This window comes from Chelmon rostratus, chromosome 19, assembly GCF_017976325.1.
Source record: "Chelmon rostratus isolate fCheRos1 chromosome 19, fCheRos1.pri, whole genome shotgun sequence".
Taxonomy (NCBI): Eukaryota; Metazoa; Chordata; class Actinopteri; order Chaetodontiformes; family Chaetodontidae; genus Chelmon; species Chelmon rostratus.
The window spans coordinates 23347666-23489958 of NC_055676.1; the positions used below are offsets into that span (position 1 = coordinate 23347666).

Consider the following 142293-nt stretch of genomic DNA (forward strand, 5'->3'; position numbering starts at 1 on the left):
GCAGGAAGTGGCCAGTTGGGCTACGCCAAGTGCCCGCAGCATCCGGGTGTGATTTTCCACTGTTTAGTTTAGGATTTTCTTTGTTTCTTTAAATTATAGCAGAGCCTTTGGTGTTATTCTTTAGATTAATATTCCTCAAGTGCAGTTATTAAGGTGAAACTTTCTTTTGGTTTTATTTTGTTAAGGTCGTTTTACCTTATGATGCTTTTATTTTGAAACACAATCACAGAAGTTTTGTTTACATGCATGCACGGACAGAAACTTGACGGCTGAAAACGTACACGGAAAGGACGATTTTACGAGTTTTCTGTTTGAGTTTATTAAGCATCTGGCTGGAAACGGGAACAAGGTATTGTGATGTTTTTCTTGTTTTATGTCCATTTATGTAGTTTTTGATGTGAAATTGTTTTGTGAAGAGCTTATTTTCTGTTATTTGTCTTTTTAGCTCTTACGTTGTTTGTGAGGAAAAAGGTCCGAACGAAGATGTTGTTATGTTCAAAGGAATGTTCAAGGCTGAACATAATTAAAATCCTCGAAACACCAGTAAGCTTCATCATTGTCTGGCCAGAGTTAGCCACACTACTGACAGACAAGTTGTCCTGTTGTGTTTTATTTGTAGTCTACTTTGTCATGTTTGTTTCTTGTCCCCCTCGTTTCATAATGGTCTGATCGGCCAGTATATATGTTCCCCTTTGTGTGCAGTTTGTGAGGTCTATTATGTGTGTCAGGTCTGTTCTTGTGTTGGTTAGGTCAGTGAGGTCTATTTTCTCCTTATTATGTAAGTTTGGTCTGTTCAGTTCTGTTCAGTTGACCTCTTTTATGGGCCCCGAACTATATATATATTTACATTTTCTTGTAAATTAATTCATTTTTCTTGGAAATCCACCGATGTCTCCTCACGCTCGCCTGCTTGGTCCCTCACATGCAGTAAAAACATCTTTTTTTGTGTATTCAAAATTCATTTATTCCATCAAAGGAGCCACAAAATTGTTTACAACCATGACATTGTAACAACAATTAGAACAGGGGTTCTTTCACTTTGACCGGTCCGACGAGAAACCAGTGCTTGCAAAGGTTCCTGGGTGTGTGTTGAATGTGCACAAAGCGGCATCAGAGGAATGCAGCGCGATTCGGCTGCAATGTGGATTAAAGCGGTGTGATGCGAATTCACGACAATCGGCGTTAAGGGGTTAAAAGTGTGCAGATGTTGGTAACCAGCTACTTGTCATCGTGGGTTTTCAGACTGTTGCGGAGAACGGAGACGGGGGGAAACATCTGCTCTGTCTGCCGATAGCAGCAACACTCACTCCTCGCCGCGTCGTCCAGCGCTGCTCTGTTGCTTCGTGTCATTGTTTTCCAGCCTGTTACCTGGAACCTGTCAGGTGTACCTCCTGTCCGACCGCCTGTCTGATCACTGCTGATGTAGTATCAGAGATGACGAGTCATGCTGAACGATATCAACGCGTGTTTCATGTCTGCATGTTCAGATTTTGTTGTGACTGACAAGAAGTCAGACTTGGACTCGGTCACCTCACACGGCATCTTCGCCTCCTCTTCAGCTCTCAGGCGTGAGATGAAAAGTCGGAGCATCATCAGAGTCATGAGAGTTTGAGTGTCCGCAGCAGCTTCATTGAGTTGTTGAGATATTTCAATCTGGATCAAAGTGGAGGACCAGCAGACAGACACTGACATCGCTGAGAAGTTACAACTCTGACTTGCTTTGCTGCTTGTGACTTGAAAACAGGTCCGTGTCTCGTGTTTTTGCTTCTGTTTGTTAGTGGCAACATGCAAGAAAGCAAAGCCGGCCTCAGTCGACCCACCTGGCCTGAAGCTGCGCTGTCTCAAACCTGTCAGGCCGGGACTCAGAAGAGGACTCAGACGCAGAGATCAGTACACACAGTAGTTTATTTGAACGCTCAAGATCCAATTCGCGAAGTGTTAAACAAACCGGCTATGGAATTAATCTAGGCAAAAGCTATATCTATAATAATATCTATAAAAAGAAAAATAACAAAGAACAGAAAACACTCACTCAGAGGAATAACTAAGAATCTCTATGGCTATGAAAACTAGAAACAAAAGGCGCTCCCGAAGGAGGAAACTCAAACAGCTATGAAGACTGAAATGACTAAACAAGACTAGGTAAGGAAAACAATGAACTCAAAATCTACTCCGAAATAATGGAGGAACTGGTCCACCTGGTCCAGGTCTATCATAGAGTCATCAAGGAATGAAAACAGGCGGTCTGTGTCCCAATTTTTATTTTTCAGAATAAAAAGTATTAAATGTAAATTTTCCCGGTTTGACAGGTGTATGTGAACATGTGTTAAAAGGAGTGTAAATACACAGAGGAACTAAATGTTTGAACGCAGTCCTCCTGAAGCAGCGCGAGCTTCAGTTCCAGACTCAGTCCTGGTGTGCAGGGCAGTGGCGTGCACAGACTTTTTGAAGGGCAGGGGCGAAAAGGAAAAAAAGGGCACATATAGCGTGTCCTCGCCACTGAAGAGGGCATTTTAGCACGTGTTTTGGCGTCCAAGAGGCCACTTGAGCATGCGTTTTGGCTCCCAGGGGGCACTTTAGCACGCGTTTTGGCTCCCAGGGGGCACTTTAGCACGCGTTTTGGCGTCCAAGAGGTCATTTTAGCACGCGTTTTGGTGTCCAAGTGGGCACTTTAGCGCGCGTTTTGGCTCCTAAGAGGGCACTTTAATGCGCGTTTTGGCTCCCAGGGGACACTTTAGCACGCGTTTTTCAACAATTGGGCCACAAGGGGGGGCCGGCATTAAAGTCACTTAAACAAACAGTTTAAAATTTGGGGACATTTACTTCTTCACTGTCTTAAGATGAGAACACTGATGCCACTCTTACACCTGCATCTGTACCTCATATGCAGCCAGCAGGTGGTTAGCTTAGCAACATGGAGACAGTTCAGTGCACTGCAAGATATTTGTCTGTTTTCACTTAAGAAAGCACACAGAGCGTGTTAAACGGTCAACTTCCTGCATAGAAAATGTTTCAGGGCTTCATAAATGAACAGAGGAAAAAGGGGAGACTGGACTTCCTGATGAGTTTTCAGTTCAGTCAGAGGCTGAGCTGGAACACACACAGGTGGACGTGTTAGCGGTTAGCAGCAGCTAACATCTGTACAGCCTGTATAATGGTGTCTTTGGGTGGAGCAAACCCAGTAAAACAGAGGAATCACTGGTAAACAGTCACAGGCAGAAGAAAACTGTCTTGAAATGATCAAAGAGACTCATGAGATGAGCTGAAGACTGAGAAATGATTTATACATCACAAGATGGATAAATGGATAATAGATTTGTTGGAATAAGGAACGTGGCTGGTGGTTTGCCCCGCTGCTCCACGCTGCTTCAGCCCTCATTCACCTTCTTTATGCTGTTTGGCTTCTTAATCAGGGATAATTTTATGCAGATTACGTAGATCTGCATGAAGACCTGCGGTCCATAATATATCGTGTGTGTGTGTGTGTGTGTGACGCGGATGCTGCGTTGCCTGGCAGCGATGAGAGAAATCCACTCCCAACAACCAATCACAGAGCTTAAAATCCTGCCACGTGCTCTGCTAACTAATTATTCTGTATTTTACTTTTTACTCCACTACTTTGGTTGATAGCTATAGTTACTTTTCAGATTGCTCCTGTCCAGTGAAAAGCTCGTATCTCCAGATGTGTTGAATGTTTGTGATAAACTGAAGGATGAAGTTTTCCTTCATGTCTTCTTCAGCTAAATAAACTGTTTAAAAAGCCTCTTGGATCAGCTGAAAATGCATCGTCAGAGCTGAAAACAGGCTGTTTTTCTGAGATACGAGGTTCTCGCAGGACAAACAGAGAAACACTGACAGAAACATTTTGTTTCTCTTCTTTTATGAACATGAATTCTCAGAGCCGTGAAGACGGCGGAGCCACTTCTCTCTCAGCACAATGGACCCTGTGAAGCATTCAGTCCTTATTAACGGTGTTAATGAGAGCAATCATTCAATATGGCTGCTAATGAATGATGAAGCTCCCTGTAATTATGTGCTGTAATCCGCCGCCCACTCCACTCACCTCAGTCGCTCGCTCCTTCCTCTTCATCGTCGTCCTGCTGAACGTTGAGTCTTTTCTTAGTTATTTTGCTTCTGCTGTGGTTCGTTAATTCAGCGACCCAATCGCCAGAATTTAGTTTCTTTAGGTTTCCAGTTTCATGGTGGGACACTGATCTGGTTCAGGTCTGCTCACGTTCAGGCACAAAAAACTGCTCGGTCAGAACTAAGCTGGAAATACTCGACCTCGTCACCACAAACAGCTCCAGCAGTTTGCTGCTGGCCGTCGTCGCCTCGCCGCCATCCCCTCCACCCCCTCCACCTCCACAACTTTGATGTGTATGAAATGCAGTGGCGTGCACAGACTTTTTCAAGGGCAGGGGCGGAAAGGAAAAAAAGGGCACATATAGCGTGTCCTCGCCACTGAAGAGGGCACTTTAGCACGCGTTTTGGAGTCCAAGAGGGCACTTTGGTGCACGTTTTTCAAACCCCCCCCCCCGCACGCCACTGATGAAATGCACAAATCTGTACAAAACCATATAAGATGGATGCAGCCTCACTCTCACTACTGACACTGAGTCCATTCTCTTAGCTGGATTTGGACGATTTACAGTGAGGACATTTTCTGTTTTATGCGATCTTCTGCACCATAAATTCACGATGGTCGGCTTCTCTGAACGTTCAGCTGAGGCGAAGTCAGATTAATGTTCGTCCTTCAGGTTTCACGACCACAACACAACGACGAGGGAAAGTGTTCCCCTGCGTTACACTCATAATATTTGGAGTAAAGTGAAGTTTTTTGAGATTATAACCTGTATTTTATCTATGACTTTATTTTTAAACATGAAGGTGACAAGCCCGGAGGCACGAGGTTTCTGGACTCAAGAACGCAGACCCACACAGCAGCGAGGTTTACAAAAATAATAATTTATTAACTGAAATTGCTCAGGAAGAAATACAAAATAAACTTGGCGAGATAACAAAGTACAACAAAAAGCGCTGAGGATAATAATGATATTACAAATAACAAAACTAACTATGGCTCAAAAGGCTTGGAGGAAAAGTAACAAACAAAATGCACAAGCAAGGCTGGATAACAAAGTACAACAAAAGACGCAAGGCTAGATTAATTACTATGGTAAGGTAACAAAGTTCAAACAAAAGATATAACTCTACTAATGACAAGACTTACAAGGATAACAGGAGACAAGGATCATGAAAGCTAGACAGCAAGGCAGTACGAGACATGGCACGAGACAATCTGGCACAGGACAAAGGGAGACGCGGACTATATATACACAAGGTAACAATGAACAGGTGGAGACAATCAGGGCGGGGCAGACAATCAGACAGGCGGGAAACACACCAGGAAGTCAAGGGCCTGAAACGAGAGGAGAGTTAGGTTTCACAATAAAACAGGAAGTGCAAGACAAGACATGACGCTCGTGAACAAAACACATTAACAGATTTGACGAGACATGACAGGTTATTTTTTCTATGACTTTATTTTGAAACATGATCTATGACTTTATTTTGAAACATGAAGGTTATTTTATCTATGACTTTATTTTGAAACATGAAGGTTATTTTTTCTATGACTTTATTTTGAAACATGAAGGTTATTTTTTCTATGACTTTATTTTGAAGCATGAAGGTTATTTTATCTATGACTTTATTTTGAAACATGAAGGTTATTTTTTCTATGACTTTATTTTGAAGCATGAAGGTTATTTTATCTATGACTTTATTTTGAAACATGAAGGTTATTTTATCTATGACTTTATTTTGAAGCATGAAGGTTATTTTATCTGACTTTATTTTGAAGCATGAAGGTTATTTTATCTATGACTTTATTTTGAAACATGAAGGTTATTTTTTCCTATGACTTTATTTTGAAACATGAAGGACTTTATTTTGAAACATGAAGGTTATTTTATATATGACTTTATTTTGAAACACAAAGGTTATTTTTTCTATGACTTTATTTTGAAACACGAGAGTTATTCTGCAGACCTTTATAATAACCACTTCCAGCGTTATATAGAGCTTTAACAGAGGCCTCCACCCGGACTCATCTCTATTATCGCTGCCTCCTCTTCGTTCTGTTAAACCTTAATAAGGCACTGTTTTCAAATCCAGCCTTCAGCAGCTTCACTTCATGTTTCCTGCAGAGCAGTGGCGTGCACAGGGGGGGGCAGGGGGGGGGTTTGAGAAACGCGTGCTAAAGTGCCCTCTTGGACTCCAAAATGCGCTCTAAAGTGCCCCCTGGGAGCCAAAATGCATGTTAAAGTGCCCTCTTGGACGCCAAAACACGTGTTAAAGTGCCCCCTGGGAGCCAAAACGCGTGCTTAAGTGCCCTCTTCAGTGGCAAGGACATGTTATATGTGCCCTTTTTTTTCTTTCCGCCCCTGCCCTTCAAAAAGTCTGTGCACGCCACCGCTGCAGAGTAACATGCAGCGGATTCTTTCTGTGCAGCTTCTGTGCAGTTTAATGTTTGTGTTTGTCTGCTGGAGGGTTTGGACGCGCCAAATGTGGCGAAGCTGCCGGATGCAACTGACGCCTCTCAGATCCACGAGGAAGCGCAGGAGCTGCGTCACATCGCATCAATCAAATCAGGTTTGTGTAGACCGACGTGCACGCCGTGTTTTCAGGCTTCTCTGTACACTCGTGTGATTGTGCTTCATGTACCTCGTGCTGCTTGCTGAACTACTGTAAATATAAAGTTGCTTTCTGCTGTGTCAGCAGGAGGAGGAGGTTGCTCGCGTGCTCTGACTCATCCTGCTTCGCTGTGTGGTCGTAGCTCCTCAGCAGAATGCTAATGTTAGTGCAGCTCGGATGCTCTGTAGTGACACAGTTATTCTCTGGCCTTGAGTGCAGCTCTTTTCTATTATCTGCACATTTATTCTGTAGTGGAAAGTCTTCTGTGTGCATTACTAACCCGCATGATTTATTCATTTGTTTTAGTCCCTTTGGACTTCTGCAACATCCCTGCTGGGCCTTTCTTCAGGAGGACAATGTCTTCCCTATTCGACCCATTTTGACTGCGAGGCAGCATGTTAAGTTCTTCCTCTGATCACACCAACCAGCCGGCTCAGACTCTTGAAATTTGTCCTCCACCTGTCGTACGCAGGGATGCTACCGAGCTCGCTCAAGTCTGGGTAAACGTTCCAGCATATTTCAGGTCGATAGCGTGCTGAACGCGTTGCATTTCCAAGAAGGAGGCTGTAGTCTGTTTTCTGTTTTTTTTTGGTCAAGGGGAGCAGCAAGCCCTAGAAACAAGTTACAGCACCATAAGATTTTCAAGAGAATCGATTTTAGGGACATTTTGAGTGGAAGCCAGAGGACAGCGGTGAGAGTGAGGCCGTGTTGGTCTTTACTGAGTCGTCTATAAAATAAATGTGGTCAGTCGCAGCACTGTAGGAGCAGACATATTACAAACTGCGGACAGGATGTTCGATCAGTAAACCCTGTCAATCAACACGGTCTCATTAGTCTGATTACAGTCGATGGCTCGGCACTAAAAGTGGGATTTTCACTCTGATACGAGCTCAGATAGAATCATCCGTCTTCCTCCCAAAGTGTTTTAGTCTTTTTGTTTGGAAGCTGCAACAAATATAAAACAATGTTTCGGAGCAGAGAAACTGCACGTCGACAGTGTTCAAGCCCACCCCCGACAACATGTAGTCACGTCTCGTTACAGCATATCACGTAACAGGACGTCACGTTACGATACGTCATGTTGCAATACTTCAGGTTACGATACATCATGTTAGGATACTTCAGGTTACGATGTGTCATGTTACGATATGCCACGTTACGATACGTCATGTTACGATACGTCACATTATGATATGTCATGTTACGATGTGTCATGTTACGATACGTCATGTTACGATACGTCACATTATGATATGTCATGTTACAATGTGTCATGTTACGATATGTCACGTCAGGGTACGTTACGATACGTCACGTTACGATACGTCACGTTACGATACGTCACGTTACGATATGTCATGTTACGACGTGTCATGTTACGATATGCCACGTCACGATGCGTTACGATACGTCACGTCACGATACGTCACGTCACGATATGCCACGTTACGATACGTCATGTTACGATACGTCACGTTACGATTCGTCACGTTACGATGTGTCGTGTTACGATATGTCACGTCAGGGTACGTTACGATACGTCCCGTTACGATACGTCCCGTTACGATACGTCACGTTACGATACGTCACGTTACGATACGTCACATTATGATATGTCATGTTACGATGTGTCATGTTACGATATGCCACGTCACGATACATTACGATATGTCACGTTACGATATGTCATGTTATGATACGTCATGTTACGATACCTCACATAACGATAAGTCAAGTCACGATACGTCACGCTACAATACGTCACGTTACGATATGTCACGATACGTCACACTACAATATGTCACGCTATGATACGTCACGTTATGATACGTCACGATACGATACGTCAGGTCACGTTACGATACGTCACGATATGTCACGATGCGATACGTCAGGTCACGTTAAGATATGTCACGATATGTCATGATATGTCACGTTAGGTGGCATCACATTACGTTGTGCGTTCGGTTACCTTCTGCTCCACTGTGTCGCTGTATTCTGACAGTAGTAACAGATAATTAACCCTCTCGCTGCAGTCGGAGTCGCTGGCCATCGGATCACAGGTGCGCAGGACGGACCAGACGTGGGAAGTCGGTGACGGGAACTCCGACACAAGTTTCGACTTCATTTAGAAAAACCAGTTTGCGTTGCGTTATTTATGGAGGGTTGAATCCAGGACACCTGGACTTGGTTGCAGATGCTGGAAAATGTTTTTGCTCTCGTGGTGAGAAACATCGTTACTCCAGTTACACCTGACTGATCCCTCATGACCTGGATTACCGAGATCTCTTGTGATTCTTTGCATTGCCTCTTATACGCTAACTAATTTGCGACAGCTGGCCAGCTTTCAAAGAGAAGAAAAGGCCGAAGAGGTCATTGTTGCTCCATCAAATAAATGGAAAGAAATGTTTTGTTTTTCCCCCACATGAAAACAGCTGTGACCCCAAAACTGCGTCTCTTTCCTATCCATGAATTTTTCATGCATTTCCACCTTCAGTCAGTCATGTTTCATCCTCGCTTAAATTCTGCATAATGTAAACTATTTTAAACAGCCCCCATGGGGACAGTGCATGACAGATACACCACAAAATAAAATGAGTGACGTCTACATTAAAGCACTTCATCACATTTCAGAAATCCTCATAAGTATTGGCCTTTTAGATGAGCGTTTTGAGTGACACGGGCACAGATGAATGTCTGTAATGGCTCTCTGCATGGGGGGACCTTCAGTCTGGGCCACAGGGGAGCAGCTTTTATCCCACGAGGACGGAGCCCTGAGATGATTTTCTGAACCTGAATGTGCCAACCGACTGTTTAAAGATGGCCCGAAGGGACGGATGCTCTTCAGCTCCCATGATCTCATGTGCTGTTTCTGCAAAGCGACTACGTCTGGATGCAAAGGACAGATGAGCAAAGCGAGCAGCTCCCCCATGTCTTCTAACTGTAGAGCCCAGCAGGCGTCATCAAAAAAACAAGCAATTAATAAAGCTAATTAGGGCATGTGTGCTCTTGAATTCATAGTATGAACAGAAATGATAACATTTGCGATCTCAAAATCAGTTATTTGTGTGCACAAAGTACTGATTCATGCTGCTGATTAATAATTACTGCACACAAAGTGCTAATTTGTGCTCTTGAACGAATAATTAGTGCACGCAAATCACTGCCAAATTGCCCTCGAATGGCAGCAGGAAGTGGAGGTGCTCTTCATCACCGCTGCTTGTCGACAGCTTGTGGATTTCCAGCCACAGGTTGGTGATAAACAAAAACCCTCGAGGAGGAAAGGGATTATGGGATTAACACGCAGCTGGCGCGCTGTGAAAAATCAGGATTCTGCTACATGTGGCAAAAACCTCTTCCTGTACATTTAAGTCAGTATTCTACATGTTCAAACCGTGACCTGGTGCTTTAAGATGCACGTTAGAACGGTCAATAACATGGAGGAGGCATCAGTTTGTCCAGTTTTGGTCTTATCACCGAACGTCACCCGATTCTGAATCACAGTATCCAGATATGTGACGTGTTCTTTAGCGACAGTCTGAACGGCAGCAAGCGGCTCACCTTTACCTTCAGCTACATTCAGCTTGGTTTTAAAACACAGGCGTCATGAAGTGAGAGCAGCGTCAAGTCTAAACTCTAATAGATAGATAGATATACTTTATTTATCCCAAGATGGGAAATTGCAGTGCAGCAGCAGCATTACACACAGTGAAATAAGTGATAAATTCTGAAATAAGACTATAAAGAACAAACTAAAATAAAAAAAATATATTAAAATAGCGAGCAGTAAAAAGATGAAAAGAGTATTGCACAAAAAAAGAATATCTACTGCAAATGGCAGTGTGTAGAAAATAAAGTGTACCGTGACTGTAAGCATTACACAGTGAAAAAAGTGAAAATTTGTGAAATAGGACTTAAAAGAGCGAACTATACAGAATAAAATATCAAAAGTAGCAACCAGTAGTGGTACAAAGTATTGTTTTTTTTTTGTTTTTTTATTAGTATTATTATTATTTATTATTATTACATAAACAGAGTTTAGGCTTGAGGTCTAAACTGTTTATTTTATAGATAATTAGTGTGTTATTTCCTCCTCCTGCCACTGGGTGGTGCCTTTTCTTTAGGGGTTGGGCTTGTTATATGATATTTGGGTAGTCATGTGACACTTATAGGAAGTCATCTTGACACCACCTTGGCATGGTAGTGTGAGCAGCAACGTCTTAATCCATCCTCTTTTGAAATCACTTATAGAAGCATCGTCTGTGAGTATTTTTGAAATATATTGTTAGTATAAATATATAAAGTGTATATTCATCTAAGTTAGAGCTATTTCACATATCCAGCTAGCTATTGTGGTTTCTAGGCTAGTTGTAAACCACATGTTGGGGATGTGTACCAGATATTTTGGTAATTACATATTTTATACTGATTGTGTATTATTTTCTTTCGTCATTTTAGTTTTACACCCATTTGCATGCTATCAGTTTCAATAAACCCACCAAATTTGACCAGCGTGTGATGGGAGTCATTCGTGTCTAGTTGAAGAAGTGACGTCACATTAGAATTCATCCTGTGCATTTCTTCACATCTGAGAGCAGTCGGGTGGCTCAGGACCAAAGTGTTGGATTGGTGGACAGATGGACGGACAGACATCTCCTTTCCACTCACACGCTTCATTGCACTGCGGGCTTGCTGCAGATGGCACGAATATCACACGAGACTGAAGCCGGCGTGTTTTACAACTTCGTAGCCAAACTAGAACCGCCACGTTTGTCCTGCTTATCCTCCTTTAACGCATCACTGGAAGGAGACGGTTAACATCAGAGCGGCAGTGATGGCAGTGACCTCCTGCCCGTCTCCTCGTCACATGCTACGTGTTTCACTTTCAGAGTGGGCGTTCATTAAAAATGGCAGCTGTTTGGCGCTGCAGCGCTCAAACACACCAACTGACAAAATTTGCATGACGTCGTTCTCCAAGTGGTGCCAATTATCCTGTAACTTAGCCTTCTGTGGAGATCCAGGTCCATCTGTTCACTAGTCGCTGTTTCCATTTATGTTTTCAAGGTGCTGAGAAGCTTTTCTGCTTTAACTTTTGAATGTTTGAATAAATCCAGACGATTTCACACTGAATGAAGTGCAAACTAGATGCACGTCAGGGAAGCTGAGCTCTGCTCGTCTGTTGACACACTGTTAGTTTTAAACTGTTTCAAAAGTTATTAATTGATGAACAGTGGAGTGCACTGGGGGGGGGCAGGAGGGGCGACTGCCCCCCCTCGTGTCCCAATTGTTGAAAAACAAGCTCTAAAGTGTCCCCTGGGAGCTAAACGCACGCTAAAGTGCCCTCTTAGACGCCAAAACGCGTGCTAAAGTGCCCTCTTGGACGCCAAAACGCGCTCTAAAGTGTCCCCTGGGAGCCAAAACGCACGCTAAAGTGCCCTCTTGGATGCCAAAACGCGCTCTAAAGTGCCCTCTTGGACGCCAAAACGCGCATTAAAGTGCCCTCTTGGATGCCAAAATGCGCTCTAAAGTGTCCCCTGGGAGCCAAAACGCACGCTAAAGTGCCCTCTTGGACACCAAAACGTGCTCTAAAGTGCCCTCTTGGATGCCAAAACGCGTGCTAAAGTGCCCTCTTGGACGCCAAAACGCGCATTAAAGTGCTCTCTTGGACGCCAAAACGCGCTCTAAAGTGTCCCCTGGGAGCCAAAACGCACGCTAAAGTGCCCTCTTGGACGCCAAAACGCGCTCTAAAGTGCCCTCTTGGACGCCAAAACGCGTGCTAAAGTGCCCTCTTGGACGCCAAAACGCGCATTAAAGTGCCCTCTTGGACGCCAAAACGCGCTCTAAAGTGTCCCCTGGGAGCCAAAACGCACGCTAAAGTGCCCTCTTGGACGCCAAAACGCGCTCTAAAGTGCCCCCTGGGAGCCAAAATGTGTGTTAACGTGCCCTCTTGGACGCCAAAACGCGTGCTAAAGTGCCCTCTTCAGTGGCGAGGACACGCTATGTGTGCCCTTTTTTTCCTTTTCGCCCCTGCCCTTCAAAAAGTCTGTGCACGCCACTGTTAATGAATATTTCTAATGGCAGTAAAACAAAAAATGCTTGTTAATGCACTAAATCCAAACACGTTTTTGTTTCCCTCACAGACAAATGAAGTCAAACATATAAGCAGTCCAAGCTGCTGCTTGTCGTCCATGTTCGTTTTGGTCTCGTGGGATTGGTGGCGTTGTCTCCGTCCTGGTTTTACAGACGGTGGGTCAGTTCGCCGTCCGGTGTGTTTGCTCCATCGTCTCCTTCCTGTCGAGGACTGAAGAATCTGCGTACGTTGGTGGAAACAGTCCGACTGAAGACTTTGCTCTTGTGTTTCAGATGTGCTATTAGCTGTTAGCATTTTTTAAAGGATAATCCCACTGTTGATCTATGAGCGTCTTATTATTAATAAATCCCATGAAAGGTCTCAGGAGACCTGAGTCGCTACCATCAGTCTGCCTGTTTTCTTCAGCTGCAGGTGGGTGAACTGCTAACTGTTGAAAAAAGCACAAAAACCCACAAGGAGGAAAGGGATTATGGGATTAACACACAGATGGTGTGTTGAGAAGAATCATGATTCTGTTATATGCAGCGAAGCCTCATTTTCAAATCAATATGTTTCAGTAATTTACGTTAAAACCGTTCTGCTGGTATGAAAGCCTGATGAAGATGAATTCCATCTACCGGGTGCTGTGTCTAATGAGGGCTGATCTGTGGACAGTACACAGAGTCAACCCACGGAAGGCTGCTGGACCCGACAGTGTTTCTGCTGAGTGCTCAGAGGATGTGCAGATGGATGATCTGCTTCAAGGCCTCCACCGTCGTCCCAGTGCCGAAGAAGACTTCAGTGTCTTTCCTCAGCCACCCCCGTCCCCTTGTACTCACCCCTTTGAGAGCGTCCTGTTCCCTGCAACAGACAGCACCATCGCCACCACCCTCAATCTGGCCGTCACCCACCTGGACAAGAAGGACACGTACACTCGGATGCTGTTCTTAGACCTCGGCTCAGCAGTCAAGACGATTATCCCTCAGCACCTGATTGGAAAGCTGAGCCTGCTGGGCCTGGACACCATCCTCTGAAATTGGATCCTGGACTTCCAGCCCCCCCCAGGACTGTGTGCTCAGCCTACCGCCGTTCGCTCTGCTGACTCACAACTGTGCATCATCAGGTTCGCTGATGACACAACCGTGGTGGGTCTCATCAATACGGAGAGGAGATGCGGTGGCTAACGGACGGCTAGCAGACGAGCCGATAGCACGGAACAGATCCGTGCTATCGGCTGTTGTCTCTTCCCCGTCTCCATGGTTACCATGACAGCAGCATATGAAGAGAAGCAGACGGTGCTAAAATAAGAGCCCAATTACTCAGACAGATGCTGATGCAGTAGATGTTTGTCACCCACGCCTGATGAGCTGACTGTTCCGATGCTGCGTCCTGATAACTGCTGCGGCGCTGACAGACAGACAGCGGTGCTGTCCTGAGGCGGCATCGAGCTCACTCACACTCACATGTGAGTCAACTGTTCAGGTGTTTGGGTGCTTTCTATTCATGTGGAGTCGTGTTTGTGTCACCTGATGAATGTCAGTTCAACATTCACTCTGTTAACCTCTGCTTTTGGTCTCCACACCTGCGGGAAATACCTGAAAATAAGAGTCGTTGTGTTTTCGTTCTCTTAGAATGAGCTTCTTATAAATGTAGACAGAGAAAGTCCTCTTCCACGGAGGCCGGCATGGTGCACCACCATGTTGCACCGCCATGTTGCACCGCTCTGTTGCACCGCTATGTTGCACCACCATGTTGCACCGCCACGTTGCACCGCTATGTTGCACCACTATGTTGCACCACCATGTTGCACCGCCACGTTGCACCGCTATGTTGCACCGCTCTGTTGCACCGCTATGTTGCACCACCATGTTGCACCGCCACGTTGCACCGCTATGTTGCACCGCTCTGTTGCACCACCATGTTGCACCGCCACGTTGCACCGCTATGTTGCACCGCCACGTTGCACCGCCACGTTTCACCGCCATGTTGCACCGCCACGTTGCACCGCCATGTTGCACCGCCACGTTGCACCGCCATGTTGCACCGCCACGTTGCACCGCCATGTTGCACCACCACGTTTGCAGCCACTGTGGGTTCTCATACATGTTCAGAAAAGGACGGGTGAGGCGAGGGGTGTTCAGATCGTTGCAATCTGCAACCTCACCACTAGATGGAACTTAATCCTGCACACTGGACCACAGACGCCTTTGTTTAACATTGCCAATTGATATATTATTACACGATAAATATTGATAATAGCAGCTTAAACATCCTCTGTGATTGCTGGAAGACCAAGCAGAATGCGCAGCCGGCGAGTGTCGTGTGTCCCGAATGAGGTATGACGAACACGATGCGGTGAAACGCGTTATCTTTCCTCCTTTTCGCGACCTCGCTCTCAGACCCACTCACACTCTCTCGCAGCCACCTGCAGCCGCTCGCACGCTGAGACAAACAGAATGTCATCGCCATTAAGGAAAATGTCACGGCCAATCAACGGCAGCCGTCGGTGACCCAGTGACGAGCCTGAAGTGCTTTCACGCTGATCGACGACTCACAGTCGCTTTCACTTAACAGTGACAAACACTTGCTCTCTCCTGAAGCCTGGCACGGGTTCACACTGAGCCCCACACCCCGACTGCAAATTAAAATCCTGAGATCAAAAAGACAAAAATGGTCCAAAAAGGTCCATTTCTGATAATGTCAGAGCTGCTGGCGGTAAAAGCTTCTTGAGAGAGAGAGAGAGGTGATAACGAGGCTGAGAGTGGAGGATGACAGGAGTCTTTGAGGAAGGATTGCAGTGGTTTTAGGATCTGAGGCCAGATACTGTGACTGCTCTGAATGTAGCATTAATAAACTGGTCCAGATCAGGGGTTCCCAACCTCTGGGCAGCGGACCAGTGCCAGCCTCCATCCAGGAAATTATGGAGATGAACAGCAGTTGGAGCTAATTCTCCGGTCGGTGCCATTAAACCACCACAGAAGAAGAAACGTGTGTTTGTGTTTTGTGTGTTTCAGTTCAGTCCTTGATGCCTCAATTCACTAATTGTGAAGGCGACAGCGTCAGTTTCCTTCACATGATGGCGCCCTCTAGTGGCCGTAGTAAACCTGTCACAACATCAGTGTCCACCATCATTCCTGAACTTTCCTTTCCTTAAACCTCATCCAGAGTTCTCACGTCATCAATAGATTTACTGTCAACGGTGATTTGTATTTGGACTTGAAGACAGCCTCATATGTCAGAAGCCAGAACCAGACATGTTTGATGTTGTTTGAAAACCTCACATCGAATCATCAATTATCAAATAATCAACGAATTAATGAATCCTTTCAGCGTCAGTCTGAAAAGCTTCTGAAGCTCATGGATTGATGAGCTGGAAGTCATTTGTTTATTGATAATTTGTGGGGTCAAGATGCAGTCACATCTTGGAGAATCCTCTGGTTGCCTGGCAACCACACGGTGACGACAAAGCCGCGGGAGGTCACTGCTCCCTCTCACGGAGGCTGCGGGCTCCGTCGGTAATTGAGCGAATTGAGCCTGAGGTCTGTCAGAAACTCCCACAAGCTTCTCGTGAGAGAGGCTCTCCGGTGGCGTTCACAGCCCGATCGATAACACCCCCCCCCCCCCCTCCACCGCCTCCTCGACCGTGGAAGTGACACCATCATGACTTCTCAAGAAACATTGTGATGTGAGCCCCTTTTCTCTCGAAAAGCCGCCATTTGCACGCTGACGGGACGAAGACACACACACACACACAGAAAACAAGAGTCTTTGAAAGGCTATTCCAGCCGTAATGACGGGTAATAATCGGCGGCGGCTCCCAGAAGGCCGTGCACTGCCTGAATTTCTCATTCTGTCACTGAACCCAGAGTCCAGAGTCCAGATCTGCCTCTCTGGGCTGGACATCGAGCTGACGATGTGAAGTGTGAGACGTAAAAGGGGTTTGTGAGCTACAACTAACAATACAAGCGTTTGATGCATAATTAATTTGCCGTAAAGCTACAACACCACAGACGCCGAGCTGTTTCCTGTCTTCAGAAAACATCAGAAAACACCTGAAAAGCAGAAGGAACGAGCCGAGTCAGTGGAGGAGTTATCTCACCTGTAAACCCCCTGAGCACACACACACACACACACGCAGAAACTTCCACGGCAGCCTTGTTAGCTGGTGCAGCCCTGATGATCACAGTATCAAAGTCGGGACCTGTCGGGAAAAAGCTGTTGTCATGGAGACTGAGTACATGTGCAGTAATTGTGGCCGACCTGCTTATCAGCGAGTTCTGTGTCTGTGATGTGAAAGAATGTGTGTGTGCGTGTGTGTGCGTGTGTGTGCGTGTACTTTCGTGCTTTTGTCAAACTCTCACTCAGGTGCAGGTTTGGTGTCGGTGCAGCGCTCACAGGATCACTGCGAGCGGATAAATGAACGTGACGAACTTTCAGAGCATTCACCTTATATAGTGATAGATCAAAGAAGGCAAGTTGCTAGACTCATAAAATGCAAATGACAAGATTGACCAGTTCCTGGAAGGGTTCCTCATCAACCATGGCCCAAGTGTTGTTATAGATGTTATCTGTCAGTTGGCCTTTAGTGACCTTCCCCTCACAAATAAACAGCTGTGGTACAAAGAGTCATAAAAAGAGTCTTACAAAGGGTTAACCTTATCAACTGTTGTGTAAAAAGATCATCAAAGAGTCTGCAAAGAATTAATCCCTCACACAATCACAGACAGAGAAATCTGAGTCTGTATGTTTGTGTCGAGCATCTCAGATTCTCCTCTGCAAGTTCAAACCAGGACCAGCACCAGCTCAAACCAGGACCGGCACCAGCTCAAACCAGGACCAGAACCAGCTCAAACCAGGACCAGAAGCAGTTCAAAACAGGACCAGCACCAGCTCAAACCAGGACCAGAACCTGCTCAAACCAGGACCAGCACCAGTTCAAACCAGGACCAGTACCAGCTCAAAACAGGACCAGAACCTGCTCAAATCAGGACCAGAACCAGTTCAAACCAGGACCAGCACCAGTTCAAACCAGGACCAGTACCAGCTCAAAACAGGACCAGAACCAGTTCAAACCAGGACCAGCACCAGCTCAAACCAGGACCAGAACCAGCTCAAACCAGGACCAGCACCAGTTCAAACCAGGACCAGCACCAGCTCAAACCAGGACCAGAACCAGCTCAAACCACAACCAACAACAGTTCAAACCAGGACCAGCACCAGCTCAAACCAGGATCGGCACCAGCTCAAACCAGGACCAGCACCAGTTCAAATCAGGACCAGAACCATTTCAGACCAGGACCAGCACCAGCTCAAACCAGGACCAGAACCAGCTCAAACCAGGACCAGCACCAGCTCAAATCAGGACCAGGACCAGTCAAACCAGGACCAGCACCAGCTTAAACCAGGACCAGCACCAGCTCAAACCAGGACCGGCACCATGGACAGGTGAACTAATTACTGTTTTAATGCAAACGACCTGTAGGATGACACACCACAGCTTCTGATTGGTCAAACAGCTTCCTCCTTCAGCCAGTAATATCTCTGTCCGGCCTGGTCTGTTGGCAGCTCGCACTCAGCACACAGCTGTGTCAGTGAACGCGCACGCCGCTTTGCCTCCTTGGAGACGCGTCACCGTGGTAACCATGCCAGCCTCTCCCAGCATCCCTCATCTAGCAGTAATCATGACAATAATGATTGTACTCACACTTAAATTGAAGCGTAATTGACGTCACGTCAGAGCTGGAGCTGCCTTGTTCGGCGTCCACCATCGTTGTTGGCGTCAATGTCGCATTGCATTGTGGGATATCTGGGCCGCCATAGTGCAGCACACGTGCTGTTTAGGTCAGACTGCGGTTCACACACTCTGTGAACAACAAGAAGACCTGATCCCTGCTGCCGCTGGACGGCTTCGTCCTTCCTTCGCTGTGACCTTCAGTCTGGACTGGACAGGTGTGACGCGGTCCAGACGGGGATCCGCACCCCTGACTCCGAGACCGAGACCCTAACCCAGAAAAAGATGGATTGCTTGACGTGTCTGCTTCTTCTCTGATTCCTGTCGACTCACCAGCTGCACTCGGTCGAACTAACCTTTATTAATGTTTCCTGTCCAGGACGCCATCTTTGTCTCTTCTTTACACCACTTTCATTCTGCATGAACAGAATGTGTGTGTGTGTGTGTGTGTGTGTGTGTGCGTGTGTGTGTGTGTCTGTGTGTGTGTGTGCACGTGTGTGTGTGTGTGTGTGTGTGTGTTTGTGTATTATACAGAGATTTTTGTGATTTTTATTGTCACAGTCTTGAATGTCACACTGAACGATGTAGCACCATGTGGCTATACATTAGCATCCCACAGCGTTCCTGCTGCAGCATGCAGCAGCACTGCATGCTAACGTGCATTTACATTTCATAATCCCCAAAAAGTCCCTTATCTTTAGTATTTATTTATTAAGTATTTATTAAAAGCGTCGCGATAGAAGTGGCAAGAAAATGTGATTAACTGAAAGCTGCAGAGCATGGCTGGCAGGGCTGCTCACTCTGGTTGCCCCGCCTCCTCCTCACCTGATCACACCTGCTGCTAATCCTGCAATCAAGACCCACCTGCTGCCACGGTATTTAAGCCCCGGCTCCCCTTCCAGCATTCGTTGACTCGTCAGCTGATCCACACGGTGACGGCCAAAACTGTCAGTTTGCCAGTTTTCATTATGTTTATTTCATATTATTGATGCAGCATTTGCGAGTTTTTTAACAGTATATTTAAAGAAGGATTTAAAACTTTTTGTTAGATTAATGTCACTGATTCAAGTCTTTATTCCACCTGTCTGTTTCCGAGGTTGAGTTCAGAACAGCTGACCCAGAACTGAACTTTTCTACACGACTGAATAAACGTTCTGTGAAGTCTGACGGCGAAGGAGTCGCTGCTGAATAAAACTGAAACACCTGAAGAAGAGATTTCTGTCTCTGCTGTATTTGTGTGAATGGAGGCTTCACTCATTCATCATTTATCTTGCACATCGTGATTCAGTGGACAGAACAGAGTCTTTGTGTTTCTGAAAACACCGTCAGAACAGCGGCGAGCGCTTCAGAACGGCCTTCACGAGTAAAAATCTGTCAGAGGACCTGATGTTTACCTCTGCATGCATAAAACATGAGAGGCTCAAACCAGGATACTGCTGCTCAGTGGCGTGCCCCCCCCCCCCCCACGTGGCCCAGTTTTTGAAAAACGCACGCTAAAGTGCCCTCTTGGACACCAAAACGCGTGCGAAAGTGCCCTCTTGGAGCCAAAACCCCGCTCTAAAGTGCCCCCTGGGAGCCAAAACACACGCTAAAGTGCCCCCTGGGAGCCGAAACACGCACTAAAGTGCCCTCTCGGACGCCAAAACGCACTCTAAAGTGCACCCTGGGAGCCAAAACGCGTGCTGAAGTGCCCCCTGGGAGCCAAAACACACGCTAAAGTGCCCTCTTGGATGCCAAAACGTGCTCTAAAGTTCCCCCTGGGAGCCAAAACGCGTGCTGAAGTGCCCTCTTGGGAGCCAAAATGTGTGCTAAAGTGCCCTCTTGGACACAAAAACGCGCTCTAAAGTGCCCTCTTGGGTGCCAAAACGCATGCTAAAGTGCCCCCTGGGAGCCGAAACACTCGCTAAAGTGCCTTCTTGGATGCCAAAACGCATGCTAAAGTGCCCTCTTGGACGCCAAAACGCGTGCTAAAGTGCCCTCTTGGACGCCAAAACGCGTGCTTAAGTGCCCTCTTCAGTGGCGAGGACGCGCTATATGTGCCCTTTTTTTCCTTTTCGCCCCTGCCCTTCAAAAAGTCTGTGCACACCACTGCTGCTGCTCATTCTACACTGAGCTGAGATCAGCGGCGTCTCCCCTCAGGTCCCCCGAGGCAAAGCCACGAGGCCCGTTTGACCCCCAGCCGCCCCCCACAGGAGGACAGGTTAGATCTGGACTCGCTGACAGGCCTGAGCACTGCAGCGACACTTTAATGCAGATACACTCGAACATGTAATGTTCATTTATTGCTGACAAATTAAAACCAATTAAAACTTGAGGTGGAAATTCTGCAGGAGCTGCTGGAGCTCTGAGAACCGGTCGGTAATATGACGGCCGTCCACGCGGATCCCCTGAAGACCAGGGTCCACGTGGAGTCGGAAACTTTCAGAAAACCTTTGAAGCGGGACGTGAAAACGAGGAAAAAACTCTCCTCAGTTCTCCACCCAACTCAAACTGAATGAAAGATTCAGGCTCATTATGTTGCCCCCCAGCTGTGTGTGTGTGTGTGTGATTTCTCTGGTGCACCTACAGTATGAACACTGCTGGGGGGTAACTGTACGGCGAGCCTGTGAATCTGAGCATAGCATCCTCACAGATTTGCTCCAGCAGGCTTCAAGGCTTCCTGCTGCATCCTGGCTCCACGTCAGCTCCGCCAGGTGAAATCTTAATGATGAGCTTTCAGAGAAGTGACATGAAATATGCCTCCTCAGCTCCGCCTCAGTCCCTGGAGTCCTGTGCTAAGTGGTGGTAATGACTGCAAATCAATTCTCCTCACTCAGCCTGTTTGTACAAGGATTTAACACCGAGGGCTTCGCGGAATGATTCCACATGTTTCATCAGCTGGACGCTTTTATTGGCTGAATTAAAGCAAAGAAAGACAAACTATCAGTCAGGTATTGTTCTGTGCACAATCCACAAATTCAACCCAGTATTACCGTCTGACTTTGGGCATCGCGGCGTCACGACCTCCCAGCGTCTCTCTCTGAGAGATCTGACTTTAGGGCTGAGCTGCAGCTTCTGTTTGCTGAGGATTTCTTTGCTTCGTCCGTAATGAAGTGAGAGAAAACCGTCAACTATTCGACAGCTGGGACCTGGATCCAACGGGGAGACGCAGGTTTAGGTTGGAAAGTGCTGATCAAACACATTAATGCATCAGTGACCCTCGACCCCTGCACTGGGTGAAGTCTCAGAGCATCTCAGCGATACTGAATCTCACTCCTGCCTGCAGGGGGCAGCAGAGAGCGAGACTGAAATACAAGCAAACATGCCGAAGAATCAAAGCTAATCATGCCACCAAATTCACCATCCAGTTGTTCTCATTCACATATTCTGTTTCTATTGTCAGACAACTGAACAAGTATAAAATACTGATTTAACTGACGCTCATCAATACTCTTCTGCTGGTTTCTGTCTGTGGACTCTCAGGTTGTAGTGAGACCAAACATGTGACAGGCGTTTGATTCAGACAGCTTCTCCTCATCCTCAGCTTGACGTTCAGATGCTGCTGTCATGTGACGTCTGACAGAGCAGCATCAGGTAAAACAGACAGAGATGCACGTCTGACTTTATGCATCAGGGTTGTCGTTTTTATTCAAAACGAAGTAGCTGCTGGTCGTTGCCTTGCGGCTATTTTATACAACTGCCTGTATGAGCAAATGACAAAGACATTCTTTACATGCAGAGTAAATGTCAAAGAGGACGAATAAGCTTCAAACAGGCAGTTATTGTTGTGGCGTTCCTCTTATTGTGTCCACCCCTGCGAGGATCATTATACCTGCCTCCCCTCCCTCCCGCCGGTGGCCTCTCCTCCACAGGAACTCATCATTTGTATGTAAATTACAGGAACAAAGACGCAGTTTCCTGTCAGGAAACGCTCAGCTCCCACCTTCAGCCTCATCTTCAGGCTCTTTGAGGTTGTTTTGTGAACGTCTGTCAGACCTCGTTACGTAAGTCGTCCTGCTGCCTTTCACGCCTTTTTCACAGAAACGTGTTCAGAAGAGAAAAAAACAAGCAAACAAGTGCAGACAGACTGTAGAAAATGTTGCTGAGTAAAATAAATGAATAAATAAACTCCGGCTGCAAGCAGCGATTCCAGGCTCGAGCCTGCCGCCGTTCATTAGCAGCTTCAGCTCGTTTAATCCTGTTTGAAGACAGAGTGAGACCAATCACACGCCACAAAGCCTGCAGCGTGTGTGTGTGTGCGTGTGTGTGTGCGTGTTCAGGAGGAAATGTGCATGAATAAATATGCAGCAGACACACCTGAACAGGTGAAGTTCTGTCCTCTGGGTTTTGAGGTACATGTTTTGTGTATTTGTTCAGTGGCGTGCACAGACTTTTTGAAGGGCAGGGGCGAAAAGGATATAGCGTGTCCTCACCACTGAAGAGGGCACTTTAGCACGCGTTTTGGCTCCCAAGAGGGCACTTTAACACGCGTTTTGGCATCCAAGAGGGCACTTTAGCACGCGTTTTAGCTCCCAGGGGGCACTTTAGCACGCGTTTTGGTGTCCAAGAGGGCACTTTAGCACGCGTTTTTCAAAAACTGGGCAACGAGGGGGGGCAGTCTGACTTTGGCTTGAACCCTAACAAAGAAATAAACAACTCAACTCAAATCAGACTCTTCAGCAGATTCTTGCTGTACTGACACATTACCGCCTGCAGGCGAGTGCAGAGTAGAAACAGGCTCAAACGTCTAAATGTGCACAAAACAACATATTGCAGCTTTATTTCCTGACTTTAATAACGGTTATTTTTCTCTGATAATTCTCGTGGAAGCTGCTGAAGAACCTGTCGAATGTTTGCATGCGATGAATCCACATGTGCTGGTTTGTGGGGGGGGCAGACTGACATGAAGCGATTCGTCTTTGTTTCCTGTGCAGCTCACCTCTGCACATCCATCACACTCTGCGTCAGCCGCTGGAGCTCTGGAGAGCACTGACCCAGAAGAGACTCCGAGAGAACGTCTGGCTGGTCTGGATGTCCAGACGGGAACTCGCTGTCAGCCGTGTCACCCTGAAGACATGATCGCTCACGCTCCATTACGGAGACAAGACAGACAGCGGCGGGGGCCGATGGGAGACGAGGCCAGTGCCGGTCAAGGATTTGAGCTGGTTAAAGATTCAGTGCGGATTCGACTCGTAAACGCTCGACACTGTTGACCCGGTCATCAGGGAGCTGCAGGTTTCTGATGTCGACGCATCGTCTTCAGGAAGTTGCATCGTGTGACAAATGGTTGATGAGAGTCGGCAGGTGGAAGCAAACAAGCTGTAAACCTGCAGAAACGCTGTGATGCGTGAAGGAAAGTTTAGGTTTTAATAGCTTTTAAGCCACAAGGTCAAAGCAGGAGATCGAAGGAAACGTGTGGAGGTGGAGTCGTTGGTGTGTCACTGAGCTGCCATTGGTGGAGCCTCCTGTCGAGTCTACCTGGCTGGGTCACTCTGTGTCTCCTGGTCTTTTAAACTACTGTAACTGACCTGTTTCTGACTTCACAGCAGGAACCAGTGGCGTGCACAGACTTTTTGAATGGCAGGGGCGGAAAGGAAAAAAAGGGCACTGAAGAGGGCACTTCAGCACCGTTTTGGCTCCCAGGGGGCACTTTAGCACGCGTTTTGGCGTCCAAGAGGGCACTTTAGCGCGCGTTTTGGCGTCCAAGAGGGCACTTTAGCGCCCGTTTTGGCTCCCAGGGGGCACTTTAACACGTGTTTTGGCTCCCAAGAGGGCACTTTAGAGCGCGTTTTGGCATCCAAGAGGGCACTTTAGCACGCGTTTTGGAGTCCAAGACGGCACTTAAGAGCGCATTTTGGCTCCCAGGGGCACTTTAGCACGCGTTTTGGCTCCCAAGAGGGCACTTTAGCATGCGTTTTGGAGTCCAAGAGGGCACTTTAGTGCGCGTTTTTCAAAAACTGGGCCACGAGGGGGGGCATCAGAAGTAATGAACTCCTGATGTCGAGAAAAGTGAAAGTATGACAGCTTCAGCTAGAGCTCGGAGTTGAGTCCAGGAGCATCTTCTTCTCTGTGTGATGTTCCATGCTGCGGTGGCTCATTACCACCCCCTGAGGCCAGAGGGTGGAATTACACTCTGGTGCTCATAGTTGGTGAGAACTGCGGTTCTAATTGCGCAGTGAGTTTATTTCTCAGCCGTTCCACCGCACAGAGGAGAGGTTTAACGTTTAGTGTGGTCTTAACAGACACACAGATTAAACGTCATGTCCTCTCGTTCATACTCGGCTCTCTGCGTTACTTGTTTAAAGAGCTGCTGCTGCTTTACTCCACCTGCTTCACTTCAGCTCTTTCGAGGGCTTCCTGCATGTCTGTGCGCCTCCACCTCCTCCTCATTAGCAGCCTCCTGCAGCTCCACTCCTTTCACTTCCTGGGGGGGAGGGGGGGCTTGGCAGCCGTCGCTCCCCGTGGTCTCGTCTGCTGCTCAGTATTCTTCACAGGGACTGAAAGAGACCCGGAGTTGCGACAGAAACTAATTACATTTTACCTTTTGCTTATCGAACTTCACGAGTGGTCTGCCCGAAATGAAACTCGCCTCGCCGGCTGCAGCGCTGTTAGATTTTGAGCTGAGTCGTTCCAGGTCGCAGGTTCGTTCGTCGACCTGCAGCCTGGATGTTTGCTCTTTAAAACACTTTTCTTCTCAGCACGTACAGTTTGAGGTTTCTCCTCTTTCTCGATTGGCCAGAGCGAAACGCGAGGTTCCCAAAGTGAGCAAAATGAAATGAGATGTACTTTTTCGTTCCTCTTTTCTAAACTCAGGGTCCTCTGTGGCTAAGGTTTTCGCTTTGGTCTGACAGCAGCTTAAATTGGGTGTAACGGCGGTCCTTGAAGCTGCTCGGGGACATCAGGGGGGAGACTCTTTCCACTCTAATGTGTTTTTCATTAGAAAACATTGACTTGAAATAACTCAGAGAAGGTGAAGCCAGCGCTGAAGTTTGGAGCCTCACGGGAGGCCAGCAGGTGTCCGATCCTGCGGGTCTAGTACTTCCTGTTGTTTGTAGATGAACTTCCTTCCAGATGTTTCTCTTCATCTTCACAAACAGCCACTGAAGACGTGAAGAGCAGAGTTTTCTGCTTCCTGAATCCTGAAGCAACAGTTTGGCTTCATGTACTTTTACTGCTGATACTTTACATGAAGCTGATAATACTTGTGTACTTTAACTACAGACACTACTGCTGGACCCAGACGAGGGACCGGTTGGACAGATATTGTGTATTTCTGGCGTCCTCTTCTTCACTGGAGCGTCTCCGGTGACTCTGTGAACAGCCAATCAGCTGCCGGAATTCCTCCTGAGACGGAGTTTCTATGACAACTGACAAGGACAGCGATGCTCAGTTTGTGCTGCTGGACTTCCTTTTCTATCCCCTACATGCATGAGTGTGTGTGTGTGTGTGTTGTCTCAGTGTCTTATTGTCTGTTGGTGACAGCACATTTTAATTACCCAGAATGCCTTTTGTGTTTGATGGTATTACAGCTCTTCCTCTGCTCGTTAACCTTTCACCTACAGGAGGGAACGGGCAGGAAATGGACTCATCAAAATGAGGAAGAGGTGAAAAGTCTTAAATCTTTTTTACAGGATAAATATTTCCACTCAGAAAACGTCCGCGATCATCATCATCCTCTACACCTTTGCGGTCTCCTCAGCCCGACCACAGACGAAGCTTCACTCTGTGATGTCTTGGACTTACCTGAACCTGACGGAGCACCTGTAGCCTCTCAGCCTCTTTCTGAGACCCAACACTTCCTGAACCAGAGACGTGTTTGCTGACCTCTGAAAAACATCCCCTCCACCTTTCCAGACCATCGTCAGAGGACAGGAAGTAGAATCATAGAGAGCTGAAGGTACCTCGCACTGATGATGATGAACAATAAGCAACAAGGGTCAATAAAGGTGTTTTCTGCTGAGCTTTAAATGCTTTTATTGACTCTGATGGTGTTAACGTCACAGAATCAGCTCCGAGCTTCTCGCTGTCTGACGTCTGCAAATAACCTGCAGAACTGCTGACAATTAGCCTCAGCTCCTACTGCTAATTAGCTAATGCTAGCATGCCAACATGCTAAGCTAAGATGGTGGAAATGGTAAACATTATACCTGTTAAACATCAGCATGTTATTATTGTCACTGTGAGCATGTTAGCATGCAGAGCTCACAGAGCTGCAGCTTGACTTTAGATCGTAATTAATTCATTTCCAGACAGCGATGAAGACGAGATGGGGGCAGATTAGCGCCAGACGTGTTGTAGCTGTCCTTCGCGCAGACGGCTGTCAGCTAATCTTTAATGAGTATTTTCAGTGGTCAGAGTGAACAAGAAGACCACAGAAAGCTGAGAACTCATCCAGAGTCTTAAGATATTCTGACCATGTGGACGTATCAAAGCCGTGAGGAGGAAGAAAGAAGTTTTCTTCAGGAACACGTTAAAGGTCAAGAATCGCAGCCGACCAGCTGAAAATAGCAAATGCGATGTACTGGTCTTAAAGCTCGCCGCGCACCCAGTCACCCAGAAGACGTCCATCACGCCGAGCTCCAGCTGCGCCGTTCCCACGAGCACTCCGAGAACGGCTGAGTGACAGCCGGCATGAGAGGAGGAGGACGACGACGACGAAGAAGGAGGCTTGAAAGAGGCAGAGGAGAGGTGGGAGGAGAGCTGAATAACGTGAAAGAGGCTGCGTATCAATTTTTTAAGTGTCACTAATGAGAAGACGAGTGACGGCGAGGAACAATGGAGGAGCTGCAGACGTGCGCCGAGAGAAAAGATTTATTTCATTGATTTTTTATTCTGGATCCTTTTTTATCGTCTGTTTCATCTTTTCATTTCTCTCTTTTATTCTTTGCTGTCTGTGACAACTGAATGTCCCCAGCGTGGGATTAATAAAGTTTTATCTTCTCTCATCCAAATCACTGTGCGGTTTTCCTCTGAAGGGGCCCAACGCACAGCAACATCTCCACAAACTCTGATGGTGATTGATGATGATTCTGGGCTAAAATCAAGAGTATTTTCTGATAGCAAAGTGTAATTTGATTGGTTCATACAGCATGCAGCGTCGTCTGTGGTGACTGACGATGATCCAACCTCGCAAAGCGATGTGATGTGGATCCTTAAAGACGATTTTCTTGATCAGAATATGAACCTCCTCCTTGTTTTTGTTTGTTTTTTTAACCTCCAATGGCCCTAATATGCTGTCGTAGCCAAGGGCGGACTTACCATTAGGCAAAACTAGGCAGTTGCCTAGGGCCCCAAGTTCCTGAGGGCCCCATAAAACTCCTCATACACTAATGGTTAATATAGTTATTACTTATTTGCGCACATTAATTATGTTTTTGATTAAAATCCTTTCGCTAAAATGCCAGCAGAATGCTTATTGTATTACGTGTGTCTCGGGGCCCCCCCGGTCAGTCTCCACTACATTGGATCAGTCCATCTTATTGCACATGTGCAGAAAGGATCCAGGAAGACAGCGGCAAAACGTACGTACAAAACAAACGGTGCGAAGAGAAGATGAAAAAAAGGAGGAAAGCAGAAAGCTGCTCTCAAAATTCCCCAAAGTGAGGACATTCTTCACTGCGGCAGTGGCTAACAGCAGCTAACAGCGGCTAACAGCAGCTAACAGCAGCTAACAGCGGCTAACAGCAGGAACCCATAACCGGCAAGTGAAACGCGACGTCGCCACCTGTTGGGGAGGGTCCGTTGTTGACGTGTGAACAACTAGTGAGTTTTTGAAGAGTTTCGGCTTAAGAAGTCGCCCCTCAAAGAAAGACTTTAAGTTTATCACAAATATTAGCATAAAATCATCATTTTGGGTGTACATGGTTTCCAATGAGCAAGAAGGGTTTGAAATATATAAGCAGCAATGTAAATAATGTTCAGTAGTGGAGTAGAAAGTGCAGTATTTGCCTCTGAGACAAAATTTTGCATGAAATCCTCAAATTTCTACGTTAGCAATTGAGTAAATATTACTATTATTATTAATATTATTACAATTATAATTAATACATTTCACCACTATCAGAGAACCTACTGGTAGAAAAATAGTGCGTGCGTATTCTGTTAAAATGTTTATTTTAATTGACCTGTTGTTTTGTGTGTTGTCTTCTCATTTCAGAGGGCCCCATGCCTGCCTTTGCCTTGGGCCCCAAATTTGTTAAATCCGCCCCTGGTCGTAGCTACATGCTAACCCTGTTAGCTTCTTCCACTGTGGACAGATTATTGTAGAGAGCAGGAAGTACAGGTAACAGGCTGGAGGTGTGAAGCTGGTTTTGAGTGACGGTCTTCTCTGACACACGTCGACTCAATCATTAAACATGCAGAACACGGAGGAGTTAAAGGTCACGTGATCCGAGCCGCTGGTCCTGTTGAGAAACACAACTTTTAGAACTGAGATGATTTCAGGACGTTCTCCGACAAGCAGGAGCTGAACTGGTTATTTTCCAGTGTAACCAGGCCTGCGGGGCCCCAGCTGTGAAATGCAGCTCGTCTGGTTGGAGTCCAGCTGGATTCTTTGGTGTTGTTCCTCTCTGCTTCTCCTTTCATTTCCCGTCATCCGTCAACAAGTTCCAGAGAAGCTGCAGCGGAATAACTCAGACAAATCGAGCAGGTCTCGAAGTCTTTTTCATCTAAAATTCTCTCTTCGTGTCACTTTTCTTTCGCTGCAGCTCAGCACAAAAACACTGTCGGGAGAACTTAGAACTTAGAGACTGTAACTTCGGAGGATCCAAACTTCCTTCATCTAACATTTACTGCTGCTCACATTAACATTAAGAGGAAGACTGTGGATCCTCTCCTCCATCACCTCCACCGGAGGAGAAGGAGGAGATCTCTGAACGTCCAGAATGAACAGGAGGGGTTATTAATTGGGTTATTATTGCAGCCGCGTTTGAAACGCCCTTCCCTCCATCGTAGGATTAGCGCCACCTACTGCTCGTCTCGAAGAACCATCTTCAAATATTCACAGATGCTAACATGAGTGGATGGAAACGGGCATTAATTTAAGAGGTAACATTAGATAAGATAAGATAAAATATAACTTTATTTAATATTTAATATAACTCTTGCTGGGCAAACGTCACAGACAGCAGCAAAAGAAGCAGGAAGGAAATTAAAAATACAAACATTTTTACAAAAGGTATAAAAAATAATATTGCTAATGACATTTTTTTTAATTGCACTTAAAATATGGATAATTAAGTACAGTGTTTGTACTATTGCACAGTAGATAAAATATATGTGACACAGTAGGAAATAAAGGCTCAGTGCCCAGGAAAAATGTGTGATATTACACAAGATATTGAATGGATGTCAATAATTACCACCGGGCTTGTGATTGGTCGGGTGTGTGGAGGTGTGAAAAGAGGCGGGGTTTGAACTTCTCTTTCTTTTTTTTGTTCTTTAAAAATAATTTCTGTCAGTTTTCAGGCGAGCGACAGCACTGAGGATCTTCCAGGAGAAATGGGCTCAGTTATCTCCACTCTGAAGTGATGACAGCAGGCTTCACCTGTCCCCACCTGCCAGGACAGACAGCACCAGTCTGCAGGTTTCCAGCCTCCCTGACCCTGTTCCAGGTGCTCAGCGAAGCAGAGAGGATCAGAGTCAGCTTCTGGCTGAAAGCTGAGAGCACTGATGCACTTTAGGGTATTTTAAAGGAAAAAAAGAACACTTAAAGCCACAGGGATCCACTTAGGATCACCTGTGACTGACAAGGTGTAACTTATTATGCATCTAAAGACAAAGAAAGCTTCAGATCTGACTGCAGGATTCAGGATGAGTGCGATGAAAAGTCAGAAAATCCAGATTAAACAAATCCAGGTTCTGCATTTTGTTCAGTTTGACTCATTCTGTGGTTGGTAAAAATCATTTATTTTATAACTTTATTTATTTTATTTACGACCAGTTTCACATACATGATGCATTTAAAGTGAAAAAATCTGAAAGAATGATGGTTCTGTATGTATACAGGAAACTTCTTTCAGCGATGCCGGCAGCGTCGTGCTCCTGCTGACACAAGCAGCTGCTGCCGGATAAAAACGAGAAGCGTGAATGTGGCCACCATTGGACCAACGTGACGTCTATTCTGCTTGCTGATTGGTTACAGAGGACATCCTCCGTCAGAGCATCACCACATCTCAAAGGAAAATATCGTCCTTTTTTTTACGTCACTACATTTATCAGTTTAATATACTTATACAAAATAAGATTCTTCTTTGTCACCACATTTCTCACTATTTTCACAATGTTTCCAAACCGAACGATCGATCGATTAATGGAGGAAATAATCAGCTGATTGATCCAGAATGAAAAGAATCATTAGTTAAAATGAAGCTCAACCAGCACCAACAGTAAAATCCTGAACATGAGAACAAAGTACTGCACTCAGTACTTTTACTGTGATACTTCAAGTACATTTGAATGATTCCACTTATACTTTTACTTCAGTAATATTTTCAATGCAGGACTTTTACTTGTAACAGAGTATTTTTACAGTGTGGTATTAGTACTCTTAGTGATCTCTGGCTGTGTTGTGAAGAGCAGCAGATGTTGAGTATACTCAGCACTGGCGCCCCCTGGAGGCCGACATGTTTCTGAGCGCTCCTCTTCACTCTCAGCTCAAAACAGATCAAACACGTGATCCCACATGAAGAACAGCTGACAACTGAAGGCAGGGTTCAAACTACTGGAAGTTAAATGTTGGACTAAACATGAGAATAAAAGGTCTCTGAAGTTCCTCAAAAATAGATCAGAGATGAACATCTATTGTTCTTATTTAGCATCTTATTGTTACATCTGATGGGATGTCACACTTTTCTTCCTCTTTTAAATTAATCAGGAAACGAAGAAAGCTGGCAGTTCATTAAATTACATTAAACATTTAGCTTCTTTCTGAGCATCTTCAGTGTGAACTTGTTAATTTGCTCCTGAGCTCTGCTGATTTTCTTTGTTTCCATCTCAGCTAATACAGAAAATATGATTTAAAGCCCCTTTTATACATTTAAATAAATACATTAGATGGTTATTAATTAGAGCAATCAACCACTGGGGGAGGCCTGAAAGATTTCACACAACCAAAATAAAGATTTAAACAATATAAAACCACGTATTTTTGCACAAACTTCTTGAAAAAGCAAACAAACAAAGTTCATCCACAGCAAACTTTATTGGTTGAACAGGAGCAGGAAGTGGACCGAGTGTAACGTCGTACAGTACACGAGCGAATGTAAACTGCAGCTCAGTGGAAATGTTGAAAAGAAACAGTTGTGTCCCAAACCGCATCTGATCCCTGTGTAACATGTAAAGCAAAGACTGATGAGGTCAGCAAGGAGATCAAGTCAAACACCAATCAGAGAAGGTCTCATAACTTAAGACCAGGAAGTAGACTGAACCAAAAAGTTCCACGATAAAGCAACTTCCTGGAGAGTGAAGAATGAAGAGGTTGCTGTCTTCTGAAGGTTAAGAGGAATATTTCTAACACTGTGCAGACACACAGCTGTGTCACACACGTCTATGATAACAGGGGGGTGTAGAGGTTAGTGGGGGAGCTCATGGGGCACCAGCTTGTAGTGGGACCCACAGGACGGGCAGCGCTGGGCCTCGCCCTCGTGAAGCCAGAACCAAACCACGGCTGTGTTGTCTTCTTCACCTGGAGGGAGGAAATCAGAGCAGCTGTGAGAAGAACTCAAACAACTGGAGAATAAAAGTTTAACTGTTCAAAGAAGCTTCACGAGCGCGAGGAGACGAGCGGGAGGGGATGAGCGCAAGGAGACGAGACGAGCACGAGAAGACGAGACGAGCGCGAGGAGACGAGATGAGCGCGAGGAGACGAGCGCGAGGAGACGAGATGAGCGGAGGAGACGAGCGGGAGAAGACGAGCGGGAGGAGACGAGATGAGCGCGAGGAGAGACGAGCGCGAGAAAACGAGCTGCAGCTACACAGACGTCCTGATGGGACTGTCATGGTGTCTGATGGGAATCAACAGGACCTTCTGGGACACCTCGTCCTCTGTGTGGGAGACAGTCCTGGATTCTTCTCATGGAAACCGTTCAGGAAGCGTCCGCATGCTGCCCTTCCTCTTTTTGCCAAAATGACCAGTTAGTCTTCATCGCTGAAGTTCTTCTTACAGCACGTTTCCATTTTACAAGAGAAGAGCCTCGATGAAGACTAACTGGTTGGTTTGGCAGACGCACGTCTGGCGAACTTCCTCGCCTCCGATGAAGAGCAGCCGCTTCCCCGAGCGTCTCCATGGGAACCATCCAGCTCCGTCTCCACCACAGTTGAGGAGAGTCTCGGACACACAAAGTTAGCTGCAAAGCTGCTGCTTCGACAAGCGACTCATCCAGATCATGTTTAGGACTTCAGAAAGATAACTCACAGATACATCCCACAATCCTCTTGTTTGTGATGGAGGGAACAAGGTGGGGGTCAGCCTTGGAGCCAGCGTACGCCTTTGGTTTCATCATGTTGTAGGGATCCTACAGGAGAGGAGGGGTTAGGTCAGGTTTGGAACGAAGCGTAAACTCATGTGAGTGCATCACTACCTGCACTTGTACTGAATACTTGTACTTCATGTCGCCATTATGCAAATAAGACATGATGTCATGGCGCACTTTTCTTTTGTCCAGTTCAGTTCAGGACAACCGCAGCCTCCTGTTCAGGATCAATCATTGTAATGAACAAATCTCTGAGTGTTCAGGGACTTCCCAGCAGAAAACAGCCTGGAAAATGTAACTGAGATAAGTGAAGTTAATTTCCCAGTTCGTCCCACAACACACCTGCTGGGCAAAGATAACAGACTCCGGAGCAACAATTAACCGGCTCTGGACATTTCTTATCTCCTAAAAGACTAATTAGTTAGAAAAAGCTTCTGATGGCCTGATGGCTATGACATGCGTGCCCGTATATCCATTTCCTGCAGCTTATCGGGCTCATACTAACAGCCATGTGGACGTATTGATCCAGTGTGCAGGCTGTGATTTTATCATCTAACGAGCTGACGTGTATGTGGTTGAAATAGTTATCAGCCGCGTCGTTCAGGTGTGTTCAGCTGTGATAAGGCAGTAAACTCAAACGATTCGTCACCTCATTTCGGAGTAGATCGTTAATCAACATCGAAACAAGGCTCAACCTTCACTTTTAAAAGTGGCCACCAGGTCACATTGTATTCTAAATAATTCAAACACGATGCAGTTGTTCGTCAGCTCAATAATAAAAGATGTGACATAAAAGAACGTTTAAAAGCTTTGTTACAGTAACCAAACAAAACTCCAGGTGTTTTGAGTTTTATCTGATACAGAATTTGAATAGTAAGTGTTATCAGTTAACATGTCAACCCTCAGTTCCTTGTATAGGAAACACCAGCAGTCCAGCTGTTGTCATGTTCCCCACAGATCCCTCAAAAAGAACCCAGCTGACTCTGACAGGTGTGCCGATGGCTACCTGGCAACCGTTACAGCCGAGCCCTGTTGAAATGTAAAACACAGTCGAAACCAGACCAGATAAATGGTGTTACCGTTCCATCCTTCATGGCCTTCATGATGACCTTCTCCAGTCCGGTGGCTTGCTCCTCATCGGTGGGAATCCCTGACAACACAACAAGTTAAAAACATGTCTGATAAAAGGGGTCAAGTAATCAAATGAGGGGTCATAGTCACTGATCGGGTTTTAACACAGTGTCCTAGTTTCTTCCACAGTACTGCAGCTAGCTCACCCAGACTTCTGAAAACAGGACATGATGTTCGTATGTGAACACATAACCGGGATACTGATTATAACGTGGACACCAGTGTAAACACACAAGACCGTGGAAACGCGGTGGTGGGTTTCAGCTCGCTGGCTAGCTAGCTAGCTAGCTGGTTAGCAACAAGCTACCATCACAGATAACTAATTTCTTACTATGAGTGAACATGTTTTTTTCTACTACTGTTGCCTATGAGTCAAATTAACTTAACATCAATTCCACAACCGTACTGGTTATTCGCTTGGCTAAGTTATGTGAACAAGTTAGCTGTGACTACGTAGCGTTGAGTGTCAACGTTTTTAGACACTGAGCTAACGGGCTACGGTACAGTGTTTTGGTCAAAATCTGTTAGTTAAACCCAATGTTTGAAAACATACACATTTTCCTGTACTGTTCACTATTCAACAGAAACAAACTCAACTGAACAACATTTATTTGTCGACAACACTGACTTTGTGATTATTGAAAATCACGTTTGACCTCTCGGAGCTAGCCAACAGCACCTACGGTTGCTAATGCTAACCAGCTAGTGTGTTCGGGGTCTTCCGGCTGAGCTCGGCGCGGCCTAACTGCCTTTTGAAAATATATTTCAGCGGTCTTTCAGACTTTAAAGCTCGTTGTTGATTTCGACCTCACCTCCAGCTGCCATGCCGCGGGTCAGAGCAGGAACCGGGGCAGCCCGGCAGGTAGTAGCGGCTCTAAAAGCCGAGCGGAGCAGTAACCTTGCAGCCATTTCTCCTTCTTTCCTGTCACCTGAATCTGGTCGCGCGCTGATGACGTCTGGGTTTATGGCGAGGTCGCTGGGTTTGAGCGTCAATTTAAGGCTGGAAAAGGTCTATTTAAATTTAAATTCATTTATTTAGGAACATTTTGTGCACTCTGTTTACATGAATGACGGTAGACAAAATATTTAAAAAAAACTCAGTTTAATCAGACTCATTTGGTAAGTAGATATAAATGTTTCTAGTGGCTCTCAATTTACTTACACTCACTGCCATAAAAAAGACTATGCTGGAAAGAAGTTCATAAAAGTATTAGCATCAAAAATATATTTCAAGTACCAGAAGTAAAGGTACAAATTATGCATAATGGTCAGGTTAAAAAGTCACATTATACTGGCACATTCATACTCAAGCATCACTAATGTTGTCACTAATGTTAGTCTGGTTTGGATCAGCCGCAATACAGGAAGTCTGACCGCCAACCTGCCCTCCAGTCAGGACTTCTACGTCTCCATAGCAGGAGACACGCGCAGTCCATCAGACCCTGAACACAACCTTTCCAGCTCCTCCGCTCTGGTGCAGAGCTCTGCACCCCAGAACAACCGGACAGCAGTGTCTCCTTTCCACAGGCTGTCAGTTAGCAGTTAGCATCTGTCAAACAGTGTCAATAACACAAATAAAAAAATAAAAATACATTGCCCCTAACACACAGAAGATCATCATTGGTAAATGAAACCAAAGTATATATTAATCTGTACACCAACGTCTTTGTTCAGCTTTAACATTGAGAGAAACTTTATCAGTTTCCTTGCACTGTATGTCAACATATATTTGGCCAATAAAGTTGATCCTGATTCAAATGTATTCACATATGTAGCTAATAAACTGGCAGCTGAGTGTAAAAGAAATTAGCACAACTAGCATGTGAAGGTTTTCACATTCTGCTAATTAATGGAAAGGACTTCAGCTCTCACACATCATCATCCAAACACAGAAACACTCTAACAGGTCAAACTACACCTAAAACAAAGAGTGAAAGACGTCCATGAACAGGAGTTCAGAATCTTTATTGGTTGAACAGGAGCAGGAAGTGGACCGAGTGTAACGTCGTACAGTACACGAGCGAATGTAAACTGCAGCTCAGTGGAAATGTTGAAAAGAAACAGTTGTGTCCCAAACCGCATCTGATCCCTGTGTAACATGTAAAGCAAAGACTGATGAGGTCAGCAAGGAAATCAAGTTAAAGACCAATCAGACGAGGACTCATAACTTAAGACCAGGAAGTAGACTGAACCAAAAAGTTCCACGATAAAGCAACTTCCTGGAGAGTGAAGAATGAAGAGGTTGCTGTCTTCTGAAGGTTAAGAGGAATATTTCTGCACACGTGTATGATAACAGGGGGGTGTAGAGGTTAGTGGGGGAGCTCATGGGCCACCAGCTTGTAGTGGGACCCACAGGACGGGCAGCGCTGGGCCTCGCCCTCGTGAAGCCAGAACCAAACCACGGCTGTGTTGTCTTCTTCACCTGCAGGGAGGAAATCAGAGCAGCTTAGAACCAGCTGCCAGCAGAGGGATTTATGATTACACTTCCATTACGCTACAGCCATGCTAGCAGCTCTGTGAGTTAAATGCTAACATGTTTAGCAGGTATAATGTTTACAGGTAACTCACAGATACATCCCACGATCCTCTTGTTTGTGATTGAGGGAACAAGGTGGGGGTCGGCCTTTGAGCCGGCGTACTGCTTTGGCTTCATCATGTTGTAGGGATCCTGCAGAAGGTGGAAGGATTACTGATCTACTGTGTAGTACAATACGGTTGTTTGCATCACTGATGACTGACGGGTACAAAGGAAAACAGTCCGCAGACAAATGGGCAATGATCTCACCGTTCCCTTCTTCATGGCCGTCATGATGACCTTCTCCAGTCCTGTGGCTTGCTCCTCATCAGTGGGAATCCCTGATGACAGATCAGATGATGTTGGTTGTAAATAAACCAGATGCATCATCACAAAACAAATACTGAGCTTGCAAACATGTCACAGGAGCTATGGCAGCACCACTTTATCCAGTAAATATGATGCTTTATTTTATGGGTCCACAATCAATTAAGAAATTTCAAATAATTTCTAGGAAAATGTCCTGGAAAAAGTTATTTTAACTTGCTACTAATGTCTATGGGAAACATTAGCTTCTTCAAAATAAAAGCATGTTAAACCCAAGTAAACATTCATTAGTTACTCATCAATCTATGGAAACATTATTCTTTTTGTTTGTTTGTTTGAATTTATTGTTTACTGCAGACAACAACGGAATTACTAGGAAGCTAGAAATTCAAGATTCAAGATTGCCTTTATTGTCACTGAGCATAACATGTCAATGAAATTTGCATTGCAACCCCCATGTTAGAAACAGTAGGAAAGATAACACAATAAAGATTAAATTAAACTAACATGCAGATAAAAATATGCGTAAATGCAATAAAAAAAAGATCTATTATCAGATATTTTGTTAATATACTTTCACACAGCTATCATCAGGTGTGTCAAGCGACCTCGCAGATTAGTGAACTTCCGCTTTCAGTTATCTTAACATCTTACCAAGCAGTATTAAAAATAAAATAGTCAATTGTCTTATTACTGGGTACCGAACTGAAGTTTTGGCCTAATTCCATTGCGGAAAACATCTTGTTGCTTTATTAACTATACAGTTTAGATGACACACGAGTTCTAATTAAATTTACAGTTTTTTAAACGAAGTTTGGTCTGATTTTCTGTGCTGAGAAGAACGTTTTCACGGGACAAACGGTATCTTTAAATTAATTTCCAGTCAGTGTTGTGTTCGTCCTCACCTCCAGCTGCCATGCCGCGGGTCAGAGCGGGGACCGGGGCAGCCCGGCAGGTTGTCGCCGCTCTAAAAGCCGAGCGCAGCAGTAACCTTGCAGCCATTTCTCCTTCTTCAGCGTTGACTCGTTCGTCGCGGGGATATGACATCATATGTGCCCCGCTCGTCACCTGGTTTTGACGCAATGGCTTTTCTAATTTTTTTTCTTCCAAAACTGGTTATTAAATCTTGATTAATTATATTAATGAATATTTACAACATAAATAATTTGCTATTATTGTTTTGCTGCTGTTGTTATTGTTATATTACTAATATTATAATTATTTTATGACTGCTAATAGAGAATATTGTTACTCATTATTTGATGTTTTCTCAAATAACCAAAATCATGCATTTAATAATGTGTGGTATGAAGATAACTAGTCTACATACACTGACATTACCAGACTTGAGGAGTAACAGTGTTTATTGGGATTTTTTACAACAGTCTTTTAATGCAGTGATGGTAAACAATTAGAGACAAACCTTTAATATGACAACGACAAACAAGCTGGCGTTAGAGAAATATTTAGTATTTTAATCAATTTCCTGTCTGTTATCTCAGGGCTTTTCAAACATGAACTGAGTGATGAAGAAGAGCTAGAGGAGCTCAACATAGTTGGCGGGAAACATCCCATAGTGTCCGTCAGGTCCGTAACCTCTCCACCAACCCTCATCCACCATCTCTATCCCGGTTACAATGTCGCCAGGGTCAAAGGTGATCTCAGTGTCGTCCACTGTGGAGGAGACGTGATGGTGAGAAGGTATAACATATACACCATACATACTGTGTGTGTGTGTGTGTGTGTGTGTACATACCAGCCTGGTAGTCATACAGCGCTCTGGCACAGATGTCCTGTCCACTGGGCTCCACATTGGGGTCTTCATTCTAAACACAGAGAGAAAAAGAAATGAAGAGGAGGAAGGAATGTTTCTTTGCCATTCAGGAAGTGAATTAAACACTTTTATTCAGGAACAACAGCGTGGACTCACTGTGGGGGTGTGCTGGTAAACGTCTTCATACAGGTCCTCCTCCGTCCCGACTTGCTGCGGTGCTTCATACACATCGTCCTGAGCTGGAGTTTCCTCTGCAGACACGTTAATGGATCAGTGCATTACAAGGTGTCATTATTAAAAATAAAGTATTGTTCTTTATTTTCCAGGACAGTGCTGGAGAAAACATTCCCATTACTTTAGTAAAAGTACTACTACAACCCTGTAAATACTATGTAATTACTGTAGTTTACATTCCACCACTGTTACAGGATGTCATATATTGATCATATAAGAACACTGAGTTCATGAATATTATTATTATCATACCTGGAGTAGCTTCATCTGCATCTTCATCAAACTCATCTGACCATTCCTCCTCTTCAGTGTAAGCAGCATCTGTGGGTCAGTGACAGACACACAGACATCAAGTCTGCATACTTATTTGCAGACTTACTTGTCAGACAGAAATAAGTTTCTACATAAAGAGAGCAAAGGAAAAAATAACGACCGCCCCCCCTCATGGCCCAATTGTTGAAGAACGTGTGTTAAAGTGCCCTCTTGGGAGCCAAAACGTGTGCTTAAGTGCCCTCTTAGGTGCCAAATAGCGTTCTAAAGTGCCCCCTGTGAGCCAAAACCCGCGCTAAAGTGCCCCCTGGGAGCCAAGACGTGTGCTAAAGTGCCCTCTTAGGTGCCAAATAGCGCGCTAAAGTGCCCTCTTGGAAGCCAAAATCCGTGCTAAAGTGCACCCTGGGAGCCAAAGCGTGTGCTAAAGTGCCCTCTTAGGCGCCAAATAGCGCGCTAAAGTGCCCTCTTGGAAGCCAAAATCTGTGCTAAAGTGCCCTCTTGGGAGCCAAAACGCGCGCTAAAGTGCCTTCTTGGATGCCAGAATCCATGCTAAAGTGCCCCCTGGGAGCCAAAATGCGCATTAAAGCGCTTGGGAGCCAAAACGCATGCTCAAGTGCCCTCTTAGACGCCAAAACGCATGCTAAAGTGCCCTCTTCAGTGGCGAGGACACACTATATGTGCCCTTTTTTTCCTTTTCGCCCCTGCCCTTCAAAAAGTCTGTGCACGCCACTGATTGTGTCTGACCTGCAGCTGGAACAGGTGAGCCTGCTGTCTCTGGTGGAGCGGCGGAGACAGGTGCAGCAGGTGAGTAAGACAGCACGGGTGAGGCGGGCGAGGCAGGTGAGGCAGGTGAGACGGGAGACGGGGGTGTCATGGAGGAGGCCGGGACCGCAGCTGGAGCTGGATGATACTGGGGCCGCTCCGGGGTTTCTCTCTCAAAGGATTTCTGGGATAGAAACGGACTCTGCAGCTTCCCTGAGAGTGAAAACACGAACATCATGAATCCCTTCACGTGTCACGAGGTGCTGCTCACGCCGGATTTGTGCTGTTTACCTGGTCTGGACGCAGCCGGGGAGGGTCTGCCGTTGGCCTCAAAGCTCTGCTCCCTCTGCTTGAACACGTCTCTGGGATTAAATGATCTCTGAGAAATCAGCAACTTGGCCTCCTGAATGACGGCGAGAGTTTAAAGGGAAACATTATTAAAGGTTATTATAATAACATATTAGATCACACGTGTGTGTACATGTCTGGTCCGTCAGTCATACTCACATTAGCTTTCTGCACTGACACTGCAGAGTTGATGCCCGTCTTCTTGTTCGAGCTTTCCTGCTGCTTCTAAACAGAGACGTGATTTTATCTGCTCACTGTTTTTATGTTCAGATTTTATAGTAAACAGTCTGACGCAGGAGAACTCACTTTGATCTTCAGACCATCTTTGTGTCAGATTATAGATAATGGAGTCAGCATGACAGAGTACACGTTGGACCCCGACCAATCATAGCTCACCATCTGTCGTCCTGCATGATTCACTACATGAGATATTTACGTTTTGTTCCTGGAAGTTGGTCCCTGGCATTTCCTTCCCGATGACATCACACAGGTCGTGAAAGACGGCCAGCTGTGATTGGTCGAGGACAAACATAACCAACATAAAGATGGTTTGTAAAATGTATTTCATGACCATCTAAGCTTTAAGAGGCTTTTGGGAAACAATGTCCCACAGAGCCCACGTAGCTTCAGTCCTGATCAGTGGCGTGCACAGACTTTTTGAAGGGCAGGGGCGAAAAGGAAAAAAAGGGCACATATAGCGTGTCCTCGCCACTGAAGAGGGCACTTTAGCACGCGTTTTGGCATCTAAGAGGGCACTTTAATGCGCATTATGGCTCCCAGGGGGCACTTTAGCACAGATTTTGGCTTCCAAGAGGGCACTTTAGCGCGCGTTTTGGCTCACAGGGGGCACTTTAGCACGCATTTTGGCATCCAGGAAGGCACTTTATCGCGCGTTTTGGCTTCCAAGAGGGCACTTTAGCACGCTATTTGGCGTCCAAGAGGGCACTTTAGCGTGTTTTTCAACAATTGGGCCACAAGGGGGGTTCCTGCGATCCCTTTTAGAGCTCTGCAGGGTCAGACGCCTGCCTATCTCTACACCCACACCTGTCTGAAATTACGGTCTATTAAGAGACAATTTCCTGAGTGATCAGCTCACCGGCCGCTGCTGCTCTTGCTCTCTTTCCTCTTCTTCTCGCTGCTTCTGATAAATCCTGAAACGCCATAAACACAGAAAGCACCAATCAGTGGCTTTGACTCTTTGTTAGTGTGTGTGTGTTGCTGTTGTGTGCTTGACCTACTTCTCCTGTTCGATCTGCTGAGCCCTCTCCTTCGTCCTCCTCTCCCTCTCCTTCGCCTGCCTCTCGTCCATCTCCCTCCTCTCCCTCTCCATCGCTCGTCTCTCCTGCTCTGCTCGTTTGCTCTCCTCCAGTCTGCGAACTTCTTCATCCCTCTGAGGAGGACAGTCAGAGTATTTTCATGCTAAACAAAACTACAGCTACTCAGGTTGTGTACTCAGATACTCAGGTTGTGTACTCAGATACTCAGGTTGTGTACTCAGACACTAAACATGAGGAGAAACCTGAGCTTGGACCCAGAACTCGTCCTTTTTGACGAGTTGAATTTCCTCCAAGGCGTTGGTCTTCCGATACACAGAACCCTGTTCAGAGAAGAAGTCGTGAAATAGTGAATTTTGGTCAAACACACACACGTTTCAGTTTCTGGAAAATACATTCCACAGGTTGAGTCTGTGTGTGTTCAGGCTCAGATGACATTTTTACATATAAACACACGTCTGTTGCATTCAAGGCGTGGCCAAACGAGCTCACACAGCACTGATTGAAATTAGAATCTGGGCGACTCTGTTAGCTTGTTTGCTTCAGAGGTGCTGATTGGTGTCACACACTATGAAATATCTCTCACTTATTTAGTCTCATATTGCCGACTGTCAGTGTATTAAAGAGAATTTGGAGACCTTTGATGTTTCTATTTTCATCCTAATATTATTGGGTTTTATTCTGCATCTTATTTTACATTCATTTTCTATCCCTGTGTTTATGTTTAGTCCAGTGGCGTGCACAGACTTTTTGAAGGGCAGGGGCAGAAAAAAGGAAAAAAAGGGCACATATAGCGAGTCCTCGCCACTGAAGAGGGCACTTTAGCACATGTTTTGGCTCCCAGGGGGCACTTTAGCACAGATTTTGGCTCCCAGAGGGCACTTTGGAGCGCGTTTTGGCGTCCAAGACGGCACTTTAGAGTGCGTTTTGGCGTCCAAGAGGGCACTTTAGCACAGGTTTTGGCTCCCAGGGGACACTTTAGAGCGCGTTTTGGCATCCAAGAGGGCACTTTAGAGTGCATTTTGGCGTCCAAGAGGGCACTTTAGCACACGTTTTGGCTCCCAGGGGGCACTTTAGTACACGTTTTGGCTCCCAAGAGGGCACTTTAGCACGCGTTTTGAAATCCAAGAGGGCACTTTAGCGCGCGTTTTGGCTCCCAGGGGTCACTTTAGCGCGCGTTTTGGCTCCCAGGGGTCACTTTAGCGCGTGTTTTGGTTCCCAAGAGGGCACTTTAGCGCCCGTTTTTCAAAAACTGGGCCACAAGGGGGGGCCTGAACTAACTGCTCTGAGTGGTTGAGTTGGGGTTTCGGTTAAATGTAAAGAAAAACATCAGTTAAAAAACAGGAATCATGCTTGTGGATGTTGTGCAACCCTGGTTCCAAGCAGTGTGAACTCAGTCATTAACGAGCGAACAGTTTAACGAGGTGTTCTGAGCTTGTACCCTAACCCTGTGTGATATGAAGCTGTTCAGGTCTCTGTGAGCTCATCTGCTGTCAGTCACTGTGACAGAAATGAGTGGTTCCCGGGGGTGTCTCCTCACCACAGGGCCTCTGGGCGCGTCTCTGTATCCTTGTGTTTGTTTGTGGAAATTAAAGTTGGCTCCAGACGCTTTGGCAACTTTCTCCAGGACGGCGTCCGGTTCCACGTCTTCCTCTCCCCGAGCGTTTATGGTCACGTGGGCTCCCTGCGACCACAGACACGTCAGAGCTAATCAGTGACTCCACCACGTCCCACACGGCTTGGACATAAGAGGATATGGCTATAAATGGACATTTTGGGGGAATATCATTCAAATTGTTAACAGGAAACAAATTTCTAATCTCTCCACATGCGATGTGGAGAGATTAGAAATTTGGAGTCTGATGTGTTCTAGCGCCATCATCAGGTCAGCATGTATATGTGTCACATATGAGCAGTGACATTCAGCCTGAGCTGGACTTTGTGTTTAGTGCTAGTTAGCAAATGTTAGCATGTCAACAGGCTAAACTAAGATGGTAAAGGTGCTAAACATTACACCTGCTGAACATCTGCAGCATTGCCTGCATGTTAGCATGCTAATGTTAGCATTCAGCTCAAAGAATCGCTGCCTGACAGAGCTGCTAGCGTGATTGTTCATACGTGTATTTACAGTTGGAATAACAAATGAGCTTTAACTGGAGGTGAAGGAGACTGTAACTGGTTCAAACAGGTTAACACATTAAAAACCTTTGCAAACATGGTTTTTAATCTCAGTCTAAGTGATGACAGTGAAGATTTAGTTTCATGTATACATTTTACTTCTACAACAACTACATTTAAAGGTGTTTCTGGAGGCGTTTCATCAGCAGAACAACACACTCACCCTCAGGAAGTTGGCCATTGAGCTCACGTGGTTTGCACTCAGGCCTTTTCGAGAGTCCTTCACACCTTCACCGGTCTGTGGAGTGAACGCACACACGAACACACACACACAAGACAAAAACAGACATCCAAAGAAAGATGTGACCTCACTTTCAGACTGACCTTCGTAGGGCTCACAAGTTTAGAAGTGCAAACCTGTGTGTGTGTGTGTGTGTGTGTGTGTGTCTCACCCAGTTTATGAGGACGTATTTGGGCAGACCAGAGTTGGGGTCCTGGACACGACAGAAAGCGTACATCACCTTCCCGCTGCTCAGCTCCTCCACCATCTCCTCTAATCCACCATCTACACACACACACACACACACACACACACACACACACACACACACTTCCACTGTATTTCCATTTTATGCTACTTTAAAGTTTAAACCAGTAGCTCTCGATAAAGAATCAGTCTCAGAGTCTCTGAGTTCTGTTTCATGTTTAAACTTCTCACAGGTTAATAACTGTTTGAGGCTCAAAGAGGTAATTGTGTGAATCAGAAGAGCTCCACCTGCAGCAGCTCCACCTGCAGCAGCTCCACCTGCTGCAGCTCCAACAGTAAAATGCTGCTCTAACATTGATGCTTCAGTATCAACAATCTACCTAAAAGCCTTTAATTTTCTCAAAAACCGACAGTGCGCCTTATAATCCAATGCGCCTTTTATATGGATCAATATCGGTTAATTATGGCTATCGTAGTTAGGGGGCGTGGCCAAAGTAACAGCGGTATTCCACTCTCTGCGTGCCGTCATCCTTTTACTGGCGCGTGCAGTCAGCTGTCAACCTGAATAATAAAATGACTATTTCACTGAACAATCAAAAAATATGAATATATGCTAAATAATAGGCAATTAAAATATTAATCAAACGTGGTTAATGTGATTTCTGCTCCTGAACCTCAGCGCACAGCGTCTGCACATCAGCGCTGAGCGCCGTCACCTGCATCTTTACGCAGGATCAGCTGTCATCTGTGAGCGCGCGGTGTTTGTTTCAAACGAACAAGCTAAAATAAAATACATTTGAAATAAATGCTCATTAATTATTTTCAAGAGCCGCATCAGAGGGATGAAAGAGCCGCGGGTTGCCGACCCCTGATCTAGTGGATGCATAACGCAACCCCAGACACCACAGGACGGTAGTTTCTGTCTATGCGCCTTATAATCCGGTGCGCCTTATAGTGCGGAAAATACGGTAATCATGTTGCATAGAATCAGTCACAGGAGACATTTTACTGCACAGACAGTACTTTTACTGCATGAAGCTGGTAGCACTGCTGTACTTTTACTGCTGATACCACAGCAGTAGTAGATCTTACCTCCTTTTCCCGCCAGACGGATATCATTGCTGTTCCCTTCATAAGTGAACAGCACCCTGAAAACACACACAGGTGTAGAAACCCAGAATATTAGAGTGTCTCATGTTGGAGGGCCGTGCTTCCTCTAACACATCTCAGCTAACAGGTGATCAAAGATTCCAGGAAGGGAAATTTCCGACTATCTCAGGGGCAATCACGAAGAGACGACTCACCAGTTTGTCTCTGACTTGCTGTCCACCACTTCTTCATAGGCGGCCATGAGTGCGGGGCCGTTCTTACTCAGATTTGCTGCCATCTTCTTCCAGTTTCTTCATTCACGGTTCAAACCGGCCGCCAGTGATCTGCCACACTGAGCTCCAACAGTGCTGCTGCTGACAGCGTCCAGGAGAGCCAGAACACGGATCAGAACTCCAGAGTTTAGAGTAAAACCTCCACAGTATCACGCCACAATGACTCTGGTTTATTGTGATTTCCAGAGCAGATTTTCTTCTGCTCCGATGTGTCAAACCAGTCGGGGGAGAAGATGAAAACCTGATGAGCCACATTCCTGCAGAAGTTACACGCCTCTGACTTACACTCATTCATCCATTAGCACGACCGCAATGTATCTGAATGAGAAAACATACATCTATTCATGTTATTCTGCAGTGTGTCGTCTTCCATACTGACTGCCGTGAAACTAAGCACATAATAAATGTGTGTGTGCGTGCGTGTGTGTGTGTGTGTGTGTGTGTGACCTGGATGACAGAAGCAGGGTGGGTTTTTTTTGTGATTGTGAAACAGAAGAGGAACAAGTGCAGCCTCGATCAACCTCAGTACAAAAAGTGAATTCTCCAAACAGAATTTATGCATTTATGCTTCCAGTCTTTATGCTAAGCTAAGCTAATCAACTCCTGGCTCTGGCTTCGACACACCTAAAACACCTTGTTTTCGCACATGGACAACATTACCCACAACGCACCTGGACCGTGACAGCTGGGTGGGTTGTGCTAGCGGCAGCTAACGTAGCCTGTAGCCTGCAGCAGCTGCAGACGTCTGGTCAGCTCACTTCTTTCTGACTACTCATGGTCTTCAACCGACGCTGACTCAGGTGACATCACTCGAGTCACACACCTCCCTCCGAGACCCTGGAGACTTTAAACTATTTATCACATGTGCAGTAAAACTCCACCACATCCATAAACTGACCTTGGCGTGTTCTTGAACTGGTCCACAGGTGCTGATATCATCTTTATTCTTAACACGACTTTGTTTCCAGGACAGAAGAGGATGTTTCAAAGAGGTGAAGATATTCCTTCATCCAAAAATCCACTCCCAGGCTCTGTAAAGTGGAAAAGCTGTTTGTGATCATGTGCTTTAAATCGTCTGTTCCCACATAACTCTGTTGAGGTACATGTATTTCACCACTAGAGGGAGTTTTAACATAACACATATTAAACAGTTCAACCAGCAGCGACAGAAACCTGCTGCAGACGGACAAACCTCATGTTCAGACAACAACCAACATGATGTAAATCTTTAAAAATGTTCCACAAATATGTAGTTTTGTTTTAAAAGGTTCAGTAATTTCCTCAAACAGCTGCTCGCTGTAGTTTTTATCAGGCAGACAGGAAATGTGTCGGGGACTATTTTCAGCGGCGGATGAATCCACATTTGGTGCTGTAGTGAGTGTTTGTGGCAGCAGGACGGTGTGTGTGTGTTCATGGTAATGGAGGAGCAGTTCACCCCATCAGCTGAGTTTCTCCTCATGCTACAGGAGGAGCATCGTGGAGGCTCCCAGCTGCAGTATACGTTTCCCTCTCCACCCCACCCACCACACTCCTCAGCACCACCGGTCTGAACGCTGCCTGACGCTCTGTTACACCGTCACAGCTGTGAATATGATGCTCAGTGTAGCACATGCATGTTTTCATTACATCTCTGTAATCTCTGATTATGCAGAATTGACTTCACTCAGCTACACCACCTGTACAACTTTGAGGTACTTCTACTCTACTCGAGTGTTTTCATTGTATAGTTCTATCAAAGTCATTTAATGTTGTACTTCTCACCTCACTGGATTTATTTGACAGCTGCTTTTCAGATTAAGATGCTACGTTAAACAGCAGTTAAAGATGCTTTTTTGTCTCCCGTGTATGTTGCCCCGGGCCTCCGGACCATAGGGGCCCCTGAATGACCCTTAATTTATTTTACTTTACATTCACATATTTCTTTTTAATTAAAACATTGCCTGATGAATTAAATATTATTTTCTACTCAACATATACTGAAAAACTTTAACATATTAAATATTTCAAATATATATATTTTCCTTTTTTTGCACCCCGACCCCCCCGTCTTACCAGAGAATGGTTTGACCCCGCTCTGGCGCACTTAAGGCTACGCTACATACGTACCCTGAAGCGGGAAATTTACGTAAAAATTACGTAAAAATCGGGTGCGCAGAAAAGAAAAGAAAAAAGAAAAAGAGAGGAAGATCATAGAGGTGAACAAGAAAAAATGTATGAAGTTTTTAAAAGGGGGACAAGAAGCCAGAGAATTAGGGCTAGAGTTTACATTCACGGGGGGCCTATGATGGTCTCTTGTCCCCGGGCCCCAGCAAGTCTGTTGACAGCCCTGTGTGTGTGTGTGTGTGTGTGTGTGTGTGTGTGTGTGTGTGTGTGTGTGTGTGTTCTCTGGTAAACTGTTTATCCTCTGACTCATGTCCAGCTCACACACACACACACTCTGACGCCACACCTCTCAGTCTATCAGCGAGCGCATGTCTTTCTGTAGGTCCCTGAACACAACGCTGGTTAACGAGCTAGCAAACAGTTTCCACAGAACAACATGATGATTCATGTGCTGACTTTATGTTCCCCAGCTGCTCTCTGATTGAGTCTGTCTGCTGTTTAATGATTTCAGGTAGTGAACTGTGGCTTTATCAGAGCTTTTTGTTGAAGACTGCTGCTGGAAACAGTCCATGAGGGCAGTGAAACTGAGGCAAAACAGTAAAAATGTGTCATGAAACCAAAACAATGAGCTGAAAAGAGTTAAAAAACAATCGTCATGACAAACATTCACTTACAAAATCACCAAATTTGGAGATACGTGGTTTTTACTGGACAGGAGGCGCATGAAAAATTGTAATCTGAAAAGTAACTAGTTACTAAATCTGTCAGACAAAAGTAGTGGAGTAAAAAGTACAGTATTTAATTCTGTGGTGTAGTGGAGTAAAAGTATAAAGTTGCATAAAATGGAAATACTCAAGTAAAGTACAAGTACCTATCACATGAGTAAATGTACTTGGTTACCTTCCACCTCTGACAAAGTGTTTATGCACCGATTTAAGGTCAAACAGGAAACATTTCCACATTAACAGCTGTTTAACTTTTGTTGTGTTGTGATCTTTCCAGCATGTTCAAACCCGGAGAAATCTCTTCAATCTGATTGGTCAGAGCGTGAGGAAGGAAGGAAGTTGGCTAACGTAACGTGAATAAAACTTTAACACGTGAACATTTCTGCCTGTATCACGTAGGTTTTCACGGTGGTCGTTTGACAGTGAAGAGAACAACTCCCATGATCCCTCGCTACTTGATGACATCATCAGACTAAGTGTTTTGTTGTCATTGTCGCGGTTTCAGATAAATCTATTTGAATTAATCCTTTATTCAAAGCACGGCTGTGAACTTCTGGAAGCGTTAATCCCATTTTCTAGTGTTGTTGACATTAATTTGATTACACACACACACACACACACACACACACACACTCCCTCACCGCAGTGTGGGAGGGCGGGCAGACGATCCTGTTAGTCATGAATGGGTGATTGATGGACTGAAGCTCAAGAGCAAATTGGCCCCCGGGGCTAGCCTTCCTCCCCCATCCAACCACCCACCCACCCAGCCACCTCCACCCCCCGCCTCAGTCTACCCCCGTCCTCTCCTCTCCTTCTGCCCCCGTCTCCTCTCTCATCTGCTGTGGCTGTCACAGGTACCATTAACAGCCCCTTCACAAACATCGACTCCAACACTCAGGAAGTGTTTGGAGACTGAAGGCCTCAGCACGCTTCAGACAACCCAACACACACACAGCGACTGGTCAGGTGACGAGGTTTGATTTTACGTACTCACCTGAAAAGGCTCTACAATCACACAACATCTTTTATCCCTAAACCTTTGATTTGTGGGGAAAAACTCGGTCTGGCTGCATAGTTAAGCACACACATGCTTAACTAAATGGTCAGATATTTGCACTCAGTATGTACATTTTACTACACTGAACAAGCTCCTGTCCATAATAGACAATCCTGATCACCCACCACACAGCGCCATCTCCAGGCAGAGGAGCAGCTTCAGTGACAGACTGCTGTCATTGTCCTGCTCTACTGACAGACTGAAAAAATCGTTCCTCCCCCACGCCGTACGGCCCTTCAACACCTCTCACGGAGGGCGACAAAAACAATAACCAACACAACAACTCCAAACCCACTACACACCTACACCACACAGCACGGACACATGCACTTTATCACACACACATCCATATGCTGGACTCCATCACACACACATCTAAATGCTGGACTTTATCACACACACATCCATATGCTGGACTCCATCACACACACACATCAAAATGCTGGACTCCATCACACACACATCTATATGCTGGACTCCATCACACACACATCCATATGCTGGACTCCATCACACACACATCAAAATGCTGGACTTTATCACACACACATCTAAATGCTGGACTTTATCACACACACACACATCTATATGCTGGACTCCATCACACACACATCAAAATGCTGAACTTTATCACACACACATCTATATGCTGGACTCCATCACACACACATCTAAATGCTGAACTTTATCACACACACATCTATATGCTGGACTCCATCACACACACATCTATATGCTGGACTCCATCACACACACATCAAAATGCTGGACTTCATCACACACACATCTATATGCTGGACTCCATCACACACACATCAAAATGCTGGACTCCATCACACACACATCTATATGCTGGACTCCATCACACACACATCTAAATGCTGGACTTTATCACACACACATCTATATGCTGGACTTTATCACACACACATCTATATGCTGGACTCCATCACACACACATCTAAATGCTGAACTTTATCACACACACATCAAAATGCTGGACTCCATCACACACACATCAAAATGCTGGACTTTATCAGACACACATCTATATGCTGGACTCCATCACACACACATCTAAATGCTGAACTTTATCACACACACATCTATATGCTGGACTCCATCACACACACATCTATATGCTGGACTCCATCACACACACATCAAAATGCTGGACTTTATCACACACACATCCATATGCTGGACTCCATCACACACACATCAAAATGCTGGACTCCATCACACACACATCTATATGCTGGACTCCATCACACACACATCTAAATGCTGGACTTTATCACACACACATCTATATGCTGGACTTTATCAGACACACATCTATATGCTGGACTCCATCACACACACATCAAAATGCTGGACTCCATCACACACACATCTATATGCTGGACCCAAGTGTGGACAAACCGACTATTTCACACTGTTATTTTGCACAACTGCACTACTGTGCACATATTTAACTGCTCAAATGTCTATCCTGTATCACAGATGTTTATCCTGTATAGCCAGATGTTAAGACGTTTATCCTGGATAGCCTAGTTCCTTATTTTTACTTCACTATTTTTTCTTATATTGTTATTTTGTATTTTGTATTGTATTTTTTTTTTTTTTTACCTCCTACTTGTAAGTTGTTCATTACTTGAAAGTAGTTCTTGTTTTTATTTTGCATGCCCTTGTGTGTCCACCTTTTGAGCTGCTGGAACTGCAAATTGCTCTTTGGAGATGAATAAAGTATCTATCTATCTATCTATCTATCTATCTATATTTCAGCTGCTGTTGGTATATTTTATTGTTTATTGTTTTAGTATATTTTATTGCCTTAGTTTTTTATTTTTATTTCTGGTATATTTTTATTGCATTTACGCATATTTTTACTGCATGTTAGTTTATTTTATTCTAGTATCTTTATTTTATTTTATTGTCTTCTTATCTTGTTTCCAACACGGGGGCTGCAATGCAAATTTCATGCTCAATTACAATAAAGAATCTTGAATCTTGAATCTACTTTCTTTATCTTAACCACAATCTTTCATCGTCGAGAAGCCAAAGTTTTGAAAACGCCGTCATACCACAGAGAGATTCATAATCCTAAAAATCAGAGCCAGAAAAGTAAAACACACCCTCCATTATATGTGATAAGCTGATATTTGGGGGGTGTTGAGCTCCAGGTGCGGACACGGAGCAGCTGTCCTCCTCCAGCGAGAACGTTTCACTGCAGCTGCCGATGACCTCACCGCTGAACCATTTCATTAACACCCGGTCGTGTTTTCCTCCAGAGGACGGGGGTGACAAAACGTCCGAAGCCCCCACATTACATGACACAAACTCGAAGAGAAGCGTAGCTCATCCGTCTGGCTCGGAAATACTCCTGAATTCAAAATAAGTACATGCACAGACGTGACACCAGCAAAATGTACTGGAGTATCAAAAGTAAATGTACTCATTATGAAGGAATGGCTCCTTTCACAGTGGAATATTACCACAGAATACTACATTACTCTGTTCTTTTCTTATAATCAATACATATGCAGTATTTTGATGTTGTGGTTTGTCACTGTGGAACCAGTTTTACATACTTGCATCATATCATATAGGATATGATATAATAGATAGATATAATAATAATATAATATAATAGATATAATGATGCAAAGAGTGCAATATTCCCCCCTGGAATGCAGTATATGTACTAGTATATGTATGCTTGGAGAGAGTTCGGAAATGAAGTGCAGCTCTCGCTCTGGGAGGTGTGTGTGTTTAAACTGTGAGGCTTTAACATTTCCTCTGTTTCTGTGCTGTAATGAGCTTTAAGCTGTAAACACACACACACACTCACACACACACAAACTCACACACTCAAACACTCACTCACACACACACACTCTCTCTCACACACACACACACACACACACACTTGTTGCTCTGCCTGTCAGCAGCAGCTACACTGAAAAGATTTACTGGCCGACATCTTTTTCCACAGGCCATAACAGCGTCTGACACGATGTCATGAGGACTCAGCGAGCGGGTCGTCTCTGTGGAGCAGCTGCAGAGCGAAGGAGTTTTCCTTTAACCAGACTTATTCTTCATTTTTCCTTTTAGGCTGATCTGCTCTGGTGAAATGCTGCCACACACCTGCAGACTCTGTGGCACCTGTACTGACTTTACTTCCTCTTTGTAAAGTGCGCAGCTTCTCGTCTCTGCACTTTAACTTTTGTTTTTTGTTTTAAAGGAGCAGCTTCATGATTGGCTCTACATGACAACATCAAGAAAATATAAAAACCTACATTCTTTAGCACTTCTGTGCATTTTGGCATTCATGTTTGCTGTAGCTGTTTATGTAATGCAGTCGTGTACGTGGAAATGTCCTCATGTTGTTAAAGTTGTCATATAATCGGTGCCACATGTACGTAGATGGAAGTGAAAACCATGTTTTTATTGTTTTCTAACTCCAAATGTCAAATCTTTGACCTTTTTCAAGCCCCTCTCACTTCTGTTTTTGAACGACTCTTGTCCTTAAACTGAAACTTCCCCAATTCAGCATTCTGAATGAGCCTGAGTCAGACCCCCGAGTCTGACCCCTGACCTCTGACATCCTCCTGGAGAGGACACCCAAGACGACAGTTCACCGCTTTAGGTCGCTTGTCTCCGTATGAGACAGCTAACGAGTGTCCTAACGAGACGAGCCTGCAGGACTCCCATTAACCCTGTGTGTCGACTGTACATCCAGCTTTAGTGAGGACGCGCTGTCACCGAATGGACCCCAGCCTCAAAGCTTTGTACCTCCATCATCCACCCTGAACATCTCCGTGTGAAAATAATGCTTCCAAAACTGTAAAAAAAACCACACGTTTGCACTGAACATGATGGAGACGGCGGTCACATGTGTTTGGCAGAACGAGGCAGCGGGACAGAAATGTCATTTTTGTCATTTGAATGTCATTTCTTGGAGCCGGCGGACACCCCCCCCCCCCCCCCCCCCCCCCCCCCTCCGTTGCTTTCTCTTTCGTCACATATTCATCCTTCCTCTCGCGCCGTCTTTGAGTTCCCTCCACGAAATACACAAAAAGCACGCGCTTGGCTTCCTTGGAAACAAAAGAGGGATTTCCTCCCCACCGACGGGCCCTCGAACCTCAACACACACCCATGAACGTACACGGAGTCCCGCAGCGTTCACGCCGCGGTGGAGGTCGGCCACACGTCCTGCAAGAGGAGGAGGAGGCAGATTTGGAGGTTACGACTGACCAGAGGTATGCAGAGACACCCCCTCGGCCTCTTCCCTCTCCCCCAGCATAGCTTTGTGGAAGAGGATCTTCACAGTCTGGCCCTGAGCCAAAGACTGAACCCTCTCTGTAATCCTCTCCTGCTGATACACACAGCTGCTGCTGCTGTGTGTGTGTGTGTGTGTGTGTGCAGTGCTAGCTAAGCTCAGCCCAGAAGTCGACTGTGAACACTCGCTGGTTTCAGGTCCGTAACCCCCTTTTCCTGCTCGTAATGGTGGAAATGAAACTGGAGACCTGGGCGTATTCTTGACTCCAGATGTCAGGAGCACAAAGCGCACTTTTAAGAAAGCCCGAAGCTGGACTGGCTGAGCTATGAGTCTGCTGTCTGCAGGTAAAGTTAGAGGTGTATTCCACACATTTATCATTGTCCTGGTAGTCAGAAGTAATGCTGCTGAACCAGAAGTGTCATCTTTTTTTGTAGAGCACTGCCGGGATGACGTATGTTTATACACCAACCCAACACTAACACTGGATTTAAGGTTGAAAACACAGCCTACATTACCCAGAATGCATCTGAACTACTGACTCTTCTGTCAGAGACTCAGGTGTGTTATGAAAACAGCAGTTCAGGTGTTAGTTTGCTCTGGTTGTGAGTGTCTCAGGCTGGTTGACACACAGAACAGTGAATATACTGTCCTTTAAATCCAGATGAGATCCCTCCTATCAGCCCGTTTCCTCCTCCGGCCTCCTCCGGCCTCCTCTCATTGACTCCGCAGCTTGTCGCTGTGTAAAGTTCAGTATTATGTGTGAAGCCGTGCGGGCGTGTTGATGGACATAACACATGTGTTCCCTCCACGGCTGTTCCAGCTGGTCATGGCTTTGACCTGCGGCCGACCTGTTATTGTCTCTGCAGCAGAAACACAAGAACTACATGTGAGGAGAACTACAACACTGTGCTGCAGAGTAAAGACGTGGAACAAACAAGAACACCAAACATTCAATGGGTGTGACTGTTATTATTTCCCAAAACTGAGCAAAGTTGGTTAAGTCTGGTATTTTTAGCATGAACTCAAATTTCAAGTTTCACAGTTGGACAAATTTCATTTATTAATCTATTTAACCTCAGAAATCCACTTTGACTGAACACAATGCAGCTCTACTGGGTACTGAGCCCGGGCCCCTGGACCAGGACCTCTGTATGAAGGGACTGTTAAAAGGTGTTGTTTGTCCAATCAAATGAACACAGAGAGACACAAAACAACCATAAAGAGACACAAAACAGCCACAGAGAGACACAAAACAACCACAGAGAGATGCAAAACAACCACAAAGAGACACAAAACAACCACAAAGAGACACAAAACAACCACAGAGACGCAAAACAACCATAAAGAGACACAAAACAGCCACAGAGACACAAAACAGCCACAGAGAGACACAAAACAACCACGAAGAGACACAAAACAACCATAAAGAGACACAAAACAGCCACAGAGAGACACAAAACAACCACAGAGAGACGCAAAACAACCACAAAGAGACACAAAACAACCACAAAGAGACATAAAACAGCCACAGAGAGACACAAAACAACCACAGAGACGCAAAACAACCATAAAGAGACACAAAACAGCCACAGAGAGACACAAAACAACCACAGAGACGCAAAACAACCATAAAGAGACACAAAACAGCCACAGAGACACAAAACAGCCACAGAGAGACACAAAACAACCATAAAGAGACACAAAACAACCACAGAGAGACACAAAACAACCACAGAGAGACACAAAACAGCCACAGAGACACAAAAATTAATAAATTAATCAATCAGAAACAATGACTCTTCTTTTAAATCAAAGAGGGGTTTTTTGTCTTAAAACGTCCAGAGGGGACATTCAGGTATATCTTGCAGATCTTCTGTACTTGTACTTCAGTCAAATTTTGGAACACAGGACTTTTACTCCTAATGTGATATTTACAGAGTGCTATTTCTACTTTTACTGCAGCAGATCATATGAAGTGTGTGAAAGCTCCGGGCTCCAGGTTTCAGCTCAGGGTCAGGAGGTCAGAAAAGTGTCCAACTTCTCCTTTAAGGTCTAAAAGTGTCTTTCTTCCAGCGGAGCTCCTCCTCCCTCCTCCTCCCTCCTCTGCGCCTCCTCTGCAAACAGACGGGATCAACCTGTTGTGCCCGGTCGAGGATCAGTTCAGATCATTGCTGTCGCGCTCTGCAGCCGCAGGAGCGCGCTTGCTAATCTGATCCAGGGTCTGTGACGGGGGCCGGTCCTCCCCCCTCCGGTGTATTCCGACAGCCCCGCAGTCTTTTCCTTCCACTCCACTTCAGAAACAGCAGCCAGGCCGGCCGTTTCCCACGCCTCCACACCGCAAGCCTCCAGAAAACGTCTCGAATCAGCAAAGACTGAAAAATGCGGAAACGAGTGTTTGGAAACGGCGTCAGTGGGAAATATGAATGTTTTTAACCGGACTGAAGATGCAGGAATTCATTCACCGAGGGCCTCGACTTTTTCCACGGGAGTGAGTGCTCGGAAGGGGACGTAAACTTTTCAGTTGGTGCGAACGGACTGCGCTGGATCCTACGATGTCAGCGGCACTGAGTTGGTTATGAGTGCTTCTTTTGACTGTTTTTGAACCGTTTGGACCATTTACTGTCGACGCACTGCTGTTTATGGACTCTTTATTCGGTGGAAACAACCTCAAGGAGGACTTCCACACCTCAGGAGTTCGACGCCAGAAACTGACGCGTCCGTGAACGCCGCAGGTAGCTAGCTAGCTAGCTTGTTAGCTAGTTTTTAAGCTAGTTTTTGGTGTTTTTTAACGTACTAACCGGCAAAATAATCACTCAACTGAGCGTGAACGCTGGCTGCGACGCGTCCAGCACACAGTTAGTGCTATCTGGATATTTTCTTTGTGTTTTTCCAAGTCTTTTATGTTGTTTTTACAAACTGTAAGTTAGCCACCAACTCGGTCTAACTCAGCCGTTAATGTTAGCCGTTGCAGCTAACGTCCAAACATGCCGCAGCTAAACGGGGGAGACGGAGACGACCTGGGAGCAAACGATGAACTGATTGCTTTTAAAGACGAGGGAGAACAGGAGGAGAAGAGGAATGTGGCTGCTGAACGGGACCTGGACGATGTCAAGTCCTCTCTGGTCAACGAGTCCGAGACCAACGGCAGCTCGGACTCGGAGGTGAGTTAACCGGGACCAGTTATGTGGATCGGTTTCTCTCCATCGTTTGGGGGATCCCGGGACTCTGCTGGCCTCCGTGTCCTTTTCACAGCATCCACAGTGCTCGTCCTGCTCTGTTTACCTTTCTGTGTGGTGTTTATGTGCAGGCAGACAGGCGCCCCAAGCCCAGTCCGGATCCGGAGAGCAGGGCCAGACACAGTCAGCTGTTTGAAGAAGGTAATGTGCACTTTTGTGTTTGTTTTAATGGGAATCTTCATCATGCTTGAAGTTGTGAATGTCTCAGGCTTGACTGTGCACGTCAAGTCAAACATGCCCATTGAGAGTTACTGTGAGATCCAGTATTAAGATGGGATTTACACTTGAGTCAAGGGTTTACTGGTCTCCTCGCTGCAGGTTTTAATGTGTGATTCAGCTTCACCCATTGATACGAGGATCAGACCATGACGTGAAGTCATTTTCCACGTTGTTTGCATTCTTTTGTGCACTTTTGCGCTGCAGAATGTGAATGTGAGCTTTACGCAGAGCGTCACATCCACATGGTCTCAGTGCTGCAGAGGAGACCTCGGCCCTCCCTGCAGCTCCCGTGTTTGCTTTCTTTCATTCGCTGTGAGAGAAAGCTGCAATCAGTGTTTGTTTAGATCCCCGTTAGCTCCTGTGACAACAGCAGCTTCTGTTCCCGGGCTCCACGTGATGTGTCTGTAATACTTCAGTGAGTTAAATTCTCATGTCGATACTCTGAGTCAAAGAACACAGTCATTCCAAGCTGTTTATTGTGTCATAAATACAGTCTTAACATTTTATTAAGGCATATTTTACCACTTTCTGCACTGGTTTGATAGGTGGTATTCATCTTAAAGCCACGGCCCGCTCAAGTCTTACAAATCACAGCTGTATAAAACGATATGAAGCCGTTCACACCAGCCTCTGACCGAGTGCACCGCTACCCTGCCCTTTAGTCCTGCTCTCATCCAAGCAAAGGGCAGAGACTCTTATCTGCTTCCTGTCTGCTCAGATTAAACTCCAGTGTCTGGACCAACTGGCTTGATGGGCATCTTCATGTGAATGCCATGCTCGGCTCATTTGTCCAACCACCATCACTGTGTAACTGGTTCCACTGGTCTCTCAGATAGCCTCTAGTTATTTACCCCGGTGGTACGAGAGGCTTTTCCTCAATCGTGTCCCCTGACCTGTCTTAAATGAGTCAGTCAGGGTCACCAGGTGGGCACCCTCTCAATAACTGGTGTTTGATTTGGACGCACGACACAGAGAAGGCTCAACAGAACCCACCTCCACTTCCAGCTGTAGCCCCACCCTCCACACGACCCTCTGAAGCGTGCAGTATTCGCTCACTGTACCAGCTAATAGCAAGGCTAAATGACCCCCGGCTACCTCGTCTTAGCAGGAAGCAAAGTGCACACTCCCATCGACCACGTCAGCTTGTAACTCTGGGTCTGTGTCACATATTTTAAGTCTCAACTCGTGATTGAAAATCAGCCTGATGATGTTCTCTCCATGACGAGCGCTCTCACCTTTATGTGTAAAGTCACCTGGAGTGACGCTTTGTGTGACTGTGATGTTGGTCTTCTCAGCGCTGAGGAGGCGTCAGGATGGAGGTCTCTTCCAGCCCTCTCCGTATGTTGGATATCCCTTCTTCATGATCCCAGACCTCGGGAACCTTTGCGGTCCCTACCTCACCAACGGAGCTCTCGCACCAAGTGCCAGGACGGTGAGACACACACACACACACACATCAGAGCGTTTGGGGACAGGAGATCCAGTTACACCCGAGTTTGCTGGTCCTGTGGTTTCCTCTACCTTCATTTATCACTGTTTAATGCAACCAACCACTGAGGACTCCCTGTTTCAGTCCTAATCCGACACTTCTTTCCTGTGTCACAGTCAAATGTGCCCATTCAGGTGGTGCACAGCGATGTGAACTCTTTTCTCGGGGCTGAACCCATTTTTATAAGCATATTTCACCATTTTCTGTCCAGACCAAATGAATAATCAAGAAATATCAATAAAATAATAAACATCCAGCTGCAAAGTCTTCTGCTGGCTCTGCAGAGTTTGGCTGTTTGGCTCGTGCGAAGCTGCACAAGACGTTTACGGGACGCTGACGTCATGCAGATTAACTCGTTCGCAGTAACCTAAACCCTGACTCGCCCAGCGCGCATGCAACAGGTTCCAGCTGCTTCACGTTGCGGGCACATTGTTTTGCAAATTGAGACCTCGATACCATTGACTCACCATTGTCCTCAAAGCTTCTTTTGTGCACTTGTATCTTGCATTTGATTTGGTGTGTGTGTGTGTGCGCGCCCCGCCTGCAGCTTGTTGTGATAAGGAGGTTTGTGATGGTACAGGGTTAGACAGGCCTGGACACAGTCTGTGGGGACGTTGCCTGCCTGCAGTAGGAATGAGCTCTCATCACGGCAGCAGATTAGCTGCTTTAGCTGCTGCGCAGCAGGATTGACAGTTTGTTGCCCAATCTCGCAGCGCTAAAGCTTTCTGGAAGCTCAGCCTGGATTATCGGGATGCTGGGTAATGGTTTAATACAGTAGAACTCACGGCCGCTAATCTAAAAATTGCCTTGTTGGCACAGTAAGACATTATAAGCAAAATATTATTGCAGAGGACAGTTGGAAGGGGCATGACCTCAAACACGAGCTTGTGCTTCTTCTATGGAATAAAGCATCCACAGCATGAGCAGAGTGCAGGTAACGGGGGTGTGTGTGTTTCTGTGTGTGGTTTTAGCAGTCAGGGTCAAGTTTACTCTCCACACACGGTGGATGAGCTGATTCCAGTACTTTTGGTTTGCAGCGCTCTGATCGAGAGCGACGCAGATTTGTGAACTCTTCTCCGGTTCGTTCTGAAAGTCTTTCCTCTGTGGATTTAGCGCAGACACACATGCAGGCTAAACACACATCCAAACCCACCCGCACAAACACCTGCATTCCTCAGCTTTGTAACGCCCTCCCCCTGTGTTAGCGGGTCATTGTTGTGTTAACAGAGTCTGAATGGTCCTAATGCATGGCTCTACAGGGGGATCGTTACACCTCATTATACCTCACACACACACACACACATTTCCACTGTGACTGACTAATTGTTTGCACTCAGTGTGTGTGTGTGTGTGTGTGTGTGTGTGGCAGTCAGGCTGCATGTTGCCTTCAGACAGCAGGGTCGTTCCTTTTCTTTCTCTGCACTGGTCCTCCTTCACATTTTTCTCTGCACAATGGAGACCTTGTGTACTTCTCAGCCTTCTCAGTAGGAGTGTTTGGTGTGTGTATGAGGGACAGAGGAGGAGGAGGAGGAAGAGGAGGAGAGGCATCTGCCAGTCTGAAGGCAAGTCAAGGTAAACAAGCTGTCGTTAGCTGGACGCTACCTGAACCATAATACAGGCTGTTTACTGTACTCATGCACGCAGACAGGAAGCAGGAGCCAGCATGTAGACGACCTGTCTGCTGGCTGTGCCCCCCCCGCCTCCAGTCTGCTCCGACCACCAGCCAAGTGACCAAATAAGTTTTAACGTCCCGCCCCATTGAGGCTGGGATTGGTCGTTCACGAAAAGCTGAACGTGTTTGCTTTGAGCAGAAGGCGGCAGATACAGCTCCTGTAAAAACCCAAACCGTGCTTATCTTATCCTCATTGTCTCCTGTCCTCAGCTGCCAAACCTTGACTAGCAGCTGAACTGGCAGGAAGGACTCATTTTAAGGTTCCTGTTGTTGGTTGCATTATTTCTTATTGAATAAAAGCATTTTCCAAAAGGTTTAAGATAAGCTGGGACAGTTTTTTCTGGTAAAAGGCCGGAGCATTACCAAATTACAGAGACTCTGTTTGTAATCCTGAAGGTTTTGGTTGAACGAGGTCTAACTTTGCACTTTTTGTGATGTCATAACAGCTTGGGACAATTTATCTGAGCATGCCTAAATTAGAGACATAAATGATCAGCGAAATATTAGAACATAATAGAACAAGAACGTGTTCAGCTCGCCTTTATTGACAGCCTACATTCAAATCAGCTGATCACAATCATGCTATCATAACGAGGAGCTCAAATAATCCCCATCTTTCCCATGTGTGAATTTATACCACATAGTGTTGAGGACTCAGACCCAGTTGGCTCAGAGGTTTGCTGATTTGTCAAATCAGTCATGCACACACACACACACACACACACACACACACACACACCAGCCTTCTCACCAGCGTCACACCTGAGCAGCAGTGAATAGCAGAGGGACGGCGAGGATAAGCTACCTGGTATGTGCGAGCGTTGATCATGCTGGGGACGGCAGGCGTCTCGCTTTATTTCCACTCCGTGTAAAAGCTTTATGTTGACAAAGCTGCCATCTGTGTTAGCGTGCACGTGCACGTGCGTGCAAACGTGGCCGTGCTTGTTTAGTTAAAGTCGGTTTCTTTCAGCAGACCGAACAATCCCAGAATTCCTCTGTTTACTCGACATTGTCTGCAGAGTCTTAAAATACCAAGAGGGTGACCTGTTTATAACAGCGTCACACACACACACACACACACACACACACTCTCCTGTACACAAACATAAACACACACACACATCAAGAGTCAGACCAGAACCCAGACACACGCTGCAGACTTCAGCTCGTCCCAGGAGTTTATCTGTTAACAGGACGTCTTCATGGACACTCCCGTTCACAGGTGGCTCCAGTGTGGCTGCTAGAAGAGCTAACGTACCTGAGAGCTACTTAGCTTAGGCTACAAGCTAAAGGACGAGTTTGGTCCCGGGTTTCAGAGCGATCGTTGTCAGGTCAGACAGAAGATAACACATAAATACACTGCACATGTTTTCACCCGATGACTTATATATATATTTATATATTTTAACATTGTTCTGAGCTTCAAAGTCGCTACAGCTGATCCACAAATTCACCCATTTAACCGGAATACATTGATTTTACTTTAGTTCTCACTGTCAGTTTTTTGAACTATTAATTAGTCTTCGATCGTATTTTACTTCCTCTCATTTGAAATACTTTTGGATGTTTAAAGTCGACCAGATATCTGTGGGAAAACAGAGCAAAGCTGCTGGATCAGCGCTCGCTGTTGGCTCAGTTTAGGTATGTGAGTCTGTATCAGGAGAAGAGCTGGATGGTTGAAGGCAGCCTGAATGTGGTGGACATAAAACTAATCTTCCACTGACTGATGAGCAGAACTGGACTGAAGAGGGGATTCAGATCTGGACTACACAGAGTCCTGCTTCTTACTGTGACGAGTTTAAATTCTTTTTGTGTTTTTTCACATCTGCAGGGTGTTGATCATCAGCTCTTTGTCTGAAACGTCTGTGTGTGTGTGTGTGTGCGTGTGTGTGTGTGCAAAGCTGCGTTTCGTAAACAGCAGTAAGCTCTAATAACTTTCCCCTCAAGGCACACAGTCGCTTTATGCTTCCCCCAGTAATACACTGTGTGTGTGTGTGTGTGTGTGTGTGTGTGTGTGTGTGTGTGTGTGTGTGTGTGTGTGTGTGTGTGTGTGTGTGCGTGTGTGTGTGTGTGCGTGTGTGTGTGTGTGTGTGCGTGTGTGTGTGTGCGTGTGTGTGTGCGTGTGTGTGTGTGTGTGTGTGCGATTTTCCTGGTATTTCCAACAGCTGGATCCAGTTAGCGCTCTCAGCCAGAGCTTCCTCGGGCCTCTGAATGGGGGACGGGATGAAGCTGCACTGTGGACTCGCTGTGTGTGTTTCTGCAGAGCAGGAGGAACACGGTGCACTTGTTCTTCTATCTTTGTGAGAACCGACGTTTGCTCCGAGGCTCTGATGGTTCAGGGGCTGGGAATGCACGGGTCAGTGGGTGTCATGCAGCGGTATGGGGAGGTGTGCACACGTATGTTTAGATGGTGGTCTGGAGAGTAATTCTGAGGGAAAATGAAGTGACTTGTGGTTTCCCTTTAAGGCGATGGCTGCTGTTTGCTCCCTTGTTGTGCTGACTGGGCACTTTTATTAAGCAGCCAGTCTGAATGTGTCCTTAAAGGTCCCCCCGTGGAGTTTCTCAGTATTTTTACGAATGGGTTCCCGGTTTGGTCGTCTCACCTGAAGACGCAGGTCATGAAATGCACCTTCCTGTCAATGGTGTCACATTCCAGCATGCAACAGGTGGGGGTGATGCACAAAGATACGCAGAGAAGAAGAAGAACGGCAGCGAATCTGAAAGTTTAAATGGACCTGGATGTATACGGTGCACTTTCAGGCCTTTAAGAAACTGATTTCTTCGACTTTGAGTGTTTTTGTGAGTAACAGCAAATGTAAACTCCTCCGGGGGGGCTTTAATTAACGGAGCTACACGCAGCTTCCAGCACTCACCCCATTCCTTAAATGTTGTGTGGATGAGAAACATCAGGTTTTGGAGAATCAGACAAATCTAATTTGTTCAGCTTTGTTTGGAGAAAGCAGATTCCTGATCCAGGTATACGAGCAACCAGGAAGAAGGTTTTTAATCTGCTTTTGACATGTGACTCCAGGCAGGGGAGGTGTCACTGTGACAGGAAACATCAGTATACGTAGGGGTTAATCCTTACAACCACAGTAATTATACTCTGAGGCCGAATAAAGTTTTTAGGGGCTTTACAATATGAGCAGAACACGACACCCTCCATCCTTCAAGTAAAAACTGGAAAAACTCGTGTTGTCCTGTCACCTGCGAAACCTGTCCTGTGAGGAACCTGGTTTCTTCAGGTCACGTGATCCTGCAGATGGTTTATCAGATCCAGTCTGAGCTCGACATCGTGACGATACCTGGATGATGTAGCTGTGTCAGCCATCGTAGAGAGTTCTGATGTCAGAGAGGCGGTTGTTAAACAGCTGTAGTAGAAGTGAAGCTGTAAAAAGCAGTGATGACATCACTATGACATCATCTGGGTCACACAGTTGTTTTCTCTGTGAGTGAGTGACACCTGTCAGTGCAGGCTCCAGGTGTTTATTCACTGTATGTTGGCGTTAAAGTCCGTCGGTGTTATCACCGTGGTGATGTCTGATGAGACGAACGCCGTCGCCTGGTCGTCAGGAGGCGACATCAGAGCCGCTGTCCTCCCGTTGCTCCTCTTCCTCGGGGTCAGAGGTCACAGTCGGAGTCTGATGACGTCACTCACAGTTGAACGAGCACCAAAGGCCTCTTCTTCTCTCAGGGGCTGTATATGAGTCTGGGCTGGGGGGGGGGTTCTGGGTCCTGGTTTCAGACAGCTCGGTTAACAGTGGGACGCCTGTAGTTTGGGGTCTGGTGGGGTGTTTATGTGTGGAGAATTGGGGGGGGGGGGCAGGGTGAAGGCAAACTTTTTGGATTGTTCTTTGTCTAACTCAAGACCCACAGCATCCAGACACACACACACGCACACACACACACACACACATGCACACGCGCACACACACACACACACACACACACACACTGTCTGACCGAGCAAAACACTCTTCAAACTCAACGTGTTTGTTCTGATTTCCATTTGACCTTCAGCGCAAACATCTCTCATAACTTCTGTTTTCTCTGATGCTGGCGGTCAGCCGGGATCCGTCCACATCACACAGCAGCGACTTGTGATTGGCTGAGGGGGTTGAGTGAGGAGGGCGAGCATAGCTGCAGAGTTGAACTAAATCAAAGACGTTTGCCTGTAGGCTGAACTGCACAAGGTGCTCCACAGAATATAGTTCGCATCGCCATTTTCTGCATGTTGTAATGACTCTACGGTATTTGATCTGATCGTTGGTGTGTGTGGTTTATGACTGGCTGACGCTCCCCCTCCCTCCACAGTACCTGCCGTTTCAGTGGCCTCTGCTCGACGTCCCAGGAAGATCTGCCATCAGAGACTCTGCTGCCGCGACACACCTGGTGAGACCTGGTGGAAAACGCACACACACACACACACACACACACTCGTAAATAAGCAAACAAATGCAAAGTGGCCGTAGGCCCTCCGGCATGTCACGTGCTTCTTGCTTTCACACTTCTTTTTCAAAGGCTCGTGAAATGAGGACTTTATATCCTTGTTGAAATATGAAAAATAACAGCGAGGGATCGTTCCGCTGCTTCAGGCAGGTGTAGTTTACTGCAGGTGTGAGTCAGGTGGAGTTTCTGCTTTCACCGGCTTGTGCAACACACACTGACGCCACCGCCGAAGATGGACTTTTTCAAGGAAGCAGAAATATTACAGGAAGTCCTCGTGTGACGGGAAATCACAACGCGCTCTGATAACATCCACTGCCTTCATTTCTTCGTGTCAGGAGTCATGAGACGTCTGTCAGCACTGCGAAGTTGTGTCATCCGTGACTAAATCCACTGACGCCCAGTGCTTATCTGAATCAAAACATGTAAACTGCGAGGAAGTGAAGGAGCTGGACCTGGTCCCAGGCCACTACAGTGTAGAGGCTGAGGGTAGACAGTGAGATCCCTTTCACTGTGTTAACACCAGACCGGCTTGTAGTCCACTTCCTGCAGTAACCTGATAGAGGTTGAAATGCTGACACCTGCTGGACAGATGGCGCCACTGCATCTTCAGCACTCACCTTCTCTGTGTGTGTTTGTGTCTCCAGTCGAACAATGTGCCGGTGGTGCAGCACCCTCACATGACCCACCTGCACCCACTGCTGTCCTACAGCCCAGAGGCTTTCTCCCCTCAGAGGGCCTCACCTGGCTTCTCTCCTGATGCAGGTACACATCACAGTCTCACCTGTCCTCCAGTGAAATCCTCACAAACACTTTTTTCACTGATAAACTGTGTGAGTCTCACCTGTGCTGCGGTCCCTGGGGCAGGTATGTCGAGGACGTCTCATGCAGCCTGCTACCCCGTCTCTCCTGGAGGCATGGCTCAGATCACACACCCTCTGGGATGGCTGTGAGTAAAGCACACTCACACACACACACACACACACAGCGGTTTCAGCCGTCATGTGACGGCGTGTGTTTGTCTGTGCAGGCAGGGACAGACGATGTATCCCATCGCGGGCGGCTTCTCGCCGGCTGCTCTCGCCATGAACGCGTCCATGTCGAGGTGAGTCTCCTTCCAGATCGTTCGTAGTCTTGGTGTCAGTTTCGACGCTGATGTTTAGTTTGTTGAGAGTGAACGGTTGAGTTCATTGAGCTCGGCTCTGCTGTTAAGTCGAGTGTTTGGTGTTTGTTTGGCAGCCTGGTGTCGGGAAGCTTCTCTCCACGCTTGGTCCAGACCCCCCAGTCGTCCGTCCCCCACCCGGCCATCGTCCCCGCGGCGGTGAAGCAGGAGCCTGCGGGCGGCAGCCAGCCGGGGTGACGTCCTCTAACTGACTCGATTTATTACTGTTAATGGAAATAAGCCCTGATCACAGACACCGTGTGTGTTTGTCCACCGAGGTGTGGACATGTCCTGCTCTCCTCGCTGTCGTAGCACCATGGTAACACGCGCTCTGTCTCCGTTTGTTTCCGTAGGAGGTCGATGCCTGACGGCCTGCAGGAGAAGGAAGACGAGAAGAAGCCGCACATCAAGAAGCCGCTGAACGCGTTCATGTTGTACATGAGGGAGGAAAGACCCAAAGTGGTGGCTCAGTGCAAAGTGAAGGAGAGCGCCACCATCAACCAGATCCTGGGCCAGAGGGTGTGTGTGTGTGTGTGTGTGTGTCTGTGTGTCTGTGTGTCTGTGTGTGTGTCTGTCTGTGTGTGTGTGTGTGTGTGTCTGTGTGTGTGTGTGTGTGTGTGTGTGTCTGTTTGTGTGTGTGTGTCTGTCTGTCTTTTTGTGTCTGTGTGTGTGTGTGTGTGTGTGCGTGTGTTTTTAGCAATATTTGTAATATTTCAAAGTCAAAATGATGAAAAAAGAATTACGTAAAAAGTTTACAGCACCAAAAGTCCCGATTATTATTTTTTACAATCATTTTATCATAATTATTATTTTGAGAATAAACTAATTTATTTAATTTTTCAATGAATTAATTTTTCATTTTTGAGAAATCAAACACTCTGAGTGTAAAATCCAGATTTTCTGGGAAAAAAAGTCACAATTAAAGTTAATTAAAGTTGTTTTTCTACAGATTTCTGATCATTTTCAAACCTCGTGATTTCACACTGTTGTATGCAGAAACTATACATTCAGTATATAACAATGTGTAACCATAGTAACGAACTGTCAGCAGATTCATGCTCGTTATTCTTGTTTTTCTCCATGTGCTGCCTGTTTTTGTGTGAGTTAACTGGTGTTTTGGGTCCACAGTGGCATTCTTTGACCAAAGAGGAACAGGCCGGTTATTATGAGCTGGCTCGTAAAGAGAGACTCCTCCACTCCAAACTTTACCCCGGCTGGTCGGCCAGAGACAACTACGTGAGTCCGGCTGCCGCGTGTTCGCTGAACACAGCGTGGCTGTTTCTTTACATTCAAAGCCTCTGTGGAGGTTTTCAGATGAAGCTTTGCATGTCTGCTGTAACGTTTTATGATGTCATCGGCCTAAATTTACGTTGTTATTATGTCAGCTTACACCTGGACCACCTGTTCAGACAGGTGCATGCAGCCATTTGTCAACCGCAGTGAAAATGTTGCTTTGAAAGGCTTAAAACCAGCAAGTATGATGGAAGCAGAGTGTTTCATCAGACGGCTTTGGGAATTATTGTGTTTTTCTTTTATTTAATATCTGTCGTCTTAAGGACTTTACAAGACTCTCACACCAAACAGTCCTCTGCAGCCACAGTACACGTACACTATACTACTATACTATAAAACACTGCACATCAGTACACGTTACTATAAAACACTGCATGTTACTATAAAACTCGACACGAGTATAAAAAACTGCTCGTCACTGCACGTTACTGCACATCTGTACCCACCACTGTGTTTGTTCTGTTCAGGGTAAAAAGAAGAAGAGGAAGAGGATGAAGAGTGAGACTCAACACGAAGGTAAGACTGCTGCTGTCAGTCTCTTTGGTCGATGTTGGACTGCAGGTAGTTCGTCCTCGCAGGTCGTGGTGATCAGAGTCTCACCTGACCGCGAGGTGTCGACCTCGTTCCTGATCGGTGTTTGTGTTTGTTTCAGTTCCTGAAGAGGACGTCGTCCCACAGCTGAAGAGACCTCGCGTCCCACCTGAGGAGACGCCCCACACACACGCCGCGCTCACACAGACTGCACACGCACACCCCCGTTCACACCTGACACAGCCGCACACCATCTCGCACCTGACACACACACACCTGTCCCAGGCCAGCCCCGCCTCCTCGCTGGACTCGCCGGCGACGCCCACCACCGCGCTGGCCTCCCCCGCCGCCCCGGCCCCGACGCACACGGAGCACACGCACTCCTCCTACGGCGGACACACGTCCCCGTACGCCGAGCAGCTGCAGCCGCTGTCCCTCACCACCAAACCTCACCGGACCCCCCACCCTCTGAGCCGGACCGCCGTCACCCCGGGACCCTCCACGCCGTCGTCCTCCTACGACACCCCCACCTCCTCGCCCCGCATGCCTTCCTCCAGATGTTCACCCCCGCCTCCTCCTCCGCTCTCTCAGCCTTTCCTGGTCCCGCCTCCTACCTCCGCTCACCAATCAGCAGCGAGCTCCCACGGTGCCTTAACTCAGTCACAGCCATTCTCAGTCAGACGAACCAATCAGCTGTGAGGAGCAGGGGGGTCCCATGATTTGTACCTCTTTTAAAGCTGTAAATACGCTTTCTTTTTTTAGCTTTTTTATAGATGTATCACATTTATTTTAGTATGAAAAGGACAATAATTGGTCAATATTTGACTGCATCTCTAACGTCATGGAACAGCGTATTTTTTGCAAACTGTCACTTTTTCTAATTCCTTTTTACGAGTGATCAACTTGTTAATCGAAAGCGAGGTGTGTTTCACCGGGTGTTTGTTTCAGGATGCTTTCTTTTCACCTGCTAGTAACGAGTGTAAATCTGTTCTCCGGTTCCTCCTCTGTGTTAATAAATATTCACTGAGTTCGGACACGTCTCCCGTGACGACGGCAGGTTGTTTGTCTGCGTGTGTGTCGGCATACCTGCGCCCACATTTATCACCTGTGTGAGGGAAGTGAGGCGATGACAGGAATACCTCACTCGTTTCCATGGAAACGACTTAAAGCCCAGAGCCAGACCGGGACACATGTCAGAGTGTTTGACTTTGTCTCCCTCTGCTGGTGAACATCATGACGTGACGAGTGCGGCTGATGATGTAATCCTCCAATCATATCAACAAGTGGTGGAAAGTAACTAAGTACATTTACTGTACTGTACTAAAGTACAAGTTTGAGGTGTTTGTACTGTACCTGAACCGTATAACTCACCTGGCTAACAAGGTAACAGACCTGCATATTGCATTTCTAATTAATTAGTTGCACTTCCTGTCATGCAGCGCTGAATAAAGCAATAAAAGGGGCTGAATCTATTTAATCTAATCTAATATTTTAGAGGAGGTGTCACAGATTGACGTTATGTAACCTTGGTCCTGAACCTATCACAGGCCGAGTCCAGCTCCGCTCTACTTCTAGTCTAACCTTTGACCCACGAAGACCGTGAACTCTCCTGAACTGAATCCTGAACAGCAGCCGTTAATAAATGAATGAAGAGGAAATCTTTCGGATAGTTTTCTGCCAAACTGCATCTGGAATTTGTTGATCTGAGACGAAGAAGTTTGTAAAAAAAATAAAATCTGCTCCATGTTTGTCCTGAACCTAAACTGAAACCTAACAGAGACGTAGGCGATCTAAAGGGGACCAATGGGAGTGTGAGGCTATGAAGGTCTGCAGTTGTATTCATTATTCACCAGTCACCAAAAGATGTAAAGTTATTGTGTACTTGGAGCTCTTGAAATGATGGGATGTCTCTCTTAAACCAGGCGCCAAAAACTCGTCTGACCTCCTGGAGCAGGAAGAAGAGAGAAAATCTCCTGAACTGCTTCCTTAGTTTTACTGATGGTGCAACAGTGAGGTTAGTGGTGACGTAATTAATAAAGTTCAGAATAGAGCTGGAGAGAAGGTCAGCCTACGAGAAATATTATATAATATAAGATCCTCCATCATGTGCTCATAAGAACAACTAGACAATTCCAGCGCCGCTGAAATTTTGACAGTGGCACGAGGGGGCTGCTGGTCTTATTAACTGAATCAATAAACATGAATGAATTTAATGGAAATGAACCATCTCTATTATCATCCAAAGTTTCCTTTTACTAACAGAGCTAACGGCTCTGATGCGGACAAGTCTGGGCCAGATGTACGTGTGTTTTATGTCCAGATATTCTTTAGAAAAATGACTCAATGGTCGATTTAAACAGACACACTCCGGCAGGCTGCGACTCAGAAAACAGGAGATTGTATGGGTTTAAATGGAGCAGCAGAGCAGGGCAGCTGGTGCAAGATCCCTCTTTATTTAAATTTGGTGGGGGCTAACCCTTTAAAACTGAACTTTGACGAGAGAAGAAAGGTTTGTCTACAAAAAGATCCAAAAATTATGTGTCTCCTATTCACCGTTTGGATTTTACGGCAATTTTAGAAAACAATTTCAGGCGATTTCTCACTGGCTCTTTCACTCTAACTGATGATGTCATCCACTCTAGGGGGAGAAATTCTGAGCATTTTTTTGAGAAACTTTATGGTCTTCAGATGGTCGTAGCTCGAAAACCGTAAGAGATATCAAAAAATGTGCCGAGGTTCATTTTGAGCCGACAAAATTCTCCACGTTTTAAAGTTTGAATGAAGTCTCTCGGAGAAAGTATGGCCGAGCAGCGGACAATTGAAAAAGGCTGAAATTTGAGGAAATTTCCCCATTCATTTCTTATGGGAAATTCTTTGCAGTTTTTTGCCAATAACTTATAAAAGTCGTAGCACACCGTTCCTGATCGAGCCGCACGTTTTGATGTATAGTTTGCGAGGGTTTTCTCAAAGCTGTGGGACGAGTTACGCGCCGAAATTCTGGCGAAAGATGAAAAATGGGAAGAAAAAACGTGTGGGATAACAATAGTGGATCGAGCTACGCTCAAAATTACAAAACTAACAAAACTAACACTTGTCATCCAGTGTGTACAAATATACACAAATATAACATCTTTTTCTCTGTCGGCCTCCTTGGTTTAACACTGAACAGTCAGTCTGCACAGCTTCTCAGAGTAAAAGTACATTTTGATTTGACTTACATACTTGTACGCAAGTAGAATGTTTGTAGTATTTGTACACTGTGGTAGGATCTGAGTACTTCTCCAGCAGTGCAGATGAATATCACACAGGTCGTGTGTGATTCAGCCGTCAGCAGCTTCTTATGTAACACAGACATTAATGTGTTTGAACGCGTCTGGAAGATGATTAATATTTGCTTTTCTCCACTCGTGGCGTCAGTTTTGTTTTTAGGGTCGGACTCATCGTGATCCACTTTCAGTTCAGCTCAGCTTCATAACCCATAATTCCTGTAATGATTTATGAAATGTGGAACATCTCGTTGTTAATGTGGTAAAAATGCACGGACAGTTTTCAAGTATTTGTACTTTAGCCTATGTGAATATTTATATTTCTGCTACTTTACACAAGGAAATACTGCACAAAAACTGCACCTGAGCTCCAGTGGAGGGATCTACTTGATCTCATGAGATGATTCACTCAGGATTTTGCTGTTGGAGTTGTTCGGGGTGGAGCTCATTCTGAACTAATGTGCACAATAATTATTCTCCTTCTGGATTTAATCTGCTTTGATGCACTGACCGAAACTCGTGTTTCCACGGGAGGGTTCTGCGGGCGAGCAGGTCGTACAGGCGCGCACCTGTGCAGGCATGCTGAGGGTGGTGTTAGGGTGGGGGAAGACGAAGCTGAAGGAAAAACTACTGCAGGTTTGAAATCATGGTTGCAAAAAGGATTCTTGTCTGGAATTTCCTGATCGTCTGAGGTCAAAGGTTTGTTTAACTCTTTTTTCTTTACGACACATCTCCGCACCTGACTGCTGGTGTGTTTCAGGGAAAGCTGCTGAGGGGGGGGCGGCAGGAGGATTGCAGTGTTGTTTCCCAGCACACTGAGGAAAACTACAGCGTTACATAAGACTGTGTGACATGAATGCATGTGACGGCTTGAAGAGGGAAGTCCATATATGGTAACACAGGTGTGACTGAGGGTTCGTCTGCAGAGGTTATATCTCGACCGCGGTGCAGAGACACAGCACAGACGCGCAGAGCAAACAGCAGACGGGGGGGCGATGCCGCAGAGCAGAAGACTGACGGATCACGGCGGGGACCGCAACAGGGCGGTCCTGGTCTCCGTGGCACAGTTTGACCACGGTGTGAATCTGGCGAGGAGGCCCGGAGCCAAGACGGACACCAAGAAACTCCACCGCACCCTCAGCAAGCTGGGCTTCAAGGTGGACGTCCACACCGACCTCAGCGGCGACGAAATCTATGAGCTGTTCCTGAAAGGTACACACACACACACACATGATACCTGTACTGCGAGTACACAGAAGTACACAGGATGAATACTGTGAGACACCTGCTCTACCTGGATCTCCGCTGCTGTTACGCCATCCTGACAGATAAGAAAGGCTCATCAGATTAAAGTGATCTGACTCTGGAACACAGAACGTTCAGATAACCTGAGAGTGTGAAAGAGTCCAGGACTCTGGTCCAAGAAGCAGGACCTGGACCAGAGGTCTCTGGTCAACTTGCTGATCTTAAGATGTGCTGACGTAAAAAGACTCGTTCAGGGTGTTATTTAGCCCTGAACGAGTCGATGAGTTGTTGTTGTGTCGGGTAGGATGTTTGTTCCCCCATGAGCCTGCAGAACAGCTGCAGGGTTCCTCGTCAGCGGTTCTCTGAGTGTGTTCAACTCTACTGGACCCACTGGTGTTCAACCACCTACAGGACCCCTAAAACCTAAAGGATCCTTTAAACCCACTCCTAGAGCACCCCAGAACTTCAACAGTAACCGTCTTCAAGGACCCCCCTGACCTGTTTTGGTCATCAGAAGTCTTGAATACTGCAGAACCTCCTCACTGATCACTAGAACCTCATTAAAGATTCATTGAATCTCACCTGTTACCAAAAAAACCCCCAAGAAAACCCAAGAACGTCCTAAACGAGCTCTAGAACCTCCTCAATGACTTCTAAATCCTCTTAAAAGATCTCTAGAACCTTATCATGGGAGTGAAACCAACGCAAAACCCCACCCCCCCATTCTGTCTTTATCTTTCTAATAAGAAGACAGATGGTGTATTTGCCTCAATGCATCAGGACACACACACACCCAGATATCAAACAGACTGAAAGTTCATGCAGAGTTTTATAGCTGCTTATCACCGATCAATAAAACTGTAGAACCGTCATCGACTGACTGACTGACTGACTGATGGTCAACTTTATAACATCTGTGTTAGCATGCATTGTGTTAGCATGCACTGTGTTAGCATGAACTGTGTTAGCATGATCTGTGTTAGCATGCACTGTGTTAGCATGAACTGTGTTAGCACGATCTGTGTTAGCATGCACTGTGTTAGCATGAACTGTGTTAGCATGCACTGTGTTAGCATGACCTGTGTTAGCATGACCTGTGTTAGCATGATTTGTGTTAGCATGACCTGTGTTAGCATGACCTGTGGTCAATGACAGACAGCTGTGACACAGAGCGCCTGAGGGTTCATGAGTAAACACCCTTCAGGTGTTGTCTCACCTGAGCTCTTTACTGGATGTGGAATGACGAGGCATGCCTGCACACCTGTCGCACGGTACCATTTGTTCCCTCTCGTGCGTCCTTGTTCGTCTGCACGGTGACTAATAAAAGCTGAAGTGTGTGATTAAGTGAGCGTGTATGTCTGGTTGTGTTTGTGCCGCAGAGAGCCGGCGGCCGGTGAGGGAGTGTTTCCTGGCCGTCCTGTCGTCTCACGGGGAGGACGGCTGCGTTTTCGGGGCTGATGGGAAACCCGTCCGACTGTCGCGCATCTTCACGTGTTTCGACAACGAATACATGGAGAAGAAGGCCAAACTGTTCCTGATACAGGTCAGCAGCAGGACACACACACACACACACACACACGCGCATACGGTTCTGTGTTACTGAGGACTCTGTGGGTGTCTGCAGGCCTGTCGGGGAAGCGGTCTGGATGACGGCGTGGAGGTGGATTCAGCTGGCGAGACCAGAGAGTGCAGCTTCTCACAGCATCTGTCTGTTCCCGTGGATACAGCCGTGATGTACGCCACCCCGCCAGGTAAACACCTGTCCTGCATCACTGTTTGCTCTTTATCAAAAGAGATAAGTAACCAAACCTCAGTCCAAAGGGAGTCAACGTGTGTTGCGACTGAGCAAACTATACCAGGCAGGTGGAGGAAGAGACCTCCATCTTTCAGGTGCTGCAGGTGGAGTTGGTGCAGGTGAAGGCGGAGAATGTTCCAGCAAACCTGAGCCCGTAAATCACCCACAGACATCTATTAAAATGTCTTCCCCTGTTATTTACACCTTCCTCCTGTAAGAGTCAAAAGGAGGGCGAGGCCAGGCCTGGACCTGGACCTGGACCTGGACCTGGACCTGGACCTGGACCAGGACCAGGACCAGGACCAGAGGAGAGGCCTCAATAACTCATTCATGTATCATCTGGCACAGAATACAGGAAGACATAGCTGACTTCAAATGCTTGAATCCAAAGTATATTTGAATGCTGAATGTTTCGCAGCGTGTTTTAACCCCCCCACCCCGCAGGTTACGGGGCCTTCATGCACCCGCTCGGGTCGGTCTTCCTCCAGACGTTCTGCACGTTATTGAACGAAGAAGGGAATCGTGACCTGGAGCTGACCCGCCTGATGACCCGCCTGTCCCACAGGGTGGCCTACACCTTCCAGGCCAAAGGTCGCCAGCTGGCCGGGAAGAAGGAGATGCCGTGCCTCCTGACGCGAATGACCAGGGAGGTGTTCCCGTTCGGCGAGCCGGGGAAAGACGGCGGGGCCGCGGGGCTCTCGGCCACGTCGCTGCTCCACACGGACGCCATCAGAAAGAGGACTCCTTCAATCAGCTAGAGGTCACGAACGCACTCGTCATCATCAGGAATGCAGACGGGTGGGAGGCGTTCGGCTTCCAGACGCCGCCAAAGAGCTGGGGAACCTGTTTGTCTCTGTCGCCTCACTTCCTGAAGAAAATCCAAAGATATCTGCACTTTAATAAAGAATAATTTAATCCACAGAATGTTTCAGCTGTAACTGAAACGCTCACTGAAAAAACACCTGTCAGAGCGTCCGTTACACACCTGCAGCAGGATCTGGATCATAGAAGCGAGCGATCCTCAGTCAGCAGACGTTCATCAGCTCTCTGACGCAGGTGAGGTCGAGACCGACACTCTCGGCCGCTACGTGCCGCAACAATCATAAATTCAACGAATGAATGATGAAGTTATTGAGCCTCAGCAAAAGCGAAAGTGGACCAGCGACACCTGTTACCTGAAACACAGGTGGTATGCCGGCCAAGAAAGGCGCATGACTTCACGTGACACGAACACTTAAGTGCTGCTTTACCTGCTAACCTGCTGACTGATGAGTTCAAGAGGCTGAAAAGACTGGAAGTCTTGAATGAAAATGAAAGTGTGTTCTCATAAGCCTGTTTGGTATCACACAGAATTAGAAATGTCGTAGTTTAATTTAAAATACCCTGATAACAGAGAGCGAACGCAGAGAAAGGACTGAAGACACTGATCCAATGACACAACGGTCAAGTGCTGTTTTAATTAATATATGTAAAAAAGGATTCACAAATGATCATCTTCTGTTTTCTTTTGTTTATTTATAAGATAAGATACAATTTAATGCAGTGGCGTGCACAGACTTTTTGAAGGGCAGGGGCGAAAAGGACTTTTTTTGAGCACGCGTTTTGGCGTCCAAGAGGGCACTTTAACACGCGTTTTGGCCCCAAGAGGGCACTTATAGCACTCGTTTTGGCTCCCAGGGGGCACTTTAGCACGCAATTAAATTGTGACGTACAGCAAACAATAAAAGAAATGTTATTTGTGTTTCACACAGTTTCTCAACTTTGTTGGAATATGAATGGTTGTGAATAAAATCGACTTGAAGCACAGCACTCGCACAGAGTAAATGTACTTGAGTAAATGTACTTAGTTACTTTCCACCACTGCAACACGAGCAAAAGGTTTCACAGACGAGACGAATCAAATGGTGTTATACCACAGCGGACACCAGGTGGCAGTCACACGGGACGCAGGCAGATGGCGCCGCCGTCTGACGATTGACGTGACGTCATCCACATGCGACTGCAGTCGTAGCAGACAGCTGTTCTCTGTTTGTGCTCACTGGTCGTTTTTAATATGGGAAAGGGTTTATTAGAATAGTTAATAGTGTTTTAAGATCAGCAGCGATACTTTCTGCACCTTTAGGCAGTGTGTATGAAGTAGTAACTATCACCACTTGTGCTAAAGTACAGCTAAAAGCAGGCTAACTGCTCTGTGGCTACACGTGGTAACTTTATGTTCAGCCTTTTAAGATTGGTTGAGTTTGTTGGAAAGACGCAGCGGCAGGAGATCACTTTAAACATGTCCCGACACACCAAGAAGAAAAACGGGATACCGGACAGGTGAGCAGCAGAACCGACACCTTTCATCAGTCGCGTTAGCTTCGTTGAAACGAGCTGTAGCTAGCCGCGCCACTCTTCAGTTCCGGAAGTTTTCATTCTGTTGCGTTAGCAGCTTGCTAGCTATGACAAACACCTGGCTGCTGTGTGAGGTCAGGTAAATATCCAGACTGAGAGACATCTGAATGATTTAATTTAAAACAACAACAAACCATCGAGTTGCTCCAGTGGAATCACATCGTGATACTCTGATTGTGTATCAGGTTTGTGTTGTTGTCATTCAGTCATGATTGATCAAGACCCAGAAACTCAACCGATACGGTATCACCACCACACATCCAGTATCAGTATCTGAGAGTTGATCATGTCCTGGTTAATTAATTTAATATTAACAAACAAACATTTTTCATTCCTTAAAAAATACAACAAGTTTTCATGAAGATATTTTCGGACAGTGGAAATCTTTAAAAACACAAATATACAGTTTCGTTTTTAATGGGGACTGTTTTCAGTGGCGGATTAATCCGCATTTGTTGCTGAAGTGAGCAGGACTGTGTGTGTGTGTGTGTGTGTGTGTGTGTGTGTGTGTGTGTGTGTGTGTTCAGTATGAGCACTAATGTTTTTCCTCCCAATAGATGGTTGGATTACAAAGCTGTCGGGAAAAGACTTAGCGGAACACGATTCATTGCCTTCAAGGTGCCTCTGAAGCAGGTCAGTAGCCAGATTGAAGTCTGTACTTCGCTCGTTTTTCTTTTAAAGCCGTGTTTGTTAGCGAGCTGTGAGATGGCTGCCGATGAAGAGCTTTGTGTCTTCTTCAGTCTTTGAGCCGTAAGCTTACGTCTTCGGCCGTCTTTGGTCCCTGGGAGCTGCTGGACGCTTTGAACAAAGAAAACCAACAGCTGGGTTTGATCATTGACCTGACCTTCACCACACGCTACTACAAACTGCAGGTAAACACACACACGCACAAACACACACACACACACATATAATAAGTAGTAAGTATAATAAGATATTAAGTAAAGTATGCCCTGTGTGTGTGTGTGTGTGTGTGTGTGTGTGTGTGTGTGTGTGTGTGTGTGTGTGTGTGTGTGTAGGACGTCCCAGCGTCGCTGCACTTCCTGAAGATCTTCACCGCTGGTCATGAGGTTCCCAGCGACGACACCATCCTGAGCTTCAAACGTGCCGTGCGAAGGTTTCTGCGAGACAACGGCGATAACGGTGAGAGTCCTGCTGCTGTGCAGAACGTGTCAGGAGGAGGCGTCAGTTCACTTCCTGTTTATGATGTTCATGCGCTCAGTCTGCGGTGCCTTCAGTCACGTGACAACGAGCTGCGGCCTCGCGGGCTTTTTTCGCCCTGGGTTTCGCCTTTCCAGCGTCGTACAGTCGGCTAACCTTATTGGAGGAGCTTGTTGCAGCCTGAGAGGAAAACTGCAGACGCTACTCAGGGCTGATACACGTTCACATGTTCTCCGTCCTTTCAGACAAGCTGATCGGAGTCCACTGCACCCACGGTCTGAACCGCACCGGCTACCTGATCTGCAGGTGTGTACAGAGTGAAACATACAGTGCTGCTCGGAACAGGTGTGGACAGTGTTTAACAGCTGTGTCTGACCTGCAGGTATCTGATAGATGTTGATGGGATGGATCCTGAAGAGGCTGTAGAGTGTGAGTGCTGATCATAGTCTTTATTTTAGTGTGTTTCCGGCTCTTTCCTGAATGAGCGTAAAGCACCTTTACTGTTTCGTCATCAGTGTTCAACTCGTCGCGGGGCCACGCCATCGAGCGGCAGAACTACCTGGAGGACCTGCGATGTGGACCGAAGAGGAGGTGAGCCGGTGTTTTTGTGGTTCTGAGTGTCTGCACATTCAGCGATCGTTCATTCATGTTTATTAATCTGTGATGTCGTGGGACCAGTAACGAGGGGATGGAGGAGTCTGAGCAGGAGCCAATGAGAGGTCTTGCAGCACATCGTCCGTCAGACTGCGACAACAGGGAGGAGAGACGACCTCACGTCGGTGACTCCGGGTACCACAGGTCAGCAGGAGGAAGAGCACAAATCTGACCTTAGTACATTGTCAGTGACTTCTTGGAGTCTCGTTGTGTTGTTTCCAGGCAACCAGAGGGGCCTCCAGGAAGTGACCCCTCCCAGCCAAGAAATACGGTGCACGCACCTCCCTGTAGAAGCAGCTCATGCTTCAGTTAAACAAACTTCATCGCTGAGCTGCAGAGGTGCTGGGAGGTGGAGTTTGTTAGCTTTGGACAGTCGGGCTAGTTGTTTCCAGTCTTAATGCTATGCTATGCTAAGCTAACCAGTTTCCTGTCTTTAGCACGTTTTGCTGTTCTTACTTCCTGTCTTTGTTTCAGATCTTTCCCTCTGAGAGGAATAAACCACCGCTCACATCACCACCGTGCAGCCGACGGCCTCCTCCCCAGTCCACCGCTACTGCCTCCACCTCTGCTCTGTCCCCCTGTGCACCACCCGTATCGCTGGACGCCCCCTCACCCTGACAGTCAGTGGAGGAGACCCCCCCACACAGTGGAGAACAGGGCCAGATATCCTCCGGCAGAGCCCCAGTGGGGTCGGTCCTCCTGCTCGCAGGAGGACAGATGGAGAGCGCCGCCTCCTCCGCCCCTCCCCCTGTACTCCCCCCACTGGACCAGCGAGTCCAACGGCCATGATGGGCCTGAGGAGGACTGGGGCGGTCCCAAAGGGAGACATCAGCTCAGATATTCACACCAACACAGAGTCAACATACACGAGAACCACGAGTCTGATCTGCACTGAGACCGGGACCCTGAGACCGGGACCCTGAGACCGGGACCCTGAGACCGGGGCCCTGGGACCGGGACCCTGGGACCGGGACCCTGAGACTCAGACGAGTGTAGAAAACACTCCTGATCAAGAACTTTGATCGGGACATGGCTTGTAACGTCCTTCCTGTTCAGCAGGAAGTGGAAACGAAGAGGAAGTGATGGACTGAACTCACCTGTGTTGCAGGGCCACTCAGACTGGGTGTACTGGTGTGTGTGTGTGTGTGTGTGTATTTTGTGGGTCAGGTGTGACCTGTGTTAACCTGTAGAGTGACATTAAATCCAGTGGAAGCGCCTCTTGACACCTGTGCTGCTTTTATTATCTGTGGAAACGCGAACAGGATGTGTGAGCTCACTGTTTCAGGTGTGTCTTCAGACAGCAGTCATGTGATCGTGTCACAGGTTTCAGACCTGCGGTCAGCAGAGTTCATCGTGTTTTACATTTCTGTTGAAATAAACGAGTTCATTCGTGATGTTTTTGGACTGATGACTGTTGCTCCTGCCTCCATTTCAGTCTCAGAATTTTGGTTTAATATGAACTGTTTTTATTTTTTCTGTCTTTAAGTTGCTCGTCCTTCACAGAGACGAACTCCTCCTCCTCCTCAGCTGTCCTGCTGTCTGTCTAGGTGTTTTCCTCCTGGTTTTGTGATGCTCTCAGTGTTTCGGCGTCCGGATGCAGGAGCTGAGATTCATGTCCTGCTGAAGAGACGGTCGGTATGAAACCGTCCACGCTGTCCTGTCCTCTGCAGCTGGGGGCGTGAAACTGAACTCTTCATCTAATCTGAATATAAGGTTTAGTTCAGGTGACTTTTTTTTTTTTTTTAAACTTTATTTTTATAGAATCAATTGTTTTCCAATATGTATAGAAAAACAAACAAACAAACAAAAAAAAAAAAACATGAAACCAAAATGCACAGATGGGAAAAGAGGGGGGAGTCTAATCACTGTGACAACATGTATACATATACATAATAAGAGGTAGGGCCAAGGTCCAGGGCCAGGTGGGGGTAAATGAATATGATAATCAGTTCTTCCAGCTCCCTCGTAGCACGGACTCTTCTCCCCTCGAAGTGAAGTAAAAGTCTTCCTACTGTGTTCAACCAGCGCCAGAAGAGTATATCGAGCAGAGCATGGGGTTAGTCCGACCCAGTGACTGTGAACCACTTCCTGTTGTGATGGGGGGGGCGGCAGTCACTTGAGATGAGCTGTCCATTTGCTCCAGTACGTGTTGAATTTGTCCGTGCACAGGTTCAAGGAGAAAGTCAGTCTTTCCATATCGTATATTTCCACTCCACTCCTCTCTTAAAGGGGGTTCCTTTAATAACCATCTTCGTGTAATAGCTTTTTTACTGGCTGCTGACATTATTTTAATCAAATATTTGTCAGTAACGCTGAGTGTAGGGGAAATATTACTGAGATAAACTGTGCAGAAATCATGTTTTATCTCAAAGCCTATAATCGATTTAATTTCTTCTGCTTCATCCCTCCAATAAGATCGTATAATCGGACAATGCCAGAGAACGTGGAAGTGATCTGCTTGAACGTTTCCACACTCCCTCCAGCAGCTTCCATAACTTGGCTGACCTTTCTGAAGCTGTTTAATTTTAGGAGTGATAAAAAAGCGAATAATATTCTTCCATGAGAATTCCCTCCAGTGACCTGAGCTGGAAGTGCTCATTTGAACTTTACAAATGTTTAGCCAATCATCTTCTGAAATTGTTATTGGTGCTTCTCGTTCCCATTTGGATTTAATGTAGAGAGTGGAGGAGTCATTAAAGGATTGTAAACAGGAATAGATTTGAGTAATCAGTTTCCGGTTTAATTTAGATTTGAATGCGTCAATCAAGATCAATCAAGACAGTTTTTGAAAACTGTCAAGTCTCCCTTTATCAGAGATAAGACAGTACGTTGTGATACCTTTAGATAGCCATTGTTTGAAACGCCCATCCAACTGGGCAGGTTTAAAATCTTTATCATGTGCCAACCCATCGTAATAGTTTAATGTGATTTTCCAGCTTGTTTTTACGGCATTCTCCAAACCAAATATTTAGAGTTCAGGTGACTTTTGGAGAATGAATGGATCAAAAGTTCCTGTGAGAAACAAAGTGATCCTGCACGTTAATATTTATTGACTTTAGCTTTTACTCCTCCTGCCTGGGGGGAGAAGCTTCATCACGGAGCTTTTCTGCGCACTTGATGAGCGCGCGTCCCCCGCGATGCAGATGCGCCCGCTGCGCATGCGCCGAGGCTGTCACGACTCGGGACGCCGCTGCGGCTGCTGCAGGTGGAGACATGGCGATGAAGGCGCTCAGAGGGATGGTGAACGGGGCCATGAGTGAGCTCTCCTCGGCCGTCAGTGGGAACAAAGGTCCGGCCGCCGCTCCGGCCGCCGCCGCCGCCTCCCGGGAGCATGTGATGGCCGTGAAGCGGGATTATATCTCCCAGCCCCGCCTGAGTAAGTCCGTGTGTGTGTGTGTGAGCACAGGCAGCAGCTGACATCACTCTGTTTGGTACCGAGATGAGCAGGAATGCGTCAATTTAAAGATGTTAAAAGTCACACAGACGGAACAGAGAAGGAAGCAGACCATCAGACCTTTGTCCTGACACCTGTCAATCATTCTCTCACCTGATCGATTCTTTCTTCTTTAATGAAAATCAATGTGAGTATTTGCTGTTTCTTCAGTCTGCTGACAGATTGAACTGAGGCTCTTCTGGGTTTTGGTGGTGACATTTTTGTTGATTTTGTGGCATTTGACAGCTCGTGCTTCATGTTTGCAGCCCTGCTTGAGCTGAGGGTTGTGGTTTGTGTGTGTGTGTGGGGGGCGCTCAGTGGGATGAAGATGTGTGCCCCCTCTGCAGCTCTGCAGTCCTTCAAACATGGAGATCAGATCAGATCATCTGTGAGCCTGAGCTGAAGCTCCAACATGATGATGAGAAGTCTGAAGAGATTCATTTCACTCAGCGGACACAGTGGCGTGCACAGGGGGGTGGGGGGCGACTGCCCCCTCGTGGCCCAGTTTTTGATAAACGCGTGCTAAAATGCCACCTGGGAGCCAAAATGCGCGCTAAAGTGTCCTCTTGGGAGCCAAAACACCCGCTAAAGTGTACTCTTGAGAGCCAAAATGCGTGCTAAAGTGCCCCCTAGGAGCCAAAACGCGCTCTAAAGTGCCCTCTTGGACGCCAAAACGTGTGCTAAAGTGCCACCTGGGAGCCAAAATGCGCGCTAAAGTGCCCTCTTGGGAGCCAAAACATGCGCAAAAGTGCCCCCTGGGAGCCAAAATGCGCGCTAAAGTGCCCTCTTGGGAGCCAAAACATGCGCAAAAGTGCCCCCTGGGAACCAAAACGCGTGCTAAAGTGCCCTCTTCAGTGGCGAGGACACGATATATGTGCCCTTTTTTCCTTTTCGCCCCTGCCCTTCAAAAAGTCTGTGCACGCCCCTGCTGGAGAAAATAATCAAATCAATCCATTAGAAATAATTGATTTATTTTTTGTTTATCAGTAAATCCATTCAGTTCTTCAGTCAGCTGGTGCCACAGGCTCACCTGTACCTCCAGGTGAGCCCTCTGCTGACTGTGTTCTCACTGTCGTCAACACTTCCTGTTTTCTGCGTCCTCAGCCTATAAAACCGTGTCTGGAGTCAACGGTCCGCTGGTGATTCTGGATCAGGTGAAGGTAAGAACGACGGCAGGTCACCTGTGATAAACATCCTTTCATGTCTCATGTCTGACACATTATCACCTAGAACAGGACACAGTGTGGAACATGTGCCGAGTGTTCTGGTTCTCATCAGGTTTTTGGGGCATCCCTGCTATGTGTTGTGCATGTAAACACCTGATCCTGGCTTCTAGAGACCAGGACACCGTGGTCTGTGAACACCTGGTCCTGGTTTCTGATCAGTCTTTGCTGGTACAGAACAAAGTGACTGAGATGAAATCAGCTGCACACAGATTATCAGAGACCTGGATCCTGTCAGTCCATGTAAACATCACACTCTGACTGAGCTAAAACCAGGATGCTAACGTGCAGGTGAACACACTCCGTCTCTTCCTGTAACGAACACTTCGCTCCAACAGTTTCCCAGGTACGCCGAGATCGTCCACCTGACGCTGCCCGATGGAACCAAGAGGAGCGGCCAGGTGCTGGAGGTCACCGGCTCCAAAGCTGTGGTGCAGGTACGCTGATCTCAGTGACGTTCATGTTACCCAGAGGATGAATACTTTTCCTTTAGCGCCACCATCAGGTTGACATTTGTACTTTAGAGTGTGTTTTCAGTATTTCACAGAAGTGCCAGTGTGGAGTTAAACTGTTTTTAACCTGCAGTAGCACTGTGGAGGTGTAGAGGTGAGCAGGTGTAGATGTATGGAGGTGTAGATGTATGGAGGTGTAGATGTATGGAGGTGTAGATGTGAAAATTAATGATGTTTTTATTGAAAATTAAATGACAAGAGAAATTCAGGCTTTCTTTAAGCCCCTGATCCTCATGGGACCACGTCCCTGAAAGTCCTCTTTCCACACGGTTCAGGTCTTTAACCTGCTGCTCCACCCCTAAATGATCGTTACTGACGATAGACTTCCTGTTCCGTCCCTGCTCCTCCACGCTGCCCCCTGCAGGTGTTTGAGGGGACTTCAGGTATCGATGCCAAGAAGACCAGCTGTGAGTTTACAGGAGACATCTTGCGGACGCCCGTCTCCGAGGACATGTTGGGTAGGACACAGTAAATCTGTCCCGTTCATTCAGGTCCAAACCGAGGCGACTTCAGCTCTGCAGCTTTACACACATTCATGAACTGTGTGTGTGTGTGTGTGTGTGTGTGTGTGTGTGTGTGTGTGTGTGCAGGTCGTGTGTTTAATGGATCGGGGAAACCCATCGACAGAGGACCAGCAGTCCTGGCTGAAGACTTCTTGGACATCATGGGTAGGTCTCTGCTGTAGCAGCAGGAAGATCAGCTTCCTGGACCCCCCGGCGGTGCGTTTACTACATCTACCTCTACAGTACTGCAGTTTAGTTTTGAAGTACTTTGCACAGAGCCTGTGCTGCAGGCCTGGAGGTGGCGCTGCAGGTGAGAGTCGACCTGCAGACTCAGAGTGAAGGATCTTTACTGTCTTCAGTCTGTAGTGTTCAGCATAAACGATCAATAAAGCTGCAAAAAAAAAAACAGCGCACAGAGCAGCACACGTTGTTTTAATGTTAAGAAAAGATAAATATATATGCAAATATAAAATACAACCCGAATCAGCCAAACAGGATGACAAATGTCGACAGCAGGTGTCACCTGCAGAGCACAGGTGTCTGACTCCGATCACTGCGTCGACGCTACAGGTCAGCCAATAAACCCTCAGTGTCGCATCTACCCCGAAGAGATGATCCAGACCGGCATATCTGCCATCGACGGCATGAACAGCATCGCCAGAGGGCAGAAAATACCCATCTTCTCTGCTGCAGGGCTGCCACACAACGAGGTGAGCGCGCACGCACACACAGGTTCACACACAGATACACACACAGACACACAGAGACACACACACACAAACAGAAACACAGAGACACATACACACACACACACACACACACGCACACACACACATATGTTCACACACAGATACACACACTGATACACAGAAACACACACACAGGTTCACACACAGAAACACACACACACACAGAAACACAGAGACACATACACACACACACACACACACAGAAACACTCAGAAACACACACACACAGAAACACACACACAGGTTCACACAGAGATACACACACAGAAACACACTGATACACAGAAACACACACACACACACACAGACACACACAGATACACAGATACACACACACACAGAAACATAGAGAGACACACACACACACGCACACATACAGATATATATACACACACACACGTACACAGAAACACACACACACACACACCAGGAGGCCTGTTACGTTCTGTCTTCACTGCAGTTACATTTGATTAATTAACTTTATTGATTTTCTTTAATTTGCTCGATTTAATTAACGTAAAAGTTTTGAGATTGATCAGATGTGGAGGAAGTATTCAGACCCTTTACTGCAGTAAAAGTACTCATACCACACTGAAAATACTCTGTTACAAGCTGGAGCTGGTTGAGCTTCATTTAAACTAATGATTCTTTTCATTCTGGATCAATCAGCTGATTATTTCCTCCATTAATCGATCGATCGTTTGGTTTGGAAACATAGTGAGAAATGTGGTGACGATGAGGCCAAAGTGACGCCTTCACAGTGTTTGTTTAGTCCGACCAACAGTCGAGAAGCTCAGGTTTGTCTCTCTCGTCGTTCCCTCGTCAGATCGCCGCTCAGATCTGTCGGCAGGCCGGTTTGGTGAAGAAGTCCAAAGACGTGATGGACTACAGCGAGGACAACTTCGCCATCGTGTTCGCAGCGATGGGGGTGAGGCCGAGAGCGACTTTAGACCCGGTTTTAGCTCTCCTCCGTGCTCCGGGTGTTTTAATGCTTAGATGTTAACACAGAGCAGCATTTAGCAGCTGGAGGAGACCAAACACCGAGCTCACAGGGAGAGAAAACTGGACTGAAGGTCTGGGCACAGTGGCGTGCACAGACTTCTGGAAGGGCAGGGGCCGAAAGGAAAAAAAGGGCACATATATCGTGTCCTCGCCACTGAAGAGGGCACTTTAGCACGCATTTTGGCTCCCAGGGGGCACTTTAGCACGCGTTTTGGAGTCCAAGAGGGCTTTTTTCAAAAACTGGGCCACGAGGCCCCCTGCCCCCCCCCCGTGCACGCCACTGTCCGGGCGCACCAGTAAAGCTCATTATGTGAGTTTGGTTTTAGAAGTTTTGTGAGCCCTAAAAGCGATATTTGGTGAGCCACTGTAGCTGGTGAGCTAACGGCTAACATGCTGAGCATCATGCTAACCCATCAGTCACAACATCTCTGAGCTTCTTTGTGTTTTCTCTGACGGTTTGTTACAGTTTGTTCTTATGATCATTCATCATTTCATTTGAGCTAACAAACGTGCTAACTGCCGCTAACCTCATGATGTCCCGTGATGAGTGGAAACAGCTAATAACGATGAGTTTGGTCAGGTCAACTGCAGACTTAGTTCCATAAATCAGGCCGATTCATCGGGTGGACAGAAACACGACTCTGATGGGACGAGCATGTGACTCTGTTTCTGCTGGATGTGGAAGTTTAGCTGTTTGCTAACACAGCTGTGCTATCGCCGTGTGTTAAACCGGCCTCAACCGGTCAAATAAATCCGCTACTTTAAGATCAGCTTCCACCAGACTGGTTCATTAGGTTGCAACGTTGACTGAGCTTCAGCTTCATTCAGTGTCACATATGCACCAAAGTCATTTGCAGTTTCTCGTCCTCCACCAGGTGAACATGGAGACAGCCAGGTTCTTCAAGTCCGACTTCGAGGAGAACGGTTCCATGGACAACGTCTGTTTGTTCCTCAACCTCGCCAACGACCCCACGTACGTCTGACCTTTCACTCGTCCTCTGACTGTTTATTAAAAAAAAAACTTGGTTTAGAACCATTTTCATTGAATCATAAATAGAAACAGACATTATGTTCATCATCACCTCCAACAGAATATTGAAAAGACACATTAGATGTGTTCGCCGTGCGCTTCTCATGAACTGCCTTGTTAACATTCAGTCGTACTTTTGCATCTCAGATTCAGATTGTTTATGTTGCAGGTCCCAGGTGATGGGGCCAGCAGGCAGATTACTGTATCTGTATATAACAGAAGAAACGAGGAGCAGAGGTTGTTGTTGTCGCCATGGCAGCTCTCGTATGAATTTATTCAAAATAAACACAATGTTTCCATCTTTCTGTCACGCTTTCAAATACTCAAAATGTTTCACCAAAGTACTTCAAGTACACATATAGCATACTGTATTAAACCATGTTTAACCACGATGCTAGCGAAACAAACTGAGACTGTTCCCACAATCTACACACGCTAAGGCTACGAACCTTATTTTACAACGTTCTAATCATGTTAATCACACTAATAATCATGTTTGTTAGTTACTATGACTTGTTTAACATTGGACCACCTGTATAGAACAGAAGAAACGAGGAGCAGAGGTTGTTGTTGTCACCATGGCAACTCTCGTATGAATGAGGAGCTTCCGCTCCACCGAGAAAGAGACGCTCAACATTCTGCTACCGCCACCTTGTGGCCCCTTTGTGTCATAACATGACATTAACTTGTACTTTTGATACTCCCTTTTAACAGCATTATATTACACAAAAAAATACATTTTTAAACCAATGTGAACACATTCCATGTGGGTCACATTTACATCAGAAGATATTAACATGAAGTCGTATGAAGACTAATAAATAATAGAGGGTAAACTTCCTTCTTCGTTGCAGCATCGAGCGGATCATCACGCCTCGTTTAGCTCTGACATCGGCCGAGTACCTGGCCTATCAGTGCGAGAAGCACGTCCTCGTCATCCTCACCGACATGAGCTCCTACGCAGAGGCTCTCCGAGAGGTCAGCCACGGTTTACGGTGCCTTTATTCTGGAACGACGACAGGAAATCGGAAATAAACTGTGCGTTTACTCACCCGTGTGCGTCAGGTGTCTGCGGCCAGAGAGGAGGTGCCGGGCCGGCGGGGGTTCCCCGGCTACATGTACACGGACCTGGCCACCATCTACGAGAGAGCCGGCAGAGTGGAGGGACGCAACGGCTCCATCACCCAGATCCCCATCCTCACCATGCCCAACGACGGTACTCACGCACTCAGCCGCGAGCTCGCGATGCCGAACGCCGCAGTGCTGCTGTTACACTCTGTTCTCGTGTCTCTCAGACATCACTCATCCCATCCCTGACCTGACGGGTTACATCACGGAGGGACAAATCTACGTGGACAGACAACTTCACAACAGACAGGTAATGAGGAGCAGGTCCGGGTCCCTTTAGATCCTGTTTCCATGCACATCGTAGACTCCAGGTGTGGACTCACATGACTTGGACCTGATTCACAAAGCTGGTCTTGACTTGGGACCTGATTCAGGACTTGTTGATCATGTCAGGCGTGACATGGTAATGAAATTTGCATCGCGACCCCCCTGTTAGAAACAAGATCATAAGAAAGATAAGAAAGATTGATTGATTGATTGATTGATTGATTGATTGATTCCTTTATTTCGAACATCAAAGAAAGACAGAGCAAACAGACAAAAGTGATAATAATAAAGAAGAAAAGAAAAGAAAGAGAAAAAAAAGAATTAATTAAACAAAAAAATAATCACCAGTTCAGCTTCAGCTCAGCTGATCTCAGATTACATGAGCGAAAGGGAGTATAATATATAATAAAAAAATATATATATATAAAGTACTATTACAGTTTTATCGAGACAAAAAAAATAAAACAACAACATCAAAAAGCAAAAACTCATGACTGAAACATGATTCATCTTCAACTTGTACATGATCCGTATATTCAGCAATTACGATCAATAACTTTCACAAAAAGACACCCAAATACCTGTTAGTCATGACTATATCTCGCAAGAATCAATTCCTTATACCTTTTTTTAAACTGAATTATGTTAGATTATAAGATTATAAAATAAAACTAGACAATTCCGGCGCTGACGAAATTTTGACAGTGGTACGAGGGGGCTGCTGGTGTTATCTATACCACTGTTTCTCAAGCCTGGTCCTGGTCCTGGAGCACCACTGCCCTGCATGTTTTAGATGTATCCCTGCTCCAGCACACCTGATTCAAATGAATGGCTCGTTATCAGGCCTCAGCAGAGCCCAGTAACGAGCTGAGCATCTGAATCAGGTGTGTTGGAGCACACCTTACATGGAGCAGCAGAGCAGGGCAGCTGGTCCAAGATCCCTCTTTATTTAAATTTGGTGGGGGCTAACCCTTTAAAATTGAACTTTGACGAGAGAAGAAAGGTTTGTCTACAAAAAGATCCATAAATTCTGTGTCTCCTATTCACCGTTTGGATTTTACGGCAATTTTAGAAACAAATTTCAGGCAATGTCACCCACTCTAGGGGGAGAAATTCTGAGCATTTTTTGAGAAACTTTATGGTCTTCAGATGGTCATAGCTTGAAAACCGTGAGAGATATCAAAAAATGTGCTGAGGTTCATTTTGAGCCGACAAAATTATCTACGTTTTAAAGTTTGAATGAAGTCTCTAGGAGAAAGTATGGCCGAGCAGCGGACAATTGAAAAAGGCTGAAATTTGAGGAAATTTCCCCATTCATTTCTTATGGGAAATTCTTTGCAGTTTTTCACGTATAACTTTGCGAATTATTGACGAAAGAGCTGTAAAAGACGTAGCACACCATTCCCGATCGAGCCGCACGTTTTGCAAGGGTTTTCCCAAAGCTGCGGGACTAGCTACGTGCTGAAATTCTGGTGGAAGATGAAAAATGGGAAGAAAAAACGCGTGGGATAACAATTGTTAGCTCTTTGAGCTATAGAGGCGAGTCTCGTGCCACTAATTAAGATACGAAAATAAAATAAACCAACATGCAGTAAAAATATTCGTAATAAATATGCCAGAAATGAAAATATACTAAACAATAAAATACACTAAACAGTAAACAATAAAATATACCAGTGAAATTTGCATTGCAACCTTCATGTTATAAACAAGATAATAAGAAAGATTCGAAAATAAAATTAAGATACTAATATAAAACACTAAAACATATTCATAAATGCAATTAAATATATACCAGAAATGAAAATATATCAATTATATATATATATATATATATATATATATATATATATATATATATATATATATATATATATATATATATATATATATGCAGGTGGAGGTGCAGGTGAAGGTGCAGGTGAAGGTGTAAAAGTGCTCGACAAACAAAACTACTCGACAAACCTGCAACAATAAAAGCATGAAGTTAAATAAAGGGACAGTGGGGGTGTAGCACTGAGGATAAAAGGGAAATCTAATCAATATATATCTGATCAGCTCGTGTTGTGAAGGAGTAAAAGATTCTCAGATAATTAGTGTTACACGTGTCACACGTTCATGTGGAGGAATTTAAATGGAAATAACCTGAATAAATTAAATCTACATCCAGTTAACGTCCTCTGTCTGCAGGACGGGGTGTGTGTGTGTGTGTGTGTGTGTGTGTGTGTGTGTGTGTGTGTGTGTGTGTGTGAGTCACTGGTACCTCCTCATCGATCATCACGTCTTCTTTCCTCAGATCTATCCTCCCATCAACGTGCTGCCGTCTCTCTCCCGTCTCATGAAATCCGCCATCGGCGAGGGGATGACCCGCAGAGACCACTCCGACGTTTCCAACCAGCTCGTGAGTTCACACACACACACACACACACACACTTCCTGCTTACTGCACATGCTCCCTGCCTTCATCTCATTCTGAAACTGTGTGTGTGTGTGTGTGTGTGTGCGTGCGCGCAGTATGCGTGCTATGCCATAGGGAAGGACGTCCAGGCCATGAAGGCGGTGGTGGGGGAGGAGGCTCTGACAGCTGATGACCTGCTCTATCTGGAGTTCCTGAGCAAATTTGAGAAAAACTTCATCTCCCAAGGTGCAGTGGGGCAGATCGCTTCTGATTGGCTGCAGGTTGTCCGTTAAAAAGTTTTATAGGACACCTGTAAAAGAAGTTCCGGTCAGATAGCCTGATTGTTCTAAATTATTGCGCTGGCTCAAACGCTAGTTGGTAACCGTGACAACAGAAGCTCAGAACATACGTTAACATACGTTATTTCACAGTTTATTTATCACAAGGTTACCTTGGCAACGCGTCACAACGAGAGATATTAAATAGTCCGCTCAGCCGCTTCTTGTGAAAAACTTAACAACATTAAGGTATTCATAATTGATTTAACATTTATTTTTTTCGTAAGTGACCATGGTATAAGCGGGATAATGCCCTTCGAGGCGTCCGTTATCAGAAATTAATGGATGACGCGGAGGCGAAGTGCATTATTACTGCAGTCTTTTCAGGCCACTTTCTACTTCTGCTGTACAAAAACTGATGAATGTTAAATTATTTGCACTTTTTTTCAATGAACATCTGAATGCAGACGGTTGGCATGGAAACACAGTTTAATGAGGCGGCGTTCTGTTCGGTTTGAATCTTTAATCAGCAGTGACGACATTTCACTGCTTTGACTTCTTTCTGTTTATTCTAAGTGGAATATTCTTTCATGAAGAACTTCATCTGAAACTGAACGAGGAGAAAGAAAAAAATCGGCCAATGACAAGAAAGAATTTTAACTCCTCTCTCCTGATTGGTTTCCTCTGTTGTCATGGACAGACTAAACAAAGATGTTCAGTGCGACAGATGCTTGTACTTCTACTCCGCTACCTTTATCTGACATCTTTTAAACTCGGGCTGGTTAAACTGGATCTATGTGGTATGAAAATGTCTTGAAGAACACCTGTTCCCCCTGTTTGTGTCCAGGTGCCTACGAGAACAGGAGCGTGTTCGAGACTCTGGACGTCGGGTGGCAGCTCATGAGGATCTTCCCCAAAGAGATGCTGAAGAGGATCCCTCAGAGCACCCTGGCCGAGTTTTACCCCCGAGAGGCCAAACATTAACCGAATGCCATCGCTCCCATCCGTCCGGTGAACGTCGCTGCGTGCATACAGTAAAGTGTTGTGCCGTCACGTGTGAAGTGATGCTGAATCCGCTCGTGACTTTCATCATGTGGCCTTGACAACACACCTCCCTGCTTCAACCGCCAGAGCCACGGGGGGGGGGGGAATGTTTGTGTGAGTTCACAGAGTGATAGCAGAGGAAGGAAGTCATGTGTTGATGTATTTGATGTCTGTGTGGGTGATGATGATGATTCTGCTACCTTTGGACCGAGCCAGGCTAGCTGTTTGCCCCTGTTTCCAGTCTTCATGCTAAGCTAAGCTAACTGGCTGGAGGAATATTTATGAGCAGTGAAGAAGAAGACTGATGACCAGTAAACAATGCAGGTTTCCAAATGATTACAGGTTGAGCGTTGTCACAGGTGCTGTACCTGTAACCACACCCAGCGGTGATGTCAGTGGAGTACACCTGTTCATCACTGCGGCCAGGTGAGGAGTTAAAAAAAAGCTTTTCAGGGACGCGAAGGTAACGTTTAAACTGTCGTGTGATCAGCAGAAGTGACTCCCGTAGATATGAAACACCTGGTTTATTCTTTAAAAGCTGAACCTGACAGCGTTTCTCCACCTGTCTACATACTGCAGCCACTAACGAGTCTCACCTGAGTGAACTCTGAGCTCGGTGACAGGCGTGTGCGCTCATTAAAGTGTTTTCTTGTGGCGGGTCGACACGCGTTTCCTGTCCTCGCTGAGACTTTGACACGCTGTCGTGTTCTGCCACGAGGCTCGAGGCCTTTTAGGGAAGAATGTGATTTTTTTCAGGAAAGTCACGTCAGTGGTAGAGTAGTTTAATGATAATGATGATGATGATGATGTGAGGAAGCTGTGTGGTTTAAACAAAATGTCCCTTCATCCCTTTAATGTTTGATGTCGTCGTGGTTTCTTTAAATTCTTTTATTCTCGTGCCAAAAGCTTGAAGTGATGATTGTTTTCATGTGTTATCTGTCTCCTTCCAGCCTTCAGGTATCTGATGTGTTTGTTTGAACAGTGTGCGACCGCTCACGTTAATCAGCATGCACCGATTGTTGTTCGCCGTTTACTGTTTGTGCCTCAAGTGTCATGAAATAAAAGCCGCCGTCTCTCATCATCTCTGATCACATGTGGTTAATACCAGCGTCCGTCGACGTGTTTATGTGCATCAGCCGCACGACTGCTGCATTTACAATTTATTCCTGACGTGAATCTTGTCCAGAAGCTCGTTTCTCTACAATTAAAATGTTCATGGTCCCCTCAGGATGAACTGTGACCTCTGACTCTTCATCTAGCGCCATCATCAGGTCAACGTGTTCATTTGTTTTGGTCACTATTTTGGTTTGTGACCAAATACCTGCAGAGGTAATGACATCAGCCTCAGCTGGACTTTGCTTTTACCATGCTAACATGCTAAGCTAACATAATGAACATGGTAAACTCCTGCTAAAAAGCTGCATGTTAGCATTGTCATTGTGAAGAAACCCGAACAGCGGCTGCATCAACATCACTTAAATACATGTCTGCTGGAGCTAAACGGTGCTGTACATCAGCTGGACTTTGCTTTTTGTGCTAATCGGCACATGCTACCATGCTAACATGCTAAACTAACACAGTGAACATGGGAAACTGCTGCTAAAAAGCTGCATGTTAGCATTGTCATTGTGAAGAAACGCGAACAGCGGCTGCATCAACATCACTTAAATACATGTCTGCTGGAGCTAAACGGTGCTAGCTTGGCTGCTGGCTAGCTTAGCTGCCGGTTAGCTTAGCTGGCTAGGCTCAGCTAACTCTTCATCTAGCGCCATCATCAGGTCAACGTGTTCATTTGTTTTGGTCACTATTTTGGTTTGTGACCAAATACCTGCGGAGGTAATGACATCAGCTGGACTTTGCTTTTTGTGCTAATCGGCACATGCTAACATGCTAAATAACATAGTGAACATGGTAAACTGCTGCTAAAAAGCTGCATGTTAGCACTGTGAAGAAACCCGAACACAGCTGCATCAACATAACTTAAATACATGTCTGCTGGAGTGCTAGCTTGGCTAGTGGCTAGCTTAGCTGCTGGTTAGCTTAGCTGGCTAGCCTCAGCTAACTTAGTTTTATGCATCCTCAGTTTAACAAAGTACATTTACTCAAGTACTGTACTTATTCCAGTATTTTCTGTTACTTTATTCTTGTGTTTCACTACATTTTGAGGGGAAATATTGTACTTTTTACTGCACTCCATCTATTTAACAGCTTTAGTTACATACAGATTCTGATTAATGATACAAATTAGAGTCAAATAAACGCTGTGTTATTATTTCTAATGATTAAACTTTGTTGAGCCCAGTGGAAAAAATGACCAGCTGATCAGCAGGATCGAAAGTGGTTAAAAAAAAAAAAAAAGCTTCACCGTAACCAGCTGCAACATTATCATGATGAACACACTGATGCATCAGTAATTATAATCCATTAATATGCATTATTCTGCATAATGAGTCCTTTTATCCACAGTGTGGCAGGAAACGACATCATTCAGGGACAGTGTGTCTCAGTGATGTGAGGACAACACATAGACACAATGACCAACATCATACGACTCATTATCATTATTATACATAATATTTCTGTATGTTTTTTTTTAATTTGACAAGTTGTTTGATATATTCTCTTCAATTCTTATGAAGGACACGCCTGCAGCCCAACAACACCAACTTCAAACCACCGCCATCGACTGGCAAATACAATAAACTTCTGCAAAATATCCAGTTTAATTATGGTTTTCGGTCCAATCATAGAAACTGGGAGATGTGATCATTTATTAACAGATGAGTTATTCACTGGATTCTAATTCAGACTGACAAGGTTTTTAATATTTGAAGTAATATATGGACTGTAAGTATGTAGATACTTCAAACCTGAGGATAAATTATGGATAAGCTCTCAGCAGGGGCGTTAAGTTTCTCTTTATAAGCAGAGAATGAACAAGAGTGAGCTTTGATTCGTTTAAAAAAACAGAAAGTGTGAAAAGGGCTCAGACACATGATGGTGCAGTTCTGCTGATGGCCACAGGGAGGTGCTGTTGGCCTGTGTGAGTTTTATCATCTCTCTCGTGAGCCAATAATGAATTTAGAGGTGGAGAGATTTCACCCCACGTTCAGTCGAGATGACTCACCGCTTTTCCAAAAATACCAGCAGGTCACGCATGAAAGTTCAACGTAAAGATGAGAGTCAGAGTCGGTTAAGTGCCAGAAGCGTCTGGTATAGACCCGTGTTTTTTTTTTCCAGGGCAGCTTTATGAAAGATGAAAGCTACACTGCAGCTCAACCCAAACGCCGGTCCAAAGTTTCTGCGGAGGACTGAGCATGAACCACGCAGACACTGAGCTGAAGCTGCATGTCGACTGCTGGGACGTGATTCCTCTGTTTCTGTTTCACCTGCACATTTCAAGAGCCGGCCACGAGGGGCAAGTATCGGGAGTAAGACAAGTTCCTGATAAGACATCAGCAGTAAGAGTACAGCAGTATTATCAGCTTCATGCAGTAAAAGTACTGTCTGTGCAGTAAAATGTCTCCTGATCTCTGATTCTGTGAGACATGATTAGATTATTAATACTGAAGCATCGATGTTAGAGCAGCATGTTACTGTTGGAGCTGCTGCAGGTGGAGCTGCTGTATTCACCTGTTTCACCTGTGTCACCCACACCTGAGTCCCTGTTCTCCATCTTCATCTCATTTGACTGCAGAGTTTCTGAATCCAGACAAACAGAAGATACTGATGGACCTCGCGCCAACGCAAAGATCTCATTAGGAAATGCAAGATTTGTACATGTTGTCCCTCTGTCTACCTGTCTGTCCACCTGCTTCATCACCTGCCTGTCCACCTGACTGTCTAACTGCCTGTCCACCTGTCTGTCCACCTGCTTCATCACCTGCCTGTCCACCTGACTGTCTAACTGCCTGTCCACCTGCCTGTCCACCTGCTTCATCACCTGCCTGTCCACCTGCTTCTCCACCTGCCTGTCTAACTGCCTGTCCACCTGTTTCTCCACCTGCCTGTCCACCTGCCTGTCCACCTGCCTATCTAACTGCCTGTCCACCTGTTTCTCCACCTGCCTGTCTACCTGCCTGTCCAACTGCCTGTCTAACTGCCTGTCCACCTGTTTCTCCATCTGCCTGTCCACCTGCCTGTCTAACTGCCTGTCCACCTGTTTCTCCACCTGCCTGTCCACCTGCCTGTCCATCTGCCTGTCCACCTGCCTGTCTACCTGCCTGCCCACCTGTTTCTCCACCTGCCTGTCTACCTGCCTGTGGTGGTGTCTGTTGGGGGCTGAGTGTCTCTTCATTCCCACTGGGAGCTGCATGTAAATCAGTCTTGCAGCTGAGGAGCTCACAGGTCTGTCGGTGGCATTTTAAGAGGGCGAGTGTTTCCTCCCCGAGGTCAGCAGAGTGTGACTGACACACACACACACACACACACACACACACACACAGATCACGAGTGGTGACGTTCTCAAAAGACGAGCCTAATATTCATCGTTTAACAGATGCAGCTAACAGAGTTTCTGGTCTATTTTTAAAACGGCGAGTTTCTGACTCCCTTCCAGCGTCTGAGGCAGCAGGTGTTCGTGTTCTTGGACTCGCCGACATCAACGCTGAAGGTGTTTTTCAGAGTGAAGCCTGCTGAAGGCTCTTATATGTGAATGCCAGCTGAGGACGGTTGAAATGTTCTGAGTGTGGCGATGTGGGAAACAAACGGGTCGGTTTTGACCTCTCGGATGGAAATAAAAGCGAGAACTCTCAAAAGGTAAAACCGCTAATGAGATGTAGCATGACGATGTTTTACAGTGTTTCCTGCTTCTTTCATCTCGTCTGTTTCTCCTCTCTGAGCGTTGAAAGTTGCATTGATGGTGGAAGAAACAGGCAGGAGAGGGCATCAATCTCTGACACACGGAGGGTCGAAGGTCTGCAGCCACGATACTGCACGTGGCTGAAGGTCGGCAATAACACGGCGAGTGCAGCTGGACTGGACGCGAGTCCAGTTAGCTTCACTGACCACCACTTTGTTAGCACAGACTTGCTCATTTCACCAGGTGAAAAGGTGAACACCTTCTGGCTCCAGGACGGAACTTCAGCCGGAGCTTTGAGAGCTTCTGGCAGCGGCGGAAAATCAAAAATGCTGATTTTAGTGCTTTGAAGCTGTAGCGGGAGGTTGCTAAGCTACAAATTTGTGTTTTTGCCTCCCATTCTGCTGCTACGATCAAGGCGGCAGTTCAGGAGCTTTAAGCCAACATTGGGAATATTGATGAGGGGTTACACGGAGACTTGGATCCCACTTACGGGCCATCTGCTGCAGGAGAAGAAGTTGGCGAGAGCTTCCTGCGGGAGAAAGTGAAGTGAGCTCTCATCAGGTTTTTCTCCATCTAAAGGATGCGGATGCCCAAAACTCTTTCTTTTTCAATCTGGAGAGATCGGCGGCACAGAGGAGATCTTCTAGGAGGCAGAGAGATCGCCAGTCCAGGAGCAATGAGCTCTTTGGAGCAGAACAATGTGGCATGGGGTGCTGTGAGGAGCTGATCAGGACCATGAGCTGACACTAGAGGACAAGCACCAGGGATTATTAGCTTCTCCACTGTCTTGTATGGCGGTTCTGGAATATCCAGGATCTGTTCCCGTCTCCTGTCAACCAGTAGTGCTTTCCGAAGAAAGTGTCGAAGAAAGAAGACCTGGACTCAGTTAAGAACTAGAGGCTAGTTATCCTCCTCTGTACAGACTACAAGGTGCTGTCCAGATCTTTGGTATTGTCTCTTTGGACCAAGAGAAAGCTTTTGACACGGTTGATCACTCTTATTTGTTTTCTGGACTCAAGACTTTTGGTACTGGTGATGGTTTTCTGGCTCAGGTTGGCTTGTTGAATAAGGTGCTCAACGTGTGGTGAAGATGGGGCAGAGCTGGGTCGGCCAATCCCTGTACGGCGAAGGATGGGACAGGGTTGTCCTGTCTCCGGTCAACTATATTCCTTAGCTATTGAGTCCTTGTTGTGCAGGTTGAGAGAGACAGAAACTGGGCTCAGTGTGGTTCTGGTTCTGGTTCTGGTTCTGGAGGGACCACTGAAGGCCCGGCTGAAGGAACATGTTTACGATCAGATGATGGATGATATTCAGGCCTTCAGACACACAAGGGCTGCTGGAGGGGTTATACTCTGTGTGTGTGTGCGTGTGTGTGTGTGCGTGTGTGCGTGTGTGTGTGTGTGCGTGTGTGTGTGTGTGTGTGTGTGCGTGTGTGTGTGTGTGTGCGTGTGTGTGTGTGTGTGTGTGTGTGTGTGTGTGTCGGGGGGGCATACAGGGAGTTTACTGATGGAGTTCAGGTTCTGTGTTTGCCCTCAAGTGATGATGTGACAGTGATCTGGTTTCTCCTTGCAATGGTTCAATAAAGGGACTTTATACATAAAAAAAAAACAAAACCTCCTCCTCTCCTCCTCCTCTTCCCTCTCCCTCTCCTCTCCTGCCCCCCCTCTCCTCTTCTCCCCTCTCCTCTTCCTCCTCCCCTCCCCTTCTCTCTCCTCCCCTCTCCCTCTCCTCTCTCCTCCTCCCCTCTTCCCTCTCCTCTCCTCTCTCCTCCTCTCCCCTTCTCCTCTCCTCTCCTCTCCTCTCCCCTCCCCTCCTCCTCTCCTCTCCTCTCTTCCCTCTCCTCTTCCTCCTCCTCTCCCCTCTCCTCTCCCCTTCCTCTCCCCTCTCCTCCTCCTCTCCCCTCTCTTCTTCCCTCTTCCCTCTCCTCCTCCTCCTCCCCTCTCCCCTCCTCTCCCCTCTTCCCTCTTCCCTGTTCCCTCTTCCCTCTCCTCTTCTCCCCTCTCCTCTTCCTCCTCCGCTCCCCTCTCCTCTCCCCTCTCCTCCTCCTCTCCCTTCTCCTCTCTCCTCTCCCCTCTTCCCTCTCCTCTCTCCCCTCTCCCCTCTCCCCTCTCCCCTCCCCCCTCTCCTCCTCCTGTTGACATCAATGTGAGTGGACGAGTGTGAATCAGTGATGTTGATGGATCTTGGCAGGTATGTGGCGTCTTTGTCTCTCTACACTGCTTTGATTGCTCACAGTGACTGGTCCTCTGTGTCATAGTGTGTGTGTGTCACAGTGTCACACTGTGTGTGTGTGTGTGTGTGTGTGTGTGTGTGTGTGTCACAGTGCATGTGGACTGACACACTGCAGCTAGCTGTTAGCTGTCTGCAGCTGTCTGCAGTTCAGTGTTTCAGGGGTTTCAAACTTTCAGAAATGTCTCATTTTTGACTCAGTGGCTTTGAGAATATGCTGATTTCTTCATAATTTCTGTGTGTGTTTATGTCTCTGTGCGTGTGTGCGTGTGTGCAGAAACAGCCGACATACATGAACGTATTTTTTCTCTGTGCCTTCATATTCATTTTCCACAAAAGAGGGCCAAAGAGCCTTTTAATTAGACTCAAACTGGGACTATCTCATCCATTTAGTAATTCAGTATCACTCTTAATTATCTGTGGCATTATCATTCCAAAAGAGCCGTGTGTGTGCGCGTGTGTGCGTGTGTGTGCGTGCGCGTCAATAAACAGTCTAAAGGGTAGATCAACACACGCTTCCTGAACAGGACTAGAATTATTCATGAGCTGTCACAATGTATTGCCGACCACACAACACACAAATAATTGAAATAACGATGTTAAAATACTCACGCATGCACAGTTGCATTAACACGGGTGAGATGCAGTTACACACAAACACACACACACACACACACACAGAGAGAGAAGCAGGGAAGTATGACAGCAGTAACAGCGAGTAATGGTTGATAGGTTGATATAATATTATCATAATTAAATAACTATTTCCTATTACATCACAGGGAGGAGGGGCCTCAGAATTGACCTTTTGACCTCATATGAATGTTTGAGTATCTAAACTCACGTACGTCTGAAGGACACATTTATAGTCAAGTTTGGTTTGTTTCATTAAAGCAAGGCGGTAATTTGCATGAAAAAACCCGCTAGCCAACAATACCAGCTAACAACATGTTAAGCTAACTAGCGTGCTGCCTGAGCCACCAAACAATCTTCCTCACCCCAAACCACAGAACCTACACCTCTGTCACCAGCTAACAACATGCTAGCTAACAGAGATATTTTTGTGAATGCACAGCTTTGACAACCCGTCTCTTTCCGTTGAAACACCAGAGCGAGGGTGAAGAGGAGACACACGATGTGTTTCCACGAGTGATGAAGCTTTCAGAGAGCATTAACAAGCTCCCCCCAGACATGAATCACATCACTGTTTCATGACTGTCAGAGCCATACATTTAATCTAACGTGACGTCTCGTTCTCTTCCTGTGCATTAAAAATACATCTGAGCTGCATGTGGAAAAACGGCTAAATTTGTATGTAAGTGTATGACGGTTAGCGAAAAGCTAAACATTCAACACATTTAACAAAAAGTTTCAAAATAATGTGCGAATACACAGAAAGTCTAACATGCACATAAATTCATAATAATATTTTATTACAAATCAAAAATCTGCTTTAATCTATCGTCCTAGCAACTGAAAAGATTGACAACCCCCCGCCAAAAAATAAACGTTTGAATGTGTGTTTCCAAGTCCAGTTTATGACTGATTGCATCATTTCCTGCTTGTCAAAAACCGTAAACGCACAGAATTATTATGTCCGTCTTCGTGCCTGGTGACAGCCGCGTTATCTCATGAATTACTCTTACTAGCACGCTAACGGCTAACACGCTAGCATGCTAGCATGCTGCGAACAGGCTAGCTCTGACAGAGCTCCAGAGTCTGGGTTAGCCTCTGGTGCTCAAAGCAGCATTTCTGTCATTCATATTTCTGAAAATAAAAACATAAAAAACATAAATGTGTTCCTGGAGTTTTACTTTCCACATTCTCTGCTCAGCCATGAAGACAGACTTAAACAAAATATCCACCGTCTGCAGCAGTTTTCTGTGCTACGACTGATTAGTTGCATGACGTTGTATTTTTGAAGTGGTCTCTGTAATATTTGGTGAAGCAGCCTCGTTCTTCACCAGTGGCGTGCTCAGACTTTTTGAAGGGCAAGGGTGAAAAGGAAAAACAGGGCACATATAGCGTGTCCTCGCCACTGAAGAGGGCACTTTAGAACGCGTTTTGGCGTCCAAGAGGGCACTTTAGCGCGCGTTTTGGCTCCCAGGGGGCACTTTAGCGCGTGTTTTGGCATCCAAAAGGGCACTTTAGCGTGTGTTTTGGCCCCCACGGGACACTTAAGCACGCGTTTTGGCGTCCAAGAGGGCACTTTAGCACGTGTTTTGGCGTCCAAGAGGTCATTTTAGCACATGTTTTGGTGTCCAAGAGGGCACTTTAACGTGGGTTTTTGCTCCCAAGAGGGCATTTTAATGTGCGTTTTTGCTCCCAAGAGGGCACTTTAATGCGCGTTTTGGCACCCAGGAGACACTTTAGCACGCATTTTGGTGTCCAAGAGGGCACTTTAGCACGCGTTTTGGCGTCCAAGAGGGCACTTTAGCATGCGTTTTGGCATCCAAGAGGTCATTTTAGCACGCATTTTGGTGTCCAAGAGGGCACTTTAACACGCGTTTTGGCTCCCAGGGGGCACTTTAGCAGGCGTTTTTCAACAATTGGGCGGTTGCCCCCCCTGTGCACGCCACTGTTCTTCACTACAGATGTCGTCCCTCTTTGCTTTGTTTCACACATGAAGCTGAAAACTACAAATAGCTGCTGGATGATAAATCTGTGACCACTAACAACACATCGCATGCACACACACACGTGTTCGATTGGCGGAGCTTTAAGCGAATCGACTGTGACGAAGCCCAGAAGCACCAATTTGCAGTTTCCCCACTATTCCCAGTGGACCGGTGCATTTCCTGGCCATGTCCTCCCAGCATGTGGTGCTGCGTGAGCCGACATCGAGCCGCAGATGTCGCGTGACTCCGGTCAGTGGCGAGTGGATGATGCTGCCATGTGACTCCAAAGAGCGGCGGCGGCATGAAACCGCTGGATAATAAACAACTGCTTTTATTTGTTGCCATGTGTGTTTGCATACACTTCTCAGTCCACGTGTGTGTGTGTGTGTGTGTTGGCCGGGATGTGAACTATATGCATTAAGAGTAGAGTTGAAGTTGGTGGCGAAGGAGCAGCGAGTCAGGGGGGGCTCAGACTATCTCCATCCATCTCCAATCCCCTCCGGCTGTCTCTCTGTGAGCCTCGAGCAGAGGAGCATTGTTTGTTTTGACAGGCGCTGAAATCCATTTCCAGTATCTGTCACATGCCGGATGAATCCATCTGAACTCTCTATCTGCCGTGTTTCTGCCTCGCGGATTTGTTGGAGTATCTGTGCGTGACAATCAAGCCGGAAGAGCCCACGTGCACGGGACTCACGTCCACGTGCGCAAACGCGCAGCGGGCATGTGCGCGTTGGAGGCTATTATCCATCTTTGTTCTGTCATTATTCAAACATTGGCGTCGCGCTGTCCCGAGGGACGCGGCAGCAAACGAGGGTTCGTTAGCAGAACAGACTGACAGAAACGGGCGGACTGAAGACGAGCGGCGAGGAGAGAGATCTCCTGCTCTCCTCTGCTCCTGTCTCCTCCTCAGTCTCCTCTGCTCTCAGCTTCTCTGCTCCTCCTTCTTTCTCATCTCCTCTTCCTCCCTTCTGTTTCCTCTCCTCTTTTCCTTTCCTCTGCTTATTTTCTTCCCTTCTCTCCTCATATTTCCTCTCTTCCCCTCTTCTCTCCTTGCCTCCTCTCCTCTTTTAGTTTCTTGTCCTATTTCACTTCCTTTGTTTTTGCTTGTATTTTTTTCTCCTTGTTTCCTTTCCTTATGTCATCTTATTTTCTCTCTTTGTCTCCTTTCCCCTTGTTTCTCATCTCCTCTTTTACTTTTCCTTGTTTCCTCTTCTTTTCTCATATCCTCTCCATGTGTCCTTTCCTCTCCTTGTTTTCTTTCCATATTTCCTTTCCCGTTTCCTATTTCCCTTTTTTTTTGCCTCTCCTCTCCTTTCCTCTTGTTTCCTTGTTTCCTTCCTTTCTGTGTCTCCTCTGAACCTCTAATGCTGAACTGCTTCTGGTGATGATGATGATGATGATGATGCTACTATTAGTTTGTTAGTCTTTAGGCGATGCAATGATTTTGATTTGATCTTGTAATTCTTTTCAGATTACTTAAGACAGAGTACTCGAGTATTACAGTGGAACAACATCACATCATCTGTACAGACAGATTTTTGCAGCCTCTGCATATCACTGATTATCAATTATAAACACACAGCAACCTTCCTGTCCAGCCTCGTTACAATTAACCCGAGACGGCAAATATGTTGTTATTATGATTCCTGTCACGGCTGCTCCAGGTGTTCACGTCCCGACCCAGTCATGTGACCGACAGGGAAACTGACTCGACTGTTGCTCGTCTCCTCAGAGACAAGGGAAACTCCTCAGGACCTTCATACAGCTGACAGGTGGAGCAGATGGAGGCTGTTGTTCAGGAAATAATAAAAACTTAGATCTGATGAACCCGTTTCTTCAAAATCACTACAATGAAAACAAGCTCACCCCGTCTGGACTGCTGCTGTCCTCCGCTGCTGTCTTCTGCTGCTGCTGTCCTCCGCTGCTGTCCTCCGCTGCTGTCTTCTGCTGCTGTCTTCTTCTTCAGCTGTCCTCTGCTGCTGTCCTCCGCTGCTGTCTTCTGCTGCTGCTGTCCTCTGCTGCTGTCCTCTGCTGCTGCTGTCCTCCGCTGCTGTCTTCTTCTTCAGCTGTCCTCCGCTGCTGTCTTCTTCTTCAGCTGTCCTCTGCTGCTGTCTGCTGCTGTCCTCCGCTGCTGTCCTCCGCTGCTGTCTTCTGCTGTCCTTTGCTGCTGTCCTCTGCTGCTGCTGTCCTCCGCTGCTGTCTTCTTCTTCAGCTGTCCTCTGCTGCTGTCTGCTGCTGTCCTCCGCTGCTGTCTTCTGCTGCTGCTGTCCTCTGCTGCTGTCCTCTGCTGCTGCTGTCCTCCGCAGCTGTCTTCTTCCTTAGCTGTCCTCCGCTGCTGTCTTCTTCTTCAGCTGTCCTCCGCTGCTGTCCCCTGCTGCAGCTGTCTTCTGCTGCAGCTGTCGTCCTCTGCTGCTGTCGTCCTCTACAGCTGTTTTCCTGGAAGACAACAGTTGCTTTAACGAGGCTTTCAGGAAGCAGCCCCCCCCCCCACTGTCCTCTGCTGCTGTCCTCTGCTGCTGTCCTCTGCTGCTGCTGTCCTCTGCTGCTGCTGTCCACTGCAGCTGTCTTCTGCGGCAGCTGTCCTCTGCTGCTGTCCCGGGGGGGTGTGGACATCCTGGGATCCTTTTAGAAACATTTCCTACGTTTGCGATGCTTCGTAGATTCTCTCCGGTTTCTCTGAGCGATAAAAGCGTCTCGGTGTAATAAACCCGTTAGTGCTGCTTTCACGAGGCCTTCAGGAAGCAGCCCCCCCCACCCCCCCGACACTGACACGACGTGTTTGCTCTTCACAAACAGACGGCAGGTGAATGAAAACTGAGAGCGTTTATGTACAAACTGAACGGTACAGCTGTTCACCAGATGTTTGCTTTCTCTAAACCGAATGAAAAGAGACGAAAACCGAGCAGATACGAAGAGGGAAACTGTTTTCACACCTAAACTTCCTTCTAACTGTGATCCTGACTGATAATCAGTCGGATTAAACAACAAAATGTGATGACATTTTTCATCAGTCATGATGGAACAACTCACTCTGCCTTTAAATACATTTTAAACCTTATGGGAATCATTATTTTCACAAAGAACTTAAATGGAAACAGCAAAGGGCAACATGATGGAAATGACCCAGATATCTTCACTGTAGCTCTGAACTCTGTTAAGATGAAGAATAAAATGATACGAGCAGCTGCTGTTGCTCAGCGACAAACAGCTTTCCCTGACAGAGTATTTTTACTGTGTAGTAGTAGTACTTTTACTGAAGTAAAGGATCTAAATGCTTCCTCCATCACTCAGAAACAGTTCACGGGCCCTCCTTTACTCCACTCAGCAGAAAGAAAGAGCACACGACCCTCCTCTTCCTCACATCATGGTTATGCCGCTGCGCACACACACACACACACACACACACACACACACACAGCTTCTCCTGTTTCCTTCATCCTCTGACTCGTATGTCATCTAAGTGCTTTGCTGCTTTGTGCCTCCGTCAGCAGAGGTGGAGTAAAGTGCAAACGCTGACCATCGATCCGACGCCGCGTGGCGCGTCTGAATGAGCCGAGCTGCGAGCGAGTGAGCGAGCGGAACGAGTTTGTTTCATTGATCGAATCGGCTCTCTGGGACTCAGACTCACGCGCTGACGTGAACGTGCTGAATGTTTCCCACCTCACACATCATCCCTGCGGGATGTGAAATACGACTCACATGAGTCACGTGTGACTCACTGGAAGTTCATTAACGACAAAACTAATAAGGCACAACACTAACTGAGACGAGATGAGGAAGGAACGACTCGCTGATGCTCTGAAAGCCTGCAGATCTGAAGAAGAATGCACGCTGTGGATGTGATGATTGAGATCTGTATTGATCTATAATTGATTTGACTCTTATCGCACACTGAACTTGCATTTGTATGAACTGAATTTGTTGCATTAGTGATCGTGTTGAACTTGACAGGGACTGTAAATGGAAACCAGCAGCGACAGTTCGAAGAAATCATTTGTATGGTGACCTCTCTGTCGACCCCTAGTGGAGCAGGTGCAGCAGGTGTAAAAGCAGATTTATTCCACATTCAGTGCTTCTCACAGACAAATCTCCGCTAACGCTAGCATCAGTGCTAACACACTGCTGTTAAACCACGTTCTACCTCTTAGCTTAGTGTGTCAGGATGCTAACGTTTGCTATCTACAGTTCAGTTCGTGCTGAGGGGAACGTGAACGTCTGAACCAAAGCGACAGACCAACTGATTTACATCTGAACCCCTCTGCACCTGAGCAGGTGCAGCAGGTGGAGCAGGTGCAGCAGGTGGAGCAGGTGCAGCAGGTGCAGCAGGTGGAGCAGGTGCAGCAGGAGCAGCAGGTGGAGCAGGTGCAGCAGGTGGAGCAGGTGCAGCAGGTGCAGCAGGTGGGGCAGGTGTAAAAGCAGATTTATTCCACATTCAGTGTTTCTCACAGACAAATCTCCGCTAACGCTAGCATCAGTGCTAACACACTGCTGTTAAACCACGTTCTACCTCTTAGCTTAGTGTGTCAGGATGCTAACGTTTGCTATCTACAGTTCAGTTCATGCTGGGGGGAACGTGAACGTCTGAACCAAAGCGACAGACCAACTGATTTACATCTGAACCCCTCTGCTTTGTTCAAAACCAGACTCTGTATATTTGTACAAGAAGACAAGAACAAGAATTATATTTTCACACGTATTTATCTCCAGACTGTTCCTTTTAAATGTTTTTTTTATATAAAATGATGCAAAAACAGCTGAATTACAGATGAACTGGGGCAAGTCAACACTCAACAAACAGTATAAAACATCTCAGTTTTGTACGTTCTGTGTATTTAAATATGAATCTCTCCACTGGAGCAACACGCCGTCACATACCTGCACTGAGGACAGAGGACGGAGACGCAGGACGGGGACTTGTGGACAAACAGCAGATGGCGCCATGGTTCAGTCTGCAATGACAGAGTTTGACAGTCATTCTAACCAGATGTTGAAAAGTTCACATCTGTCTCTTCACGTAAGTAAAATCCATCCACGAAGCACCTTCATAAAGTGCTTCACAATAAAAGACATGTAGGATGAGCTGCTTTTTAAGCACACAAACGTCCAGATCCACAGAGGAAGCAAGAACCTGGATCCTGAACTCAAAGTGTTTCCAGATCAGGATCAGGATCAGGATCAGGGCCTTCTGTTTGATTTGGAAACTGTCCCGATGAAAAGAGATTTAATATTCTAGACAGGACGAAACAAAGCAGTCAGCTCAGAACAAACAGGAAGGAGTCAAACACTTCACACGCTGGTCCAGAGTCAGCGTCTGCTCACAAGTGACGCCTGCATTAGACTCCTGATCAATACAGCCACTGAATGATCCCGATCAATAGAGCCACTGAATGATCAGTATGGGAGAGAGTTAATTGATCAGTACGGGTCAGAGTTATTGATCAGTACAGGTGGGAGACTGGTGTCTCAGTGGGACTGGAGGAGGACCAAACCTGATTCACATGTGGTCCAGGACTTAAAGATGAATACTAATCAGATCTGTGATCAACAGCAGTGGCGTGCACAGACTTTTTGAAGGGCAGGGGCGAAAAGGACTTCACTTGAGCACGCGTTTTGGCGTCCAAGAGGGCACTTCAGCACGCGTTCTTGGACGCCAAAACGCGTGCTCAAGTGAAGCCTTTTCGCCCCTGCCCTTCAAAAAGTCTGTGCACGCCACTGGTCCTACATATAGTCATCTGCAGGCAACCCACCCACCTTCTCCATACGAAGACTTTCTTGCTCTTTATGCTGCGTCACCTGACTTCCTCCTTTGCGCCGTCATAATTACGTCGGCCACAAGAGGTCGCAGTCTGACAATAAACGTGAATATGGGTCGTATCAACCTGCTCTCACGGACAAATGTGCGGTTAATTAAATTACGTAAAACCAACTGACACACAGTGAACTTTTCCCTGTCGGTAATCCAGCCGCAGTCACGGCTTTCACCCTCCTCATCTACATTCTGCTGGAAGCTCCCAGAGCACGGCACATCTGACCGGCCGCTCGGCTCGGCGTAAAGCCTGTGGTTACTGAAAACCATTCCCGCTCTCCGCTCGGGCTCCCTAAAGTGTTTGTTTGTTTTCAGCCGTCTCTTTCAAGGTGACCAAACTGTGAATAAAACATAAATGGAGGACGCTCGCTGTCAGAGCCAGCGATGGCGCGCTCTGAGAGCTAAAAGGCAGCTATTTATGTGTTGTCAGTGTGTGTGTGTGTGTGTGTGCTGCACAGCCGTAGTAGCCTCGACTTAATCCGTATATTTGTTTAGTTATCTAGTCTACAAGTATGTGAGTGCATTTGCGTATAAATGTCTTGCTGGAGGAGCAACAAATAGCAGTTTCCAGTGAGGAAAGCCTTGGTGTGACGGCACAGTTGTCTCTCTCTATGTGTGTGTGTGTGTGTGTGTGTGTGCACGTGCTGGTCTCAGGCCTGGGGTCTTGTGATTGATGCTGGCAGGTGTCGCCGCCCTCACACACACACTGACATCTCATTCCTATCCCAGTCATTCAAAGCCGAGGCTCGCTGAGCTCCGGGAGCCGGGATCACAGGCTGAATGCTGATGAAGACGCCCCCCCTCCCCGATAAGATCACAGGCTGACGTGACAGGGACGGATCAGAGCTGACACGTCCTCACCTCGGCCGGGCTCCGTTCGGCCGCCGCGGCCGGCGGAGGGCCGAGATAAAGAGAGTACAGAGGAGGAGGAGGGATGAAGTCAGCAGGCGAATGAGAGCAAAGCAGAAAGTAAAGAAAGAGAGAGAGCACGGTCGAGAAGACGGAGGGATAAAATGTGGCGGCCAGTGGCGTGCACGTGCGCGGTGGGGGCTGGGGGGGCGCTCCCCTTGTGGCCCAGTTTTTGAAAACCGCGCGCTAAAGTGACCTCTTGGGAGCCAAAACACACCCTAAAGTGCCCCCTGGGAGCCAAAACACGCCCTAAAGTGCCCCCTGGGAGCCAAAACACGCTCTAAAGTGCCCTCTTGGACGCCAAAACACGCTCTAAAGTGCCCCCTGGGAGCCAAAATGCATGTTAAAGTGCCCTCTTGGACGCCAAAACACGCCCAAAAGTGCCCCCTGGGAGCCAAAACACGCCCTAAAGTGCCCTCTTGGACGCCAAAACACGCTCTAAAGTTCCCCCTGGGAGCCAAAACACATGTTAAAGTGCCCTCTTGGATGCCAAAACACGTGCTAAAGTACCCCCTGGGAGCCAAAACGCGTGCTGAAGTGCCCTCTTCAGTGGCGAGGACATGTGCTACGTGTGCCCTTTTTTTCCTTTCTGCCCCTGCCCTTCAAAAAGTCTGTGCACGCCACTGGTGGCAGCGAGAACTCGTTCACACAGTTTGTAGAGTCACGAGCTCCGTTCATGCTGTAACTCCGCCGCTGTCGTCAGATCATACTCTCCCTTTATTCTCTTTCCAGCTTTTACACCATTTACACTGTTTGTGTCTGTCACTCCTCCACACACACACACACACACACACACACACACACACACCAGTTTGATGGATGCCATGTAATTGCAGTGCAATTAATAGTGACAGAATGACTAATGCTGACCTCCTCCCATTTCCTCCCCCCCCCCCGTCACCCTCTCTCACACCTTCTCAGATTTGTCATCGGCTGTTCGGCAGCGTGCATCCTTTGACTCTGCTCGCTCCTTCCTGTGTGGATGGGCCTCTTTTGACCTCATCTCCTACTTCAGACGCACACGCCGTGTGTGTGTGTGTGTGTGTGTGTGTGTGTGTTCGCTGCCTCCACTCACACACACTGCTGATTTCGCTGTTTTCTCTTGTAACCTGCAGATGTGAGTCATGTGTTCAGAGAGAGGCAGCTCTTGTTGAAGATGAAAGAGAAAACCGAGAGTGCGCCACCTTTAACATCCTGACGTTACCATGGCGAAGCCTTCACCTGCCACCTGATGGGCCGCACACCTGAGCCTTAAAGCCAGTTCATATGATGGGGCGTTCAGGGACCATCCAACAGTTACTGATGAAGCACGCTGGCACTTCAGTGGAGTTCATCAGACCCATTGCCTGGGACTGGTTGGGCTTGGATGACCCCACCAGCTGGTGAAAAAAAAAAACACAGCTGCATACATCCAGATAAGGGGCCAGTTCAGGTGAAGCGGACCCTGGAGCCAGGACCGCCTGGAGGGATTCAGTTCACTTCACTTTAGGTCTTTATTTGTGCAGCGAGACACGTGGGCTGGGAGCACCTCTGAATTACCGCAGAGGAGCTTCAGGACGTGGTCTGATGCGGTCTGAGCAGCCAGAAATGGACTGATGGATGAAATGCGCGTGCATTGGCAGCATCACGTCTGAAACATTAATGAATTAAAATCAGGGTTTTTGCATGCTCATGCATCGGCTGCAGTATGATCTGATCAGTGCAACCGACGTTAACAGGAGGAAATGATCTCATGTTGCAAATCACTGCTTGCGCGTTTCCAGTGGCGACGGCTCTTCGAGGGCGCCGCTCCAGGCCTCCAGAGGAGAAGCTGCACTTTCATTCTGCACATCCAGATCCGTCCCGCTGATCCAGGATCAGATTCAGATAAACCTGAACGCGGTTCTGCTCTCGGGATGCTGCAGTGTTAACATCCGTTTCCCTGGTGCACCTCCACGGCGTGTCTGCCGGCTCAGGCAGTGGCGTGCACAGACTTTTTAAAGGGCAGGGGCGGAAAGGAAAAAAGGGCACATATAGCGCGTCCTCCCCACTGAAGAGGGCACTTTAGCACACGTTTTGGCTCCCAGGGGGCACTTTAACACGCGCTTTGGCTCCCAGGGGCCACTTTAGAGCGCGTTTTGGCGTCCCAGAGGGCACTTTAGCGCGCGTTTTGGCTCCCAGGGTGCACTTTAGCACGCATTTTGGCTCTCAAGAGGGCACTTTAGCACGCGTTTTGGAGTCCAAGAGGGCACTTTAGCGCGCGTTTTTCAAAAACTGGGCCGGGGGGGCGGTCGCCCCCCCCTGCCCCCCCTCTGTGCACGCCACTGGGCTCAGGGAGCCGTTGTCGCGCTGCGGCTGTACAGTGTTTCTTATTAGCGGATACTTCATTCAGTGCTTTCTTTATCGTGGCTGAGCAGGAGTCTTGCAGGAGTCTTGCAGGAGTTGTCAGAGAGGAGCCTGTCTGTGTAACTGGCCTTCATCTCGTAGCTGAACATCTGAGGCTTTTATCAGCACCCTGAGCTCAGTCAGGAACTGCAGGAAGTGTTCAATCTGCAGAGGAGACGACTCTGCACAGAGTGCAACATGTTCCTGAGGCACTATTCTGCATAAATACATCATGGGAACCCCACCCCCTCACATTTATGCCTTCAAAGGTATAATTATGTTCACTGAGTGACAATCTTGGCTTTTAACCATAACTGCCAGGAGCTATTGAGGCGATGCAACCCATTTATTTCTTCTGGCATTTCCCCCCAGTTTTGAGTGTGCAGGTCAATCCGTCGTTATGGACCCCTTCTGTTGGTCTGCACACACACACACACATGCACACACATGCGCACACATGCACACGCACACACCGCTAACTGTGTTTGAGTGTGTCGGGAGTCCTGCTGACTTTATGAAAGGGCATCACTGGACTCTTCAGCCTCGGCTCGTCGTCAGCGGTGCGCGTTAAAGAATTCTCACGCGTGATTGGCTGTTTCTTCCCACTTTGGCATCACGGCAGACTCTCTCACCCTCAGGTGCTCTGAATGTATTTTGATTGTAAAGTTGGTCGAAGCGGGAGAGTTTCTCGCCCAGGCAGAGCCGTGAGTCACTGAATTCAAAGTCCGACCGTGTGTGTTCACCAGCAGCGTTTGTCTTGTGCTTTAAGCCGCTCCAGCATCCCTCTCAGATCTCTCTGCTCGCGTGTCGGCCGCCTCCTCGTTTCGCTCAGTCCGGCTCAGGTGAAGCTCTGACAACAACGTGGGATGAGAAGTGTGTGCGTGTCCTGACATTTACCTTCTGTGTGTGTTTGCTGGTATTTCAGCCTACAGGGAACATTGGGGTGGCGGTGCAGGCTGCAACACACAGGACTTAAACACCACCTTCACGCAGCAGCCGGCTGACCTGTTTGCATGCAGCATTTGAAATAAACAATAATTGTGTAAGATGTGTTCTTCTCCGGTTGTGTGTTCCTGCACGCTGCATGTGTGTGTCGAAGCGTGAGAGCTTGCATATGCACGAACTTTATCAGCCCGCCGATCAGAGGACTCTGGAAATGTGACACCCGTCTTCCTGCCCTCTCTGCTCTCTTCGCGTCCTGTTTGTGGCGTGCTGCAGACTGCTGCGTCGGCCCGTCACTCATCCGCCGCGGCCACAGCGTTCACTGTGAAGCTGCAGCGCCGCTCTCTAATGAGGCTCACTTTATAAAGTGTTATTAAACTGTAACTAATGGCTTTACTATGAGGAGCCTGGAGTGAAGCGCTACAATAATTATGCTTAATTATATCCAGTTAATACGTCGGTTAATTTAAAAATGCGATTAATTAAATGATGCATTATGAAAGTGAGAGCAGAAAAGAAAATAAAAACAATCGCTTTGTCTTTGTTAGCGCTGCCGAGCGCAGCAGCCGGTCGGCTGGAGCTCCAGCTGCTGGCCGGACTGCAGTTCACTGATGACACATCTTTTAATTAACGAGCGTCGTCTTTCATTAAAGGCCAAACAGAAACTACATGAAAGTGTTGAAAGAAGAAATGGAATTTAAAAAAAGTGATTAAATGATTCAAAGAATATTAACAAATTTATTTAGTTTTTACTTTGAGTTTTACAATTCTTCATTTAATTTTAATGAATTACTAAATTAATTACCTTTTATGATTTGGTTGATTTGTTCATTTATTATAATTAAACACTGTAAAAACTTTTTTTAATTAAAGCATTATTATAGTCATTAACAGAGTCACATGGCGTCCTCCCTCTGTCACACATCGACTGAACTACACATAAAAATAAAAACATTTTCTAATAAATCCACAAGTGAGTTCATGATTCTTCTTCTCTTTCAAAAATGAATCATCAATACAAAGTTTTACATTCGCTGTTAAAATGACGACGTCCGGATGCTCCTGTGATCAGTCTGGAGTCACGTTTGTCGAACATTAACGAAACATTTCTTCTAAAAACTCTCAGAGAGAGAGAGCGGTGCTGAAGATTTAAAAAGTCTGAAGGTAATTAAATAAAGTAAAATCGTTAACAGAGATGTTGATTCTCACTCAGTCAGCCCGTTGACCCAGATATTAATCTGCCCTGTTTATAAGCAGTGGCGTGCATGGGGGGGCAGGGGGGGCGACCGCCCCGCCTTGTGGCCCAATTGTTGAAAAACGCATGCTAAAGTGCCCTCTTGGACGCCAAAATGTGTGCTAAAGTGCCCTCTTGGACGCCAAAACGTGTGCTAAAGTGCCCTCTTGGAGCCAAAATGCGTGTTAAAGTGCCCTCTTGGAGCCAAAACACGCTCTAAAGTGCCCTCTTGGACGCCAAAACGCGCTCTAAAGTGCCCTCTTGGACGCCAAAACGTGTGCTAAAGTGAAGTCCTTTTCGCCCCTGCCCTTCAAAAAGTCTGTGCACGCCACTGTTTATAAGATAAAGAAACACGATCATGAGCTCTAACAGAGGATCCAGTTTGCTGTGTAAGCTGGTCCCACTGTGACCCCCCAGGATCTGCAGACACTGTGACTGTGTTGATCAGTGACGGGTTAATCATGACACTCCTCATCTCCGATTAACACTATGAGCAATAAGAGGAAGCGACCTTCTGTGTTCTGGCGATAAAGGGTCGATTATCTCGTTATCTCGAGAAAACGAGCTTTGTTATCTCGATATTATTCATTAATTAATGCTCCTGCTGTCAGATCCACAGTCTGAGCTTCACAAAGCTTTTAGAGGAGAAACATCTTCAAGAATCTCGAGCGAGTCGAGTACAGACTTGACTCTGACGCTGGTCGACCTCATGGCGTGGAGGAAGGCTGTAAACTGCTTCCTGTTTCCCACCCTCTCTCTCTCTCTCTCTCTCTCTGTCTATTGTTGAGTGTCTCTCGTCCTCTGCTGCTGTTTTCCTGCTGCGCTGCTGCAGACGTGGAAGGTGAAACAAGGAGAAACTGTGTGACATTTATATCTCTGGCCATACAAGTCAACATCAGCACGGCGCTGCAAATGGAAATCTTGTGTGTGTGTGTACGTCCATACGTATGTGTGTGTGTGTGCGAGTATATATGAGCAGTGATAGAGGGGGCAGTGTTTGTGGCGCTGGATTAGAGCCCAGTCGGAGATGTAAACTGTCACGGCAGCCAAACACACAACGCCGCACCACATCACCATGACAGCGTGACTCCTTCGCCGCCACCAATAAAACGCCACCGCTGCAAACGAGTGCGTGTGGACGTGACTTGAACTGCTCTGCAGTGGCGTGCACAGACTTTTTGAAGGGCAGGGGCGAAAAGGACTTCACTCGAGCACACGTTTTGGCGTCCGAGAGGGCACTTTAGCACGCTTTTTGGCGTCCAAGAGGGCACTTTAGCGCGCGTTTTGGCTTCCAGAGGGCACTTTAGCACACATTTTGGCTTCCCAGAGGGCACTTTAATGCACGTTTTGGCTCCCAGGGGGCACTTTGGCACGCGTTTTGGCTTCCCAGAGGGCACTTTAGTACGCGTTTTGGCTCCCAGAGGGCACTTTAGTACGCGTTTTGGCTCCCAGGGGGCACTTTAGCACGCGTTTTGGCTCCCAGGGGGCACTTTAGCACGCGTTTTGGCTTCCAAGGGGGCACTTTAATGCGCGTTTTGGCGTCCAAGAGGGCACTTTAGCACGTGTTTTGGCTCCCAAGAGGGCACTTTAGCACGCGTTTTTCAACAATTGGGCCACAAGGGGGGGCAGTCGCTCCCCCCGTGCACGCCACTGCTGCTCTGCAAAAACAAAAGTAACGTTTCAGCAACTTTTTTCTCAAGACAACAGGAAGTAAACGAAGTAAAACGATGGATTGACTGAATATATAATGAAAAAACATATGAAAACTGATTCCTCTAAGAACACATTTGTTGTTCAATGGGAACAACACATCACACATATTCCATCAGTGGAGCTCAGGAACCCACAAGCCAATGAATTAAACTACAACATTTTAATATAATCATTTGAAAAATAAGATTAATAAAAAAGAAACCATAAAGTGATGCATGAAAAAACGGCTGCAGTAACACAGACAGAAATAAAAGCTTTAAATCAACCAAAGACAAGAAAAACAAGAGCTTACAAATGATGAACAGGAAACCCAAATATCAGGACATGAGCACTTTTAATACTTGTGTTAGTTATGTTCCTGTCATTGTCGGTGATGCTACTGACCTCAGACGTCTTCAGCTGCATCAGCTTGTTCATGTTCAGTTCAGCTTCACATCAACACGAAGCCTCATATTTTCATTTAATGGAACAGTTTCTGCCTGCGAATCGCTGATGGTCCCTGAAGGTTCAGGTCTTTATCAATACACCAGCATGCATGTCTGGTCCTCGCCCTTCAGCACGAAGCCTGCGAGGAGTTGAGTTCTGTTTCATTCTGTTCACAAAAAAATTAGTGTAAGAATAGATGTGTTTGCTTTAATCTGAGGTGTCTCTGCTATAAGTAAGCCTGAATGTGGGATACCACAGGGAACATGTCTGGGACCACTGTGACATCCAGTACTTGATAATGACTTGCGTGTTCTTGTTTGTGGATGATTGAACATCTTATTTGGCACCACATGTTAACATTTTACTGACTCACTCACTGCTTCATAGCACTCCTAGTGGTCAAAAACTCCACAGGGACTCCACAATCAGATAATCTGACACCCAGTGGCGTGCACAGGGGGGATGGGGGGGTGGGGCCCAAATGTTGAAAAACGCGTACTAAAGTGCCCTTTGGAAGCCAAAACACACGCTAAGGTGCCCTTTGGAAGCCAAAGCGCGCACTAAAGTGCCCCCTGGGAGCCAAAACGCGCGCTAAAGTGCCCTCTTGGACACCAAAACGCGTGCTAAAGTGCCCTCTTGGACACCAAAATGCGCACTAAAGTGCCCTCTTGGACGCCAAAACGCGTACTCAAGTGCCCTCTTGGATGCCAAAACACTTGCTCAAGTGAAGTCCTTTTCGCCCCTGCCCTTCAAAAAGTCTGTGCACGCCACTGCTGACACCCCTGCAAGTCAGAGGCCCCCTGTGGTCGGGTACCCAGAACACATCCAGTGAGCTTCACAGAATCAGTGCATGAATAATTGATTTTACAGCATCATTACAGACAACGCTATGATGCAAACTTCAAAACCAACAGCTTGAACTCCCCAGAGCAGATCATAGTTCAGGTAGTTTAGAAGACGCGACAACCTCATTCTGTACGAGCCACGTCTTGATTGCTTGGTGTTTACATGCATCGTGTTTGATGTCTGATCACCACGTCAGGTCAATGAGCGGCCATTTATTCATCATCCGCTGTCCTGAGCCAGTCGCGGTGTTTTATTTATAACGAGCGACTCCTCGAGCGCTGAATATTTATCTGATGCTTTTGAGCGACTGAACTCTGAATGTCACGAACTCCAGAGAGAGTCGCTCACGGAGGAATCCCAGCTGAGGAAAAGAAGAACGCCAGCGATAATCTGCTCGTTGGCGAGTTTGAGCCCCGAGGCTGCCCACCATTTACCAACAAATGAATTTGTCAAGACTGACTAGTTTTATTGATTGCAGAGCTGATGAAGAGGAGCTTCATTGAATGCGAATGTGAGTCGGGGAGCGGAGCGAATACGAGGAGGGCGGCGCTGTCAGAGAAACAGACATCAGTGGCTCTGACAGCTCGGCGAGAGAGAGAGAGATGTGCAGAAAGAGATGCGAGCGGAGCTGACAGCCCGCAATCAGCTTCGGCGTGAAGCAGAGAGCATGCTGGGAGCCGCGGCGGCGCGCGGACCGCAGCCTCGTCGGTCGACACGGCGAAAGCGCGAGTCCGCGGACGCACAACACGCTGATCTACCTGTCAAAGCAAATCCATCAGCTAATTACAGAGTTCAGTGACAGTGAGTCAACAGGTGCATCACCTCTGCAGCCCCGTCCGTTAATGCTAATTAACACGGCAGCTCAGCGAGGAACAAGGAACGAGGAGCGCCACTTCAAGCCAACAAACACCGGCCGTGACTCGACGAAGACCCTCCAGAACCCGGTTCGGCTTTTCTTTAGCAAACCAAACTGGCTCCTACATTTACGCTCATGAGCTCGAGCCAGCGTTCAGGCTGCTCCTGATGGAGCTATTTACTCATTGGAGACGACCTTGCTGTGCAGTTACTCTCAGAGAGCCGCGGACTTGATCCCGAGGTAATTGCTCAACCCACTTTCATCACCACTTTAAGAGTTCAAGCTGCAACAAACTCACTGTTACAGCCTGAGACCAAATCTCCAGAAACCAATTAAGCACCTTAAAGCAAAATAAATCTGCACTTAACGAAATGTCAAAGCCAAACAAACACTGAGGCAGAGGAACAAAACCAAACTCATGTATGCTAATGAGTTTTCAAATACAGACCCCCCCGTCACAGGACAGAAGGATAAACCCAACCTGAGCGAAGCTTTGCCAAAAGAACGAGACCTCACACGAGCTGTGGCAAAAAAAAGGCTAACAGTCAGTGCTAGCAGCTCTGTGAGGCTGTAGCCTACTGTAGCCAACAGGCTAACATACTCACAATAACAACGCCAACATGTTGATGTTCAGCAGGTCAAATGTTTACCATGTTCACCATCTTAGTTTAGCCTGCTAGCATGCTAGCATTTGCTAATTGGCACTGAACCCAAAGTGCAGCTGAGGCTGATGGGAATGTCGTTAGTTCTGCAGGTATCTGGTCAGAAAGCGAAGTGTTGGACACATCAACATGTTGACCTGATCAGTGGTGTGCACCTCAAAGTAAAGAAACAGAAGTCGGACTTTTGATTCCTGAACACGTCAGCTAACGTCATTAGCCCGTTCACGCAGCGCCTCAGTGCAACAAGTAGCTTCTTTAAATTAATCTCAAGTCCATCTTGGAGCAGGCCACACATTCATGCCCACTGCTAGCTTGTTAACATCCGCTAAGGTGTCTGCTGCCGCATGAGCAGCCCAAAAACCTCTTCAAAATAAAAGCGGCTTCAAAATAAAAGCATAAGCTCTTACTTTATACTTCAAAATAAAAGCATAAGCTTTTATTTTGAAGTATTGTGACTTGATGTTGCAGCGAGAGGAGAAGTTTACTCAATTAAAGCCCTAATACCAATTTTGAGGTACTTGTACTGAAGATAATCCATATTATGCTACTTTCTACTTTACTGCAATAGCACATAACACACACAGTAACAGTACCAGAGTGTTTCTGCACTGTGGTTTTGCTCCATCGCCGCTGCTGGTGTCTAAATGGTCGCCGGACTGTGCAGAAACTCTACATGTGGTCCGGCTTCTTAAAGTCTAACCGCTCTGAATCCAGCAAAGTTTTCTTCACTGTGAGAAGAAGAAGCTTCAAGGTTAAGCTGACGGACACGAAGTTGGCTCAATTTTGATCCCATTTTCAGATACACAGGCTCATCTCCTGCATGCCGAATGATACCGCTTCTTTCTGCCTTTATGTCTGCGCCAGGTGAGCTGGCGTTCCTCAGCCAGGACGGCTCAGGCTGGAGGAGGAAGTTTAAATTTGGTCGACTTTCCTGTCTCCTGCCTCCAGGCAGCCCGGTGTCTGATTTGACTGGTCTATTTCTGGCTTTCAGCATTCAAGGACACAAGCCTGTGTGTGTGTGTGTGTGTGTGTGTGTGTGTGTGTGTGTGTGTGTGTGTGTGAAAGAGAGACAGTCAGGAGGGAGGGGGAGGGAGGGACAGGCGGAGCACTGAGAAGACGGAGCAGGTCGAGGATCGTGTGTTCTGCAGCAGGTTTCATCACCTGAAAACACAATTAAAGCTGCAAACCGAGTGTCCAGGTAGAGTCCTGCATGAGCCGAAGACCAGGAGGCGGAGCGGGTACTCAGACCCTTTACTTCAATAAAAGAACTAATACATGCTGTAAAAATACACAGTGTAAAAAATACTCTGTGAAAAGTGAAAGTCCTGCAGTGAAAATGTTAAAGTATGTCAGTGTAATCATTTAGATTTACCTGAAGTATTACAGTAAAACTACTGAGTGCAGTAAAACGTCCCCGTGACTGTTCTCCTGCTCTCCTGCTCTACTGTTCTCCTGCTCTACTGTTCTCCTGTTCTGCTGTTCTACTGTTTTACTGTTCTCCTGTTCTTCTGTTCTCCTGTTCTCCTGTTCTACTGATTTTCTGTTCTACTGTTCTACTGTTTGCCTGTTCTCCTGTTCTACTTTTCTCCTGTTCTCCTGTTCTCCTGTTCTCTCTGATCTCATCAGATTACTGTGACTCAGTCGTTCATGTCAAAGCAGGATTTTACTGTTGGAGCTGGTTGAGCTTCATTTGAACTAATGATTCTTTTCATTCTGGATCAATCAGCTGATTATTTCCTCCATTAATCGATCGATTGATTGTTTGGAAACATTGTGAGAAATGTGGTGACGATGAGGCCAACCAAACTGGATTAATGCTGTTTTCAGCTGTCTGTCCAATAACCCACAAAAGGCTTTAATGAATATTCATTGATCTCTTGTAGCTTCTTGTTGTGTTCGAGAATGATGGTGATCATCATGATGTCATCAGTAACTTCTTAATATTTAACCGACCTCTAGCTTTAACCAAACCACGTGTGGCTCCTCAGGACGTGGTCTCCGGTCTCTGATGTTCGAGTCCTGCACGGTGACTCCGCTTCCCTCGTGACCCCCAGGTATCGGGGGATTATTCTTTCCATAAAAGTGTTATTAGGGGGCGACGGCGGCGTTGAATGAGTGCTGATTCTTGGAGCGACGCCGATGCTAAAGATGCTGCAGCTGGAGATAAAGAGCGAGTCTGAGGGTTTCTCGGGCTTCTGTTTTAATTCCCACGCTGAAGGTTTGTGGCTCGGGGCTGCAGCCACGCTGACGTCCACACGGGGGGCCTGCAGATAAAGCCGGTTAATCCGTCACCTCTGATAATAGCGCCTGCGGGCGATTGTTCGGTTACACGTAGCGGTCTGCCTCTTCCTCCCCTCCACCTTATTTACCTCAGAATACCACAAAAGGAGAAGCGGCTGCGTCATTAGCGTGCCAGTTAGCTGCATGCTAATTGCTGCTGCTCTGAACAGAGCTGTACAGCTAAATGATCAGGTGTGTTTGCAGCAACGCAACAGATCTCTCTGGAGGTGGAGGCAGCTGTCACAACAGAACATGGCTCACAGTCCTCACAGTTAAATGGGGGGGGGGGGGGTGCATTCAGTTCAGTTTAAACCCTTAAAACGAGGTTGGATGTCAGCGGCCGACTTAAACAGAAGCAGAAATGGAGCAAAGATCACGGCGACAGTTTTGGGTGAAGCTTTGAACCGGAATTCATCTCAAGAATAAAACATGAAACACAACTTCAGCTGAAAGACCAGCTAATCCCGCGTCTTCCACCGAAGCAGACGAGTTGCAACCGAGCAGCCTGAGAATCAGGGACCGAGCTGGTTTTCACGTTGAAGGACTTCAGCTCCACATTTTAGTGCATCGAGTTCACAATAAACACAGTCAGAGACAGTGGCGTGCACAGACTTTTTGAAGGGCAGGGGCGGAAAGGAAAAAAGGGCACATATAGCGTGTCCTCGCCACTGAAGAGACTGAAGTCAGACATCATTTCCTCCTAATTTGGCTAAAACTTTCTCCATACATTTGGATGGAAACTCCAGATCAGTCCAGACATCAGTTTCAGTGTGTGAAGTGTGTGAGCTTCAGCCAGAGAGCGTTAGCGCCCCCCCCCTCTCCGGATGACATCTAGATTAGATTAGATTATCTTTAACAGGAGGCCGTTTGTCTCCGCTGAGGTCGTCCCTGCTCTCAGACGAGTTGAGCTGAAGCGATGACGCCGAAGAGTTACGCTCGTTCTCTGGAAGTCTTCCTCATCAACAGTGAACACTGTGTTTGTACTGCAGAGATCGGTCAGATGAAGGACGATGGTCCCTGGGGTCACACACACGCACACACGCTGCTGGTGCATGAATCATAAATCATTTATTCTTTTCATTCAGAGATGAATGTGCGTCGAATCCGATCAGACTGATTCTCACTGAGAGAAAACGTCGTTGTTTCTTTTGTGCAGTAACTTGATAATTGATAATTGGCGCTTTGTTCCAGGACAAAAAGGAACCAAATGAATTTACTGTGAGTGAACAGCCGGAAAGCTCAGTTTGAAATTAACGTTTTCACGCTGAGCTTGAAAAGATTTTATTGTTTTTTATAAAGTCCCGACAGGAAATAAAAAACAATTTAACATAGAAATCTGGATTGATCCGAATCAGAGTCGCAGCAGTTCAACACGTCGGGATCGTCTTCAACGTGTTTTCACAAATTGAAGAAATTCAAACCAAATATTGGGCGACGTTTTCCGTTGATTGACTGATGACTCAGCTAATTGGTTTGCATTAAATTCTCAACATAATGATGTTTGGAAGGTTTCACCTCGATCAGAGAGCTGAAGCATTGATCTGTTTAGTCTGATTAGTTTTAGTCCTTTGATTTGGAGACTAAAGACGAGCATTTTCAATCCTGCGAGCATTGTGAGGCTGCAGCTTTCGCCATCGTTGTTACCATGGTTACAGCTGTTGGTGGTGAGGTGAGTGGAAAAGTGTCACCCAGTGGAGTGCACAGACTTTTTGAAGGGCAGGGGTAGAAAGGAAAAAAAGGGCACATATAGCGTGTCCTCACCACTGAAGAGGGCACTTTAGAGCGCGTTTTGGCGTCCAAGAGGGCACTTTAGCGCGCGTTTTGGCTCCGAGGGGGCACTTTAGCGCATGTTTTTCAAAAACTGGGCCACAAGGCCCCCCCGCCCCCCCCCGTGCACGCCACTGTCTCACCTGTATACTCACTATCTCAGTGACCACGTGACTCTGCAGCAACACAGCAGATCTCAGTTCTCATTCTAAGATTAAAAAAAAGCTCACCTAACAATAGCATTAGCGTTAGCACAGCCAGCTGTTGTCTCCAATGCAGAGCAGCTGATTCGCTGAAACACCGCTGACTGTCTGTTTTAGCGGGAGAAGCTCAAACGTTGCTAACGCTGCGATCTTTCTCGTTTCCATCTGCGCAGACTGATGTTCACGCCTCCTGCGTCAGGAAGGTGGAGGAGCAGGGACATCTCATCTCCACCTGGAAACGTGGCTGCCGTCAGGAACATGTGCAGCAGTTTGCTTGTTTTCCGTTTGGCCTCGAGTGTGTGTGATTGTGAGACATTGACCTGAACTCAACTCGTATCTCAGATTGATCAGTAAGACAATTACCCGGCCCGGCGCCCGTTGACAATAATAACCCAGCTTTTAACTCGCTCTTCCTCGCTCGCTCCTCCGCTTTCTTTTCTTCATCTCCTCATAATCTCTCCCTGCCTCTCTTTGTCTTTGTCGCCATCTTCTCTCCTTCATCGCCGCCGTCTGCCACTCTCCTCCTCTGCTACTTACTTCTGACAGTTGGACAGGTCTGTAATATACCGCAGCATTTCACACAATGATACCCATTTACAGCGAAGAGTGCTCATAATGACTTCAAATTGTCTATAATGGCTCATAATAGGCGTTTCTCTCCTCCTTCTGCAGGCATTTCAGATCTGATCTTATTTAAAGGCAAAAACTGTGTGTGTGTGTGTGTGTGTGTGTGTGTATGTTCATATTGTATAAGCATCTTAACTGTGTGAATGCACCGTATGTAGACACACGCTGCAGGTGAAGGTGTCCAACTTCCAGGAAGTAGCTGTGCTAAAGAAAGTTTTGTTCTGGCAATCTTTCCTCTCGTTCTTTTCTTTTTCCTCGTGGGTCACTGCATCATTTTCTTCTTCACGGCTTTTCGCCGGCAGCATCACTCGTGACGAGGTTACAGATGTTAAAGTCCTGCTGCTGCATGAAGAGGTGGTGCTGGTGGTGCAGCAGCAGCAGGACTGGAAGCAGCAAACACTAAGTGCACATGTTTTATCTCTATTAGCATAATTTTTTTTTTGCTCATCCATCTTCAAACTCAGTGGCGTGCACAGACTTTTTGAAGGGCAGGGGCGAAAAAAGGACTTCACTTGAGCACACGTTTTGGTTCCCAAGAGGGCACTTTAACACGCGTTTTGGCGTCCAAGAGGGCACTTGAGCACGCATTTTGGCTACCAAGAGGGCACTTTAGCACACGTTTTTCAACAATTTGGCCACGGGGGGGGGGGGCGGTCGACCCCCCCCCGTGCACGCCACTGTTCAAACTACACACACACCAGCGACATAACCCCACTCTGATGATGATGATGATGATGGTCTTCCTGTCTTCTTCTTCTCATCATCCTTGTGTTTTCTTTTTTGTCGCTGTCTTTTTGTCTCGATAAAATTTTAAATGAAGCCGCATCGAAGCGTCATGATGTCCTCGATGGGGACGCCGTCTGAGTCCGGTCCAAACCTTCCTGCCACAACAAATCAACAGCGACACAATGCTAAAATATGACGGGAGAGCTTGTGTCACAGCTTCCTCCGGCTCTGAATTATTCACTCTGTTTTCTCTGTTGCTCTGCCATTCGTCAACCTTCCGCTGTCTTTTTTTCAGCGTGCTGGCGCCTCCGATCTCTCCCTATTTAAAGAGCTGTTTAAATTTATCACTGGAAGACACAAGCAAATGACTGATGTCACTGTTTCCAGCACAACCTGGCCTGTTAGAGTATGCACACATGAAGCCACTGTTGCCATCAGCCGAGACAAAAAGCCTGAATCGAACCTTGTTTTAGCCTTAGCAGCCACCACCATCATCATCATCATCATCATCATCATCAGCACTGACGTTCTGGCCTGGATGTTAATGGGTCGTGCAGCCGTGTTTTATAATGTCCAGCAGTGGACTGACGTGCTTTGTTTCTGGTTTCTTTGCAGGATCCTTGTCACAATCACTCATGAATGTTGCAGGATATCACCTGGAACCTGTCGCAGGTCATCACAGAGGCAGGAAGTACACGGGGGATGTATCTGCTCACAGGATTCAGTTTTCCTTCTTTGCGGATGGCAGAACAGAATCTTTCGTAGAGATGGGATTCATGGCTCTTTGAGGGGAGCTGGATCTTGGTGAGCCGTTTCTTTTAAAGAGCCGTTCGAAAAACTGGCTCATTTGGCTCATTTTTATATTTATTAGGCAGTGGCGTGCACGGGGGGTGGATCTCAGGGCCCAATTGTTGAAAAACACGTGCTAAAGTGCTCCCTGGGAGCCAAAACGTGCATTAAAGTGTCCCCTGGGAGCCAAAACGCGTGCTAAAGTGCCCTCTTGGACGCCAAAACACACGCTAAAGTGCCCTCTTGGACGCCAAAACACGTGCTAAAGTGCCCTCTTCAGCGGCGAGGACACGCTATATGTGCCCTTTTTTTCCTTTTCGCCCCTGCCCTTCAAAAAGTCTGTGCACGCCACTGCTGGGAGGAGAGAATTTAGATGCCCCAGCAATATGAGTTTAAATTATTCTGAAATATTGATTATAACCTTATTTGACATGTGTGGATTAGATCTTAAAGTCTGACCTGGATTAATTGTAAATATTCCACAGGGTGGCGCCACATCACTTTGCTTTGACAGTGCTTTGCTTTTTTTATTACTGGCGCACTCACGTGAAGGCAGCGTGCACAAGGTGGCGTGATGCAATTTACATATCTAATAAGCAGCGCGCAGCTGGGCAGCGCTCCTCCCCATGTGAAAAAAAAGAACGGTTCCCATCGTTCATGTTAACGAGCCGTTCAAAAGGACCAGTTCGTTCGTGAACATCACAACACTAATCTTTCGCCGTTCTCCAGCAGTCTGAATGCTGAGGTGTCCTCCCTCTGTGCACTTATAGAATTATATATATAGATTATTATTATTTATTTGTATTATTTCATTTCAAATATGAAAAAATTAAATTGTTCAGGATCGAGCTTGTCTGTGCAGGTTAGCTCCTCTGCAGCTGAATCAGTCGTCGCTCTGCAAACAAACAAAGTCTGAAAAGACTGAAGAGCATTTCCAAAAAAAAGACCAAAACCAGAGCTGAAAGAGAGAGAACGTCGCACTGACGTTCATCAGGTGACACAAACACGACTCCACGTCGATCATCACGTTGTTCTGGAGCTAATCAGCCGTCCGACGTGTTAGCATAACGGTGAAGACGAGCGTGCTTCATGTCAGTATTTCTGCTTTGATTTGTTTAATTTGCAGAAATCTTTCATGTGATGGCTGTCCGCGCTCGGCGTTCCTGTACATGCTGTGCAGTCACTGTGTTAATAACTCGTCAGGCTGCCACACACACACACACACACACACACACACACACACACACCCTGACCCTGATGTGAACCAACAGCTGAGCGAGCTGCGCTCCCCTCTTCACTCTTTAATTCCTTATTCACAAATTAATTTGTTGTTCACCGTCAACAAAGCAGAGAGCGCACGCAGTGGATGTCGTCCCCACAAACACTCGTCCAGCCTGAAACACTGAGTAAGACTCACACTCTGAGGGAGGGGGCGGCGAACACGCAGCTACACACACACTGGAGGCCCCCGCCAATCGTATCTTATTAAAACACATTACCTGAACAATCCCCGTCTCCCAAAACCCATTTAATTCAGCAGTGCTCTGAATTCCTGATCTGCAATCTGTTCTCATTACACTTATTCTCACACTCCCTCTTTATCTGTCCTCCCTCCCCCGCTCTCTCCCTCCCCCCCGCCTCCCCCCGCTCTCTTCCCTCTTCCTCCCTCAGGTGGATAGTGTAATTGCTGTGGTTTAACCGGTACTGTGTTTGATCTCACGCTTATCCTCTGAAGCCTCTCTCTCATGAAAGAGATGAAGGAAAGAACGTATCTCCTGAGGAACGTGTGCGTGTGTGTGTGTGTGTCTGTGTGTGTGTGTGTGCGTGTGTGTTGAGTGGGAATTGCTTCTGTCTGGTCTGATTTTTGAAGTAATTCAATTATTGCAGCGGTAGCGGCGGAACTGCAGGCTAAAACACGCAAATCACTTCAATCTAAAGCCAATTCCTTCCCGTTTAACCTCGATGTATTACACAGACGCGAAGCCATTTCCTCCGCCGCCTTTTATTAGATCCCCATCTGCAGCCCTCGGCGGGCCGAGCTCCACTCGGCCGTTTCCTCTGTGACGCGCGCGATGAAGACGGTTTAAGGATGTTTTAGCGATCTGAAGCTGCCTTCCTCTTCGCGCCTCGCGAGGTTCAACATGTCACAGCGTGTTTCGGTTTGCTTCGTCAGGATCATTTATGAGCAGCTGGACAGACGTTCAGTCAGTGGCGTGCACAGACTTTTTGAAGGGCAGGGGCGAAAAGGAAAAAAAGGGCACATATAGCGTGTGCTCGCCACTGAAGAGGGCACTTTAGCACGTGTTTTGGCATCCAAGGGGCACTTTAGCACGTGTTTTGGCTCCCAGAGGGCACTTTAGCACGCGTTTTGGCGTCCAAGAGGGCACTTTAGTGCGTGTTTTGGCTCCCAAGAGGGCACTTTAGTGCACATTTTGGCTCCCAGGTGGCACTTTAGCACACATTTTTCAAAAACTGGGCCACGCCCCTGTGCACGCCACTGCGTTCAGTTAAAATTAGACAAAGATGAAAGTACACATTTCATGCTCAGAGATGCTAATTAGAGGACGATAAATAACTATTACTATAACTAAGAAAATTAATTTTGTTTCAAATGTCCGCGTTCTGTCTGCGATGCGTCCGGCGGAGCTGAACGCCGTCGCAGTCGATGACCGTAGTTCCACCGGGCGCGTCCGTGCTGCTCCGCGGCGAACACATGCTGAGAATATTTCTGACAGATGAGACAGACAGGAAGTCAGACACAGGAACTGTGCAGAGAGTCCGATAAACTTTCAAAATAAACTCCTGCAACAAAAAAAAAGAAGCCGTTTAGCCACAAAGTCTTTTCACAACCACAAATCGCGAGTCTACGAAATCAGGCAGACAAAACGCTCACGTGGATCAAAAACACATCACCAACGCGACCTCACGGACAACATCAGAACCAGTTCGACTCAAACTGGTTTCATTTTACTTCCCAGAGTTTGAAATTAGTGCTGGTTCCTGATTGGTCAGAACGGTGACACTGATAAGCTCCTGCAGCAGTTCTGCATTCAGGGGCGCCCTCATAGCTCACCTACCAGATCCACGTCCTTACCTGGGTCTGATCCCTACCTGGAGCCCTGTGCTGCATGTCCTCCTTCATGGACTGTCTGTGGACTTACAGCGGACAGGTTTCGGTACTCTGACTGACTCACTGACATCCTTCATTTATTCACAAAAGTTTTACTGAAGCTTCAGTTTTTCAAGGTCAAGTCCGGTGGTCTGATGGTCTGGTGGTCTGGTGGTCTGATGGTCTGATGGTCCGGTGACCTGGTGGTCTGGTGGACTGGTGGTCTGGTGGTCTGATGGTCTGATGGTCCGGTGGTATGATGGTCCGGTGGTCTGGTGGTCTGATGGTCTGGTGGTCCGGTGTTAGGCAGATATAATGTCGTCCGTGTGTGTTGATTGGTCATTTCCTGTGATTTACTGTGAAGTACTGTGCTAAAGTACAGTTTTGAGGTACTTGTACTTTACTTGAGTTTTTCCATTTTTAGATACTTTCTAATTCTACTTCTCTAAAATTAATTTGAAAACTTTATTTACAAAAATACAAAATCTAATCAACAGAATAATTGTGATGTCAGATGAAGTATTCATTCATTCAGAATAATATTAACCTGCTGCTTCCCTCACCTGGCCTGCTTCACCCAATCACACACCTGCTTCCTGTTCCCTCTGATTAGTTCCAGTCTGTTCCTTTACCCACCTGCCAGAGGGTCTCTTGCACGATGCTAAGTGGTCCAGTTTTAATACCTGAGTCCTGGTCCTGCTTGTCTGAGTTCAGTTTGATGTTCTCTTGTTGATCTTTTGCTGCTTTGACTCTTGCTTGTTTCCTGAAATAAACCTCTCTGGACTCTGAAGTTTACCTGAACGCTAACGAGTTGTGCTTTTGGGTAACGCAGCTCGTTAGCCGTCAGTCGCTGCTGCAGCGTTACTGTGTGTGCTGCCTGTTACTGCATCACTGCCGTCAATCACCTCTGACTGCAAAGCTGAAATGTGACGCATCCTGTGAGGGAGGAGCTTTCCCTGAACTCCTGCGGGGTGACTCGATACCTGGAGAACAGTTTCATACCTGTGGATAATATTTTCTCTAAAAAGCAAATGATTTCCTGCTTTTAGATTTTCAAGGACAGACTGAAGAGTCTGTTTTAAAATGATACTCACTCACATACCTGAGGTGTGTGTTTAGCGTAGCATATGTAGCAGATGTAGCATATGTAGCATATGTAGCATATATAGCATATGTAGCAGATGTAGCATATGTAGCAGATGTAGCAGATGTAGCAGATGTCGCATATGTAGCATATGTAGCAGATGTAGCATATGTTGCATATGTAGCATATGTAGTATATGTTGCATATGTAGCATATGTAGCAGATGTAGCATATGTAGCAGATGTAGTGTATGTAGCATATGTAGCAGATGTAGCACAGCACTCAGAGGCAAATACTGGACATTTTACTCCATCTGAAAGCTCTAATCAGTAGTTTCTGATTGTCAGCTAATCAATTCTGATTTCTAAATATAAATTAAAGTACTTGGCAGAGTGTAAAGTAGCAGCGAGCAGCACGACTACCAGCTGCAACATCACTGATGCTTACACATTAATGCATCACTGAGCTTAAACCGATAATATATGAGTACAAAATGGGCTTTCACTCGTGGTACTTTGCTAATTTGATGCTACGTTAATCGGATGGACGAACTGTGAATGCAGGACTTTAAAACACTTTTCATCTCCAGTTTGTGTGTAAAACATTCACTCACTGCTTCATGCAGCAGGCAGGTATCTGAAACAACAACAATGGCGGACTGCTGGATACCATACGTTCGGTTAGCGCTGCTAGCTGCCGGGCCGCGTGCCAGAGAGCTGTTACATAAATAAAGTTGAAGAAACAGGCGTCAGATGATGAAATAAAACTTCACTGCTTGTCAGGAAATTGGGGATTAAGGGAGAACTAAGGGGTTGAACCCACATGCAGACACACACAAGGGGGGCGCTTGACTCAAATTAACTCTCACTCACTTACTGGATGTGGCTAGGACTGTGGCTAAGGCTAGGACTAAGACAAGGGAACATGGACAACAAGGATTCACAGACCACAAGGTAGCGCAGACAGCAAAGTAAGACAGACAAACCAAGGAGACAATCACATAAATCACAGTGCGGACATGAACAAAGACACACAACAAAGAACACTCACTTACAGGGCTATGGCAAGAACTACGACTATGGCAAGGTGACGTGGACAACAAGGTGACGTGGACAACGACCCGACAAAGACAGTGGAGAAGACACAGACTTAAATACACAAGGCAGGAACACTAAAGACACACAGGTGAAACACATCAGACAATCACAAGAGCAGGAAAACACAGGAAGTAAAGTGAACCAAAACACATTTATTTTGAACCTTCAAAATAAAACAGGATGTAAGAAAACCCAGATGAAGACAACACACAATGGGAACCCCATCACGGGTCATGACACTGCTACTACTGAAGGTGTGAAACAAGCTCACGATGTCCTTCTCTTTGTGTTTGGCGTATCGTTGACGTAGACTTTATCGCCACCTACTGGCCCGGCGTGTTTGTTCGAGTTGAAGTTGTTTTTGTGTTGGACGTATCTGCACACTGTCAGCATCTGTCAGCTCAGTGCCAGCGTGCAGCGGGGGGGTTAAAGTGGTGAAAACATCTAAAACACCTGCAGACGAGGTCTCGACAGGCACAGTCAGTGGATATTCTGAAGAAAGAAAACTCTTCACTTTAAAAAGCACCTCGTTTGTCCTGTTAACAAAACTTGCAGCAGGAGGCTGCGACGCTGGAAAAACACCACGTCACCCTTTTCTTTAATTATCTTTACAACAGCCACCGGAGGCACGACGAGCAATGCGCCGCTCTGCCTTTGAAGAGGAGACGCCGTGCGAATTCAGAAGCAGGGATGGGTTTAAGACAACGGAGGAGGGTGGCGGCGGGGCGGAGGTGTATTAAGTGGAGACGGGTCGGGAGGGTGAAAGTGATTAGACGCAGAATCCTGTCTGACGGAGATGAGAGCGAGAACAAAGGCGGCGGCAGACAGGCCTTAGAGCGCAGCCGATACCGCGGCAGCTTTCAAACGCCGATAAGGACGAGCGCAGGTGGGACGGCGGGGGGGGGGGGGGGGGGTGAGACAGACAGACAGACACGGGATGAGGAGGATCCTGATGTGGAGAAGCCGGTTCATGCTGTGCACACACACACACACCTGAAGAAGTCGCGTAACCTGGATTAGTCGCTCCTTTCTGCTTGTTTACTCGCAGCTCGACTGTTTTTCCCGCCTTCTGGCGGCGACAGCTGAAACCGTAGAAGACGTCAGACTCTGACAGAGACGCGTGTTCACTTTAACTGCGACACACAGAGGCTGTTACCTGAGCTGACAGCGACAGCGCTGCATGCAGGTGTTACACAGGTGTACTGTCGGCCTCTCTGGCAACTTTTTTACATTCGAAACACAGAAGAATTAAAATGTGTACCTTGAAAACTGCTGCTGCGCACGCACACACACACACACACACACACACAGTGGAGTGTATTCACCTGCTGCTGTCTCTCTCTTCTCTCCACATCTCGCCTGCTGTTGGAAAAACAGTGAAATGTTCGTGTATCGGCGTTATAACCTCGCTCGTGGCTCAAACCGAGCGGCGAGATGCGGCCCGATAGTGAACTCAGGACTTCTCGGCGCAGACAAACACAAGCTGAAGCTTCGGCAAATGAAAGTGCTGAATGTTCTGACGTGGAACGTTGAGTCAGATCAATATAACTGCGCAGATGATTCGATGTGCACCAGACTCCCTTAAAAAACAAATGTGTTTTGTGAGACGCAGTCGTTTTGAAGAAATTAGCCCCAGAGGAGCGGCGCGTATATCCGTATAATGCGAGTACTCGGGGCATCCATGCGCAGCCTCTATAAACGCATAATCTGCAGAAACTCGTTCATATTCCAATATTTTGTTATGATATGCTGGTGCTATTCCCCTCTGAGCCCGTGGTGGCATGTTATCAACATCTGGCGTCTCCAGGCAACCACCTCTGACGTGGATGATGTCATTACCGAAGCAGCCAGCCACAACACGGCTGACTCTGCGGCGGTGGGCTAGTTTAGCTGTAGCTTTATGCGGATATATGCGTCGCTCCTCTGGGGCTAATTTCTTCAAAACGACTCCAAATGCTGACTCTCTAACACACTGTGAAGAGGCTAGTTCTGTGTTGCTAACCAAGGGGTGGCGCAACTAAGCTATCATTGCTAAATGTTTGGCTGGCTACAGTTCAATGCTAATGCTAGCGTTAGCTGCATATAACTGCAGCTCTGCTCATATCATGCCCCCCTGACTTTGAACATTCACACACCTTGTCGTTCAGTCTGAGTGAATCCACGTTAAAGCCGGAGGATGGAAGTCATTAAACCGACTCGCAGACTCATCTGAGGAGATCGTTCATCGACCGCGAGAAGACGACGACGTCTGTCAGTCACAGCCGAATGTTTCAGCCCGTGAATGTCTTAGAGAAGCTGTTATTGCAGTTTGTGATAATGGCGCTGTGATCCGTCTGTCATTTCAAATCCAAGCAAATTGTCTCCACTTTGAGTCTGAGGTAAACAAACAGACCGGCAGCTTTTTAATCTGTAAGTGTTTGCAGCTTCACAGCCTCTGTGAGGTCCTTCAAGGCTTGTGCTCGGCTTGTTCTACGAAGGAATTTGTTTTCTGTTTATTGATTTTTGATACTATAAAGACAACAAACAGACAAATAGACAAATATTTTTGACAACTGGGAGCCAAAACGCATGCTAAAGTGCCCCTTGGAAGCCAAAACGCGCTCTAAAGTGCCCTCTTCAGTGGCGAGGACACGCTATATGTGCCCTTTTTTTCCTTTTCGCCCCTGCCCTTCAAAAAGTCAGTGCACGCCAACGCAGTGGCGTGCACTGACTGGACTGACATCCATGCATGTATACACAAAAAATGTGTTGTAAACAAAGGTTTTCTGAAGAGCCAAATAAAATAAAATAAATAAATAACAAAACAAAAACAAAAAACAACAAATAAAAATAAAAAATAGCTAAATAAATAAATTCGCTATCATAATACTGTTCTCTTTTTTTTCTCAACCATAGTGCTCCAGCTGTAATTGTAGGTGCCATCCCCATTTAATTGTCATGTGATTCATAAAACAGAAAAAAGGTGTCCACATTTCATAAAAATCCTCAACTTTACCTAACTTAACTATGTTAATTTCTCTAATGCCAGACTGCTAGACATCTGTCTAGTCCACTGTGTGGTGGTTGGTATTTCCTGTGCATTTATTGTGAAGGCCCACTTCCTGTTTTCTGTTGGGTTGGCGCTAACTTTATTTTTTGTTTCCTGAGGCTCCCTTCCCCCCGCTGCTTCGAGGAGTGATTGGGCGCACCTGAATTCACTTCCTGAATCAAGACGCCTATTTATTCTCTGCTGAGACGCCAGAGTATACTTCTTCGTACTGTGGTATTAGTTGGCCTCGTATCTCTTGATAATTCCTCCTGGAGTAATTGTTTGTCTCCTCTCTTTTTTGTTTCAGTGCCTCCCCTGCCCACACAGCCCAGCACTCTCTGGACCTCTCTGAGTTTATGTTTTTTGGATCTCACGCTGCCAGTGGCTACTTGTGTTTTTCGTGTTGTAAATAAACCTTTGATAACCCTCTCCGTTTCCACTCCTGGGTCTCTCTCAGCACTAACTGTCACACACTCTCTTGAAACGGAGGAATATTTGATTAATCTGCCAGTCACATAGTTCCTCAATTCATCTCTTTGTGTATTAAACACTGAAAAACGACGTTTAACAGTCCAAACACCTTCAGTTATACTGTCATATATGACAAAAACTCACACTTCAGAAATCAGAGAATGTCTGATTAATCAATTAGCTAAATAGTCTCAGATTAATGATTAAATGATAAATAACTTCAGATCTGATGTGAAGAGTCCCGACATGATAAACTGGGTTTGAGGTGGGCGAAGGAGACGAGCTGAGATGAAGTTAAACTTCCAGCTTTGAGGGGGGGGTCTTTGTGTCCATGCTGAAGGAGCTGTCGCTGTTTTATATGAGGAGACTGAAGCAGGTCAGTGAGGAGAAGAAGGTCTCACACAGTGAGCAGGAGGAGATGGCTGTTTGCATGATGCTGTTTAGATTAATGTGAAATAAAACAGTCAAAGCTGCAGCATGAACTCTGTCTGCAGCGGAGCGCTGAGTCTTGTGTCTCAGTCAGTGGCGTGCACAGACTTTTTGAAGGGCAGGGGCGGAAAGGAAAAAAAGGGCACATATAGCGTGTCCTCGCCACTGAAGAGGGCACTTTAGCACGCGTTTTGGCGTCCAAGAGGGCACTTATGCACGCGTTTTGGCATCCCAGGGGGCACTTTAGCACGCGTTTTGGCTCCCAGGGGACACTTTAGCACGCGTTTTGGAGTCCAAGAGGGCACTTTAGAGCGCGTTTTGGCTCCCAGGGGGCACTTTAGCGCACGTTTTGGAGTCCAAGAGGGCACTTTAGCACGTGTTTTGGAGTCCAAGAGGACACTTTAGAGCGCGTTTTGGCTCCCAAGAGGACACTTTAGCACGCGTTTTGGAGTCCAAGAGGGCACTTTAGCATACATTTTGGTGTCCAAGAGGGCACTTTAGTATGCGTTTTGGCTCCCAGGGGGCACTTTTGCACGTGTTTTGGAGTCCAAGAGGACACTTTAGAGCGCGTTTTGGCTCCCAGGGGGCACTTTAGCACGCGTTTTGGCTCCCAAGAGGGCACTCGCCCCCCCCCCGTGCACGCCACTGGTCTCAGATGTGCTTTTTAACACGAAACATCAAACCATCAAAAAGTCTGTGAACAGGAGCATCAAAACCAAAAAATGTACAAACAACTTGTGTGTTCAGAAACACTTTGTTCATGTTTCTACATTAAAAATCTTTTTATCAATGTTGATTTCATGTTTTATTTTTTTATTTTCTTATTGATTTATGACACAGTTTCAGTACTTTTATCGTCGCTGTGGTTTCTCGGCTCACTCGACCTCTCAGCTCGAGCTATAGCTGAGAAGAAATGACATCACAGATAGCAGGAACATTTCACACAGTTCGAAAGGTTAATGGATCGACGTGCTTCTAACTCTGAAGCTGGAAAAACGCGTCATTAAACCACGTGACTGTTTGATTGTGTTCGACCCTCTCTGACGTCTCCGTGCGTCGAGACGAACACCGTCACGGACAGAAGCTGCTTCTTTCCATCGCGACCAGCCCGAAGTATCCATAATTTCCCATACAGGCGTATGGTTGCCATGGTATCCATCTCACTGCCAATCATGCCATCACCTGTGCACATACACAAAGTGTGTTCCTTTAAGTCATCAGTGCTCCGCTTGTGATCAAACCCATCACCTTAATGCATCCGCAGCTACTTAAAGCCTGTAATCGGCGTCCGTCGTCTTGTTGCTGAACCAAAAGCGACAAATGAAGGTGCAGGTCTTTGTGAGCCCCCTCCTGAGTCCTGCCGGTGCAGAATCCCTCTGTGATCGGGAAGTGATTGGCTGTATGCATGCACACACACACATGAACGACCTGCCACACACACGCCTGCAGCACCTCAGAGTCGCCGGTTACCGCCGCTCGCTGCGAGCGCCGCATGCACCGAGGTCAGAGGAGCACGCTGTAGTGCTCTCATGCGCCTGCTGCCACTGGTGCTTTTAAACTGAACGACGTGGGCGACAGGAGCAGACAAAAAGCGAATGAGCTTCTGTTTAGCGGGATCTCAGAAAAAGGAAAAAAGCCTCCTCCTGGCGAGGTTAGCATTGTTCGCTCCCAATGACACAGTCTTTGTGGACTTGGCTGAAGTATTTCTGTCCTTGATGGCTCATTGTGCGAGTGCAGAGTGTGTGAGAGTGAGGCAGAGCATTATGTCGGCTATTGATGGCTGACTTCATTGCCTGGTCCCGATGGAGGAGGCGTGAATAAAAGCCAACGCTGTCATGCTTTGGCGCCTGGCGATGAAGTGTTCTTCACTCTGAAGTTTTACATTACTCTCTCCACCTCCGCGAAGGTTTTTCAGACAATCGAGCTGATCTGACAGCTGTCCCCCCCTGAAACCGCAGAGAGCTGACTATCGAACCACTGAAGCAGCAAACTCGCAGCTTCACCTGCGCGAGCCGAAACCTGCCATTGCAGCCCGCTCACCGCCGGGCGCTTCAGGGCGATGCATGTGTGTGATGCTAGCAGTGGCTAACGCGGCCTGCAGCAGAGCTGAGCAGCGGCTGGAGCTCTGATCCGCTCACTTCTCCCTGACTCCACGCCGACAGCCTCAAACTCGACTTTAAGCTACTTCAGCACACGTGCAGTAGAACTCCTCGACACCTGGAGGCAGATCCTTTGCCGACAGATCCGTTTTCCGCTTTCAGCCCACAGACAGCGGTGACACACACAACGACCAGATGTGCAGAATACTGCGTCACGCGACGGGACTGTCGTACAAATACCACACTGTAAAAAGTCCAGAGTGCATCTCTGTGCAAACAGAAGCACGATGGAGGCGTTCTGTGTGTATCAAGCTGGATCCTGAAGCTCGTGACAGCTGTTGAAAACGCTGTTAATAAAACGTGGTTAACGTGTCGAACAGGACGCCGGTCGTGGGTCTGCGCTCTGAAACAGGAGAAAAGTTACTAATGGAGGGCAATAATAATGATAATCTTTTTAAAGCTCGGAGGTTAATGCGGCCTCTGGCTGCTCTGCGGTTCGGCTCCATTATTCAGCTTCTCCTGCAGGAACGCGGGGGGTGCTGGAGGCGGCCGAGGACGAACCTCCGCTCGACGGGACGTCACAGAGGAAGCAGCGGCCGTCACAAACCTTCAAATCTCCTGAGAGTGACGTTAATGTGTAACATAATATCATCCTGTTTGTCCCGATTCTCCCCGAGAATTAAACAGACTGAAAGTACGGAAGGCCAGCAGGGACAAAAACACGTGAAATTGAGGTCTTTGCACGTTTTTAACTGTTAATATGAAAATTTTGAAGAACTTCTGCACACTGTTGAAAACTTGGTTTCACATCAATAAATTTATCTGTTAATACAAAGAAAACTACATTTATGATATTTGGAAGCCAATCTGAAAGTAATAAATTAAAAATCTCTAGGAAGGGTTTGGGAGACCAAATTTCTCGGGGTTGTGATCGATCAGAAACTAAACTGGAAAAAAACATGTTGAGTACGTAAAGGGGAAAATCTCAAAATCAATTGCAATCATGTACAAAGACATGCTAAATTATAAAAGTTTATATTTAATTTACTGTTCTCTATTTATCTTATTTCGTGGAGTTATGGGGATCTACGTTTAAAAGCACAACTGAAAAAATTGTGTTACAACAAATGCATCATAAACAAAGCTGCTTATTACGATTAAACAAATCCATTATTTTGAAATTCTCATGTTTTGAAGTTTAGAGACTTGGTTTATTATAGAACAAAGCAAATTATGAAGAAGATGTGTTTCAGCTGTGTGTTTCTTTTGATGCTTTGAAGTGTATATATGAATGAAATAAACTAACTAACATGCGGCTAACGTGTGTCAGCACGTGGAAATCTGACACACCGCTCACGTGTTAACACGTTAGCGGCGTGTTTACACGCTGACGTCAACATGCTAACAACGCGTGAGCAGATGAATGCATCGCCTCGCACGCGCGTCCGCTTCGCCTGAAGCTCGCAGCCGACTCCACATCGAGACGTTCAAGGACACTCAAAGGACACGGTGACTCAGCCTCTGGGACACAATCTACGTTTCCATGGAGACTGCTGTTTAATCATCGGCCAAGTACAATTACATCGAAGGGTGTGACATGTGCACAGCTGCTGGAGTCTGAGAACACATGACCCCAGAGTGTGTGTGTGTGTGTGTGTGTGTGTAGGTAAGAAGCAGAAAGTCGTTCTGAACATTTCAACAAAACATTTTTGTCTGTTTTCTGTCTTTCTGCTCGTTTAAAGGTGCTTTATTCTTTCACGTGAGGTGCAGGTTTAACCTCCTGACAGCAGATGTGGGGGGTGGGCAGAGCATCATCAGGTTTTCCTGCACAGTGACATCATCAGGGTCTATAAGGACGTCCAAGAGGACACGGCTGCTGTCATGGATACGATGGAGTCAGGTGAGACTTTCCCCCAGAGTTTACAGGTAAACTCTCTAAAACAGTTGTCCCCAAATTTTTTATCACCGCGGGGGGGGGGGGGGGACTTTATCAGCAGCTTCCTCGTAACATTGCGCCAACAACATTTCTTTTAATCCAGGCTACTTGGTCTCCAGGTGAAGCAGTTTCGACGGCTTCATCGCCTCATTTTATTTTTTCAAAATAAAAGATTTTTCAAAATAAAAGGCCATTCAGACTCAGATAATAACTAAAACGGAAATAATTAATTATTTCATGTGCGGCCCGGTACCAGTTGGACCAGTTGACTGGTACCGGTCCGCGGCCGGGGGGTTGGGGGCCGCTGCTCTAAAACACATGTCAGCACTCAGTGTACACTGTTTGATCAACTGACCGAGTGAATTTTGTACTAAAAAATCATATTTTTGGAAGATACTGACGAGATTTGACTCATCGGCGATGTCTCCGGCTGAAGTGCTCTTGAGCCGTACACAGAACGTGCAGGTAAACATCACCTGCCTGGAGGAGATAACCCTCTTTGTTTATTACAAAGGAAACTTTGAGCCAACACCGAGCGACTCCCACAATTCAACCGTTTATTGATAAAGCCATAAAAAACAGTCCCGCCCAGCATAACGCAGGACGTCGCAGACTCCTCTCTGCTAAATCTTTGATATCATACCTCAGGCGAAGCATAGATCATGGCATTATCACAGATAAGCGCAGGACAGAAAATGAATACGCTGCCAGAAGAGAAATGAAAGAGCAGAAAAAAGGGCCATGAGAAAGATTTCATATCTCTCCTCTCCTGAGCTGGAGTGCACCCTGTAAGGAAAGAACTGTATTTATTCTAAAATTAACACAATGATCTATTCAGAAACTCAATTTTAACTCAATTAAAGCTTCTCTCCCTGTCGGTCATGCCTTTGTTGCGGTAATTGTCAGTCTCTGCTTCTCAGACTGGAGTTCTTTGAACATGAATCGCGCCGCAGCTCAAACCTTCAGCAGAGCGAGGGGGGAACATTTTAATTCAGCCACACAAGGGGAAGAGAAACCATGACAGAGGAGCAGGTAGGAGTGGGTTTGAGTGCCTGCAGCGAGCGGTGCCAAACACACAGCGAGCAGGGGAACAGCAGCGCACACACGTGCACGCACGCACACACACACACACAGTTGCAGAGGAAAGCAAGACTATGCAAATCGTTGAGCTAATGAATTTCTGAATTCCAGTCTTGGCTCCTGTGATGGTAATGAGCTTATTTTGGCACGAGCTCATAGAGGAGAGAGGAAATGAACAAATCATACGTGCCGCACACACACACACACACACACACGGTGATATAAGCCAAACACAATCTCCTGCTGACAGTAGCTCATCACACCTCCTCAATCTTCCTCTCCCTCGTTGTCTGTTGTCTTTTCAGCCTGTTTTTCTGCACGATGTCACCTGTGTAAACCTGTTAGCACGTGGACTCAAGAAGCACAACAAAAGATAACAGCAGACATCAGCCGAGCCGTGGACGCTCATTTTTACGTCATTTAACTGACCCTGAACACATCTCGAGCAGAAAGCTTCATCTTTATAACATCCCTCGGGCGCCATGCTAAGCTACAGGACACGTATGACGTTAACCTGAAGATGAGGAGGCTGATGTCAGATGGTAGTGATGATGATGATGATGATGATGATGATGGTCATAGCCTCTGAGAGGTTCACGTCCACCGCGAAGGTCAGATCACACGGCCAGAGCTTCTCCTTCTTCTCTGTGAATTACTCCAGATAAACTGACTCTGGAACAGTTTGACTTCAGCAGCTCCGCAGCAGCAGCATGATTCTCCTTCACAGTCAGTGTTGTGTTCAGGGACCACCTGGAAGGATGTGCACGTGTTGTATTTTATACTATCTTCTTTAACCCTCCTGTTGTCTTCGGGTCAATTTTGACCCGTTTTCAAGTGTTTGCGTATCATAACTCTGGTTTTCTCTCATGTAATTGCTTGAAAATGACCTGGATGGTTCCACACTATGCTCTTTGCAAGTTAAATTAATTATGACTATATTCTTTGAATTATGTGTGTTTTATTAAAATTTATAGCATATGTGGTCTTCCCGGTCAAATTTGATAAATAAGTGGTATAATGGATCAAACTATTGTGCTTTCCAGTACAATAAACACACACACACACACACACACACACATTTATACTTCATGCTTTATAAACAGTCAAACCACACCGGGTCAGGTGTGACTATTTGCTGCCATTAAAAAATTTTACATTATTTCAAAACAGTGTCCTGACTAAACTTTGACATGAGCCAGTCTGTGATAATACATCAATGTATGTGCCTCAGATCATAACCAAAGTCAAAATAATCAGAATTTCTAAGCTATGCTTTTTTGGTCGCTTGATTTGTCCCTATTCTCCTCACTGGCCCTAAAGAGATCCCTTTATGCTAAGCTACGCTAACCACCTGCTGGTTCTGTTTTTTTTAATCAAAAATGAAGTGATATTTTTTATAAATTACATCTATTATATCAAACATTACAAAAATAAGTGTAAAATATTTGTTGATGTGTTGGAAACAAGTTGACTAAAAAGGTTCAACACAGTCAAACCAGACCGGGTCAGTCTTGACCCGGGAAGACAAAAGGTGCAGAGTAGATGGGAAGACAATACGAGGGTGAATGGCAGAAAAAAGTTCAGAAAAAAGAAAAAAGAGTTACACGTTGACACGTTGACTTTGAAAGGGATGTGCCGACCATATATGGCGTTTCCTGGGGCATTTCTGTCTGTAAACATGAGCAGACGGAGATTAACTGGTCAGTGGGTAAAGGTGTTGGTTCATACAGACAGTCGTCACACAGCAGAAGGGACAGCCGTCCATCACATCCAATCAGCTGAAGGCGTCCACCTGTCCCGCAGAGCAGTGAGGACGCACACAGCTGACAGGAAACCGTTCAAACACAGAGCGAACGACAGCGGCGAGGGAGGGAGAGAGGAGCAGAGAGAGCGAGCGATCGATTGGCAGACAATGAAAAACAGATTAATGGCGGCCGCTCAGCAGAACAGCTGTCAGAGTGAAATCCAGACGCCGCTGATTAACGATCATTTAAATGACGAGTCTGAAAATAAGAAGGTGAAACATCGACATGCAGCCGGACTGCTGCTGCAGGCGTCTGACTTTCACTGTTTCTGCATCTGAACAGCTGAAACTGAGTACATTTACTGCATCTGAGGTACTTTTCTGCTAATTTATACACTTCAGAGGGAAAAATTCTACTTTTTACTCCAGTACAGTTTCCTTCAGTAGCTCTGAGTCCACAGAGCGAGGACGTCAGTGTCTGAAAACCTGACTGACAGGTGTCTGCTAGCTAAGCCCCGCCCCCTGAGTGACTGTTGAACACCTGTCAATCTTCCTGTTTATTAACCGTTGGTTGAGATGAGCAGAAGGAGCTTCAGATAACGCCGTATGTTCTCTAGACAAGCGCAGGTGAAACCAGGCGTTTCACTGCATGATAACGACTCACGGCGAGAGTAATCGTCATCACGCCGCTGACTAGACGTGACTCTGTCAGCTTCCCTGTTTCAGAAGTGACGAAGCAGAGTCCACAGGGACCTCGTCTCGCAGAGAAGTGTTATCAAAGTGACGGCTGCCATTTCTCCAGCTGACACCTGAGTCTCATCAGTGATGATTACAGGTTAGCAGGGATTTAAAACAACACAGAGCTCAGAGTCAAAGCAAAGGCAGAAACGCGGTGACAGCCGAGAGCGAGCGTTAATCACAAACAGCATCAGAACGAAGTGCACGAAGCGTCAGCCGTCGCAAACGCCAAATAACCGCTTCCTTTCAGTCGTGAGGTGATAAAGTCGGGAAATAAACCAGCAGCAGATGCAGCGCCGCCGCTGATAACAGTCATTTCCTGCTCCCATTTCACAGCTCGCAGGAAGCAAAACGTCCACCTGAAAAGAAAAGAGCTGCTGTAATTCACCGGAGTCGCAGGAGGTACGGACGTGTCGGCGCGGGCGGGAAACGTCGGGCTGCCGTGAGAAGAGCAGCTGTCCGAGTGTTGAAGAGGAAAAAGTAAAACTTCAGCTGAGGCGACGAAGGTGAAAGATGTGTGTCATGATTTTATTTCTGCTCAATATTCATGCTGTTGTTCTCTGTGTCTATAAAGATTTTTGATTCTTCCTGGTTACCGCTGCGTCTACCCGGCAACATCAGGATCACCATGGTTACCGGCTATCTGATCTGTACACTCCACACCTCTGCTGTCCACCTGTAAACTCCATTTAGCCATGAATATTGCAGGTTTCAGACCTGTTCCTCCAGTGTTTGCTGATGTTTGTCCTCATTGGTCCGTCTGTTCTCCGCTGGTGAAGGAGCTCAGATATCGGCAGCATCAGTTTAACCGTCTGAAACCGGCTTCAGGACTCGTTCTGCGTCACACCGGAGCGGCAGCTCAGCTGACTAACATCTGGGCCACCCCCTCGCCCCTCGGTGCGACGTGATACTCGGCCCCCTCTGTGTCCTCTGAAGACATGTCCTGTTTGTAAAAGGCTGCAACCAGTGGTGTGCCCTCGTGGCCCAATTGTTGAAAAACGCGTGCTAAGGTGACCCCTTGGAGCCAAAACGCGAGCTAAAGTGACCTCTTGAACACCAAAACGTGTGCTAAAGTGCCCTCTTGAACACCAAAACGCGTGCTAAAGTGCCCTCTTGAACACCAAAACGCGTGCTAAAGTGCCCCTTTGGACGCCAAAACGCGCGCTAAAGTGACCTCTTGAACACCAAAACGTGTGCTAAAGTGCCCTCTTGAACACCAAAACGCGTGCTAAAGTGCCCTCTTGAACACCAAAACGCGTGCTAAAGTGCCCCTTTGGATGCCAAAACGCGCGCTAAAGTGACCTCTTGAACACCAAAACGTGTGCTAAAGTGCCCTCTTGAACACCAAAACGCGTGCTAAAGTGCCCCTTTGGATGCCAAAACGCGCGCTAAAGTGACCTCTTGAACACCAAAACGTGTGCTAAAGTGCCCTCTTGAACACCAAAACGCGTGCTAAAGTGCCCTCTTGAACACCAAAACGCGTGCTAAAGTGCCCCTTTGGACGCCAAAACGCGCGCTAAAGTGACCTCTTGAACACCAAAACGTGTGCTAAAGTGCCCTCTTGAACACCAAAACGCGTGCTAAAATGACCTCTTGAACACCAAAACGTGTGCTAAAGTGCCCTCTTGAACACCAAAACGCGTGCTAAAGTGACCTCTTGAACACCAAAACGTGTGCTAAAGTGCCCTCTTGAACACCAAAACGCGTGCTAAAGTGCCCCTTTGGACGCCAAAACGCGTGCTAAAGTGACCTCTTGAACACCAAAACGCGTGCTAAAGTGCCCCCTGGGAGCCAAAACGCGTGCTAAAGTG

General features: G+C 46.6%; 7 protein-coding genes across 7 annotated transcripts; 4 read left to right on the forward strand and 3 right to left on the reverse strand.

The window, feature by feature from the left end:
* Positions 1-31645: 31645 nt before the first annotated feature.
* LOC121622977 (cytochrome c oxidase subunit 5B, mitochondrial-like) lies at positions 31646-35021 on the reverse strand. Its single transcript, XM_041960072.1, has 4 exons — positions 34891-35021; positions 34027-34097; positions 32890-32989; positions 31646-32160 (listed from the first exon to the last, which is right to left on the reverse strand). Exons 1-4 carry the CDS (start codon positions 34985-34987, stop codon positions 32048-32050), a joined length of 381 nt encoding a protein of 126 aa, XP_041816006.1. The 5' UTR covers positions 34988-35021; the 3' UTR covers positions 31646-32047.
* Positions 35022-36024: 1003 nt separating this feature from the next.
* On the reverse strand, positions 36025-37943 carry LOC121623058 (cytochrome c oxidase subunit 5B, mitochondrial-like). The gene is made up of 4 exons (XM_041960183.1): positions 37826-37943; positions 36864-36934; positions 36647-36746; positions 36025-36500 (listed from the first exon to the last, which is right to left on the reverse strand). Exons 1-4 carry the CDS (start codon positions 37920-37922, stop codon positions 36388-36390), a joined length of 381 nt encoding a protein of 126 aa, XP_041816117.1. The 5' UTR covers positions 37923-37943; the 3' UTR covers positions 36025-36387.
* Positions 37944-38266: 323 nt separating this feature from the next.
* On the reverse strand, positions 38267-45799 carry LOC121622957 (drebrin-like protein B). The gene is made up of 15 exons (XM_041960045.1): positions 45492-45799; positions 45280-45335; positions 44153-44265; positions 43924-43998; positions 43123-43266; positions 41828-41905; positions 41547-41698; positions 41405-41459; positions 40468-40533; positions 40252-40363; positions 39943-40173; positions 39181-39249; positions 38851-38945; positions 38677-38746; positions 38267-38594 (listed from the first exon to the last, which is right to left on the reverse strand). The coding sequence occupies exons 1-15, from the start codon at positions 45572-45574 to the stop codon at positions 38458-38460; spliced, it is 1536 nt and encodes a 511-aa protein (XP_041815979.1). The 5' UTR covers positions 45575-45799; the 3' UTR covers positions 38267-38457.
* A 10140-nt stretch (positions 45800-55939) lies between these two features.
* Positions 55940-68843, forward strand: LOC121623116 (transcription factor 7-like 1-B). The gene is made up of 13 exons (XM_041960280.1): positions 55940-56471; positions 56702-56900; positions 57047-57116; positions 58490-58626; positions 64670-64747; positions 65449-65566; positions 65669-65750; positions 65832-65906; positions 66041-66157; positions 66317-66482; positions 67092-67199; positions 67724-67772; positions 67909-68843. The coding sequence occupies exons 2-13, from the start codon at positions 56724-56726 to the stop codon at positions 68484-68486; spliced, it is 1755 nt and encodes a 584-aa protein (XP_041816214.1). The 5' UTR covers positions 55940-56471; positions 56702-56723; the 3' UTR covers positions 68487-68843.
* A 2922-nt stretch (positions 68844-71765) lies between these two features.
* Positions 71766-75706, forward strand: LOC121623481 (caspase-7-like). The gene is made up of 4 exons (XM_041960758.1): positions 71766-72265; positions 73678-73841; positions 73923-74049; positions 74538-75706. The coding sequence occupies exons 1-4, from the start codon at positions 72049-72051 to the stop codon at positions 74849-74851; spliced, it is 822 nt and encodes a 273-aa protein (XP_041816692.1). The 5' UTR covers positions 71766-72048; the 3' UTR covers positions 74852-75706.
* Positions 75707-75727: 21 nt separating this feature from the next.
* Positions 75728-79690, forward strand: dusp11 (dual specificity phosphatase 11 (RNA/RNP complex 1-interacting)). Its single transcript, XM_041960759.1, has 9 exons — positions 75728-76412; positions 77045-77120; positions 77228-77359; positions 77507-77630; positions 77894-77954; positions 78031-78077; positions 78164-78239; positions 78327-78446; positions 78777-79690. The coding sequence occupies exons 1-9, from the start codon at positions 76306-76308 to the stop codon at positions 79195-79197; spliced, it is 1164 nt and encodes a 387-aa protein (XP_041816693.1). The 5' UTR covers positions 75728-76305; the 3' UTR covers positions 79198-79690.
* A 1825-nt stretch (positions 79691-81515) lies between these two features.
* On the forward strand, positions 81516-91809 carry atp6v1b2 (ATPase H+ transporting V1 subunit B2). Its single transcript, XM_041959934.1, has 14 exons — positions 81516-81678; positions 82840-82895; positions 83297-83395; positions 83835-83928; positions 84061-84138; positions 84544-84683; positions 85549-85650; positions 86600-86697; positions 87609-87732; positions 87820-87970; positions 88050-88132; positions 90446-90550; positions 90664-90793; positions 91673-91809. The coding sequence occupies exons 1-14, from the start codon at positions 81516-81518 to the stop codon at positions 91807-91809; spliced, it is 1560 nt and encodes a 519-aa protein (XP_041815868.1).
* The last annotated feature ends 50484 nt before the right edge of the window (positions 91810-142293 follow it).

Excerpts from the sequence above, each read along its gene's own strand:
- LOC121623481 (XM_041960758.1), top strand. The coding sequence starts at position 72,049 with ATGCCGCAGAGCAGAAGACTGACGGATCACGGCGGGGACCGCAACAGG. Across the intron at positions 72,266-73,677 it reads CTATGAGCTGTTCCTGAAAG|AGAGCCGGCGGCCGGTGAGG; the intron begins GTACACACACAC and ends TTTGTGCCGCAG. Across the intron at positions 74,050-74,537 it reads GATGTACGCCACCCCGCCAG|GTTACGGGGCCTTCATGCAC; the intron begins GTAAACACCTGT and ends CCCACCCCGCAG.
- atp6v1b2 (XM_041959934.1), top strand. The coding sequence starts at position 81,516 with ATGGCGATGAAGGCGCTCAGAGGGATGGTGAACGGGGCCATGAGTGAG. Across the intron at positions 83,396-83,834 it reads GCTCCAAAGCTGTGGTGCAG|GTGTTTGAGGGGACTTCAGG; the intron begins GTACGCTGATCT and ends TGCCCCCTGCAG. Across the intron at positions 86,698-87,608 it reads AACCTCGCCAACGACCCCAC|CATCGAGCGGATCATCACGC; the intron begins GTACGTCTGACC and ends TCTTCGTTGCAG.
- dusp11 (XM_041960759.1), top strand. The coding sequence starts at position 76,306 with ATGTTCAGCCTTTTAAGATTGGTTGAGTTTGTTGGAAAGACGCAGCGG. Across the intron at positions 77,121-77,227 it reads TCAAGGTGCCTCTGAAGCAG|TCTTTGAGCCGTAAGCTTAC; the intron begins GTCAGTAGCCAG and ends TGTCTTCTTCAG. Across the intron at positions 78,240-78,326 it reads CGATGTGGACCGAAGAGGAG|TAACGAGGGGATGGAGGAGT; the intron begins GTGAGCCGGTGT and ends TCGTGGGACCAG.
- LOC121622957 (XM_041960045.1), bottom strand. The coding sequence starts at position 45,574 with ATGGCAGCAAATCTGAGTAAGAACGGCCCCGCACTCATGGCCGCCTAT. Across the intron at positions 38,747-38,850 it reads TTTACCAGCACACCCCCACA|AATGAAGACCCCAATGTGGA; the intron begins GTGAGTCCACGC and ends CTCTGTGTTTAG. Across the intron at positions 38,595-38,676 it reads GCTGTATGACTACCAGGCTG|TGGACGACACTGAGATCACC; the intron begins GTATGTACACAC and ends TCTCCTCCACAG.
- LOC121622977 (XM_041960072.1), bottom strand. The coding sequence starts at position 34,987 with ATGGCTGCAAGGTTACTGCTCCGCTCGGCTTTTAGAGCCGCTACTACC. Across the intron at positions 34,098-34,890 it reads CCGCGGCATGGCAGCTGGAG|GGATTCCCACCGATGAGGAG; the intron begins GTGAGGTCGAAA and ends TTGTGTTGTCAG. Across the intron at positions 32,990-34,026 it reads AGGCCATGAAGGATGGAACG|GATCCCTACAACATGATGAA; the intron begins GTAACACCATTT and ends CCTCTCCTGTAG.
- LOC121623116 (XM_041960280.1), top strand. The coding sequence starts at position 56,724 with ATGCCGCAGCTAAACGGGGGAGACGGAGACGACCTGGGAGCAAACGAT. Across the intron at positions 66,483-67,091 it reads ACCAGATCCTGGGCCAGAGG|TGGCATTCTTTGACCAAAGA; the intron begins GTGTGTGTGTGT and ends TTGGGTCCACAG. Across the intron at positions 67,200-67,723 it reads GGTCGGCCAGAGACAACTAC|GGTAAAAAGAAGAAGAGGAA; the intron begins GTGAGTCCGGCT and ends TGTTCTGTTCAG.
- LOC121623058 (XM_041960183.1), bottom strand. The coding sequence starts at position 37,922 with ATGGCTGCAAGGTTACTGCTGCGCTCGGCTTTTAGAGCGGCGACAACC. Across the intron at positions 36,935-37,825 it reads CCGCGGCATGGCAGCTGGAG|GGATTCCCACTGATGAGGAG; the intron begins GTGAGGACGAAC and ends ATCTGTCATCAG. Across the intron at positions 36,747-36,863 it reads CGGCCATGAAGAAGGGAACG|GATCCCTACAACATGATGAA; the intron begins GTGAGATCATTG and ends CACCTTCTGCAG.